At 34.3% G+C, this 144179-nt stretch overlaps 1 long non-coding RNA gene across 1 annotated transcript; it reads right to left on the bottom strand.

Annotated features, from left to right (window-relative positions):
• Positions 1–40587: 40587 nt before the first annotated feature.
• LOC309963209 lies at positions 40588–142602 on the bottom strand. The gene is made up of 4 exons (XR_014326282.1): positions 142145–142602; positions 140452–140549; positions 73900–73993; positions 40588–41025 (listed from the first exon to the last, which is right to left on the bottom strand). It is a non-coding gene; the product is annotated as an uncharacterized lncRNA (long non-coding RNA).
• Between the last annotated feature and the right edge of the window lie 1577 nt (positions 142603–144179).

Genomic DNA, 144179 nt, shown 5'->3' with positions numbered 1-144179 from the left:
ACAACAGTGAGAGGCCCGCGTATCGCAAAAAAACCCAAACAAACAAAAAAACAAAAACAAAAAACCAGAAACAAATGAATTTAAGAAATGCAAAATACTTAATAATGAAGAAGTATCACCAAAAAACTATTAAAGCTTTGGATTATATGCCCAAGTTAACATGGGTCTAAACCAAAGAACATGTTAAAATAATCATTTAACAAAATTTAAGTAATGTAAAAAAGATAACGTTGATCTAAAGCTAAAAGTCAAGATTATCATGACAAAAAAGTGGTATGCGTGCATGCGCACACACACTTGTGTGTGTGTTTGTGGCAAGGGTAAGAATGGGAGGAAGTAAAATGTTAAATCTCTCATTGTACATGAGGGGAACTATTACATAATTTTATTCATGACCTTGAAAGAGGAATAAAGCACTAGTAGAGTAAAAATATAATGTAAAACTTCCAAGTGGGAACTAGAATAAAGAAAGATCAAGAAAAACTCAGCAGATATAGCAAAATATAGGAAGAGAAAAAGAAAAGAGCAAACTAAAAAAAAAAAAATCCAAAAAGAGATGCAAAAATCCTCAACAAAATATCAGCAAACCAAATTCAATAATACATTAAAAGGGTAATATACCATGATCAAGTGGAATTTATCCTAGGAATGCAAGGATGGTTCAATATCCCCAAGTCAATCAATGTGATACACCACAATAACAAGCTGAAGAATAAAAATCATATGATCATCTCAATAGATGTAGAAAAAACTTCTGACAAAGTTCAATATCCGTTTATGATAAAAACTCTCAACTAAGTGGGTGTTGAGGGAAATCTACCTCAACATAGTAAAGGTCATATATGACAGCCCACAGCTAACTCCATACTCAATGGTCAAAAGCTGAAAGTATTTCCTACAAGAGCAGGAACAAGACAAGGATACTCACCCTAGACACGTTATTCAACATCCCAATAGTATTGGAAGTCCTAGTCACAGCAATCAGATAAGAAATAGAAATAATCCAAAATGGAAAGGAAGAAGTAAAACTGTCACTGTTTGCAGATGACATGATACTATACATAGAAAATCCTAAAGATATTACCAAAAATCTACTAGAGCTAATCAATGGATTTGGTAAAGTTGCAGAATACAAAATTAATATGCAGAAACCTGTTGCATTTCTATACACTAACAATGAACTACTGGAAAGAGAAATTAAGGAAAAAATTCCATTTACAATTGCATCAAAAAGAATAAAATACCTAGGAATAAATCTGACTAAAGAGGTAAAAGACCTGTACTTGGAAAACTGTAAGACACTGATGAAAGAAATTGAAGATGACAAAAACAGATGGGAAGATATACTGTGTTCATAGATTGGAAGAATTAATATTGTTAAAGTGTCCATAACTACCCAAGGCAATCTACAGATTCAATGCAATTTCTTTAAAAATACCAATGGCATTTTTCACAGAAGAAATAATTTTAAACTTTGTATGAAAACACAAAAGACCCCAAATAGCCAAAAGAATCTTGAGAAAGAAGAACAAAGCTGGATGTATCATGCTCCCTGATTTCAACTACACTACAAAGCTACAGACATCAAAACAGTATGGTACTGTCACAAAAACCGACACAGAGATAAATGGAACAGAATAGAGAGCCCAGAAATAAACCCACACACTTATGGTCAATGAATCTATGCCAGAGGGAGCAAGAATATACATTAGGGAAAAGATAGCCTCTCCAAAAAATTATAGGCAGGAAGCTCTTTGACATCAGTCTTAGTAATATTTTTTTGGATATGTCTTCTCAGGCAAGGGAAATAAAAGCAAAAATAAACAAGCAGGAATACATCAAACTAAAAAGCTTTTGCACAGTGAAGGAAACTATCTACAAAATGAAAAGGCCACCTAGTAAACAGAAGAATATATTTGCAAACAATATATCTGATGAAGAGTTAATATCCAAAATATACAAAAAACTCATACCAGTCAACATCAGAAAAACAAACCACCCAATTATAAAATGGGCAGAGGACCTGAATAGACATCTTTCCAAAGAAGACATACAGATGGCCAACAGGTACAGGAAAAGATGCTCACCATCACTAATCATTAGGGAAATGAAAATCAAAAGCACAATGAGACATCATCTCACACCTGTTATAATGGCTATTTTCAAAAAGACAGCAAATAAGAATCGTCAAGAATGTGGAGAAAAGGGAACTCTCATGTTCTGTTGGTGGGAATGTAAATTGGTGCAGCCACTATGAAAAATAGTATGGAGGTTCCTCAAAAAAAACTAAAAATGGAACTACCATATTGGTCCAGCAATTCCACTTTTGGTTATATATGCAAAGAAAACAAAAACACTAATCCAAAAAGTACATGCATCCCAATGTTCACTGCAGCATTATTTACAAAAGCCAAGATATGGGAACAACCTAAGTGTCCACTGACAGATGAATGGATAAAGAATATATAATAGACTACTATTTAGCCATAAAAGGAATGAAATCTTGCCATTTGCAACCACATGGATGGGCACACTTATATGTGAAATCTGAAAAACAAATGAGCAAACATAACAAAAAAGAAACAGTTATAGATACAGAGAATAATCACGTGGTTGCCAGAGGCGAGGTGGGGGTGGTGCAGAAGAAATAGGTGAGGGAGATTAAGCAAACGTCCAGTTGCAAAATAAATCAGTCATGGATATGAAGTGTACAGTGTGGGAAATGTAATCAACAACTATGAAATATCTTTGTATGGTGACGTATGGTAACTTACACTTATTGTGATCATTTTGTAATGTATAGGAGTATCAAATCACTATGTTGCATAACTGGAACTAACAGTGTTGTAGGTCAATGACACTTCAAAAATCAAATAAAAAAAACTCATAGAAAAAGAAATCAGATTTGTGTTTACTAGAGGCGGGGGTAGGGGTAGGGTGAATTGGATGAAGGCAGTCAAAAGGTACAACCTCCCTGTTAAGTACCAGGGCTGTAATGTACAACACGATAAACATATAATTAACACTGCTATATGTTATATATGAAAGTTGTTAAGAGAGTAAATCCTAAGAGTTCTCATCACAAAGAAAAATATTTTTTTCTTCTATTTCTTTAATTTTGTATCTATATGAGATGATAGATGTTCACTTAACTTAGTGTGATAATCATTTCATGATGTAGGTAAGTCAAACCATTATGCTATACAGCTTAAACTTATTCAGGGTTGTATGTCAATTATATCTAAATAAAACTGGAAGAAAAAAACAGTCCAACACTGATAAGTATATGTGATGACAGTGAACTGCTTATATTCGTAAGGGACACAGGCGAATTCAAGCACTGTCACTTCCCAGGGCACACATGAGAGATATAACAAAAGAAAAAAAGAGAAATGTTTTCTAAAAATAAGTGTAAAAAATAGAGAACATGGAAACAAACATATTTCTTCTCATAGTAACAGTGAGATCATTCAGTTCTTTGTCTAGAAAAATAAGACTTTTAGGCTAGTCTAAACAACAAAATTGATTTCTATGCTCCTTTCTATGCTATAAGAAAGCAATTTTATGCTATATAAGAAATTATATGCTGTAAGATTCACATGTTAAAAATTTCTAAGCAAAGGTTAAAATTAATGGAAAAGATAAAGATATATCAAGCAAATACAAACAAAAAAAGGAAGAGTGGCAACGTTAACAGCACATTTGGGGAAATCAAAGCAAATGCACATTTACCGACAAAATGAATTTAAAAAAACTGATCAGAAGTGTAGATCTACAATAAGGATATATATATATATTTTATGAAGTTTTATACTACAAATAACATAGCACTTAAAAAGGAAACAAAAGAAAGCTATTTGAAATTCAAGGAAAACATGAAAAGATGGAAATAATTGTTTTGGGATAACAGCTTCTCTAACAGTCATTTACAAATCAAGCATTTAGAAGTAAATTAAAGGATTAACCAACAGAATGGATGCACATAACTTTGTATATAATAGAAACACATTTTCTTCAAACATCCATGTAATGTTTATCGAAACTGATTATATTCTGTACTACCTAGAAAACTTCACTGAACTCCAAAAATAGGGAACCCTCTTGCACTGTTGGTGGGAATGTAAATTGATACAGCCACTGTGGAGAACAGTATGGAGGTTCCTTAAAAAACTAAAAATAGAACTACCATATGACCCAGCAATCCCACTACTGGGCATATACCCTGAGAAAACCATAATTCAAAAAGAGTCATGTACCAAAATGTTCATTGCAGCTCTATTTACAATAGCCCGGAGATGGAAACAACCTAAGTGTCCATCATCGGATGAATGGATAAAGAAGATGTGGCACATATATACAATGGAATATTACTCAGTCATAAAAAGAAACGAAATTGAGCTACTTGTAATGAGGTGGATAGACCTAGAGTCTGTCATACAGAGTGAAGTCAGAAAGAGAAAGACAAATACCGTATGCTAACACATATATATGGAATTTAAGAAAAAAAAATGTCATGAAGAACCTAGGGGTAAGACAGGAATAAAGACACAGACCTACTAGAGAATGGACTTGAGGATATGGGGAGGGGGAAGGGTAAGCTGTGACAAAGCGAGAGAGAGACATGGACGTATATACACTACCAAATGTAAGGTAGATAGCTAGTGGGAAGCAGCCGCATAGCACAGGGAGATCAGCTTGGTGCTTTGTGACCGCCTGGAGGGGTGAGATAGGGAGGGTGGGAGGGAGGGAGATGCAAGAGGGAAGAGATATGGGAACATATGTATATGTATAACTGATTCACTTTGTTATAAAGCAGAAACTAACACACCATTGTAAAGCAATTATACTCCAATAAAGATGTAAAAAAAAATAGAAAAAGAAATCTATAGGGCAGCCACTAATCACAGGGCAATAAAACTGGAAACTACTGACTAAAGATAAAGAGTATAAATAATACTATTAGAGACTAAAAATCATTCTCCAAAGAGGAAATAAAAACATAAATTGCATATTCTATGCTTTAAAAAGAACAGTAAAGGCAGTCAAAAGCTCTTAAGATGTGTTTCTGCTGTGAGATTATACGTTGAACACATATTTCCATTTCCTCTCTCTTGAGATCTCATTAATATACTAGTAATGAAATACTTTTTTAAAGGGAAAAGCATACAATAAGGAAAAAAAATGAAGGGCCATCTATCTGTAGAAAAGGGAGTTTAATAACTTTGGAAAGAATGAAAGTAGAAGAAGTGGTAAGTGATAAAGCAGAGCTTAGAAAGTAAAGTTGAGAAAAATCTTTAAAAAGTAGAATTACAAGCACAAGGAAGGATATAGTAAGTTAAGAGTTATAGAGGACTGATTCTAAAGGGTTAACATTCAACTAAGTCTCAGAATGAGAAAAAATAAAGACATAGAAATGAAAAAAATAATCATAGAAATAACAGAAGGTAGAATTCCACAGACAAAAAGGATATAAGACCTCAGATTTAAGGAGACCTGTATGCCAAGTACAATAGATTTTAAAAGTACCTATAATTAGACATATCTTTATGAAAATTTGGACCACCAGATAAAGAGCTCTTACAGGCTTCCAGAAGGAAGAAACAAGTCACAGATCAATCATCTGATCAGCAACACTGAAAGAAATGGAACAATATCTTAAATTTGTGAGAAGATGATTTTGAAATCAGATATCTAACAAACGCAGTTTTCGATCTTTCCTTTTTTTCTCTTTGTCTGTTCCACATAGCTCATAGGATATTAGTTCCCCGACTGGGGACTGAACCCAGGCTCCCAGCATTGGAAGTGAGATTACCAACCACTGGACCACAAACGCAGTTTTCAAATATGAAAAGTCGAATAAAAAGACTTTCAGGCATAGAAGAATTTCCTATTATCCTTTCTTGGATGATTATTTGAGCTTGAGCATCTAGCAATAGGGAGGGAATCAAGAAAGAGGAAAACTAAGGAGTGTAAGAAATGGCAGATCCCACTCAGGAGAGTTAATTAGACACTCAGATGTTTAAGTGTCAGACTAAAATATACTCTAGCAAATGGAAAAAAATGGAGAGACTGAAGGGAAGATGAGTATCAAGGAAGAATACAATAGAAACAAAAAAGCATACACACTTGGTAATGGTAATAAACCTCATAGAAACTATACTATTAAAATCAGTAGGAATAGGATGGGCTCTTCTGGACAATAGGTTATTTATACTGAAAAATTAGATCCCAGGCTTCCCTGGTGGCGCAGTGGTTGAGAGCCCGCCTGCTGATGCAGGGGACATGGGTTCGGGAAGATCCCACATGCCACAGAGCGGCTGGGCCCGTGAGCCATGGCCGCTGAGCCCTCGTGTCCGGAGCCTGTGCTCCGTAATGGGAGAGGCCACAACAGTGAGAGGCATGCGTACCACAAAAAAAAAAAAAAAAAAAATTAGATCCCTACCTTAAATCATATGTAAGGCAAATTCCAGGTGGATTTAAGCCCTACACATGAACTGCAGACTTAAACATAAGATTTTAAAATATTAATGAATACTATTGTTTATCAACATATATTTAAAAAGTACATAAAAACATCCATGCATTTGAATATATTAATTTCAGAATAGTGGTTACCTCTGTAAAGGGAGGACTGAAGAAGGGATGGAAAGTGGGCTTTAGCTTTGTCAGTAACATACTATTATTTTTTTTTTTAAGTGAGAGAGAAATCAGAATTAAATGTAATTTGATTTGATTGAGTTACTTAATTATCCTGTAGTTTTCAGTATATTTGAAATATTTCATAGCAAAAAAGGGGTGAGAAAAATTGCAACATTTTTAACCCATCTGATCTTTATTTTGGTGTAAGTTGTGAGGCTAGTGTATTAATTTCATTCCAAATTGCCACAACACTATTTACTGAATAATCCATAATTTTCCCATTTTAATTTGAAATGCCACCTGTATCATGTTGTAAATTTTTTACACTTGGGCCTATTTCTGTCTTTCTTTTTTATTTGTCTATTCTGCTATTCAGTAGAATTGCATTTTAGTTATTAAAACCTTTATGTTCATTTCAGCATTATTTTAAAAAGCCAAGATATTGAAACAACCTAAGTGTCCACTGACAAATGAATGGATAAAGAATATATAATGGACTATTATTCAGCCATAAAAAAGAATGAGATCTTGCCATTTGTGACAACATGATGGACCTCAAGGGCATAATGCTAAGTGAAATAAGTTAGACAAAGACAAATACCATATGGTCTCACTTATATATGGAATCTAAAAAACAAAAGAAAAAACAACAAACAAAAAACCCCCAAGCTTATAGATACAGAGAATGGATAGGTGTTTGCCAGAGGCAGGGGGTGTGGAGATGGGCAAAACTGGTAAAGGAGTCAAAAGGTAGAAACTTCCAGTTATAAAATAAATTGTCATGGGGATGCAATGTAAAGCATGGTGACTAAAGTTAATACTGTATTGCATATTTCAAAGTTGCTAAGAGAGTAAATCTTAAAAGTTCTCATCACAAGAAGAAAAAAATTCTGTAACTGTGTATGGTGACAGATGTTAACTAGACTTCTGTGGTGATCATTCTGTAATACATACAAATATCAAATCATTATGTTGTATACCTGAAACTAATATAATGTGTTATATCAATTACACCTCAATTAAAAAAGAATCTTTATAATCAAGTTGAAAATATACAGACAGCCTAGCCTGCATTACTCCTCCCTCTCTTCACAACTCTTCCTCCTCTCTCAAATCAGCATTAGCCTTGTACTTCCTTTACTGTTCCTCATAGCATTCAAAGTAAATGTTAGAAGAGCTGTGAAGCTTGGAACTATTTATGTCAGCTCCACGAATACAGGAATTTCCCTGTTTTGTTTTTTGCTGTATCCCTAATAGCGTCTACAGATTTTGATACAGGGTAGTCCCTGAATAAGCATCTGTTCAGTAAATTCATTCATTTTCCCTAAACAAACAAACAAACAAAAAAACCCAAAACATGAAAAACCCTGACAAACTAGATTCACATTATATTTACAGACTAATGTGGAGGAAAATTTGCACCTTTTTTGTATTTAGTCAAACCAACATATATCTATTTGTTAATATGTTTTTAAATGTCTCAACAAAGCTTTATAATTTTATAACTGTCTTCAGATAAACTGTTCAGGACATTCCTTTTATGTTTATTCTTGGTATAATTTTTGTTATTACTGATACCCTTTTTATCTTTTTTTTGTTTCAATATTAAGGTTATTTATTAATCACACATAATATATAACAAGCTCCAAAGACAGCTAAGTGACATCAGGATTCTTTTAAAAGACTGATTATTAGTAGATAAGAGAGTTACTGATTTTTGTGAGTTTATTTTTTATCCAGCAAACTTGCTGCTATGTTCTTTTAATTCAACACAGATAACAGTACCATCTGCAAGTAATGACATTGTGTTTTGCTAGCTAATCTGTATATCTCTCTTTCCTTTTTTTATTGGATAGAACTTCTAATATGTTGAGAAGTTGAAATAATAGGCAACCTTTTCTTTTATTCAGACTTTCAAATGGCATGCTTGCTGTTTTTGGTTTTACTTATTTAATTTCTGTAGATAACATTTATCAGGTTAAGGAATTTTCCTTCTATTCCTAATTTGCTAAGTTTTTCTTATAATTATTGTTGAATTTTATTGAATGCTTTTTACACATCTGTTGCGATGATCATATAATTTTCCGCTTTAATTTGTTCGATGTAATAGATTACACTGATAGATTTTTTTTAAAAAACTGAGCCATTCTTGAATTTCTTCCATAAAGCCTAATGGTCCAGAGATACTAACGCTCACATAAAACATTACTCACCTCAGTTTACCAATATTTTATTTAGGATTTTTGCATCATAGTATTCATGTGAGACTGGTTTATAACTTTTCCGATTTGTCTTTGCCTGATTCTGATATTAAAATCAAAGAGAAAAGCTTTCCCACTTTTCTTGAAACCCTTCTTTCCTCCTCCACCCTAGTCCAAGCCACCAACTGGATTATCCTCTAACCCTCCCTTTTATTCAAATATATTTAAGTATTTATTTTTTCTCTTTCCCAAACCATTTTTCTTACCCTCAGCCTACCACCTCACACATGCTCTAAAATGTAACCTCCACAAGAATAAGGAACTTGTCTCTTCCCAGAAATTAGGCCTGTGTCAAATCTATACAGCAGGGGCTCAAAAATATGTTAAATTGAAAAAAAAATCCTACTTTTCATCAATCAGATTAGCAAAGACAAAAAGCTTGAAATATCCATATTGGGACTTTGGGGAAAAATGAACACACATTTATATGCATACATTGAGATAATTTTTCTGAAAAGTAATTTGAAGATAACAACCGGAAGTCTTTAAAATGTGATACCTTTTGACCAAGTAAGTGTATTTCTAGAATTTTTTCTAAAGTAATCGAATCTAATGAAAAACATTTTTTATTAAAGCGTTGTTTATGATTAAAAAACTGTAAACAACCTAAGTGTTCAAAGATATTGATTTTTGAATAAATTATGATACATCTATACAATGGAACAGTATGTACTTCTAAAACTGTCATGTAAGATGTTCAGTAGAAATTGTGAAGTTGCTGGAGTTCTGGGAGAGAAATTAGAAGTAACCTATATAAACCAAGCTACCTTTTGGCCAGACTCATAATGCCATGTTCAGATAAAAACAAACAAAACAGCAGCCTATATCCAAAAAGCACTGAAAAGCGGGAAGAGATTTTAAATCTTTACTGAACTCTCATGAACAAGCACTAATGTAGGATTTCATTGCTAATGCATAGTAAAAGATCTTAAAATTCTCTTTTGTCCAGAGCAGCGCGGCTGCCCCAGAATCTCATCTCATACCCGCAAATATTCCTCAAACTATCTCTCCAAGCTCCACCCAATATGACATTTTCCTCCAATATATACCCTCCTCCAGTCTTCTGGATTGATTATTTTCTCCTTCTAGCTTCCTAGTGTAAATCAATCAAGCTTTCTCAGCTTCTTTCAATTCTCCTCCCTTCCAACATTATAAAACAGCCCAAGAATTGACCCCAAAGCTGAGCAGGCAAACAGGAAAAGATTTATTAACTTTTAAGTATTTACAATCTTTTATCCTCCCCAATGCCTTCCAAGATTTCTCCTTTTTCTTCTCCTCTCCCTCTATCTTCCCCCCCCCCCACCATTTCTCTCTCTCTCTCTCCCTCCCCATTCTCCCCTCTCTCTCTCTCTCACATACACACCCACAACAATTTTATAGATTTGGGCCATGATATATTTCGACCTAAAAACCTCAACTGTGTCTTTAAAAATGCTTGGCAATCCTACATTTCCCTGTTTGGTCCTTTTCTCTATTTACAGCCCAGGCCTTTCTCCTGAATTCCAGATTCAAAAATGCCTCTGCTTTTTGGATATCTTCATTTGGGTGTCTTAGAGCATTCCAAACATAAAATTTAAAGAGAATGGAAAAACTTAACAACTTTCTCTCCAAATCTTCTTCTCCCTCCTGTATTCTCCATCCCAACTATCAACTTCTCACTCAGTCAAACAAAAAGCCCTCGTGTGATCCCTGACTTTCCTATTTCCTTCATATTCCATGTTAATCACCAAGTCCTGATCTTTCCAACTGTTAAAATCTCTTGAATCTGTACACTACTGTACACATTAGCTGCCACTACCCAAGATCAGACCAGCAGCCATTCTTTCTTCTATTTCGCCTTCCTGTCTCCAAGTCTGTCTAATTTCAGTTCACTGTTTATACCATTGTCAAAACAACCTTTCTAAGATGCCAATCTCATTCTGTCACTTAACAGCCTGGGTTCTGGAGTCTGACTGCTGAGTTCTGAACCCTGGTTTAATGATCAAGTAGGAGAGAGAGTGTATGCTACAGTGGTTAAGCACACAGACACTACGGTTTGTCTGCTTTGGTTCAAATCCCAACATTTATGAATACGTGATCTTGGAACAATTACTTAGCCTTGTTGGGCTTAGTTTTCTTAATTGTAACATTGAAATAACAAAAGCATCTATGTTATAGAGTGGTTGTGAGGATTACAATAATTAATATAACACTCTTGCAGATTACAAGCCATATGAAGAATTGCTATTATTATTATATGGCCTTATAGAGATTAGATCGCCTTTTTGTAACTTCAGTCTCATCTATAAATAGAAATAATATGTACAACATAGTTTTTTTGATATTAGATGATATAAAGAGACTCATACTAGATGTCACATCCTCTGTTAAAGCATTTTCAGACCTCCCAATTCTCCAAGTCAGGAATAAATGTATATGCCCCCACTGTACCAGTATGTACTCCATATCATAGCACTTATCATATGTAGTTACAGTTGACTGCTTCTGTGTCTCCCTCATCATACTGGATGTTCTTGAATTGCAGGAGCTATATATCCCCCAGCAGTTTTCCTACTGTATATCATAGCAAAATTTTATTGTACAAATGAATGAATATATACATAGCGTCTTTCCCAATGTCTAGCAAATAGTAGGTGGTCAATATATGTTAATTCCCTTTATCAATTTTCTCAATCTACGGTGGGGATGGTAGTATGACAGTCTCCTACTAGAGTTCTCTCTGCTTTGAATCTTGACCTTTACCAAATAAAGTACCAGGCCATTTAGTGAGCCCTTTTACCTGAATCTAAACCAATTGTCATTGCTGAGTTTCAGTATCCCAACCTTAATAATCTCCTCATAATAAGAGATTAAGTCTCTATTTTCATTTCTGGGCCTTTTTCTGAAGGGCTAACACTGGAGAAAAATGCTTCTAAGAACAGTTCAGGATACATCCTTCAAACACCTAATGCCATGTGACATGGATAAACTTTATTTTTACAACAAACATCTTCAAGAGTGGAAGAGGTTTGTTCAGTTTAAAGATTTTGCCTTGGAGATGCCTTAACTCTCAGAGATTTCTCATAAAGGTACCTAGTGTCTTATACTTGGTGATAAAAGTAGAATATGAATCAATATCTTTCAGTGTTTCTTAATGCAGACATCTGATACATTGGATAAGAAAAATCTTTGTTAGTGGGGACTGTTCCACGCTCTGCAAGTAATTTAACACTATTGGACCCTCCCAGTAGTACTCAGCTCCCTCCAACCACTGTGAGAGTCAACAGTGCCTCCAGACCTATCCAAACTCTTTCTGGCATGGGTGAGGGGGAATGAAAATGATCACACTTAGTCGAGAATCATTTTCAGGAAGATCATTCACATAACCTCTAAAATATATTCATTTCTCTAATATACTTAATACATACTTTGTCCCTGATTTCCTATTGATGAAAGCAAGGCAGGAGTTGTGAAGGTTATGATTATGCATTTCCCCTCTCAAAATGATCTGTACTCTTGACATATACAAGTAAAACGTTAAGAGAAATCAACATTTGTATTAATTGTTGAATATGTATACATTTAAAAAATATTACCTTTGAAATGTTTTTACATTTACTCAGTTTTAAGCTAAACATACAGAACGTGGCACTCCCTATTAAAATTAGGAAATAATTCTTCTGAAAAATGACCACAACTCTTAAAAAACCATGACTAACAGGTACTTTAAATTGAATAGAAATTATGTAAAATGTATGCTTTAAATCAATTAATATAGACAATTACACCTCTATCTTATTAGCTATAGTAAGCTACTGAAAACTTTTTAAAATATTATGCATAGGTATTGAATATTTTCAAATGACTGTTGTCATTTTCATCAAAATGGTCATACAAACAAAAAATGGTATGAAAGTGAAACCCAATCATTTTTTATTTTGATGATAACAAGAATGCTGAGTCACAAGGAAGTCCTTAATGCATGTGAGGTCTCGCCCTTCTTTACTCACCATGACACTTAACTTCACTGCAACAAGAAAATACAAATCAGTAAGATAAATGATTCAAATACGTCAAGCAATAAGGGCTTCTGAAGTACAGTATTTCTTGAGTCAAAAGGAAATATAAACAAAGTCCTAATTTATAATGCAAACCTAGCCTTTTCTGTTTTGAAATAACTGCTCTGGCAGGGTTCTTACATTGTTTTGAAGAAGTCAGGCATTCCTACCTTTCTTCTTTACACCCATCTGCCCCCCACCTGTATCTTTTTTCTTTTTAAAGAATATTTATTGAGCATTTTTGTACCCATAGCACTATACAAGGCACTCTGAATTATGGCAGGGTGAAAAATGAAGAAAAGGGGAAATGCAAATTAAAACAACAACGAGATACCACTACACTATTAGAATGGCCAAAATCTGAACACTGACATCAAATGCTGGGGAGGATGTAGAGCAAAGGGAACTCTCATACATTGCTGCTGGGCATCGAAAATGGTACAGCCACTTTGGAAGACAGTTTGGTGGTTTCTTACAAAACTAAACATACTCTTATCACATGACCCAGCAAATCCTTGGTATTTACGCAAGGAATTGAAAACTTACATTCACAGAAAAATCTGGACATAGACGTTTATAGCACCTTTATTTGTAATTGTCAAAATTTGGGGGCAACCAAGATGTCCCTTAGTAGATGAACAGATAAAGTATGGTATATCCAGACAATAGAATATTAACCAGTGCTAAAAAAAAATTGAGCTATTAAGTCATGAAATGACACAGAGGAATCTTAGATGCGTATTAAGTAAAAGTAGCCAATCAGAAAGGCTACCTACTGTATGATTCTAACTACATGATATCTGGAAAAGGCAAAATTATGGAGACAGTAGAAAGATCAGTGGTTGCCAGGGGGGAGGTGGGTGTAGGGATGAATAAACAGAGAACATAGAATTTTTAGGGCAGTGAAAACAGTATGATATTCTAATGATGGATATATGTCATTATACTTTTGTCAAACCTACAGAATGTATAGCACCAAGAGTAAAGCCTAAGGACTCTTGAGTGATTATGCTGTGTCATTGTAGGTTCAGTCTTGGTAGAAAATGTACCATTCAGATTAGTGATATTGATCATCGAGGAGGTTACACATGTGCGGGGTCAAGGAGTATATGAGAAATCTCAATACCTTCCTCTTAATTTTGTTGTGAATGTAAAACTGCTCTAAAAAACAGTCTTTTAAAAACATGAAGAAAAAAAAGAGGACCTATTTTTTAAAAAGTCACAGTATTTTTCAAATAGTATTCGGTTATCCAGTATTTTTCTGGATAACAGAATAAAGTCTTAAAAAAGGACTAGATAAAACAGGCATGCTGCAAGTAATAAAGTCTAAAGTGGTTGAGTGGGATAGTAGAAAGAACACTAACCCTGAATTAGAAAACTTGGGATCAAATCCCAATTTCTGTGTGAAACTGGGAAAGGCATTTATGTTTACTTTTTCGAAGTCCCAGTTTTCTCTTCTGTAAATTAAGAATAATGAGATTTCTCTTAGAGTTGTTTTGAGAATCACTGAGTTAAATCTCTGAAAGCACTGGCTTAGTATAATGATTGGCACACATAACTAGCCACCCAGTAAATGCTTCTTTTCCATATAGTCTGGGAAAGAAAACCAAGGCAGGATCACTATCTGTGTTTTATTAATTTGCCTAAAGTTCATAATCTATAGAGGGAAAAACACTGATACAGGAGAGCAGGGAAAACACTGATATAGGAGAGCAGGAAAGCCCTAGCTATCTTGATTCAAACCTATTTCTGCCAATCCATTCTCCACTTTGTGTACTATTTTGTGGGACCCACTGAAGAAAAAGGCTATCTTATGGCTAGATATTAGTTGCAGTAACAGAATTCAGAACATAGTGTTTTCTTACATTAGGAAGGTGGCCTAGGAGAGCAGGTACATCCAGAAGAGTTAAAATTAGAAAGAAGCATGATAAGAAATTAGCTCAAAAGGCAGTTATATGGGGCAGGGCTTCTCAAATTGGCACTATGTAGATTTTGGGTGAGGTAATTCTTTGTTATGGGAGGCTGTCATAGCATCATCCCTGGCCTCATATTATACTGCACCCATAACAACCCAAAATGTCACCAGACATTGCCAAATGTTTCTTTAGGGGGAAAAACTACCCTTGGTTGAGAACCACTGATTTACTTTTTATTTATTTATTTTAACATCTTTATTGGACTATAATTGCTTTACAATGGTGTGTTAGTTTCTGCTTTATAACAAAGTGAGTCAGTTATACATATGCATATATCCCCATATCTCTTCCCTCTTGCGTCTCCCTCCCTCCCACCCTCCCTATCCCATCCTTCTAGTTGGTCACAAAGTACCGAGCTGATCTCCCTGTGCTGTGTGGCTGCTACCCACTAGCTATCGGTTTTACATTTGGTAGTGTATATATGTCCATGTCACTCTCTCATTTTGTCTCAGGTTACCCTTCCCCCGCCCCATGTCCTCAAGTCCATTCTCTAGTAGGTCTGTGTCTTTATTCCTGTCTTGCCCCTAGGTTCTTCATGACAATTTTTTTTTTTTTTTTTTTAGATTCCATATATATGTGTTAGCATAAGGTATTTGTTTTTCTCTTTCTGACTTACTTCACTATGTATGACAGACTCTAGGTCCATCCACCTCACTACAAATAACTCAATTTCGTTTCTTGTTATGGCTGAGTAATACTCCATTGTATATATGTGCCACATCTTCTGTATCCATTCATCTGTCGATGGACACTTAGGTTGCTTCCATGTCCTGACTATTGTAAACAGAGCTGCAATGAACATTGTGGTAATACCTTTTTGAATTATGGTTTTCTCAGGGTATATGCCCAGTAGTGGGACTGCTGGGTCGTATGGTAGTTCTACTTTTAGTTTTTTAAGGAACCTCATACTGTTCTCCATAGTGGCTGTATCAATTTACATCAAACTCTTAGAGGAAAACATAGGCAGAACACTCTATGACATAAATCACAGCAAGATCCTTTTTGACCCACCTCCTAGAGAAATGGAAATAAAAACAAAAATAAACAAATGGGACCTAATGAAACTTAAAAGCTTTTGCACAGCTAAGGAAACCATAAACAAGATGAAAAGACAACCCTCAGAATGGGAGAAAATATTTGCAAATGAAGCAGCTGACAAAGGATTAATCTCCAAAATTTACATGCAGCTCAATATCAAAAAAAAAACAACCCAAACCAAAAATGGGGAGAAGACCTAAACAGACATTTCTCCAAAGAAGATATACAGATTGCCAACAAACACACGAAAGAATGCTCAACATCATTAATCATTAGAGAAATGCAAATCAAAACTACAATGAGATATCACCTCACACTGGTCAGAATGGCCAGCATCAAAAAATCTACAAACAATAAATGCTGGAGAGGGTGTGGAGAAAAGGGAACCCTCTTGCACCGTTGGTGAGAAACACTGATTTAGATGGTAACAGTCGTAGAGACAAAAAGAGTGAGATAACTAATAATACTGTCCAAAAGATTCACAGTTGAAAAAAGGCACAATTTAAAAAGATTTATGAACACAAAAATGATACATGTTTATATGAATCATGTCTGGGGAAAACTGTCAGCAGTAACTCTCAAGTAGATAATGTAGTATCTACTTGATACTACAGAAGAAGAATGAATGTAATGTAATGACTGTGTCAAAGGTCAGAAGCTGAGAGAAGGGACCAATGAATTGGGTGGGGGTAGACAAAGATGTGGGAGTGAGTCAGCTCAGAGGTAACTTTTCCAGTGTAACAATTTAAATTTTCTCCTTAATTTTTTTGCCAAAACAGTAACTGAGGAACACACAATAGCAGATTTTGCCCCTTTAGATAAGTGGGCAGGTGGACAGACAAGTAAGAGGACCAGAAATAAAAGATCATCTGAAAGCAAAATCAGATTAAAATATAGTAACTCTTTGGCCCATTTATCTGTTTATTTTCCCATAATAATCAATGAGCCCAATATCATTTATTGAAAAGTCAGTCCTTATCATAACACTAGCTCTGTTATATAGTAAGTTTCCACCCACATAGATATTCCTGGGTTATTTTGTTTCACTGGCCAATCCAGTTACCTTTGCACCAGTATATTGCTGTATTAATTACTAAAGCTTTAAACCAAATCTTTATATGTGGTAGGTCAAGTCTCCCCACCTTATTATTATTCTTTCGTGAACTTAATCCCTTCTATTATTTCTTAATTAAACACATTTGTTTTATATTGTTTGATAATTTTAATATCTGAAATGTTTACTAATCTTATTCTCCTGAATACTGTTTCTGATACTAATTTATGACAACTTGTTTTGTAATTTTTGATTGCAAACTCATTTATTTATTTATTTGCGGTACATTGGCCTCTCACTGTTGTGGCCTCTCCCATTGCGAAGCACAGGCTCTGGATGCGCAGGCTCAGCGGCCATGGCTCACGGGCCTAGCCACTCCACGGCATGTGGGATCTTCCTGGACCGGGGCACGACCCGTGTCCCCTGCATCGGCAGATGGACTCTCAACCACTGTGCCACCAGGAAAGCCTGCAAACTCATTTTTAAAAAAAAATTTTACCTGTGGGGATTTTTTGAGTCCTTCATTGAAGGTAGAGTCCTTCAGAGGGGATTTATGTTTGCTTCTGCCAGGTACTTGGGGGGATTTTAAACTTAGGACCACTGTAAATTCTTGCATTAATTTTCTTTTTTATAACACCATGTAGTGTGAATTTCAGTAGCAAACCCACAAGACCAGCTTGTGGTTACGAGTGATCAGGGAGATACTCTTTTCACTATATTCAGTGCTAAGGTTTGAGCCAATCAGTTTTTCTTGCAGTGCTGTGGGAGGTGACAGTCTGATTTTATTATGCACTCTTACAATGAAGGTGCAGAGATTTGAAGTCTATGTTGAGGGGACCTGAAGTTTAAACTCTCCACCAAAGAAGAACCTGGAGTTTGACTGCTTCCTGTTCCTCTTTCAATAAGGAATGAGTGGGCTTTCCTGGTGGCGCAGTGGTTGAGAGTCCGCCTGCCGATGCAAGGGTCACAGGTTCGTGACCCGGTCCGGGAAGATCCCACATGCCGCGGAGTGACTGGGCCCATGAGCCATGGCTGCTGAGCCTGCGCGTCCGGAGTCTGTGCTCCACAATGGGGGAGGCCACAACGGTGAGAGGCCTGCATACTGCAAAAAAAAAAAAAAGAAAAGAAAAAAAAAAAAGGAATGAGCACGTGAAAACCCTAGCCCAGGGTTTACCAGGTTCAACAAATACTCTAAGGCATACCTCTCTGGATCACATTTTTACCTAGGTTTCTTGTTGTTTTTGTTTGTTTTAACCTCTTTGGCTAAACAAACCATCACCATCTTCCACACTGCCTTTCCAGTTCACAGTTGCATGCAAACACTATTTTTATATCTATCACATCATTTTTGGTTGTTTACCCTGAGACGTTCGGGTATGTAGTTCACCATACTAACAAGACATAAAGGCTACATTTTATTTTTTTCCTTCAGATTTATCTACCCTTTACTTATTTCTTTAAGATGTCTCTATTTTTTTATTTTTCTGCTTTCAACAAGTCAGATACTCATCTTGAAGAACCTCAAATGATATGGAAGTATAAAAGTTACAGTCCCCCACCCCACCTCCACATAACCCTATTGCAAAGACACGGTTAATACTTTGCTCTCATATGATATATATTTTTATTTTATATATTTTTTTAACAAAACAGTATACCTACTCATATTTCCCTATTGTTCTTTAACATGGTTTTAAAAAAAGAAACATTGTATCAGGTAGAATTTAACACATTAATTACAGCTCTTCTTCATGAACCTTTTCAAAAGAAAACACTGTCTTGCAAATCTTGAATTTATTTCTCTTTTGTTCAATTTAGAATCCTACTTTCTGAAAGACACTCTGAAAGTATATTTTAACATACTTTATTGACTATGCAATGTTTGCTTGGAGACCCACACTCACCAATTCACTTTATGCTATTTATTAGTAAATAATTTAAATAGACTCAACATGACATATTTTCAAGGCTTGACATTCTCATTTCTTTTTATAAAATTCCATCCCTGGATTAGGATTTTGTAAGTCATTAGGTATAGTGGGATTACAAAATATTTTCAATATGTTCAATATACTACATAAATTTTATTTCAAATGATACTAAGTAGATTTAAAGTAGCTGTTATATTCCTTAAAGGGACTCAATACTCTCACTGGCTTTGAGCTACCATCTTCTTTGGTTGCTCCGATATGCTGCAAAAGCATACCTCTTTTGAGAGATCAAATGAACAATTAATGACATCTACCATTTCAATATTTTGGAGGTCCACTAGCCAAGAGGGTATCAATACACACACATATATATATATTTTTTGCGGTACGTGGGCCTCTCACTGTTGTGGCCTCTCCCGTTGAGGAGCACAGGCTCCGGACACACAGGCTCAGCGGCCATGGCTCACGGACCCAGCCACTCCGCGGCATGTGGCATCTTCCCGGACCAGGGCATGAACCCGTGTCCCCTACATCGGCAGGTGAGCTGTCAACCACTGCATCACCAGGGAAGCCCCAATACACATATTTTTAAGCTGTGATGAAAACCCATGCTAATTTACTTAAAGTACTTACTGATTAAAATAAAATACTGCTCCTACCATAGAATCTATTTATTGTGAGAAAAAGAGCAAAGATCTCTGCTTAAATTTTGTCTATCAAAAGATGTTTTAAATGTGGATTTTGGCAAACTTCTGGAATCAAATGCATTGGCTCTTTGAGAATTAAAATGAATTTCTGGCAGGGATGGGTTGCAGAGTCTACAAGAAAACCTGCTGCAAGTTTAATAAAGAAACTAACTGGATAAAAGTTAACATTTATATCAATCATGGTTTCGAAGAATAGTGATAGAGATAGGAAAAGGAACAGGTGAAAAGAAAGTTTCTTTCTGATCGTAAAAAGCTTGTAACAGAGAATGAGAGAAAAACCCTAGGCAATAAAAATCGTTGTACAAGAAAGGAAATGTAATTATAATATATTACTTGGTTTTGCAGTGAACAATATTTATATAACATCAATAAGGTAAACATTAATTTTTAAAACTATATTGGTAAGATAGGGAGACACAGAGCTACTAGGTGGTATAAGTGAGCTAAGTCATCACCTATGATAAATTATCTATAATTTCTATCTATAAATAATGTCTAATATTGGTAAACCTAGACATAGCATTATTTACAATTAGGTGGCTAAATACTTGAGAAAATTTGAAGCAATTAAAAACTAAAAGCAGTTATCTTCAGGTGGATTCCTATGGAGGGGGCACTCAATACTATTTGATTTAACATGTGCCTATAACGAGTAAATTTTTTGAAAAAGAAGTAAAAAGAGTAAGGCCATAACAGGGAATTGAAGGCATATGCTTTCTCACTCCACTTCGGCGTTTTAGCATCCAATAGAGAGGCAATATGGTGCAACAAGTGTTGGATTCAGATCGGCACAAACATGCATTTTAATTCTGGCTGTGCAACTGAGTATTTCAAATACCTGCGGGAAAGCCAGTTAATGTTTTTGAAGACCATATTTTTTTATATATAATTAGGCAATAATTATTCCTATAATGCAGAGTTACTGTGAGGACTACCAACAATCTATATGAAGCATATGGCGCCTAGAAAATGCTTAATTAATAGTTGCTGCTATAATTATTCATTATTTCTTGCCAATAAAAACAATAGCTAGCTATATCAAAGTCTATGCATACTTTCTAAAGCCTCATTCTTATTTTGAAATCTGAATCACATAACTATCTGGCAAGCTTTATCATCTGCACTTTACAGCTGAGCAAAAAGGACAAGCCTATTTGCCCAAATCCTCCTACTGGTAAGAATTTAAACTTGAAACAAAATTACAAATGCTTAGTTTGCTCAGTCTGTCTCAAAAATAGTTCTGTCTTGTTCAAACAATAAACAGAAAAGCAGAGAAGGCGAGGATATATAGCCTTTTCTGAGGTTTAGTACACTGTTTTCATCATACATAATGATGAAATCATTAATCATAAATAAGTTCTTTCACCATAGTTAGCAATAAGGTGATTAGTGGTGGGGAAAATAGAAGAAAAGTTCTAAACAGAAAATAGCTATGAATCTAGGCACCAGTCCAAGGCCCAAAGTTTTCTAATATTCAAAAGACAGAGAGAGAAATTTAATTAGTTTTACTTAATGTAGCCTAGATAATAGAATTAATAGAACTCTAATAGTAGAGTTAGAGTCAACTGGGATCATGTACTTCCTGACCTAACTTTGTTATTCATTTGTACCTAAGCCCTCATAATTTCTTAAAGTATGCTCAAAAATTGATCTTTCCCTTAAAATGACAGAGGAGAACAATTAAATATAACTTTCAGGAATGTGGGCTATAATGTAACTTTTCAAGCCTGATGGTGTCTGGCCTTGTTATAATTCATGGAGTCAAAAAAAGAAACCCTCATTCATATGCCATCTATGCCTAGGACACTGCTCACCACCTGTGAACCACCTCTGAAGGGCTGGACTTGTAAATCCAGGTCTGTGAACAATGAACTAGAATTCCAACTAAATGTAAACTTCTTGAAAGCAGGGAGTTAGTCTTGTTCACTGCTCTATCAACAGTGCCTTCCTTATTAATGCCTGGTGAACACTAGATGCTCAGTTGACATTTGTGGAATGGATGAAAGAGTAAATAATCATTCCTAAGTGATTGAGTTTTCACTCTGCAAAGACAAAATTACTAAGTACAAAATCGTATAATAAACTTATTTTATTTATAACTCATGACATATTTTTCCTTAATTAAAAATCAAATAATATAGATAAAACGAAGTGCTATCAATCTGGAGTTAAAATTCTGCTACTTATACAATGCAATGTCAATGTTATGGTTTAACTACTTCTGTTTCATAATGAGGTACTTTCACCCATCCTTTATTTGTAAAAATAATGAGAACAGTAAGAGTAACTGTAACAATTTTTTCTAACTTAAACTATTATAGCCACTATAAATAGGCCTGACATACATTAGCTCATTCACTCTTTACAACAAATTTATGAGACAGATATTATCACCACATTTGACAGATGAAGAAAACAGAGTTTAAAATGGAGGTGTCCAAGGTCACAAAGATGGTAAAATCCATATAAAATTACTCTAATTCTAAAGTAAACAGTTTAATCACAGAGACAGTCGACATACACACACACACAGACTCACAATACATCGAGCCTGCTACCCAACTGCAAGCATGAGACAATGTTCATCTACTCTTTCAACATTTATTGAACACCTATTATGCTCCAGGCACTATGCTGGGCAATCTTAAGATCACTTGTAATTCTGAAATAAGTGGCATACAACAACATTACTCTCTGAGACCTCACTGTTGAAAACTATACTCCGAAGGTTTCCCCACTCTTTTCATATCCAGGTGTAACATGTGGGCTTTTGTTTGTCCTACTAGCTACATACTTCTTTGAGGCAGGGTGGCACCAGATTCATTTTCTTGTGTTCCCTAAAAATGCCTAGGCACAGTGTGATGTTATAAAAAGTTCTCAATAAACATAGTTTGAACTAAATTTCCTGGGCTGAGAAAAAATGTAAATGAAGATTTTATCTTCAAATCTTCCATGCAATTATCCTATACTTAAAAAATATATAAATGCCCCAAATGAGACAGTTTTATTTTTTAAATATTTTATCGGTGAGTTTTAATAAAATTGTTAAATTTTCATAGAAATAAATATAAAATCTATTCTTATAAATCTCATGTTCTATGTAAACAGGCTTTGCTTGCTTTTCATATATTATAATCTTAGGTAATGTTCTTTTTATAATATGGCCTTTCCCTACAATCTAATTTTGTGCATATGATTTCAAAAGGATAAAAAGATTCTATTTTAAAAGGAATAAATAATAATTTTTCTATTTTTTCTCAGAGCTATTATGATTATAGAAATATATGAACACTTGATTTCACAAGAATCATATATAAAAAAAGAACCCACAGCTTGACAGGAATTATTTTATTTCCTCTTCTGACACTGCATTTTGCTTTTTAGTCTAGATAAAAATAAAATCAATTTGAAAGGACAGATTTTAATCTCAGATGCTACTAAGGATTTTTTTTTTGGTAGAAAAAAATATGTGGCAATTCATGCTATGTATTAGAGATCAGAATCTAGCCCTAAGTTTACATGCCTGATGGGTTTCTATTTGAACGGGCATAAATGTGAATAGTAACTGTAATAATGCTTACCAGAGAGAGAGTTGATGCAACATCAACCAGTTTCCCCTTTTATCTATAGTATTAAATTGCTCCACTATAGCAAAATACTTTAACAAACCACAAACAAAATCCTATGCATTGCCTAGATATAACCCCAAACAATACATATGCACATCTATAACATGATTCCAGTATACAGAACAAATATTGATGTTAACTAGTCATAGAAAAGCTCATTCTGTAACCAATTTCTGAAGTTCCACGTTTGCCCAGGTACAAATTAATCATTTGTGAGTCACAAGTAAACCAGGAGGAGACAAGAGTTCATTACATAGTGGTATATACTATTTACTGACCATATATATGAGGACCACTTATTTTACTGGGCCTAAGTATTCTCATTGAATATTCTGGCTGGTTCTAAAATTGGAAAGTTAGCCTCTTTCTTCTCTGTCACGAAAAAAAAAATGCTACAGTAGTATCTTCTGGCCACTAGTCAGTTGGCTGGCTCTTAAATGCTCAAAGAAGAGAAAAGGACATTGCGCAGAACGTTGACCATGCAGCCCTACTGTTAGTAATCCTCATTTTGCTATTCTTCCTTCGAATCATAATCTGGCAGTTTCTCCTTTGTATATGGATAATACTGACACAGGAACCTCTGGGAAGCATAAACTTATCTTGCAGAATTGATTTAATTGATTTGTACTCCTATTATCTAGCAGTAAGATCTTAGGTAAGTCATCCCATATAGTAATATCTGACCTTCCAATCTTATAGAATTATGTTAAGAAGAGTAGCAGCATTTATGAGTGTCAATGAAGTTCTAGGCCCTGTGCCCATGTTTTACATATGTCTTCACATTTAATATTCAAAAGTAATCAACCTTTTAAGGTACACAGGCTCATTTCCATTTTACACATAAGGGCCATATAAACTCACTAAAGATCAGAAACTTGAAGTAACGACATAATAAATGTCAGAGCCAGGAATCAAATCTAGGTCTAAGTGACTAAACTGATCATGAAGTAAAATAATAAACATGAATGTGAAATAATGAAGTAGATAGATAAATATGAAAATAAAAATTCTTTGGAATTCCAATTAGGTAATTGAGGAGTAATTTGAATCAGACTTGTTATCTCACTGATAACAATTATAAACTGTGGAAAAATACTAAAACAAACAAATTTAAAAGAACTATCTGAAGACACAATGGAGAGTGACCAAAAGCAGGCAGAAACAGAAAGAGAGAATTTTATGCTTGAAAGAGGAGAACATCACTGGGCAAGATCTACATTTATATGGGTTTCCCTTGAGGTAAAAAGATGGGGGAGCAGCTAGAATTAATGCAGAAGGCCACACTTTTATTGATTGAGGTATCAGAGGCCAGAGTTCAAAGTTGAGAGAATGGTTGACAATTGAGTGTTCGGAGAGGTGGATTTCAGAAAAAAGGAAAACAGAGAAGGAGTTTAAAAATTTGCATGTAGGGCTTCCCTGGTGGCGCAGTGGTTGAGAGTCCGCCTGCCGATGCAGGGGACACGGGTTCATGCCCCGGTCTGGGAAGATCCCACATGCCGCGGAGCGGCTGGGCCCGTGAGCCATGGCCGCTGGGCCTGTGTGTCCGGAGCCTGTGCTCCGCAACGGGAGAGGCCACAACAGTAAGAGGCCCGCATACTGCAAAAAAAATAAAATAAAATTTGCATGTATACTCCCACCAGGGTTGATACCTGAACTGCACATTTTTGGGGAAGACTCTGAAGAACCCAGCAGAAAGTAACAGATGGAAGGCTGAAACAGAGATTTCTATTGCTGCTCACTGTGTGAGACAGAGTTTGGAGTTTGAATCCCACCAAATTAAAGCAGCTTGGTGAACAACTCAGGGTTTCCACAGAAATCCCTCAAGGGCAACATTTTAGGAGTAAACATTATATCCCTGTACTAAAAGAGTCACCCTAGGATTAAGGGCAAAGCCCAAAGAGACCTACTCTAACAAAACATAAAACCAAGCCTTTACTAGATAAAGACAGCAGCTAGTGAAAGTCAATACTCTTCAGAAGAAGATGACAGAATCCAGAATCTCTAATGTGTATATCTATCCAGTATACAATAAACATGAACAAACAGTAAAATGTGACCCAAAGTCCATAGAAAAAGCTTCCCATAGAAAAGACTCTGAGAAGACTCACACAAGTATTTTAAGGAAGCTATTATAAACATTATCAAGAACATAAAGGAAAATATCATCACAATGGATGCACAAATAGAGATCTTATCAGGGAAACAGAAACAATAAGAAAGAATTGAGCATACTTAAAAATGATTAAAATAATACATTTTGTTACGTATATTTTATCAGAATACATTTTTTTAAAAGAATCAAATTGAAATTGTAGCAATAAAAAGCTCAGCATCAAAATGAAAAATTCACTGTTCAGGCTTCATAGCATATTGGATATCACAGATAAACCAGCTGGAGAACTGGAAGCCAGATGAATAGAAATTTCTCAAGGACAGATAGAAAAATATTAGGAAAAAAATCCACAATCTCAGTGACCCATGTACCTATCCATTGAACAACATCAAGTAATCTAGTGTACATGTATTTGGAGCCCCTCAAGGAGAAGAGAGAGAAAATGGGGCAGGAAAAAATATATGAATAAGTAAAAAGATTTCAAAATTCCCCATGTTTGGTGAAAAAAATCAACCTACAGATCCAAAAAGCTCAGCAAAACTCAAGAAGGAAATATACAAAGAAACATACTCTAGGGACATCATGTCAGATTGCTGAAGATCAAAGATAAAGAGTAAATCTTAAAGTAGTAATAGGAAAAAAGAGACAGTAATTCTATTAAAAGCAATTATATTAATATTGTTCTGAATATACTAGCTAATTAGAAAGGAGAAAAAGAATAAAAGATAAATATTGGGAATGAAAAGGTACCACTCTCAACAATGGATAGATCAACCCATACAGAGACCAAATAAGGAAATAGTGGATTTGAACATCTACAGACCAAATGGACCTAAGAGACATGTACAGAACATTCCATCTAACAGCAGTGGAATATACATTCTTTTCAAGTACATATGGAAAATTTTCTAGAATAGATCATATATTAGGCCACAAAACAAATGTCAACAAATTCAAGAAGAGAGAAATTATATCAAGGATGTATTCCAACCATAATGGTATGAAATTAGAAATCATAACAGGAGGAAAGCTGGAAAATACACAAATACATTGAAATTAAAGCGTACACTCCTAAACAACCAATGGATCAATGAAGAACTCAGAAGGGGAATAAAAAACATTGAAACAAATGAAAATGGAAACACAACACACCAAAACTAGTGTGATACAGCAAAAGCAGTTCTAGCAGGAAGGTTTATAGATATAAATGCATACATAATAGAAAGATCTCTAATAAACAACCGAACATTATACCTCAAGGAACTTGAAAAAGAACAAACTAAGCCCAAAGTTAGCATTAGGAAGAAAATAAAGATCAGAGCAGAAACAAATGAAATAGAGAATAGGAAAAGAATAGAAAAGATTAACAAAACTTAAGAGTTGGTTCTTTAAAAAGATAAACAAAATGGACAAAACTTTAGGTACACTAAGTAAAAAAGAGAGAGGATTCTAATAAATAAAATTATAAATGAAGGGGGAGACATTACAACAGACACCACAGAAATATAAAGGATAATAAGAGACTACTATGAACAATAACATGCCAATACGCTGGACAACCTAAAAAAATGGTTACACTTCTAGAAATATGCAACCTACCACAACTGAATCATGAAGAAATAGAAAACATGAACAGACCAATAATGAATAAGGAGACAGAGTCAGCAATCAAAAACCTCCCAACAAACAAAAGGCTAGGTAGGTTTAGATGGTTTCACTGGTGAATTCTACCAAACATTTACAGAAGAATTAACACCAGTCCTTCACAAACTCTTCCAAAAAGCTCAAGAGGAGAGAACACTCCTAAACTCATTTTACAAGGCCAGCCTACCCTAATACCAAAGCCAGATAAGGATACCACAAGAAAAGAAAAATACAGGCCAATATCCCTAATGAAAATACATGCAGAAATTCTCAACAAAATATTAGCAAAGTGAATTCAACAGCACACTAAAAGGATCATACACCATGTTCAAGTGGGATTCATTCATGGGATGCAACGATGATTCAGTATATGCAAACCAATAAGTGTGATACATCACATTAATAGAATGAAGATCAAAATCAAATGATCTCAACAGATGCCCAAAAAGGCATTTGACAAAATCCAACATCCTTTCATGATTAAAAACTCTCAACAAAAACCTCAACATAATAAAGGCCATATATGACAAGCCTACAGCTAACATCATACCTATGGTGAAAGTTTGAAACCTTTCCTCTAAGATCAGGAACAAAACAAGGATGCCCACTCTCACCACTTTTATTCAACACAGTACTGGAATTCCTAACCAGAGCAATCAGGCAAGAAAAAGGAATAAAAGCCATCCACATGGAAAAGAAGGGGTAAAACTTTCCCTGTTTGCACAGGATATGATCTTACATATAGGAAAACCTTGACTCCACCAAAAAACTGTTAAAACTAATAAGTGAATTCAGTAAAGTTGCAGGAGAAAAATCAATATGCAAAAATCAGTTGCATTTCTATATGCTAACAATGAATAATCTGAAAAAGAAATAAAGAAAACAATCCCATTCACAATAGTATCAAATAAAATACTTAGGAATAAATTTAACCAAGGGGCTGAAAGATCTGTACATTGAAAACCAGAAGACACTGATGAAAGAAACTGAAGAAGACACAAATAAGTGGGAAGATATCTCATGTTAATGGATTGAAAGAATTAATATTAAATAAAATGTCCATACTACCAAAAGCCATCTTTAGATTCAATGCAATTCCTATCAAAATTTCAATGGCATTTTTTACAGAGAAAAAAAATGCAAAAATTTGTATAGAATATAAAAGGTCCCAAACAGCCAAAGCAATCTTGACAAAGAAGAACAAAGATGGAGGCATCATGCTTCCTGATTTCAAACTATATTAAAAAACTATAGTAATCAATATAGTACGGTATTGGCATAAAACAGACACAGAGACCAATGGAACAGAATCGAGATCCCAGAAATAAACCCACACATACGGTCAGCAAGGGACCAAGCTGACAAGGGAAGCAAGAAAATTCAGTAGGGAAAAGACAGTGTCTTCAACAGTGTTGAGAACACTGAATATCCACATGCTAAAGAATGAAAATGGACCTCTATCTTACACCACTCACAATAATTAACCTTAACTTGATTAAACACTTAAATGTAAAACCTGAAACCATAAAACTCTTAGAAGAAAACATAGTGAAAAAACTCCTTGACATTGGTATTGGCCACGATTTTTTGATTAAGGGGTTAATATCCAAAACATATAAGAAACTCATACTACTCAATAGCAAAAAAATAAACCTGATTTTTAAAAACTGGGTAAAAGAACTGAACAGACATTTTTTCCAAAGAAGATATACAAATGGCTAACAGTTCCATGAAAAGGTGCTCAACATCATTAATCATTGGGGAAATACAGATAAAAACCACAGTGAGATACCACTCTACACCTGGTAGAAGGGCTATTATCAAAAAGACCAAGAGATAACAAGTGCTGGCAAAGATGTGAAGAAGAGGGAACTGTTGTGGATTGTTGGTGGAAATGTAGATTGGTATAGCTACTATAGAAAACAGTATAGAGGTTCCTCACTTCTGGGTACATAGCTGGAGAAAATGAAATCAGTATCTCAAAGAGGTATCTACATCTCCATGTTCATTGAAGCATCATTTACAATAGCCAAGACATGTAAACAACCTGTGTCTGCCAGTGAATGAATGGATAAAGAAAATATGATGATGTATATATTGATAAAAATAAATGGAATAGTACTCATCTGTAAAGAAGAAGGAAATTCTGCCATTTTTGACATCAGACATCATGGATTAACCCTGAGGGCATTATAGAATGATTTCACTTATACATGGAATCTTAAAAAACAAACGAACAACTGAACTCAGAAACAGAGAGTAGATTGGTGGTTGCTAGAGGTGTGGGGAGGATGAGGTTGGGGAAATGGGTACAAACTTCTGGTTATAAGATGAATAAGTTCTGGGGATCTAATGTACAGCATGGTGACTATAGTTAACAATACTGTATTGTATACCTGAAAGTTACTAAGAGAAAAGATCTTAAAAGCTCTCACCATACACACACACAGTAGCTATTTGAGGAGATGGATGTGTTAACTATCATTGTGGTAATTATTTGCAGTATATACACATATCAAATCATTACATTGTACACCTTTAACTTACACAATGTTTTCTGTCAATTATATCTCAATAAACCCAAGAAAATAAAAAGAGGAGGCAATTATATCCTAGTTTTCGTGATGACATGCACGTATACTTGAAAACCCCAAGAAAATCAATGGAAAAACTAAGACAAAAAAGAATTTAGAAAGGTAACTAGTTATATAATTAGTATATGGAAATCTAGGACTCTCCTTACAAGCCAAGTTAAAAAAATAAAAACTAGAAATAAATCCACTTAATATGGAAAACACTAGAAAAATAAATAACTCAAAATAAATCCAGATACCTGCAAGACATATAATTTGTTTTCAGAATAGATATATCAATATTCTAAGACTGCTGATTCTCCTAAATGAATATATTATTTTACTAAGATTCTTATTAAAATACCAATAGAATTTTTTTATTTTGAGAACTTGAAAGATGACACTAAAGTTCATATGGCTAAAACATGTCATTATCTAGGAATATTTTGAAAAAAAGGAGGAGTAAAGAAAGGACCAGTCCTTCCAGATGTTAAAAACATTGTAAAAGTGCAGTAATTAAAGAGTTTAGTTCTAGAGAAGAAGTAGACAAATGGAAAAATGTATAATGAGAATCCTGAAATACACTACAATATATATAAGATTTTAATATATGATAAAGGTGACATTTTAAGAAAAGGTTATTTCAGTAAAAGCCACTGGGACATGAACAAAATTCTAGGTCACTTAAACACAAAAAAATTTATAAAATAATTGGGGGTGGTGGTAGATGAATAGGCAGAACATAGGTTTTTAAGGCAGTGAAATATTACATATGATACTATGATGGTGAATACATGCCATTATACATTTGTCCAAATCTATAGAATATACAATACCAATAGTGAACCCTAATGTAAAGTATAGACTCCAGGTAACAATGATGTGTCAATGTAGGTGTATCAATTGTAACAAATGTACTGCTGTGTTGGGCATATTAATAATGGGAGGTTATGCATATTTGGGGGCAGGGGGTCTATGGGAAATCTATGCACTTTCCTCATAGTTTTGTTGTGAAACTAAAACTGCTGTAAAACAAAGTATCTTAACAAAAATTAAGCCATATGGGTAGGGAAGAAAAAACGGTGTTATATATCTTATAATCTTGGACATAAATTCCAGAAGCCATAGTAGAAAATAATGATAATTTGACTAAACTAAAATTAAAAATTTTAGTGTGAGAAAAAGAGACTACCATAAATCAAGTTGAAGGACAAAATTAAACAACGAATTAATGTTCAAATTAAACATTTGAAATGCATGTAAAAGGCATATTTTATTTGTATACGAAGAGCTCTTAGAAATCAATAATACAGAGACAAATAGCAGAAAGGCCACTAGCAAACAACAATAGATATGCTGTGTTTATGTACCAAAAAAGGCATATAAAAGTATATGCAGTGCATAAATGTGTATGCATATGTGTGCGGCACATGTATGTGCATACATGTACTTGTATATGGATAGAATTCTGAAATGATACATTAAAAAAGTTAATAGAAGGTACTTGTGGGAAGTAGAAACAGGATGGCTTCAAATTTTACTTTTTATTTTACACTTTTCCATATTATTTGTTTCTTATTTTAAAAACCATGAGTATGTATTGTTTTTATAATTCAAAAGCAAAACCTGATAGAAACACATTACTTCTGTAGAACCCCACCAGTAATATGCTGACTGTTTGAACCAATATATTCATTTCTGTAGTCCGTCTCCTCACTCACTGACAACATTACATGCTGTATTCTATTATGGCATTAGAAACATTTCAAAAAAAGGGAGTGACTTAGTAAAATCCGGTAAAATAGAAAGCAGTACAACTCTAGACTAAGGGAAGTTTACTAAATAAAGGTAGCACAATTTTACTTACGAACTTTTTTTATCCTTGTATTATTTTTGAAATATACAGCAGAAAAAAGAAAATGATTATTGCCGTTTTCATTTTGGTTCTTTAAAGTCAGAACTAGAGAGTTTTGTCTAGAACTCCCTTCTCTTCATTCCCTCTGGGATTCTAAAATCAATCAAGTCTCGCCTTTCAAGGCCCATCACACTCAGACTTCTCTCTTCTGGATGCGTCTTCTCTAACCTCAGCAGTTTTTTTTTTCCAGGAAACTGGTCTCTCTGCCCAAGATTCTAGCTATTAACAAGCAATAGCTGCATGAAAAGCAACTTGATCAGTTGCATGAAAAGCAACTTGACCAGTTGCATGCTCAATAGACAAGCATGCAGACAAGGAACAATGACAGTAATTAATGTAATGATCTGAGTCTGACCCATTAGTAGAGTAATTTGAGATACAGTATATTGCATATTGTAGAGAGTTTTAAGAAGTTTCTCCTCAAAGATGCTGGATCAAGGTGACACTTTTTCTCCAATAAATTGGACAACATAGAAGAAATTGAAAAATTTCTAGAAACATACAATCTGCCAAGACTGAATGAAGAACAGACAATTTGAACAGACTGATCACTAGTAGTGAAACTGAATTTTTAATTAAAAAAACTCCCAGCAAACAAAAGTCCGGGACTGGATGGCTTCAAATGGAATTCTACCAAACATATAAAGAAGAGTTAATAACTATCCTTCTCAAACTACTCCAAAAGATTGAAGAAGATGGACTACTCCCAAATTCATTCTACAAGGCCACCATTACCCTGATACCAAAACCAGACAAAGACACTACAAAAAAAAGAATATTACAGGCCAATATCTTTGATGAATATAGATGTAAAAATCTCCACCAAAATATTAGCAAACTGAATCCAACAATACATAAAAAGGATCACACAGCATGATCAAGTGGGATTTATTCTAGGGATATAAGGATTACTCAGTATTCACAAATCAGTCAATGTGATACACCACATTAATAAAAGGTTAAAAATCATGTGATCATCTCAATGGACACAGAAAAAGCATTTGACAAAATTCAACATCCATTCATGATAAAAACTCACATCAAAGTGCGTACAGAGGGAACATATCTCAACATAATAAAGGCCATTTATGACACACCCACAGCTAACATCATGCTCAATGATGAAAACCAGAAAGCCTTTCCTCTAAATTCAGGGACAAGAAAAGGATACCCACTCTCGCCACTTTTATTTAACATAGTACTGGAAGTCCTAGCCACAGGAGGCAGATGAGAAAAAAAAAAAAAAAAAAGGCATCCAAATTGGAAGGGAAGAAGTAAAACCATCACTATTTGCAGATGTCACGACACTATCTATATATAAAAACCCCTAAAGTCTCCACTAAAAAACTACTAGAACTAGTAAATGAATTCAGCGAAGTTTCAGGATACAAGATTAACAAACAGAAATCTGTTGCTTTCTATACACTAATAATGGACCATCAGAAAGAGAAAGTAAAAAAATATTCCTGTTTAAAATTTCATCAAAAAGAACACCTTGGAATAAACTTAACCAAGGAAGTGAAAGACCTATACTCTGGAAACTATGAAACACTGATGAAGGAAACTGAAGATGATACAAAGCAATGGAAAGATATCCCGTACTCTTGGATTGTAGGAATTAATATTGTTAAAATGTCCATAACTACCCAAAGCAATGTACAGATTTAATTCAATCCCTATCAAAATACCCATGACATTTTTCACAGAACCAGATCAAATAATCCTAAAATTCATATGGAAACATAAAAGACTCCAAATTGCCAAAGCAATCTTGAGAAAGGAGAACAAAGCTGGAGTTATCATCCTCTCAGGCTTCAGACTATACTTAAGCTACAGTAATCAACACAGCAGGATAATGACACAAAAACAGACATAGATCAATGGAACAGAATTGAGACTCCAGAAATAAACTCACAAACCTATGGTCAATTAATCTATGACAAAAGAGGCAAGAATACGCAATGGAGAAAAGACAGTCTCTTCAATAAGTGGTGCTGGGAAAAACGGACAGTTACATGTAAAAGAATGAGATTAGAACAATTCTTTATACCATATACAAAAAGAAACTCAAGTTGGATTAAAGACCTAAATGTAAGAGCTGAAGCCATAAAACTCCTAGAAGAACATAGGCAGGATACACTGACATAAATCGTAACAATATTTTTTTGGATCTGTTTCCTAAGGCAAAAGAAATAAAAGCAAAAATAAACAAATGGGACCTTATTAAATTTAAAAGCTTTTGTACAACAAAGGAAACCACTGATGAAATGAAAAGATAACCTACAGAATGGGAGAAAATACTTGCAAATCATATGACTGACAAGTGGTTAATATCTAAAATATATCAACAGCTCATAGAACTCAGTATCAAAAAAGCCACCCAATCAAAAAATGGGATGAAGACCAGAATAGACATTTGTCTAAAGAAGACATTCAGATGGTTAACAGGCACATGAAAAGATGTTTAATATGGCTAATTATTAGAGAAATGCAAATCTAAACAAAGAGATATCACCTCACAACTGTCAGAATGGCTACCATCAAAAATCTACAAATAACAACTATTGCCAAGCATGTGGAGAAAATGGAACCCTTGTACACTGTTGGTGGCAATATAAATTGCTGCAGCCACTATGGAAAACAGTATGCAGGTTCCCTAAAAAACTAAAAATACAACTACCGTATGATCCAGCAATTCTACTCCTGGGTATATATCTGGAAAAAACTCCACTAATTCGAAAAGATACATGCACCTCAATGTTCATAGCAGCTCTATTTACAACAGCCAAGATATGGAAGCAACCCAAATGTCCCTCAACAGACAAATGAATAAAGAAGACGTGGTCATCTATACAATGGAATATATTACTCAGCCATAAAAAAGAATAAAATTCTGCCATTTGCAGCAACGTGGATGGACCTAGAGAATAGTATGCTTAGTGAAATAAGTCAGACAGAGAAAGACAAATACTGTATGATTACCATATGTGCAATCTAACAATTAAAACAAATGAGTGTATATAGCAAAATAGAAACAGACTCACAGATATAGAAAATAAACTAGTGGTTACCAGTGGGGAGAGGGAAGGGGGAGGGAAGATAGGGGTATGAGATTAAGAGATACAAACCACTATGCATAAAATAGATAAGGAACAAGGATATAGTATATGGCACAGGGAATTACAGTCATTATCATGTAGTAACTTTCAATGGAGTATAAATGTAAAATACTGAATCACTGTGCTATACATCTGAAACTAATATAATATTATAAATCAACAATACTTCAATTTTTTTAAAAATGACACTTTTTCAAAAAAAAAAAGACACTTTTTCTAATAATCACAATGTAATTTCTTTCTGAACATTTAATTACATTGGAACTCCTATTTCATACATTTCAGTTAGCTCCTAAATGGTAACAGAACTAACACATATACAAATGAAACACAATTATGTCATTTAATTGCCTCCATTATACTATATTGTAGTGATTATCAAATCTAGTATATTCTATTTTTCTTCATATCCATAAATTGTATCTTCCAGTATGGTGTCTGGCAAATAAAAGTGTCCTAAATATATAGAAGAATAAGTAAGTGCAAAGAAAGGACTGTTATTTACAAATATAGTATGTTAGAGTTGGAACGGACCTTAGAGGTTTCTAATCTATAAGAATTCCCTAAGCCACCCTTAGCCTATCCCTGATCACCACCATAACTACCACTGTCATACTCCAAATGGTTATTCAATCTCACTGGGAACACTCCATTGATGTTAAATCCTCCACCTAAGAAATCAGTCCATTCCAGTTTCAGATGTACCCTGGGCCTCTGAATATAGACATTTGAGGGCAAAGTACAATTTCCTTACATTTCCATCAGGTATTTTTTACCAGAGGTACAGGGTATTTACTTCACTGTTACTGATCCTCTTCATACTATAAAACTTCAAAGTTTTCCTAATTAGATCAGCACATCTCTAAGTAAATATTTTATTCCCAATTTTGTGAGGTACATTCTCATCCAAAAGTCTACTATTTTGTTTGGCTGCATCAGGTCTTAGTTGCGGCACGTGGGGTCTTTTCCTTGCGGCACGCGGGCTCTTTGTTGTGGCATGCAGACTTCTCTTTAGTGGTGGTGGGCGGGTTTTCTCTCTCTAGTTGTGGCGTGTGGCCTGCAGGCACCAAGGAGCGTGGGCTCTGTAGTTTGCAGCATGCGGGCTCTCTGGTTGAAGCGTGTGAACTCAGTAGTTGCAGTGCACGGCTTGGCTGCCCCGTGACACGTGGGATCTTAGTTCCCCGACCAGGGATTGAACCGGTGTCCCCTGCATTGCAAGGTGGATTCTTTACCACTGGACAACCAGGGAAGTCCCCAAAAGTCTACTATTCTTATTGATTGCTTGATTGCTTGAATTATAGTTGATTTACAGTGTTTCAGATGTACAGCAAAGTGATTCAGTTATACACACACACACACATATACACATATATATTCTTTTTCAGATTCTTTTCCATTATAGGTTATTATAAGGTATTGAATATAGTTTCCTGTGCTATATGATAGGTCCTTGTTGTTTATCTATTTTATATATAGTAGTGTGTATATGTTAATCCTAAATCCCTAATTTATCCCTCCCCTTTCTTTCCCCTTTGGTTTGTTTTCTATGTCTGTGAGTCTATTTTTGTTTTGTAAATAAATCCCTTTGTATAATTTTTTTAGATTTCACATATAAGTGATATCATATGATACTTGCCTTCCTCTGTCTGTTAAGTCTACTACTCTTGTATCATATCCACTTTTAGAGAATCTGATTCTGTGGACTAAATAAAGCTCAAAGTCATGCAGCTAGTAATTGGCAGAATCAAGATTAACCTGTAGCGACAGGACCAAAACATCTGTGTTTTTAAAAAGCTTTCCAGGTTATGCTGAAGCACAGTCAGGGTGGAGAACCACCACTCTACTAATTTGATCCATAGTTTAGAAAATCTCACTCCGTAAATACACAGTCAACTATTCATTTAACCATGCATTTTGTTTTTTTCCCCAAAGTCTAAACATTCTTTTGGAAAAATAGATAAAAATATAAACCAAAGCCTGGAATCCTTTAGGCTTAAGTTCTGGGAAATAAAGAACATAACTCCACTTTTCAGCACTGTAAATTCTCTAGTTCCTACTTCTGTTTATCATTTATACCAAACTCAAGGAAAATATTTAACATGAATGGTGTATAACTGAGTTGGCTTCAGAATTAACTTATCTTGCAATAGCAATCCTTCTGGATGCTGTCTACAGCAGAGGGCCTAATTACAATTTTCTTCATTAACTTCAAAAACATTTATTGAGTGTCTATTGCATGCAAAAAATAATTTGAAGCAGGTTTTACCCACAAGAAAAGTATGTTTTGGAAACTTCACGTGCTTCATGCAAGAATGGAAAAACACAAGGACCCTACAATAGGATTTTATAATGCTTTACCTCCCTTCCTTTCGGAAGCTCAAAGAGAAGAAAATAAACATAAAATCTTTATATTGAAGTGCTGAAATAAGAGTGTACACCCTGTATAAGTTTTATTACATGAAAAATCTGTGACAATTGTCTAAATATATGGGAAATGAATGCAAAAAAAGATAAGATAAAAATGTACTGATGATCTATATACCACATACCAAGTATAAGTTAGAAAGACTTGACTAGAATAAAGCGTAGAATTAATGTTAAAAATATATAGTGGCTATGTTCATTTTGAAAGGTCATCAATTTTTCTTAACTTTATTTAAAGCGAATTTCTTACTCATGGAAATAAAAAGTAACCTTGGTTTGAATCAAGTAAAGGAAAGGAAAAACTGACTCAGTTCATTTACAAAGTACAACTACCAGTTCAATTATAAATGCAAACGCTATACCATCTTTACAGTCTTCAGGGTGTTTCATTTGTTGATATGTATAATATGGACTCAAGCCTTTGATAATAAAACAATAATGCTATTATTTGAACTTTGACCTCAAGTAAACAAATAAAATGATAGCTATTGTTATATAATTTTAAGAAATAGAGCTATAGAGGAGATGGGAAAAAGTATCAAGAAACAATGTTGAAGAAAAGATACTGCCAAATCATTATAAGCAAAAGGTGTCTTTTCACAAGTGTAAAAACTTCTTTCTTAGGAGAAAAAACTCTTTGTTTTTAAAATCAATTTTTCTTCCCTAACTTTATTTTCAGTTAAAAAAAATATATAGATATATATAAAAGACAGTGTTATTGTTGAATTGTGTTCCCCCAAAAGACATTGTTCAAATCTTAACCCTCAACACCTATGAATGTGACCTTATTTGGAAACAGGACCTTAGCAGTTGTAATCAAGTTAAGATAAAGTCATGATGAATCCAACATGACTGTGTCCTTATAATAAGAGAACAGACACAGACACACAGGGAGAAAACCATGTGATGAGGGAGGCAGAGATTGGAGTGATGAGTCTATAAACCAACACATGCCAAGGAATGTCGCCAATACGTTAAGAAAACGGCATAGAGCAGATTCTCCCCAATGCCTTCAAAATAACATGGCCCTATGGACAATTTGATTTCAGAATTCTAGTCTCAAGAACTTTGGAGAATAAATTTTTGTTAATTTAAACCATCCAGTTTGTGGTAATCTGTTACAGAAACCTAGGAAACTTTAACAGAGAACCAAACTGCCTGTTTACTTTTATTTTTCTAGTGAAATGTCAAATCAGTTTCTCAGACTAAATAAATATCTGATCAATGTGTACATAAAAGATATTTAATCCAAATAAGAAAATTCTTCAAATCATTCTGCCTTGCACATGGAATATTTCTCCAAATAATAGTGGTTGATATGAAGTTAAATTTTATAATAGGCAGTGAGTCCATGAACACCCAAGTAAAATTTCTTGCAAAATTTGGAATATACATAGTTTTCATGAGACTAAAATGTTAACAACCATTTTTTAAGAATTATGTTTTTTAATGGTTATTTCTGGATAAACTATTTTTACATGTTTAAAAATCAACTTTCAACTGCTGATTGGGAAACTTCAATGGGCATAAAATTTACTAGCAGTACAACAAACATGATAAAAGAAATTTGGCATGAGTATAATGGACAAATTCATTATTGCTTTTGCAAGAGTTCAGCTTGCTACTATGAGGAAACCTGTTTTTGCTCATTTTGCAAAAAGTAGAATAATTGCATCACCTATTTATTGAATTATGTACTACACAAGTGCTAGGTAGCTAAGCTTTTTACTTGTATTATGCATCCCATTTAATCTTTACAATTATATTATTATTATCAAATTTAAAGATGTACAAACTGGGGGTCAGAGAGAATCAATTTGTTCAAGGTCACACAGCTGGTGGGTGTGGCACAGTTGTGGTTAATCAGACAGTCTTAATCTGTTCTATGAATTTGTGTTCTTGAATAGTAAGCTTGTAAGTCATACCCGCTATGCTCTAATTGCTTTTCTAACTACTGAAAATTTTTTAAATCATAATTTTCAAATAAATGTTAAAATATGGGAAATAAATGAAATGGCACTTTTGATTAGAATTATAAATATCTGTGGCTTATTAATGACATGGTCATAAATAGAATGCAATTCAAAGAGAACAAAGGGCTGGTTCTTAATACAATGTGGAAGAAATATAAATTACAGTTATCTGACACAAGATACGTTGCTGTGGTTAAAGAATAACTGAAGATCAAAATAAGATATGACATGTGGATGAGTTAAAAAAGGAAATATTAGAGAAAGAAGAAATTTGACTACAGGTTGCTTACAGAGAAGCACTGTTTATAGGAACTAGTTCCATTAATTTAGCAATGGTCAATTTTAACTATTTTCTTAAATAGTTAGGTGAATTATGTATATCGAACTAAGAGAAGATTTAAATCATGATTAGAGTGTAATTCTGAGAAAAGAAGTTTTAGAAACAGTCACTTAATAAAAGGGTTAAGAAAGATCTCCCTACTCCTGAGAGCTGTTATACTAGATTGGTTTACTGAAGGAAGCAATGAAATCTATTTTTCTGAAGATCCTTAAAAAGAGAAGGCATACATTATCAGCAGTTCAGAAAGGTTTAGGTGTCTCTCTGCCAGAAAGCCGCCAGTGGATAATCACTTATGGTTCTATAAAGCCTAGTGACTGCATAATAATGCTATTCTTATAACTACGAGGAAAGGGCAACACAGCTGCTTTTTCTTTTCTTTTGTGATCAGGATTTGCTGTCCAAAAAGTTGCAGAATAATTTGAATGTAATTAGATGAAATTTTCCCCAACAGAAAAGCAAGAACTAATTTTGACTCTAGTTACTGAAAGAAAACTCAGAAGCTACACTGGGTTTTTTAAACATTTATGGTCTCATTTACCTAGAAAGCATCCCTTTACATACAGCTTAAAAAGCAGACTCATTTGCTGGATGACTTTAGCCCTATGAGTTGAATTAACACTAAATTAAAAATTCTGAACATACCTACAGTTTCTTTGTTTGTATAAAATGCTTGGAGAAATTCAACTTTAGTGCATTCTACTCAAATTTTTGAGTTTACTTTTACTCAATTTTATATTCATCTACTTAAGTCTTTATTTTTCATGAAAGTAGAGAAAGCAGATTCCATACATTTATTATTTTTTTCTTTATAATCCAGTCAATTTCTTTCCAAGCAAACCCCCTTTAAAGGGTAATGTAATTAATTTCAATTTTGAAGATGGCACTGTGGTCCATAATCCTTGGCCAGCTATTTTTCCAGGAGCAATAAGAGCTGCTGTGAAAGTAACGAAATGTTCAATGGGATCGTGTGGTGTATGATTCTCATAAAATATAAAGCTATTAGGGATGTAAAGGGATCACACCCCAAGATTTTGGAGCACTTCAGAATAGTTGTTTAAAATAAGTGAGGGAAAAAAAATGTAGAAATTAAACAAAAAAAATTCATACATGGTACAGATAATTTTAAAATAAGTAGAAAATAATTCTAACTTCCCAAACTATTTAGTATTTGTAGTTATATGATATGTGTGTCCAAGATAGATGCAAAGAGCCCTATTTTCAAACATGGTTACTTAATTTTTATTATTTAGATTTTTTGTATTTAGGGATATAATGTAGTCCTATACTATATAGTACTCCAGGTAAGGGCAAAAGCAGCTTACTATAATTTTTGACATGCAGCAGTACTCAGGAAAAAAAGAAAAAGAAAAAGAAATAGCTATGCTTATATAAATTGCTATACTAAAGACTACTTTTTATTTTTTCATTAAAACATAAGATAATTCTACTTGTTTCTACATACTTAATAATAGAAAACTCATAGCACAAATATTTCATTGCTTGCCTCCAAAAAATTGTTGACATCCTCTGTGGCCATCTGTCAAGGTGATCATTCCTTTGTGTTTGATGGAATTAGAGGAGTATCACAGTTCTACAGATTGATGAAGAAAAATATTCTGTGCTCTTGGCTTCTGGTATATATTTCCTTGGTCCTGTTAAAAAGGAAATAAGGGTGAATTCTGAACAGACAGTTATTCTATATTTCTTTAGATTCATATTTAAAGACATTTTGAGATTCTTAACGAGGTCTCGTTAAGAATCATAGAATTTTAGTCTTACACACAGGACTTGCTAAATTTATGACTCCAGGTAAGAAAGAGCTATATAAATCAGATGATTCAATCCCCATATCTTACAGGATAGGAAACTGAAATCCAGACAGGTTAAACAACTCAACCATTGTTACAATCAACTGGTAGCAGAGCCAGTATGACAAACCAGTTCTTATCATTTCAAATCCAGGGCTCTTTCCTCTAGTTATCTCCCAGCAGGTAGAAGAGAAGACTCTCTGGAAGAGGAAGGGAGACTGGGAATAGCATTATCATGACCAAGCTAGTTTCTCAGCCCTAATGCTTAGAGAAAAATCTAGAAAGAAAGAACAAACATGATAGTTAAGTAATATTTAGATTATTAATTCAAAGCACAGCACTTGCTCAATGAACACCTACGATACTATTTTATTAAAGTACGATTAAGAGTATTTTATTAAAAATGACCAATCACTTAAATTTCTGAATTTCAAACAATTATGATCATTTATTTTTTCTAATCTTTGGTACTGCAACAATCTGTCATCCATATAGCAAAAAAAGGATATTTTTATTATCCACAGAGCAATATTTTTAATAAGAAAATTGGATTTTAGACACTCTTGATCAAAACACTTCAAAGATATCCCAGAACATCTATGATAAAATCCAAAGGCCTTATCTTGCCTTAGATGATTGGGCCCTGGCTACCTCTGAGAGCCTATCCTATCATTTTTCCCCTTGCTGTGTAATCTACAGCCTAGTGGTCTTCTTGTTCTTCCTTAAATATACTAAGCACACTTTTGGGTAAGGTCTTTGACCTTGGTTCCTCCTCAGACTGGAATATTTCTCCATCTAGGTGCATGTCTGTTCCCAATGACTGAAACATTCTTTTCCCTGAGAGCTCCACTGCATGTTTCAAGAATCTGCTCAAATGCCACCACCCAGAGAGGTTTTCTCTTACTACTAGCTAAACGACTTTCCCACCCTCCAGCATTCATCCCTCTCCCTACTGACCCTCATTTTTCTATACCCATACGTACTTCATTTCCAGTCACAGTATTTATAATTTCTAGATATTAAACAACCCAATATAATCCCCAGGGGGCCAGATGTGTTTTGGGATTAAGTATTATTTGAGTTTTTAAAGGTAATATGGTAAATGGACTATAATTATGCAGCCTCTCCCCCTAGTCTGAGAGGTCTGGGACAGCACTCTGAAATAAAATGTTAATATCTCTACAGCAAAACATATATCCATTCTCAGTGGTATTTGTAAAAAGACAATAAATAGCTCATATCAGTTTTACCACTCAACAAGATTAGGTCAGGTTTTACCATTATATGAATTGCAAAAACTTTCAGTTTTAGAGCTTTTGGATTTTGGAATTGCAGATAAAGGATTGTGGAATATACTATACATTAGTTTGTTTATTGCCTGTCTCCTCTATGTAATGTATGCTCACAAGACCAGCTTTTTTTTTCTTTTTCTGCTGTATGCCCAAGTACCTATCAGATAAGTACTCAATAAATATTAGTTAAGTAGGTAAGTGAAGGTTTCTGTAAGGATTAGTTTTTTTTTTTAACATTATAAGTAAACCCTATCCTATAATAATATTCTTCTCAGTTGAAGGAAGTTGAAAAAATTATTTTAAAAGCTTCTTAAAATTATTTATTCTTATATGGGTTGCTGAAAGAAAAAAATATGATAAACAGCACTTAGATAATATTACTCTACCATAAAAAGGAACAAAATTGGGTCATTTGTAGAGACGTGGATGATCCTAGAGACTGTCATACAGAGTGAAGGCAGTCAGAAAGAGAAAAACAAGTATCGTATATTAACGCATATATGTGGAACCTAGAAAAATGGTACAGATGAACCGGTTTGCAGGGCAGAAATAGAAACAAAGAAGTAGAGAACAAATGTATGGACAGCAAGGGGGTAAAGTGGCGGGGGGTGGGATGAATTGGGAGATTGGGGTTGACGTGTATACACTAATATGTATAAAATAGATAATAAGAACCTGCTGTATAGAAAAATAAAATTCAAAAAAAACCCAAAACAAAACTACAGGAAACAACACCTGGGCTGTGTAATATAGTGGGAAGAGTTTTCAACTGGAATTCTAGAGATCTAGGTGATTCCTTGCATTCCCATTTTCTATTTAATTACTTATCTATTTATCATTTATCTATCCACCTTCCATCCATCTATCTCTTTGATTTAGATACCTTACCATTCTTGGCCCAACATATTATCTCTAAAATGAGAAGGCAGAACTCAATCTTTAGTAGTTCTATGACTTTACTGAATTAAGTAATTGAGGCAATAACCACTCTGACTATCCCAGAAGCTGGCTGGCCAGTCTGAAAGACATATAATCTTGTTCATCTAATCTACAGTTTAAAAATTAGAGATAAGTTTTTAATTAAATTTAAGCATGCATGTTTTGAAGTGACACATTTGTAAAATATCTACCTTATATCACAGGTAAACAATACTGAACTTCTGTGTGAGTTTCTGCATAAGAGTATGCCTAATAATAACAAATATTTATTGGGCATTTACTATGTGCCAAGTGCTATTCTAAGCTCCGTATGTATAGTATTAAACTTACAACAATTCTATTAGCTAGATACTAATATTAAATCTCTGTGGTATATTAATTATTCCTCCCTTTCCCCACCACACATTCATGGGAGGTGCATGTGTACCTCTCTGCTCTTTGAGTTTGGGCTTGGCCACGTGACTTGCTTTGACCAAAGAGGATAACAGCAGGCAACACACAAGCAGAGCCTTGAAATACGTAGCTTTAGTAAGTGGGCTTCCTCCTTGCACTCTTGCTTTTTATTCTGAGAAAGAAATGTTTCAGGTAGCTATAGGTCCAAGGAAGATGAGACATGTGGCACAGACTTAGGCCCATCCTCCACTTGGAACCACATCCAGTTGAGCTCAACCTGGATCAGACCTCCTCCTGCTTACCCCCAGACTTCTGAGCAAGAACTAAATGCATTTGTGACATGCCAGTGAGATTTTTGTGGTGGTCTGTACTGCAGCAAAAGCTCACTGATAAACTTCCTTCTTATAGACAGCAAAAATGAGGGTCAGAGATTGAGTAATTTTTCCAAACTTTCACAGCTAATAAAGCGGTGGAGGTGGATATGAAGCCATGCAAGTCTAGCTCAAGGGCCTACACTCTAAGCCCCTATGCTATATTGCCACTACATTATACTGGCATACTGTATTATAAGATATTAAGCCATTTATTAATACGGCAGTGGGTGATCTGGCACATATTGAAATTCGTAATTGTAAATGTAGTCTAATTGTCAGTGGACAAAGATGTCCTGTAGCTTTGAGTGTAAAGTTTCATCTTGAGACATTAATAAATATAAAATAAATGTACTATTTTCTGGAGTCAAACTAATAAGACTACACATCTCTTGAAGTAGCTTCCCAGCTCACCCTGACACCGAATAGTGGCCCTCAGTGCTCATAGCTCTACCGCATAATTCTACCCTCTGACTTTGGCTGACCAATTCAGGACTGCATCTGTGATCTAAGCTGAATCATCCAGGTTTCTCTTTTAGTAGCTTGACATTTCGACATGTGAGTGGGAGTCCCCATGAATGGCTCTACTCTAGAGAAAGGTGAAATCCCCAGAGCTATCCTTGTTCATTTTCTTCCTACCTGTGAATTTCATGATACTCTAGTATCTTCCCAGGCAAATGCCCTTTTAAAATAGGCTTGCCAAACTCTGTTTCTTCCTACGGCAACCAAAAGAAAATCCATTGTTTTCTTTTAAAAAATCCATTGTTCTTTTTGTTATAATTTAAAAGTGCAGAGGAAGGATTTCTTAAAAAGACCTAATGAAGCTTGCATTTGCTTTTTGATCCTGTCAAAGTAATTTTGCAGTTTAGAGTTATGGATTATGTGTCTCCTGATACTAGTTAAAAATTCTTCCATATTTTAAAAACCAGGGTTCATGGACCCTAAAGGATCTGTGGATAGAACTATATTTTAGTAAAGTTGCAAAAAGTAGATTTCCTTTGTAATCCTATGTATTTTAGGTATTTAAATACATTTTGTTTGTAAGGAGCTTTCTATATGCCTTTTGATAATGAAAGACAAGTAAACATATGGGATTATTTTTGTCATTGATTCACTCAGAAACTATTTATGAGACTCAAATATATTCCAGACATTGTTTTAGGTACTGAAGATACAACAGGGATGAGACAAAGTCTCTGCCCTCATAAAGGAATAAGAAAGAATATGAGGAATATAATTTAAAAATTTCATAGTACTGTTAGTAATGAACTTGGTACATCTATACAGTAAGGAGATGAGGGTAGCTTGAAAGTGTGAGAGTATGTGGTGGTAAAATGCCTGTGGAAAGTTTATGAGCAATCCTTAATCTATACCTAATCTTCAAGAGGAATATATCAGCATATATAGGGAACCCTGCAAGAAATCCTATGTAAGAGTAAATAATAAAGCATTCAATACTACCACCACCACAATGGCAATGATTTTTATGCTTTTTAGTTTACCAGTGATTTCATATCTACTACTACAATATAACCTCAATACTTCTTCCAGATGAGCAGGAGAGAAAATGAAGCCTCAGAAGTTTGAGAAATTTGACCACTTTGAGTAGTGGTAAAACCAACTACACCCTGGTTTCTAAGTTTCCCAGCTTTTCTTTTCATTATACCACACTACATCATCTTAACAAAAGACGATTAGTTTCACAGCAGGCAGCATTGAAATTTCCTTTTATTTACTTCTGTGAGCTACTTGTGAAGTGGGAGAAAGAAGCAACATTATTGGGGTCACACAGAAGCTGCTGGTAACAAATTGAACATCTTTTGTCTTCAGGCATAAGCTCAAATCACTTTGGGATGTCATGATAGAATTGGTAGTGGAGGAGTTTAAGAATGTATTACAGCAGACTTTTCCCAACCAGAAGATTTAACCATCTAGAGTAGGGGTTGGCCAACTTCAGCCAGCGAACAAACCCAGTTTGCCACCTGTTTTTTGTATGCCCCCCCGCGTCCCCCCAAGCCAAGAATGGTATTTACATTTTAAGTGGTTCAGAAAGCACCACAAGAAAAAAAAATCATGACACCTGAAAATTATATGAAATTCAAATTTAAGTGTCCATAAATAAAGCTGAAACACAGCCATGCTCATTCGTTCATGTATCACCTGTGACTTCTTTCATGCCTCAACAGTATTTGAGGACCTGCTGGTCAGTCAAGCCTAAAATATTTACTATCTATCTGGCCTTTCACAGAAAAAGTTAGCTGATCGCTGATCTAGAAGGTCACAGAGTTTTCCAAGGAGTTCATGTTAAAGGTGGTAAAAACATCTGTTTAAAATTTTAATTTAAGAAATTAATAACTGCATAGTTATTTAATGGAATGATTTGAGAGCACCCGAGGCATATGAGTCAATGACTATCCTAGGGGCCTGAGAAGCACGCTTGCATCTCAGCCACTCAGGCAGCTGATCACTCGGATGACCTCCTTGACACCATGGTGTTTGTGATTATTACAGAGGTTTAAATTGTTTAACTACCAGTCCTACATTTTCAAATTTACTGTCACACAGATTGCTGGTTAAAGACAGCAAACACAAAGAAACTTTTGGTGACATATAATTAATGAGGAGAATAAAAGTTCTATGAAGCCTGTAAATCTGCCTTAAGATGACTGTCATCAAATCTGTAAGTTGCATTTATCTAATCAAAAGGAACCCCTAAAAGACTCAAATATTCTAAAAGTCAGCATTAAAAAGAATATGGTGATGATCATTTTCAAAATTTTCTTGAGTAAAATTTTCTCTTATTTAGAAATTAAAATCAGCTGATTTTGCAAGCAGATTTACAGGCTTCATAGGAGTTTTATGCAATAAACAGTTTTCTAAATATTTATGTTTTTGAAACTTGTTGTATTTAGAAATGTTACTTCTCTGAATGTTCACTATAGAGGTCCATTTCCCCTTGATTTGTAATGTTCCTTCATAAAGCTTTGGGTTGTGATCTGATTTTTAACAATATAGGTTCCCAACATTTTTGTAACTGAAAAACAATGACATTCTTCTTGAAAGTTTTAACACTTACCTATTAAAAAATGTTGAGAAACACTGTACCAAAGAATAGGGAAAATAAGTGATAATACTTATTGACTCTACATATTCATTCATTATTCTTCCAGGAAACAAATGAGTAGAAACTCTTTGCCAGCCTTGTAGAAAAAAGCCAAGAGATAAATGACCGTTTTTGTTTTCAAGGAGCTTACAGGCCGGTAGCTAGAAAAGTGACAAGTATACCAATTGTTAAAATTCAGTTTGTTAACTTCTTTAATAGATGTAAAGTAAGGTGCTCACAGATGTAAAGAAGCTGCTACTTTATAATCTAGACAAAAATGAACTCAGTTCCTGGTGGTGAAAACAGAAGAGAGACTCTCTTTTCAAAAAGGATGCACTTTAGTTACAGATATAAGGAAGGCAGGGTCTAGTGAATGTTTATCTAGAAAAAAGGATAAATTAAATATTCTCAACAGATGACCAAATTCTCCTTTTCTCTTAATTTCCAGAGAGTTTACACAATACCTTCATTCAAAACTTTTGGGAGTCAGATGTGTTTTGTAATTAACAACTTTTTAGTTTTGAAAGGTAAGTTTAAATCCATTATAACTGTTAAAAAACATACCAAAACTAAAAAAAAAACAACAAAAAGCCACAAGTTTTTAATGCCTAAAACATACATCAAAGACTGCTCTGTACCAAAAGATAATTTTAGGCTTCTTGTCGCTGATAATAACTTATTCAAAAAGAATAAACTATCATGAGTTGATGAACAGATACATAAAATGTAGTACCATCCATACAATGGAATATTATTTGACCATAAAAAGGAATGAAATTCTGACACATGCTACAACATGGATGAAACTTGAAAATATTATGCTAAGTGAAAGGATCAAGACACAAAGAGCAGAATAATGTATGATTCTATGTATATAAAATGTACAGAATAGGCAAATACATAGAGGCAAAAAGAAGATTAATGACTGCCAGGGGCTTGGAGTAGAGGGGAATGAAGAGTGACTGCTAAGGGGTACAGGGTTTCTTTTTGGGGTGATGAAAATGTTCTGGAATAAGTGGTAATTGATGTACAACATTCTGAATACACCAAAAAGCACTGAACTGTACAATTTAAAATTATGAAATTTATAACAAATTGTATTTTAATAAAGCTGTCATCAAAATTTTTTCTATGAAGACGAATGAACTTACTTTATCAGAGAATGTTCAATCTCTAAAGGATTAAAAATAAACTGCTAAGATGAACTATCCTAGGGAACTATTTCTGTTTGTGACTGAATAACCACATTGATCTTGTAAGATAGCTAAAAGAAAGTAGTAATAAAGTTCTTCAGACACTTCACGTTTAAAAATCTAAGCACATACACAAAAATCTAAAACATGGGAACACATATAATCAGTATGGATAAGTAAAGAATAAGAAAAGAATCAAACGATAGACTAAACCTGGTTTAGATTATAGTTTGTCCTTACTTCAAACACATAACAAAAATTAAAAATTCCAATCAGATGCTGAAAATAGTCCTAAAGCGTTAATCTGGTATTTTTTCCCCCTCTAAATTCAAAGTCCAAATTCTTTTTATTCCAAATTAAGTTAGGAAATATTTATAAACCAATCTACAACCACTACAATAGGATCACTGTGAACAATGGTATTTGGGAACTGGAATAAATTTAAAATTGAAGATTCAATCAGAAGAATGAAAGAATGAAGAAATTAGAATCTGTCTGAATTCGAACCTGAAGTTTTAACATGCAAAAGGTGAATTATAGAGCAAAAAACAAACAAGAAAAGAGACAGCAGAGTCCACAAAAATCTATGTTCATTTACTTGAGTCCCATACTGATGTTCCAGTTAGGCTTGAGCTGAAGATATTACTATCTAGAACACTTAAATTGGCTTGATGATTCAGGTGTTAAGATCAACTGAATGATTGCTTCCATTGGTAGATCACAACTAGTCAGCAAATGGGTAAAGAGACACATTTACTCCAGTGGTTTGGGAAAGTCTACAGTGAAATTACAACTGCATAATCTTCATATATATATATGAAAATTTATACATATACTGAAAATTTATGAGTCAAAAAGCTTTATATATGTAGCAAGAAACACTTTCTTTAATATTCATCAAAAATAAATTGTAACAGGATAAAATTCTTACCAAATTACCAATATTTATTTAGTCATATATTTTTTATACTTTGTGTCTTATTCCTATTGGGCAACGTAAGTAAAATAAATAAATTTCAATTTATAAATATAACATAACAATATGATTACTAGATTCTAGGAAATGACCATGAGATAAAGTCAAGCAGCTCCCAATATTTACTTTAATATGTGGTAAATCACAACAACACTATTAGAAATTCTTTTATTTGTTTTGGTTTTTTAAGATCATAAGTTTACTACTGGAAAGCTTAATAATATAAAGTATAAAATATAATTGGATCTAGGTAATTTAGCAAAATATGAGCTTCCCAATCATTTTATAGAAGCTGCTATCTCTTGAACAGTTTGTATAAAATCATTTGGTATGTTTGAAGTATGAGAAAAAAAGAATTCAGAATTCTTTCATAAGTAGTACACTCAACATTGGAGATAGAAAGGGATGATGGGTAGGTACATATATGTGACAATAACATAGCAACAGCAACTGATTCGTATGAAAATCAGTCTATAGGTCCTGTTTAGGATGAAGAAATTGGCTAATGCTTGCAGCTAGAAGTAAGTAGTTTTATGGCTTTACTTTTCTTTTTGGAATGAAAATATTAAAATAACATGTAAAGAGGGAATTCCCTGGTGGTGCAGTGGTTAAGACTTTGCCTTCTAGTGAAGGAGGTGAGTGTTTGATACCTGGTCGGGGAGCTAAGATGGCACATGCCTCGTGGCCAAAAAACCAAAACATAAAACAGAAGCAATACAGTAACAAATTCAATAAAGACTTTAAAAATGGTGTACAGCAAAAAAATCTTTACAAAAAAAAACCATGTAAAGATACTGTGATCAGGAGACCTTCAAGATGGAGGAGGAGTGAGACTTGGAGATCACCTTCCTCCCCACAAATACATCAGAAATACATCTACCTGTGCAACAACTCCTACAGAACACCTACTGAACGCTGGTAGACCTCAGACTTCCCAAAAGGCAAGAAACTCCCCACGTACCTGGCTAGGGCAAAAGAAAAAAGAAAAAACAGAGACAAAAGAATAGGGCAGGACCTGCCTCTCTGGGAGGGAGCTGTGAAGGAGGAAAAGTTTCCACACACTAGGAAGCCCCTTTATGGGCAGAGATGGGGGGTGGCAAGGGGGAATCTTCAGAGCCAAGGAGGAGAGCACAGCAATAGGGGTGCAGAGGGCAAAGTGGAGAGATTCTAGCACAGGGGATAGGTGCCGACCAGCACTCATCAGCCCGAGAGGCTTGTCTGCTCACCTGCCAGGGCAGGTGGGGGCTGGGAGCTGAGGCTCCAGCTTCCGAAATCAGATGCCAGGGAGAGGACTGGGGTTGGCTGTGTGAATGCAGCCTGAAGGGGGCAAGTGCACCACAGCTAGCCGGGAGGGAGTCTGGAAAGGCCTAAGAGGCAAGAGACTATTGTTTTGGGGTGCGCAAGGAGATTCAGAGCACGAAACGAGCTCCAGAGATGGGTGTGAGCCGTGGCTATCAACGTGGACACAAGAGACGGGCATGAAACACTAAGGCTGCTGCTGCAGCCATCAAGAAGCCTGTGTGCAAGCACAGGTCACTATCCATATCTCCTCTCCTGGGAGCCTGTGCAGCCTGCCACTGCGAGGGTCCCGTGATCTAGGGACAACTTCCCCAGGAGAACACACGGTGCGCCTCAGGCTGGTGGAACATCACGCCAGCCTCTGCCACCGCAGGCTTGTCCCGCATTCCGTACCCCTCCCTCCCCCTGGGCTGAGTGAGCCAGAGCCCCAGAATCAGCTGCTCCTTTAAGTCCCTCCTATATGAGCAAAGAACAGACACACTCAGGCAACCTACATGCAGAGGTGGGGCCAAATCCAAAGCTGAACACCAGGAGCTGTGCGAACAAAGAAAAGAAAGGGAAATCTCTCCCAGCAGCTTCAGGAGCAGTGGATTAAATCTCCACCATCAACTTGATGTACGCTGCATCTGTGGAATACCTGAATAGACAACGAAATCCCAAATTGAGGAGGTGGACTTTGGGAGCAACTGTAGACTTGGGGTTTGCTTTCTGCATCTAATTTGTTTCTGGTTTTATGTTTATCTTAGTTTAGTACTTAGAGTTTATTATCATTGGTGGATTTGTTTATTGATTTGGTTGCTCTCTTCCTTTTAATATAAAGATATAAATACATTTTCCCTTTTTCTCTTTTTATGAGTGTGTATGTATATGCTTCTTTGTGTGATTTTGTCTATATAGCTTTGCTTTTACCATTTGTCCTGTCATTTTTTTCTTTATTTTTCTGTATAGTTTTTAGTGCTGCTTATCATTGGCGGATTTGTTTTTTGGTTTCGCTGCTCTCTGTTTTCTTTCTTTTTTTTAAAAATTACTTTTCAAATTTTTTTTATTATTAATAATTTTTAAATTTTAAATTTTAATAACTTTATTTTATTTTTACTTTCTTTCTTTTCCTCTGAGCCATGTGGCTGACAGGGTCTTGGGGCTCCGGCTGGGTGTCCAGCCTGTGCCTCTGAGGTGGGAGAGCCAACTTGAGGACACTGGTCCACCAGAGATATCCTGGCTCCACGTAATATGAAACAGCGAAATCTCTCCCAGAGATCTGCATCTCAATGGTAAGACTGAGTTCCACTTAATGACCAGAAAGCTAGGCTACAGTGTTGGACACCCTATGCCATACAACTAGCAAGACAGGAATACAACCCGACCCGTTAGCAGAGAGGCTGCCTAAAAACATAATACGGTCACAGACACCCCAAAACACACCTCCGGGCGTAGTCCTGCCCACCAGAAAGACAAGATCCAGCCTCAGCCACCAGAACAAAAGGTACCAGTCCCCTCCACGAGAAAGCCTACACAAGCCACTGAACCAACTTTAGCCATTAGGGGAAGACACCAAAAATGACAGAAACTATGAACCTGCAGCAGGCGAAAAGGAGATCCCAAACACAGTAAGTTAAGCAAAATGAGAAGGCAGAGAAACACACAGCATATGAAGGAGCAAGGTAAAAACCAACCAGACCAAACAAATGAAGAGAAATTAGGCAGTCTACCTGAAAAAAAATTCAGAGTAATGATGGTAAAGACGATCCAAAATCTTGGAAAGAGAACGGATAAAATACAAGAAACGTTTAACAAGCACCTAGAAGAACTAAAGAGCAAACAAACAATGATGAACAACACAATAAATGAAATTAAAAATTCTCTAGAAGGAATCAATAGCAGAATAACTGAGGCAGAAGGAAGGATAAGTGACCTGGAAGATAAAATAATGGAAATAACTACCGCAGAGCAGAATAAAGAAAAAAGAATGAAAAGAACGGAGGACAGTCTCAGAGACCTCTGGGACAACATTAAATGCATCAACATTCGAATTATAGGGGTTCCAGAAGAAGAAGAGAAAAAGAAATGGACTGAGAAAATATTTGAAGAGATTATAGTTGAAAACTTCCCTAGTATGGGAAAGGAAATAGTCAGTCAAGTCCAGGAAGCACAGAGAGTCCCATACAGGATAAATTCAAGGAGAAACACGCCAAGACACATATTAATCAAACTATCAAAAAATAAATATGAAGAAAAAATATTAAAAGCAGCAAGGGAAAAACAACAAATAACATACAAGGGAATCCCCATAAGGTTAACAGCTGATCTTTCAGCAGAAACTCTGCAAGCCAGAAGGGAGTGGCAGGACATATTTAAAGTGATGAAAGGGAAAAACCTACAACCAAGATTACTCTAGCTGGCAAGGATCTCATTTGATTTGACAGAGAAATTAAAACCTTTATAGACAAGGAAAAGCTAAGAGAATTCAGCACCACCAAACCAGCTTTACAACAAATGCCAAAGGAACTTCTCTAGGCAGGGAACACAAGAGAAAGAAAAGACCTACAAAAACAAACCCAAAACAAGTAGGAAAATGGTAATAGGAACATACATAATGATAACTACCTTAAATGTAAATGGATTAAAGCTCCAACCAAAAGACATAGACTGGCTGAATGGATAAATAAACAAGACCCATATATATGCTGTCTACAAGAGACCACTTCAGACCGAGGGACACATACAGACTAAAAGTGAGGGGATGGAAAAAGATATTCCATGCAAATGGAAATAAAAAGAAAGCTGGAGTAGCAATTTTCATATGACAAAATAGACTTTAAAATAAAGAGTATTATAAGAGACAAAGAAGGACACTACATAATGATCAAGGGAGCAATCCAAGAAGATATAACAACTGTAAATATTTATGCATCTAACACAGGGGCACCTCAATATATAAGGAAAATGCTAACAGCCATAAGGGGGAAGTCGACAGTAACACAATCATAGTAGGGGAATTTAACACCCCACTTTCACCAATGGACAGATCATCCAAAATGAAAATAAATAAGGAAACACAGCTTTAAATGACACATTAAACAAGATGAACTTAACTGATATCTACAGGACATTCCATCCAGAAACAACAGAATACACTTTCTTCTCAAGTGCTCATGGAACATTCTCCAGGATACATCATACCTTGGGTCACAAATCAAGCCTTGGTAAATTTAAGAAAACTGAAATCATATCAAGTATCATTTCCGACCACAACGCTATGAGCCTAGATATCAATTACAGGAAAAAAATCTGTAAAAAATATAAACACATGGAGGCTAAATAATAGACTACTAAATAACCAAGAGATCACTGAAGAAATCAAAGAGGAAATCAAAAACTACCTGGAAACAAATGACAATGAAAACACAAAGACCCAAAACCTATGGGATGCAGCAAAAGCAGTTCTAAGAGGGAAGTTTATAGCAATACAATCCTACCTCAAGAAACATGAAGCATCTCAAATAAACAATCTAACCTTACACCTAAAGCAATTAGCGAAAGAAGAACAAAAAAACCTCAAAGATAGCAGAAGGAAAGAAATCATAAAGATCAGATCAGAAATAAATGAAAAAGAAATGAAGAAAACAATAGCAAAGATCAATAGAACTAAAAGCTGGTTCTTTGAGAAGATAAACAAAATTGATAAACCATTAGCCAGACTCATCAAGAAAAAAAGGGAGAAGACCCAAATCAATAAAACTATAAATGAAAAAGGAGAAGTAACAAGTGACACTGTAGAAATACAAAGGATCATGAGAGACTACTACCAGCAACTATATGCCAATAAAATGGACAACCTGGAAGAAATAGACAAATTCTTGGAAAAGCACAACCTTCCAAGACTTGAACCAGGAAGAAATAGAAAATATAAACAGACCAATCACAAGCACTGAAATTGAAACTGTGATTAAAAATCTTCCAATAAACAAAAGCCCAGGACCAGAGGCCTTCACAGGCGAATTCTATCTAACATTTAGAGAAGAGCTAACACCTATCCTTCTCAGACTCTTCCAAAATATAGCAGAGGGAGGAACACTCCCAAACTCATTCTACAAGGCCACCATCACCCTGATACCAAAACCAGAGAAAGATGTCACAAAGAAAGAAAACTACAGGCCAATATCACTGCTGAACATAGATACAAAAATCCTCAACAAAATACTGGCAAACGGAATCCAACAGCACATTAAAAGGATCATACACTATAATCAAGTGGGGTTTATCCTAGGAATGCAAGGATTCTTCAATATATGTGAATCAATCAATGTGATACACCATATTAAGAAATTGGAGGATAAAAACCATATGATTATCTCAATAGATGCAGAAAAGCTTTCGACAAAATTCAACACCCATTTAAGATAAAAACCCTCCAGAAAGTAGGCATAAAGGGAACTTACCTCAACATAAGAAAGGTCATATAGGAGAAACCCACGGCCAACATCGCTCTCAATGGTGAAAACTGAAACTATTTCCTCTAAGATCAGGAACAAGATAAGGTTGTCCACTGTTACCACTATTATTCAACATAGTTTTGGAAGTTTTAGCCACAGCAGTCAGAGAAGAAAAAGAAATAAAAGGAATCCAAATCAGAAAAGAAGAAGTAAAACTGTCACTCTTTGCAGATGACATGATACTATACAAAGAGAATCCTAAAGATGCTACCAGAAAACTACTAGAGCTAATCAATGAATCTGGTAAAGTAGCAGGATCCAAAATTAATGCACAAAAATATTTTGCATTCCTATACACTAAAGACGAAAAATCTGAAAGAGAAATTAAGGAAACACTCCCATTTACCATTGCAATGACAACAAAAACATACCTAGGAATAAACCTACCTAAGGAGACAAAAGACCTGTATGTAGAAAACTGTAAGACAGTGATGAAAGAAATTAAAGACGATACAAAGAGATGGAGAGATATACCATGTTCTTGAATTGGAAGAATCAACATTGTGAAAATGACTATACTACCCAAAGCAATGTACAGATTCAATGCAATCTCTATGAAATTACCAATGGCATTTTTCACAAAACTAGAACAAAAAATTTCACAATGTATATGGAAACACAAAAGTCCCTGAATAGCCAAAGCATTCTTGAGAAAGGAAAATGGAGCTGGAGGAATCAGGCTCCTGGACTTCAGAGTATATTACAAAGCCACAGTAATCAAGGCAGTATGGTACTGGCACAAAAGCAGAAGTATAGATCAATGGAACAGGATAGAAAGCCCAGGGATAAACCCATGCACATATGGTCACCCTATATTTGATGAAGGAGGCAAGAATACACATTGGAGAAAGACAGCCTCTTCAATAAGTGGTGCTGGGACAACTGGACAGCTATATGCAAAGAAATCAAACTGGACTACTTTCTCACACCATATACAAAAATAAGCTCAAAATGGATTAAATACTTAAATATAAGAGTTTAAACCATAAAGATTCTCGAAGAAAACAAAGACAGTATGTTCTTTGACATCAGTCTTAGCAATATTTTTTTGGACATGTCTCCTCAGGCAAGGGAAACAAACCAAAAATAAACAAATGGGACTATATCAAACCAAAAAGCTTTTGCACCACAATGGAAATTATCAACAAAATGAAAAAGCTTCATATTGAATGGGAGAAAAACATTTGCAAGCAATATATATGATATGGGGTTAATATCTAAAATATACAAAGAAATCATACAACTCAATAGCCAAAAAAAAAAAAAGCCTATTAAAAAATGTGCAGGGAATCTGAATAGAAATTTTTCCAAAGAAGACATACAGATGGCCAACAGGCACATAAAAAGATGCTCACCATCACTAATCATGAGTAAACCACATGAGATATCACCTCACACCTGTCAAAATGGCTATTATCAGAAGGACAACAAATAACAAGTGTTAGAATGTGGAGGAAAGGGAACACTTAAGCACTGTTGGTGAGAATGTAAATTGCTGTAGTCACTGTGGAGTACAGTATAGAATTATCTCAAAAAATTAGAACTACCATATGATCCAGCAATTCCACTTCTGGGTATTTTTCCAAAGAAAACAAAAACACTAATTCAAAAAGATATATGCACATTATATAATGTTCACAGAAGCATTATTCACAATAGCAAAGATATGGAAGTAGCCTAAGTGCCCTCTGACAGATGAATGGCTAAGGAAGACGTGGTATATATATACACACATGCACAGTGGAATATTACTCATCCATAAAGAAGGATGAAATCTTTCCATTTGCCACAACATGCATGGACCCATAGGATATCATGCTAAGTGAAATGAATTAGACAGAGAAAGACGAATACTATATGATTTCACTGATATGTGGAATCTAAAAAACAAAATAAGTGAACAAACATAACAAACCAAAACAGAGTCACAGATACAGAGAACAAACAGGTGGTTGCCAGAGGGGAGGAGGGGAGGAGGATAAGTGAAATAGGTGAGGGAAATTAAGAGGTACAAACTTCCAGTTACAAAATAAATGAAACATGGGAATGAAATAGACAGTATGGGAAATACAGTCAGTAATAATGTATTTGTATGGTGACATAGTAACTAGATTTACTGTGATCATTTTGTAATGAAAAGAAATATGGAATCACTATGTTGTCACCAGGTACTAATCTAGTGATATAGGTCAATTATACTTCAAAAAACAAACAACCAAATACACTCAAAGAAAAAGAGAACAGATTTCTGGCTAACAGAGGAAAGGGAAGGGACAGAGGAAACTGGATGAAGGTGGTCAAATGTACAAACTTCCAGTTATAAAGTAAATAAATACTAGGGATGTAATATACAACATGATTAATATGATTAAACTGCTGTATGTTATATATGAAAGTGGTTAGGAAAGTGAATCCTAAGAGTTCTTTCTCATCACAAGTAAAATACATTCTTTTATTTTATACCTATATGAGACGATGGAGGTTCATTAAACTTATTGTGGTAATCATTTCATGATGTACTTAAGTCAAATCATTATGCTGTACACTTTAAACTTATACAGTGCTATATGTTAATTATATCTCAACAGACCTGGAAGAAAAAATCCTTCTGTATTCTTGGAGAAATCAAATGAAGAAGTTACAATATATTAATACCAATATTAATGAAAAAGAGAAGTAATAATAAGGGTTAAAAATCACATTTGGATTTGGAAACTTTTTACATTAAATACAAAAAGAAATCCTATGCAGAAACATTACTGGAGACATTTAATTAAAATTTAATTTGCTTTAAATAAATTCTTTTACTATAACTTATAGAAGAGAGGCACTTGGTGACACTTTGTATTAACTTTATACTTCATGAAAGCATTTGCTTTGTTATGAAAAGTTTTGGTTTAAAGTTTCTAAGAAAAATAAGTAATTAAACAGAAAAGTTGGGGAATGAAGAGTCCATATAAGTGACAGACAAAAGAATCTATAAAAATAACTAATAGCCAAGTGATGCTTATAGGCAACTTAAAAAAAATTGACTGCTAAAAATGTAAAACAAGAAGTAGGTATATAGCAAGATCACAAAATTGCTTCTAGTCACACATTTCACTTAGAAGAAATGAAATCTTATAATTTAAGCCTATTAGAGTAGTTATCTGGGTGAAGCAAAAACACAGTACAATGTCATTATTTCATGTCTTCACAACTGTATGACATGCAAGCTATGTAAAATCCATTAATTAACTAATGTGGAATACAGCAAGGAAAGTTCTACTAATTACACATTGTTGAATATTTTCAAGTCCCATACATAGAGATTAAAGTATAACTGCATAATATAAAGTAAAAATAAACAGATTTGTACAACTAGCAAGAAGCCCCAAATTATACACTATATGTATTTTCGTATAATATAACCCTTCCTTCTGGTTTGCTCTTCATTGCCTTTCTTGTTCTCTAACCCCTCACATTTTAAAACTTAGCCCCAAGACCCAGAATTATACAGTCCATCCTACCCACTCTAGCTCATAGTATGCTCCCCTTTCTCTGGACTCTTGGTTGAGAGTACTACCCACTTAAAAGTCATGAGATAGAGCAAAAAGCCAACTGATTTTTTTCCCATAGCACAGAGATAATCCATAGTATGTTTATTTCTAAGGTCATTAAAAAAATTTATTAAAGTAATTCATAATGCTGGTAAAATTCAAAGAGCACTGCAGGTTGTAAAGTGAAAAATAAAAGCCACGTCTCTCTCTCCACAGATGAACACCATTATAATTTCCTTCATATCTCATTCTATAGATTTTATACACCTGTCTTAGAAACTCTTGGGGACAAATGTATTTAGGAATCTGGAGTTTTTCAGATTTAGAAAGATAATTTGATGCATTTATTGAATTTTACCACTAACACCAGTCAATGGTGTCTAGCCAGCAGCACACAATCAAAGACATTCATGTTATCTGTAGTGACTATTCACCCTTTGATATAAACATAGAACATAAATAATTTCACATATTAACAAGTAGCTTTTATTTTTTTCCTCAGAGGATATTTTATTCCTCCAGCTTTGTTGAGATATAACTGGTATATTTCTGTACAACGTGATAATTTGATACACATAGTGCAAAATGATTACCTCAGTAAGGTTAGTTAATCCATCTATCACCTCACTTAATTACAGTTTTGTGTGTGTGTGTGTGTGTTTGTGGTGAGAACATTTAAGATCTACTCTCTTTACAACTTTCAAGTATATAGTATAAGTATTGTTAACTATAGGCACCATGCTAAATATTAGATCCCAAGAACTTACTCCTCTTATAACTGGGAGTTTGTACACTTTGACCAAAATCTCCCCATTTCCCCTACTTCCCAGCCCTTGGCAATCACCCTTCTAATCTCTGTTTCTATGAGTTTGATTTTTTTTTTTAAAGACTTCACATATATTTGAGATCATGCAGTATTTGTCTTTCTGTGTGTGACATATTTCACTAAGCATAATGCCCTCAAGGTACATTCATGTTGTCACAAATGGGAGGATTTCCTTCTCTTTTTATGGCTGAATAATATTCATATATACATACATATAGATATACAGTCATATGTAAATATATATGATATGTATATATCACATTTTCACATATATATCCCATTTTCATTATGCATTCATCATCAATGGACACTTAGGTTGTTTCCATGTTGTGGCTATAGTGAATAATGTTGCAATAAGCATGGGGGTGCAGGTATCACTTTGAGATAATGATTTCATTTCCTTCCAATATATTCCCAGAAGTGGGATATATATATGCAGATGTGGGGCCATGTGGCAGATCTACTTTTAATTTTTTCCATAATGTTTTCCATAATGGATGTTCCAATTTACATTCACCCTTAGGGTTCCCTTTTCTCCACACCATTGCCAACACATGTTGTTTATTTATTTTTTGATAACAGCCATTCTTACAGGTGTGAGGTGATATCTCATTGTGGTTTTGATTTGCATTTCCCTGATGATTAGTGAGGCTGAACTCCTTTCCCGGTACCTGTTGGCCACCTGTATGTCTTTTTTTGAAAAATTTCTACTCAGGTCCTATGCCCATTTTTAAACCAGATTGTCCACTTTTTGGCTATTGAGTTGTATGAGTTCTTCATATATTTTGGCTATTAACCTCTTATCTGGTGTGTGGTCATAAATAGCTTTTAAATTCTCAATGAACTCAGGTGGGTTCTTAATGTTCCCTGGTCAGTCAGGTTTTACCGCCAAAATGAACTGAGGGAAAAAGAACCTTTTGTATTTCAGAGCCTTTTACCTTTTAGAATTGCAATTATAGACCTGTATTAACTCTACCCATGGAAACACAATATATTACCATATACCTAAATGATAAATTGTGTCCTTTTATTCATTCACATACTTCACTATAAATGAAACGCAATCTTGTTCTTAGTCATGGTATTCAATGACTGAAATCTAACACTACATATTTGACTCTCACTAAATACAGGTAGTAACTTAGTACCCACTAGTAAAGGGTCTCATTGTTGAGTTATTTCTGGATTTGTGTATATTTCCTAGAAGCAGCTTATACAGAGAATTCAGAAAAGAGAACTCAGTTGGGTCAAGTGAAAATGCTCTATCACATGGCATGTGGTGTATTCATTCAATGTCTAACTATTGTCTCCAACACTGCAACATCATGCCTTGCATTGCTTCTGGATGTATCCCATCCACATTCCCTCTTTGCTATTGATTGTGGGTTATAATTACTTATATCTTTTATATATGTTTGGTTCAGCCTTTGATATTTGCCTCCTTTCATTTCCAACTTCTTTTTTTCCCCCTCTGTATGTTCCCTTACAAGCTGTTTTCACTAGATGTTCAATCTGGCTAATAATCGTTCCAACTCTTTTGATATTTTGTAAGCATTTGTTTCATAGTCTCATAAAGTTTTTACACACTAAAACTTTTAAGCATTGTGAGTTAACAAATGATCAGAAACACATAAAATCCGTATAAACAATTTTATATACTATATTAAGCTCAAAATAAGTATGACGTTCATTTTTAAAACTGCATAATATAAGCTTAATTGTAAAAAGATTAAATAAGTAAGCACTCTGAAATGCATTGCTGCCTTAAATGGTCACTACCTGCCTGTCACTTCAATTTTTAAAAATTTAATTATTTATTTTTGCTATACAGTAGGTCCTTGTTGGTTATCCCTCTTAAGCACAGCAGTGTGTACTTCTCAATCCCAAACTCCCAGTCCATCCCCACCCCCCTCAATTTTTTAATTGAGATCTATCTTATATTTGCCACCTGCTAATATAGTAAGAATAAGAAGCATGGTTTATTAAGGATCATTTGATGCTTGTACATTTATGTCTAGAATGAGCATGTAAAAAACGTTCAGCTAAACCTTGGGGAAACATATCTACGTTTTGTATAAATATAAATAAGCATACATGTATTCCTTTTAAAATTATTAAGATGAGAACATTCTATGTATAATGTCCTATAACTCAGTTTAAAAATAAATTTAACAAGGGTATCCTTCCATTATACCACAGAGATCTGCTTGTTTAGACTGGATGAGACCTAAGTCATGCAGCTGAATGCAGCTGGAGAAAAACCAATAAATATACTGACTGGTCTCACTTTTAAATTCATGAAGAACTCAAGTGGGCTCTTAACACTCTCAGCCAATCATAGTATAATTTCTTAGTCCATTCAATCTCTCATTTTCCTAGATAATGTCTTCACACCTCCTGTTCCTTGAGTCCTCTCTCTCGCACTCCACATCTAGTCTATCAGGAATCCAGTTGATTTAATTTCAAATTACATCCAAGCTCCAATGACTTCTCACCACTTCCACTGCTATTCCTCTGGTCTAAGGCACCATTATTTCCAAATTATGTCCCAGGTTTTACACTTGCTCCCCATCAGCCTATTTGTAATAATTATCATTGGTAAAACCAGAGTAAGCTTTTCAGAAATTTGTCAGATCATGTTACTTCTCTGCTAAGACAAAGTCCAATGGATATCATTATCTTTTTGGCCCCATATCCTACCACTATCCCTCTTGCTCTGCTAAAGACACACTGGCCTCTAACCCTTTTATTTAAAACATCTGACATGTCCCTCTCCCAAGGAGTCTACACTGGTTGTTCTCGCTACCTGGGAACATTCTTTCCTCAGATATCCACATGACTAAACCCCTTGCTTCTTTTAAGTCTTTGCTTAAATTTGCTCTTTCTTGATAAGACTTACCCTGCTAATCATATTTAACATTGCAACACCTTCTCCCAATTCCACTGACACTGCCAATACAACTTACTCTGTTTTATGTTTTTTTCCATAGCACATATTATCTTCTGAGGTACAACACTATGTATGTATTATGATTATTTTTAAATGTCCCTCTCCCACCACTTGAAGGTAAGCTCCATGAGGGTTTGGATCTTTGTTTTGTTCACTGATCCCAAGCGCCTAAAACACTGACTGTCACAAAGTAGGCCCTCAATAAATATTTGAGAAAAAAAATGAACAAAAGTTTATTCATTTAATTTAAGATATATATTTATTTTAATAATTTTTAAAAGCTTAAAATATTTTATAGTAAAATTTACCTCCCACTCCTGTTCTCCATCTATCTAATTCCTATTCTCTCTCCATGAGATAATATCATCACTGTTATTAATTCCTAGTGTATCCTTGCAGTGATTTTTCTGCCTAAGTAAGCATATAAAAATGAACATTCTCTTCCCCATTATCTTTGAACCACAAAGGTAGCATCCTATACATACTGTTCTGTATGTGTTATATTTTAATTTTAATTGTAACTTGAAAAACTAGACCATGAAGATTTTTCTTTATTAGAAATAGCAAGTTCCTGGTTTGCTTTTAACAGATGCATAGTATTTCATCTGGATAGCCCATAGTTAAATTTGTCCCACATAGATGCACATTAGGTCTCTCCAACATTTGCTATTAAATATTGCTAAGAATAACTTTGTACCTATCTCATAAAGTAATATATCAGTGGATAAACTCCTAGAAGTAATTAACTAGGTCATTGGAAAACATGCTTTTCTAATTTTGACAGATACTGCCAATTACCCTCCATATGATTTGTGTCAATATACAGTCCACCAGGAACATAAAAGAATGCCTCCATTCTCACCAAAATTATTATATCCAATTTTGAGAATTTCAGAAATTCCAATAGGTGACAGGTAGTAATTCACGGTGGCTTTTCTTTTATTAAGAGTGAAGTTGAAATTTTCATATGCTTATGAGGCATTTGTATTTCTTTTTCTGTAAACAGCCTGTTCATATACTTTGCCATTTTTCTGACTGCAACGTCAGTCTTTTAACTTATTTTGTATTTTTTAGGTATATTTTAAAAAATTTAGCCACTTTGGTGTTGGGAAAGCTGGACAGCCACATGTAAATCAATGAAGTTAGAACACTCCCTCACACCATACACAAAAATAAACTCAAAATGGCTTAAAGACTTAAAAGATATGACCCCATAAAACTCCTAGAACAGAACATAGGCAAAACAGTCTCTGACATAAATTGTAGCAATGTTTTCTTAGGTCAATCTCCCTAGGAAAAAGAAATAAAAGCAAAAAGAAACAAATGGGGCCTAATGAAACTTACAAGCTTTTGCACAGAAAAGGAAACCATAAACAACAAAAAGACAACCTAGGGAGTGGAAGAAAATATCTCAAATGATGTGACCCACAAGGGCTTAATTTTCAAAACATACAAACAGCTCATACAACTCAATATTAAAAAAACAAACAACCTAATCAAAAAATGGGCAGAAGACCTAAAGAGACATTTCTCCAAAGAAGACATACAGATGGCTAACAGGTACATGAGACAATGCTCAAAATCACTAATTATTAGAGTAATGCAAATCAAAACTACAATGAGGTATCAGCTCACACTGTTCAGAATGGCCATCATCAAAAAGCCTGCAAATGATAAATGTGCGAGAGGGTATGGAGAAAAAGGAAACTTCCTACACTGTTGGTGGGAATATAAATTGGTGCAGCCACTATGGAGAACAGTATGTAGGTTCCTTAAGAAACTAAAAATAGAGTTACCATATGATCCAGCAATCCCACTCCTGGGCATATATCTAGAAAAGACGAAAACTCTAATTCAAAAAGACACATGCAACCCAATGTTCACAGCAGCACTATTTACAATAGCCAAGATATGGAAGCAACCCAAGTGTCAATCAGCACAGGATGGATAAAGAAGATGTGGTTCATATATACAAAGGAATATTACTCAGCCATAAAAAGAACAAAATAATGCCATTTGCAGTGACATGGATGGACCTAGAGATTATCAAATTTAAGTGAAGTCAGAAAAAGACAAATATCATGATATCACTTATTTGTGGAACCTAAAAAAATGATACAAATGAACTTATTTACAAAACAGAAACAGACTCACAGACATAGAAAACAACCTAATGGATACCAAAGGTGAAAGGAGGGAGGATAAGTTAGGCATTTGGGATTAAAAGACACACACCTACTATACATAAAACAGATAAATGACAAGGACCTAATGTATAGCACTGGGAGCTATATTCAGTATCTTGTAATCACCTATAATGGAAAAGAATCTGAAAAAGAATATATATATAACTGAATCACTTTGCTATATACCTGAAACACAATATTGTAAATCAAACTATACTACAATAAATTTTTTTTTTTTTTAATTTAGTCACTTCGGGCTTCCCTGGTGGCGCAGTGGTGGGGAGTCCGCCTGCCGATGCAGGGGATGTGGGTTCGTGCCCTGGTCTGGGAGGATCCCACGTGCCGCGGAGCGGCTGGGCCCGTGAGCCATGGCCGCTGGGCCTGCGCGTCCGGAGCCTGTGCTCCGCGGCGGGAGAGGCCACAGCGGTGACAGGCCTGCGTACCCCGCGCAAAAAAAAAAAAATAAATTTAGTCACTTCAGTAAGAATTGCAAACTTTTTTTTCTATGTACAAGTTTGTCTTTTGAGTTTTGCTTCTATGTGTGTGTGTTTGTGTTGCAAAATGAGGTCAGATTTATTAGTCATGTCATTTTGCAGCTTATAGATCTTGTTTTGAAGATGTTTTTCTAAAGTCAAAATAAGAAAAAATGAAACCACTCCTGTGTTTACTGAGACCCTCTGTAGCTTCATATTTTACATTTAAATATTTGGTACATTTATAATATATCGTGGTGTATGGTGTGAGGTATGGATTCAACTTTTCTTTCCAGATGGCTAACCAGTTGTCCCAACATGTATTAAACAATTGCCCACTGATATGAGATGCCATCTTTATTATTTTCAATATTCCTGCATTTATTAAGTCTATTGCTAAGTTTATAATCCTGTTCATTCTGTCATTTCATACACCAATATAGCCGTTTCCAACTAGGTTTCTGTGAGAGAATTAAATTCTACAAAAATATGTGAATAAAATTTTCTTAACTATCCCAAGGGTAGTACTTTCCTGATTTTCCCAAGAATGGTACATAGTATCATTCTAGATGCATAGGAAGTTAATTCACTACATACATTGGCTAAATAATGACTACCCAAAGTTATCACATCCTAATCCCTATAAACTGTAAATGTCACCTTATAAGGAAGAAGGGTCTTTCCAGATGTGATTAAATCAAGGATTCTGAAATGAGGACATTGTCCTGGATTATTCAGGTGAGTCCTAAATGCAGTCACAAGGGCCCTTATAAGAGAAAATCAGACACACACAGAAATGGAGGAGGCAATGTGGCCATGGAGCCCAAGACTGAAGTGGGGATGTGGCCATAATCCAAGGAATGCCGGCAGCCACCACAAGCTTGAAGAGGTGAGGAAACAATTCTCCCTGGAGCCTTAGAAGGAGAATAGCCCTTGATTTTGATTTTGGCCCAGGGACACTACTTTCAGACTTCTGGCATCTGGAACTGTGAGAGAATAAAAAAATCTGTTGTATTAAACCACCAAGTTTGTGGTAATTGTTATAGAAGCCATAGGAAACTAATAATATTCTTAGGTTTATGGCATATACTCAAACAATATACATAAGCACAATGTGGCACTAGGGCTTAATTTAAAATTATTTTGTTACACATGAAAATTACCCATACGTATACATTAATCTTGTGTCACAATAGCTTATTGAATGCTATTATTTGTAGTAGTCACTCAGTTGATTAAGTAAAATCCACTGGATGGTAGTTCCAAGTATATAATAATATGATCTGCACATGGAGCTTTTAACTTCATCTTTCTAAATTTCTTTTATAGTTCTAGTATTTTTCTCTTGGCTTTTTGCCCTCATCACAACATCAAATGATAGTCATGACAGTGGGCATCTTTGAAATGTTCCTGACTTGTGCAAATGCTTTCAGTGTTTCCTCATTTTTCCCTCACCCTCACGCCTGGCTGATCTGTTTTGTACTGAGAGAATTAATAAACTTTCCAAGTCTGGTGTGTTTTTGACTATTTTCCCTTGTACCTACATTGTTTTTGCTTTATAAGTGTTGGCACCATGTTATTTGGTTTGCAGATATTCGTAACTGCTACATCTTCATTGTGTATTGTATTTTTTGCATTAAAAAATGATTTTGTTCATCTCATTTGATGTTTATGTGGAACGATTGGTCTGGCCTGACATTAAGTATTTGCTTGCCTTTATCTGTCTTAATTTTAATTTTTATCCTCCTTTAGTTTTCAATATTTTAAAAGCAATTTCTTGTATTTCTTGCATATATCAGAAAATAGCATTTTGCTCTGTGATTTAGTTGGAAATCGACTTTCTAAAAAACCAACACAAGCTAAAAGCCCATTTACATTAATTTTTCTCTCGGCTGATTCCCTTCAGTACAATCTTAAATGATAATTGTGACAGTGGGCATCTGATAAATGGAATTGCTTTTCATTCTTTTTATTTTAACTTACTTTAGGGATTTTTTTTTAAAAGAAATATTTTATCATTAGTTATCTTGTTTCTCTCCATGTGTAGCTTCTCTGTACATATCTTTGTTCCAGTAGTTATGTTTTTATAACTTTATGCAACTTTGTATTTATAAATTAACTTAGGTAATTTATACAACTTTGTCTTTTATTTCTCTATTCAAAATCTATTAGTTCACTTCTATAAGCAATTAAGATACTAGCATATTTCCTGTTACTCTGTCCTGCTCTTTCTTTCCTTCACATTTCAGTTAATACTTTTTAGTATTTTCCTCTGTACTGTTAAACTCTGCTAATACTTTTATTATTTGCAGCTTTAATGGACATTCTTTGAGTTTCAAGTATTAAAGAAGTGGAAATCAACAAACTTATAACTACAAAACCCAGGATGAAAAGGGGAGAAAATAGGTCAAGGTAGTGAGTAATTTCTATTTTTAGAGAATAGAATATAGTGTTTATATTTTGTTCTCATCTTTATTTTACAGTTAAATCCTTTCAATGCTCACTGCTTATCTTTCTGTGGTAATTTAAGGTATTTCCATCTGAATGGCAGTAGTTCATCTTCTAGGAATTTTTTTCAAAACAATATGCTTTGAGTTCAAAACTGTCTGTAGTCTTTATACCTAAAGACACTTTGAATTTAAAATACAAAATACTTTGTTTTTTATATGGTCATGTAGATGTTACTCCACTGTCAACTGGCCCTAAATGTTATTGTGGATAAATCAGAGACAAGGGCAAATATTTTTCCCCATTTCCCTCTAATCAGTGACTTAATCATTCTTTCTTCATGTTTAAAGTCTGGAAGTTCATGAAGATATGTCTCAGTACTGACAGTTCTTAGTTAATTTTCCCTGGCCCATGGTGTGCCTTTTCCATATGTACCTTCTATTTTATAAAAGATATTAAATTTTATCCTTAAATATTTGTTCTTTTTTTTTCTTTAGTGTCTATCTCAATTTATCTATCAATACTTATAGACATAACACACAAAATTTTTTCTATAATTATTCTATTCTTTCTTTGGCTTCTTTTGTTCATTCTTCTCATTTTAACCTTTTATATTCCTTAAAAGTACTTTCCATAATGTCTAGTCTCTTCTCTGTTCTTTCCAACTTCAACTTTGAAGTAAGTATTTCTTAAGTTTGTTTTGGCCAGCTCATAATTCACCTTCTGTCACTTTATAACATGTTTCCCAGAGTTCTTGCTTTCTGGATCAGTTCTGCTCCTAGAGTTGATTGCTTTATTCATTTTCTCTCTTCTCTGTCTCTGTGTCTTTCTATCCATCACTCCGTGTCTCTCTCTTTCCTTTTCTTTCTTTATGGAGAAACACATTTAAATATATTTTCAGTAATATTAGGATTCAGTTGTAATCTCCAAACTCTGAAATAGGCAAAAGCAGCTGAGACCTGGTAGTAGCCACATGAGTGTAAGTGAAGAGAAGCAGTTTTGGAGAAATGTAGTGGTAAAGGACACCACGGTGTGGATCTCAGAAAGTGATGGCAAAAAATATGCCCTGAAGGTACATAACACACCCTAAGTTGTTACAGGCCTTGTTTATAATCACAGGTATGGGAACACAGGTGAGTTGTGTTATCAGCAGAATCCAGTAGACTCCGTTAGATTTAGAGAAGTAAAGAAGGTAGGGGTTACACACAGAATACATAAACAAGCCATATTTACAGGAAATATTTTGTGTCTGTGGCAGCAGAGAAGACTGCTCCTTGGAAAGCAAATTGGGAACAATACTCTGGACCCTCTCCACCAACACACACACACACACACACACACACACGCATACATGCCAGGTAAAACCATTACATTCGGTCATGAGTAATAAAAAAAAGGACTAGCATGGCACTGATAACAAGGATACTCTAAGCGAATGAAAAGAATAGCAAAACATAATGACAGGCAGCAACTGATCACTAGAAAAATGTTACTACAATGCAAGGGAGAGGTTGGAAAATGGAACATTTTCATGTTTGTTAGCCATCTGTATTTCTTCTTTGATAAATTACATGTTCAAGTCTTATAAAAATGGGTTGTCTTTTCCATATTGAATTGTTGACACTCTTTGTATATTAAGAAAATCAGCATCTTCCTTGTTGTAGCTACTAACTATTAATTCTTAGGTTTTGAAGTGCTTTTTAAAGTTAATTTATAGATCTAATTATTTAAAATTTTTATAGTAAAAATTACACATCTATTATTTTATGGCTTTTAAAGAGTTGCTTTTAAAACAAAATACTAATGTCATAGTTATCATCCAATGTTTTCCAAAGATGTTTTAAATTTCAGAAATCACATCAATCCTATGTTCAAAACCCACCAATGGCTTCTTGTAGAGTTAAAATAAAACCTAAACTTTAAATTCCTTAATAAGACCTCTAAGTCTCATACATAATTTGCCCCAGCAAGAATCTTTTTAGGGGAGATATATATATATCTCTTTATATATATATATAAATAAAACTTTATATATAAAGTGTTTTTTAAGTAAGAAAGAATTAAAAAGAAATAAAGATATAGTATGAAAGTGTGTAAGAAAAACTGAAATAAGATGGTAGAAACACATTCAAATGCATCAAAAATTATAACTATTATAAGTTTATTTATCATTTCTTTTTGTTAGTGGGCCTATGAACTTCCTGCTTGTGCTCTCTACTCTTTTTTCTTTTTGTACATGGAAATACCTTTAATTATTCTTCTGATAATAAATGGTTACAATAAAGTGTCAAACTCTGGAGATAAAGTAAAAATCTTCCAAAGTTAAGCTACAATTTGGTATATACTGTACAGGACATTAGACTGGATGGTTGCCTATTTTTTTCCGAACACTTAACCTTCCCTGAACATAATAACCTTACTTGTTCTTTTGTCAAAATATTTACCTTTTACACAACCTTAACACACGTAACCAGCAGTATGGCAAAGGTTTTAAGAGATGTAAAGAAGTCAATTCAGAGCATTGTTAACCAAAGTTTCTGGTTATAGAATAGTAGAAAACTATTGGAGTTCAGGATTAATTTAGGTATGTGTCAGTGGCAGTTTAAGTCAAGCAAGATTGGGCAGATCACAGCCCACTGGTCAGGGTTAGGACATTAGCTCAAACCAGAGTGACTATTACATGGCTCAGATGTGGACACTGAGATTGTCTAGGTATTTCCTGACTGAAAGGCAAGTGGGTCTGGGCTATTATACCTGCAGGTGGGAGGACAATCAGGTGTTAGCAGTACCCATGAGAGGGGGACTGGAAGAAGCTGAGGGGAAAACTTGAATAGATCAAAAGGGATTAAAGACATAAATAGCATTCAAAGAAATCTCACAACCAGATACTTTTACATATGAGTTTTAACATACATTAAAGAAACAGTAAATTTGTATTATATAAAGTTATTCTAGAAAACAGAAAAAGAGTAAAAGCTGCTCATCTCATTTTATAAGGCCAGTGTAATCTTAATTGCAAAACCAGACAAGGAAAATGAAGAAAAAAGTATAGCACATTCCACTTAAGAATGTAGATTCTAAAATCCTAAATAAAATATTTGCTAACCAAATACAGTAATGTATTAAAATAATGCACCATGGTCAAGTAGGGTGTAAACTAGTAATGCAGGCATGGTTTAACATTAGAAATTCTATCCATATAATTCACAACATTAATATACCAGGATAAATATCACATGATTATTTTAACAGATGTATAAAGAACATTTTATGGGTTTAAAAGTTATTTATGGTAAGAATGCATAACAAGCTAGAAATAAGAACCTTTCTTAATTTGGTAAAGGTTTTATATTAAAAACCTTCAGCAAGCATTATGCTTAAGTGAGAAATTAGATATATTCTCTTTAAGATTAGGCATAAGATGAGAATGCCTACTGTCAGTACTACCATTTAACATAGTTCCAGAGGAACTGACCAAAGGTATTGGAAAGAAGAAAGAAGTAGAAGTATGTAACGATAAGGAAATTAGAAATAAAACCGTCATTATGTATAGTTGATAATATGATCATCTCCCTATAAAAATGAAAGAGAGTACAGTAATGTTATTAAGAATGAGAATTCAGTGTTAGAACCAAGGTCAAGTTTCAAAAACTCAGTAGCATTTCTGTACACCAGCAGTAGACTTCAAGAAAATATTTTTAATTGAATATTTAAAACATGAATATCTACTTAAAGGACATCATGCATAAAATTAAAAAGTTGAAAAAATGGAAGATTGTTTTTAATATCTAAAACTGATAGGAAATGAAGATCTAAAATATATAATAAACTCTTAAAGAACATTAACCAACAGATAGGAACCCAAATGAAAAATAAAGAATATGAACAAGGAATTTCAGAAGAGGGACGCCAAAAGGCCAACAAGAATATGAAAGACATACTCAAACTCATTAGTGATAAGAATTCAAATTAAAACAGTGAGCTACAGAATTACACATATTAGATTGAGAGTATTAGAAAGCTAGATAATGTCAAGGGTTGGCAGGAAGGAGGGGGTCACCGCTGGTGAAAGTGTGGTCCAAGTATTTATTTGACAGAGCATCTGGCAGGACTCAGACAAATTAAGTATAAACCCAGCAATTCTGTTCCTGGGTATATATCCCAAAGAAATCCTTGCAAAGTTCTATGCTAGGAGAAATATGAGGATGTTCATTGTGGCATTGTTTGTTGCAACATAAAACTGGAAGCAATCTGGGTGGAAATCACTGGAAATGTGGATACTTAAAACATGATAGCTACAAACCTTGGAATACTATGCAGCAGTTAGAAGCAATGTAAACACAACAACATAAATAAATGATAAAAATGTAGAGATAAGTAAAATGAAACAGTAATAAAGAGAATGAGTTACACAGCACAATACCATTTATGCATATTAAAATTTAATGTGCATAAGTAGGGGAGAAGGCATAAGATATAGTTAAGACAAGCTCAACCGTGAGATAACTGTTGAAGCTGAGAGACGGGCACATGAAAGTTCATGATATTATACTCCCTTTTCTTTTTTATTTATTTAAAAATTTCCACTTAAAATATTAAAAAAATACATATATATAAACCAATACTCATGTTCTGAAAATACATATAAACAAAAGAGAACAGTGCAACAGATATTAGACTATCACATTAGAATGATTTCCTATGAGTCCAGGTCAGCAGCATGAGAGTGGAAATGAGAATAAAAGAAAATATATAAATAAATAAAGTGCTTTTCATGGACCAGTGATGACAGTGTGTCATGTGAACTAAGGAATGTGATTAACTCTATTTTCTATGCAAAAGGTACAGTGAAAAGGAAACCTTGGGCTTCCCTGGTGGCGCAGTGGTTGAGAGTCTGCCTGCCGATGCAGGGGACACGGGTTCGTGCCCCGGTCTGGGAAGAGGCACAACAGTGAGAGGCCCGCATACCACAAAAAAAAAAAAAAAAAAAAAAAAAGGAAACCTTTTTTTTTTTTTTTTTAAATCAGAAGGATCTTTGTTAGACTGTGGAGATAAAGGAACTATAAAGATAACTGTCTAATTATTATAATTCAGAAAACAATTTAATAGCTCTTCTAAGCAACCAACTCACCATATAAAACTATAGAAACAAATTAAAAATAAGTAATATTTATATTTTCAAGAGAAGTCATTTTTGACAATAATATTCATCACAGAAAACTAGCAAAAATCACTAAGCTGCTAACCAGAAATTAAGGGGAACAAATAGACTCTAAGTATCTACACTCAAAAAGAAGAAAAATGGAGAGCAAAGGAAAAGAAAATTCCTGCACCAGAGGCTGTATACTGTTTTATTTGATTCACACAGTAGCAGAAGTGGAGTTTGTCACAGGAAAAATTTTATGCTGATATTGCAAAATTAGGACTTTTCAAAGTATTTCTGGTTTCTTCTGAAAAAAAATAACAAAATTTGATTTTACTGGTCTAACATTCCCACTTAGAAAGGATTCTAGAGCTAAACAAAAGTGTCCCATTAACAGGTCACATATTCTCCAAGGTTCCAGTGTACCTACCTGACACATAAAATTATTTAAAGTACCTTTTTTGCATTTTGTATTCTTTGTATCTCACTCAAAATTTTACCAAGTGTATTCAGAAATTTACTTAGTAACATAAGCATGTAAACAGTCATGGGAGACATGCACAGAATATAAGTGAAAGGATATGGTAAGTCAAAACAAATCTTTGGGGGCTCAAGAAATAGTGAAAAAGAGGTTTGGTATTCAGAGGTAATACTATTAGTATTTGAAACTATGACAGTGTTTTTTGGAGTGGTTAAAAAACACGCTTTTAATATGGTTAAGGACATAAATAAATTTAAAAAATACAGTGGATACTAGTTTCTGTAAAATTATTTTTTCAAGTTAAACTCTACTGAGTTATGCACACAGTTTTGATGGAAGTTTACTTAATCTCTTCTCCAGTCTTCTTAATTGGTTTGCACTCTTCCATAACACATCAATTTTATCAACTTCCCATTATAAATGAAATCTGATACTTCCTGTCAAGATGGTATTAGGGCATAAAAATTTGTTTCCGAAAATAAATGAATGTGGTTGTGAGGTTGCTTAGACAGGGCCAGTGACAAAAAGTAAGCAAGTTTAGCAAATTAAATTATAATTTGGCAGCCCTAACCATTTAAATTAGCTTATTTATGAGGCTATATTTATTACTTACCTTGAGTGTCTATTTTTTAAAGATCTTGTCTGTAAACCATATACCCTTCAATATCTACTTCCCATACGCAGAAACTGTTATCTTCAATAAGCATCTAAAAGAGAAACATAAGAAAATATCATGACTTTGAGGTTATAAATATTTTTCCACTTATTTTAACTATTAAAGGAGATCTTGAAATTATTTTTTATGATTTCTTTAATAACTGTGTGCAAAGGGAGGTATGTATCATAGGACATATTTTATGTAATTAAACAGTAATAATAATTCTTCCCTTTAGAAGATCAGAAAGTTTTGTGAAACATATATTTCGATCCCTGGCATAGAGTTTAATAGTTTCTATAAGTACTAATTTTATCTCGCTAACCTAGTTTCTATCAACATTTTTAAGAAATATAACGTTAAACACATTGATTCTGATGTCCTACATGAATGTAGCCCTACCCTAGAAAATACTTCCCTTGTTCAGAATGAATAATTACCAAAAATATATTCTCAATTACATTTGAGTTGCCTATAAAAGTCAAAATCATAGAAATCAATTAGTTAAATATTCTGTCCTCATGAAAAGGTATTATTTACCCCTTATCACTTCAACTGCCCAATCAGTGCTTTACATCAACCTAGTAAAGCTTAGCAGGGGTCTTTTAAAAGAAATTGCCTCTAACAGAGAATTGGGATTATTCAGAGAAAATGCTCTTTGTTGAAATAATTTGATTCTGATTTCCTTTGATTTTTTTAAATAAGCCTGAGACAAGCAGTTAGGGAAACAGGATTTGGATGCTACAGTGCCATACCTTTAGCATGTGGTTTTCAGTACGATGGATTCCAAAGCCAATCAATAACTTTTTGATTAGGAACATCATTGTTCCTTTCTGTCATTAGTGTAGATCCCTGTTTCAGTTGCAGCTACACATTAAAAACACCTGGGGCACTTCTAAATGTATGGAGACTCAGTCTCTTCCCTAAATATTCTGATTTAATTGGTATCACATGGGGGCCAGAAACTAGCTATTTTTCAAAAGCATTTAGGAAGGATATCTGTTCTGCAGGTTAAGAAACAATCTCACTGCAACTATTTGACTTAGTTTCTACAGATAACTAATAAGACATTAACTTAAAAAAATACTTACTACAGATGTCTATGAAAACTAGTAAGATACTTGCTAATCTCACTACTCAATATTTAAAATGACTTCAAAGCTTCCATGACACACATAAACCTACCTCAACAATCTATATGGATTGATTACATTAGATTACATGGATCCAAGCAGGCATAATGGTGGTTGTAGTGAATCCCAAACTATAATGCACTTAAGGACCAAAGGTACTACTTTAAAATAAAATATAGATTCCCAGGTGCCATGCCCAGAGATTCTGATTCAGAAGAACTAGGCTAATAGGAGTCTCTATTTTTAGAGGTATCTCTGGTGATCATAATACAAAAGGTCTACAGTCCCTGTAAAACAGTGCTCTAAGGGAGTTCTCTGACAGTCCAGTGGTTAGGACTCCGTGCTCTCACTGCCGAGGGCACAGATTTGACCCTGGTTAGGGAACTAAGATCCTGCAAGCTGCGTATCGCGGCCAAAAACAAAACAAAAAAAAACAGTGCTCCAAGTATTTATAAATAGTGACTATTACTAGAACTTCATTATAAGCATTTATAAAAAAACTTCTTGAGTTTATTCTGCGGTTACATTTCTGATCTTTAAAGATAATTCTAAAACCCACTGGTAAAAAGTAACTTTAAACAAGAGTAAATAGGATTTCAGCAATAAATCAATGTAGTTAAGCTAAAATAATGTTTATGGATCATATATTTTGTAAGCTTTGCTATCCTCCTAAATAAACTGTGTACGTAATTGATAAAATACTTGTGGCCCAAAAAAGAGAAAATGAGGTTATATTCTATAATGAAAATTTAATCTAAAATCTCATATATAACTAGAAACATGCCCTTAATGTCTCAAAATTAAAATTTTTTGCCCTTAACTTAGTGGGGGGAAAAAGCTACTCTAATATCATTTGCTCTGTTTAAATACAAAGCCAAGAAAACATCTTGATTCATTTTCCTCAAGAACATACACACACACACAAACATAACTTACTAAAAATAACATGAAATAGGCTGTTAACATTTTAGTTTTGAAAATTTTATAAACAGGTCCAGAAGTACTTCACAATAAAAATAATATATTCAACATCACTTACTCTTTAGATTTTTTTCTGAAAAAGAAAAGTCTAATAAACAGAGGTAAGTATCGGAGTCTCTGTTATACACAATAAAGATGGTAATCAACAAGTACTAAACCTTGAAAGAAAACTATAGATATTTTCTCTTATCTGCCTAAGATGGAAGAGCTCCTAATAAAGTATTCTTCCTACATGCATGTGCCGCTAAAGACTTTAGGTTTTTCTACTAAGTTAACATCAATCTTAAGTTCGTGACCAAAGTCGATTTTTTCTCCCAGGCTTAGTGCTGCTTAACAGCTGGGCAACAGTCATGGACTTCCCAAATGTCTTCACAAAAAGGGAGCTATTCCACCTCTCAAACCAGTAGCAGAGGCTGTAAGTCTGCCTCTGTGATTCACAGCTATGAAATGAAGTCCCAGTGTCTTTTAATAGAAGACTCTTGATCTTCTATTATCTGACCTCAGCTGCCTTTTGCTGTTTATCTCTCATCTCTTGGTCAACCAAAAATTAGCTCAGATACTGCTTGCTCCTTAACGGAAATTTCCATCAACCTGACACTAAAGCTATCTTTCTCTTCTGACTTCCTTCACTCATTATTGCAAATTACTTAGCTAATTAATCAGGTACTCAATTGTGGTCCCTTATTTCTACTTTTGTTATTATTTAAGATTTAGCATGTTTTTCTAGTAATTAAGTACAGTGTTTTACAGTGATTAAGTGAGGCACCTAGCTTTTCTCTTTAGTATACTTTATGACTATGAATGCTTTAAAAATTGTAATCTCCCTATGCTGCATGAACTTTCCCATCTGTTCTGAAGACTATGGCACCTAACTCTCTTAATGTCTAATAAGCCAGGTAATTTTGTCTGAGGGTAATAGCGTAATAATCACTGGTATTAATAGCAACTAAATTAACAAGAATGAACAATTTTCAGTAAATTAGAATCTATTTAAATATACTTAACACAGAAGTCATAGGGAACATGGTTCAGTGTTTCCTTAGGAAAACCACCTGTTTTAAGAAGAACCAATAACTCTAAATCACACAATACTTTACATCACCAAAGAATTCACAACCTATATATATTACTCTTCAATGATTAAAAATACAGACTTCTAGATAATGGACATTAGGTATCTCCAACATTTGTCATATAAGTTGCTAAAACTTCCTCCTTGCTTTTATACAGTAGTAAGAACTAACATTTATTGATTTCTAAATTCTATGTAGCATTAATTAATTTAATCCTCACAACAATACTAAGAAATGTTTTTATCATCTACATTTTACAGATAAGTAAGTTGAGGAAGAGAGAGAGTAACTTGCCCAATGTTTCACAGATAATAACTGGCAGAGCTGGGTTTTCAACTCATGCAGTCTACAATTAACTATAGCATTTCATGAAACCCTCATCCATTAGCTCTGGTAGCCTTATCTAATACATCCTCATATCATTTCCGCCTTACGCCTTCCACCCTTTTGCAGTTTATCAGGTTTCCCACAGAAAGGAAAATGTCATGGTGGTCTACTTCCAACACTTCTTCCTCACAATAAGATGATTTCTAAGTTCTCATTTAGCTCTACATGCTTCCTATTACTTCTGTACCATTTACATAATAAAGCCTCTGTGATATAAAGGGTGTATCCTAAAAACCTCAGTCTTGCTTCTGAATGTAATGTACTATAAGCCTAATCACATTAAAATCAATGAAGTATGGTTCAATACTGGGATATAAAACTTATGGTTTTAACGTAATTTTTTCTACAAAAAAATTTGCCTTCTTAAAATATCACTGCACTCCCAAGTTTAAAACATGGCAGTTTTTATAGGAAGAAAACATGCTTTCTACTTCCCTGAGCTATGGAATTATATTTAACTAAACTTTTACAGGTTATTGCTTTCATACCATTAGCAGTATGCAATTTCATAGCCCTCAAGATCCCATTTATTCTGATCTGACAGTGACGTAAAAAATTTTTTTAATTCACAAGTTTCATATATGGCTGAACAGAAACAGATTATAGAAAGAAATTATAGAATAAAAAAACCTCACAAAGTCTTAACAGAAAACAAACATTCAAAGAATTAAAAATATTTTTAGCCTATGTTTGCTTTCTTAAAGTTTCCAAATTTCTTCAGTACAAGAGCTCTAATCATGCAATCCATGGAAGATTTGTTTTCTCAACTGTTTTTATCATAGAGAATAATCTTAGCCTGAGCATATTCAAGCCATTCTTAGTGCCAGTTAGGACCATTATTAGATTTATTCCAGATCATTCTTTTAGTGGATCTGGAATAACTTTTATATATGTTTTTTTGTAGCTATTCTATTTTTTTGTGGTAAACAGCCTAAGAGGCCCTTATTGAGTATGCCCAAGTCACTTTCAAAAGCAACCAACCATAGGTTATTCTAAATCCTGTCCACCAAAGTAAGCCTTGTCTTTAACCCTCTTGCAACTTGTCCATATGATCTGGCTTCAGTAGGAAACTATAAAGTCCAAAGCAACTGAAGTTCTCTCTATGAAAGTTGATAATAACCAGGGTATTCAAAGTATTCACAGTAAATGATATATTTTCATTAAATAAAGAAAAAATAGCCATCCTTTTTTTTTTCCCTACTAGCATTCTCCAAAAACATCCATCTGGTCTAGGCAGGGTATCTCTTCAGCTAAAATAAATAATCAATTTGGTTGTGACAGACCTCCTTAATTACATCTGTTATTTGGAGAATACTAGTGAGTGATTTTTTGGCTACACTAATATGCAAACACCTTGAGAACTGACCTTTCTGGAGAGAAAAAACTAAGTACAACATTTTGCCAAATACAGTACCAAGAACACACATATGAATATTCTGGCAATACTAAATTCAACTTTAATCTTATTATCCTATTGGGCTTGTTGATAGACAATTAATGAGCTAATAGAGCTGGAGCCAGTAAATGGGTTGGCAGCTCATTTATTACTATAATTCTATATAGTCTCTCTCAACCTCAAAAATAAGGTTCTCATTCCTCAACTACTATGGAATGAGAACTCAAGGTTGACAAAAATGAGTATGTTGTAGAGAAAAAAAATGGATTGGGAGAACGAAATCAAGTGAATATGAAGGTCTGTGTTAATAGGTTTACATTCAATAAAACAAAATTTTTTTAAAGGAATCATTTCATTTATCCTTCCATGTGTTAGAAATTTTCAGGGACTTCCTCAGAGGCAGTGCTATAGAAACAGTATAAAGCTATTTATAGGATAAATAGCTAGGATGATGTCGATGCTGTCTTCTTATCTTCTCAGGTTCTGCCTCTTGCCTCCTGAGTCCTGTCCCATAGTCTCTCAACACATTTCTAGCAGTTTATCCCCCCTTTATCTTTTTGTGTGTGAGTGTGTGTGTGGCTTCCTTAAAAAGTCACTACCACTGACATAACCTCAGTTTTCTTTTCTAAAACATCATATTCCTCTTTCTCTGATTATCATCATCAACAGGAGTTGCCTACATTTCCAGAATACCAGAAATGAAGTACTTTTCAATGCTGGAAAATTCTGTAGAGGAGGAAAAGGAAGGGAAGAAATGTAAGAGTGACAACAACTACTGATTTCACTGTTCAGGATTTTGCTAAAAGGGTAGATGAGATTACTGGACAAGAGACAGGGATATCAAAGAAGGAATTTCAACATCAGAGGGTATGCTTAAATTCCTTCTGAAACATGGTAACCTTTAAGGCCCCTTTCAACTCCATGATTCTTTGAATTTATGATTAGGAATCACAACAAATTTTATGAGCAAACAAGAGAAGAATGTTTTGAAAAAAGCATTCACAAGACAAACACCAAAGTTGTACTGCCTCCTTTTGGAGGAAGACAACAGAAATTCATGAACATTTAACAGAGTATCACTAATTTTTTAAATTCTAAAGCAATATGGCAAAATACAGGTACTAGTCGTACCAGTCAGCAATTTACTACCTAACATATTTAACTAACCCCAAGGTTAAAACCTTGGGGTTTAAATATTATAAATTGATCATGAGCCAACATGAAGAATAAAACCAAAACCTGGGGAATGATGCTGAACTTCATGCCACCAAAGGAAAGAACTGGAATTTTGCCTAACAAAAAAGATGTTCTGGGGCTTCCCTGGTGGCGCAGTGGTTGAGAGTCCGCCTGCCGATGCAGGGGACACGGGTTTGTGCCCCGGTCCGGGAGGATCCCACATGCCGCGGAGCGGCTGTGCCCGTGAGCCATGGCTGCTGGGCCTGCACGTCTGGAGCCTGTGCTCCGCGACGAGAGAGGCCACAACGGTGAGAGGCCTGCGTACCGCAAAACAAAACAAAACAAAAAAGATGTTCTGCTGCTGCTGAAACAGACAATGGGTCCATGACCTCGTGTGCACGCGCACGCACGAGAGAGAGAGAGAGAGAGAGAGAGAGAGAGAGAGAGAGAGAGAGAGAGAGAGAGAGAGAGAGAGAGAGAGAGAGAGAGACCATTGTTTTTGTGCACAAAAATTAGGAGGCCTTAAAGAAGTTTCACATATTTTCCAGTATATTAATGGTGCTACAACAACATTTTGGGGTATTTGACATAAAAGACACTGACATCTCAAAGAACACTATTATGAAGAAAGATTTCATGAATCTATCATAAATCCAGTCCACTGCCTAAAAAGAAATCCAGATCCAGAATATGAACCATGTTTTATTTACATGGTGGTAACAAAGATAATAGGTCTAAAATAATAGGTCCACTGTATTTAACTGAACAAATTACTGCAGTGTTATAGGAGCTTTAGCAGAAAATATTGAATCAAAACTCAGAAAAAGTCTCTTTGGAAGATGTTCTCTATATAAAAACAAAATCATGTAAGTTAAAAAATTAATAAGATATGCTAGACTCATTAATTAGTACTTGTTAGTTAAGACTAATTTGAGAGAAAACTAATTAGAGGGAAGATATATTTACATTAACTTATAGAAAAATTTTAAATAAATACAATTTAAAGTATGTGCATACAGACTAAAAATTGCTCTCTTGTAGATATTTTTTAAATAAGCAGCTTCACAATACAGCTATAGATTATTAAAACTGGCATAAAAAGTGCTCCTAGGCAAACACCAAATTTATGCTATAAGACTTTTTAAACGTCCTTTAATATGTAAATACCCTCCTTCCAATATTTATAACATTGATAATGTAAAGAAAGCATAATCTTTTTATATAACATATACTTTATATATAACACATAGTTTATATAACACATGTAAAGCCAAAGTGACTTTTCAAATTATAAACAAAACAGCCCTCCAAAATGATGAATCATCACTCCTCATTAATGGAAATAAATATTCAAGGTAATATCCTAATAAAAGAGACTTTAGCCAATATAACCGAAAAAAAGCAACAAGTGGTTGTATATTGGGAGAACATTAAAAAGTTATAAAAGAAAGAAATGGAGGGAAAAAAAACAAAATGAAAATTACCTACATAACCAAATCAAATTCTACCACAATTTCCAACAGAAACAAAAAGATAGCAGGGAGAGGTGATAGAGCTCTGTGCAAGGAGGTGAAGTCCCCATATGTCAACCCATTGAAACAATAAAATGACAAGCAGAGAAAATGCAAATAAATGCACAGAAGAATAGGAATATCATCCTTAGTGATGTCTGAAAAACACGTTAATGTGACTAAAGTATCAAGGCCACCAGTGCTTGGAGGAACCACTAGGCTCTGACCTTCTGTAGATTTTTGGTGCTGGCACTCATAACAGCAAAAGAAACCATATTATGTAAGAAATTCTGTGAGCTGCAGTAATGACTGATTTTATGACATCTGGAAACAGCTATCTTTTACCAAAAGAACAATATTTCAAAAACAATATTTCAAATCCTACCAAGAACAGCTCAATATTATGCCAACTTGTCAAATAATGAAGAGTTTTGTTGGAGAAAATAACACACTGCCAAAGGAATAAATTCCTTATAAACAGAAAAAGATGTCTGGATTATACAAATTACCTCTAGGATTAAACAAAGATGGGGTCATTATTGACTCGGTGAAAGATAATTGAGAAATAAAAAAATGAAATCCAAATACGAGCACAAATGCAACCAAAAAGAGCTTCTGAGTCACTCTTGTTTATTAGAGATTTTTCAGGTTTAGAGGATTGTCCTGTCAAGATTTTGTGGGATGTATGAAAAATTAATGGAATATCATTTTAGATCTTTCAAAGGTGACAAGTCAAATGCTATACATATAAAATGTGAAGTCTTTCCAGAAATTTGTTCCATCTTCTCTGTGTTTATAAGGAGCTGAATGACTATGCAGAAAAATACTTGAACGTTTAAACCACAGATTATAGGCCATTTTTCTCTGAGTGATTTAAGTCTTAATACCACCTCTCACATATAGCTTTAAATGCTACTTAAAATTAGTCGAATATTAAATGTTCCAAACATGGCCAGCATTTATAATGCTGTGATCTTCTGATGATTCCTTAGCACTGAGAATACAGCTGTAGGTACCATGGTAGATACAGAAATAATAAAATGCACCCTATATAAATATACAGTAAGTAGATCTTTAACTAGGTACAGTAAACTGCAAATTAATATGTGGAAGGAAAACTTAGTATGATGGGTTCATGTTCGGTAAAAATTAAATATAAAACGTTTAAAATATTTACTGATTGGCTGGTTGCAACAGAGAGCAAATGAAGCAAAAAATAAAATGAAATATTCAGTTCTTTTATATAAAAATAATAGGAAGAAATGATCTCAAAGCAGTTAAAAAAATACAAGAGCAAATGAAGCAAAAAATAAAATGAAATATTCAGTTCTTTCATATAAAAATAATAGAAATGATCTCAAAGCAGTTAAAAAAATACGAAATATTGTGATACAAACCAAGAAAAAATGTATTCATTCACTGAAATCTGCATTTCAAATAATTTTTCTATCACACAAAAAGGTGAAAGAATAAATACTCTCAGTCATTTTCTGTTGCTCCCAGATTATGAAATTAAGAGATTAGGTTTTTAGCAAATTTGAACATACACTATATAGATTATTAGGTAAAAATCATCATTGTTTTATTTTTCTTGGATGTGGATAAAGAAGACGTAACAAGAAGGTTATAAATGAGAGCAAATTCACATTTGGAAAAGCAAACCGACAAAGTCTTTACAATAACTTAATACAATTTTTGGTCAGAGAACCATAAATCGCAAGTTTCTTCCAAACTATTGCAAGTTCATAATTTAAAAAAAATTGTTGACTGTAAATAAAGGCAATGTATGTTAACTGGAGATCGATCAATCATCAATCAATATAACTGAAAAGGACCATACAATAAAAGTTTAGCAGAAATCTCAAGGAAGGAATTCTCAGTTATACCTGATCCTATAAATGTGTCTTAAAAAACATTAAAAATTAATACAGTATTCAAATCTTTACATATCTATCCAAATATTAGATATATCAAGATTATGTATTTTGATATATCTAATGTTTGGTCAGAATGAACAGTGTGGCTATACCAGTTGTTAAATACTAAATAGTAAAAGACTTCCATACTTGTTGGAAAATAGCCACTGCTCCAACCTCTCCATATGTCCCCTTCTCTCTCTTGTGGGGGGAGGGACCTCTCCCCCCACCAGAGTTCTCCATGTTCTAATCCCTAAGGAGCTAACACTTGGCAGAGCATAAGGCCTACAAGACCCTGGCATCCACCATGGTTGGTGCTTGGACCATACCAGCCCTTACATAATTCGAACCTCTCCTCTGTTAATAAGACAGGGCACAAGCTTTAAGCTTGGAGTCAGAGAGACTACATTACAGCAGCTCTGCTATTTGAGTAAATCACTGGATCTTTTGAAATTTCAACTTCTTTTGAAATAAAGTTATTACTAGCTACCTAGTAGGGCTGATTGTGGATTATGTGAAATGACATAATGGGCTTATTATTAGCACACGGTAGGCATACCATTTACTTTCTCCTCACCTTACTAGGAACATAGTAAATATTACATGGAAAAATAAGCAAAAACTGCAATCCTTTATCACAAATGGGTCATGTTTTAAATATTCATTTTTGAAATGAGTAGAATTAGAATGAATGTTCCCCATAGTAATCATTATATAAAAGTAGTTATGGGCTTCCCTGGTGGCGCAGTGGTTGAGAGTCTGCCTGCCGATGCAGGGGACGTGGGTTTGTGCCCCGGTCTGGGAAGATCCCACATGCCGCGGAGCGGCTGGGCCCGTGAGCCATGGCCGCTGAGCCTGCACGTCCGGAGCCTGTGCTCCGCAACGGGAGAGGCCACAACAGTGAGAGGCCTGTGTACCGCCAAAAAAAAAGCAGCTATGTATCTCAACAATTTTATAAATTCCAATTTTATCCATAATGCACTGTTCTCATACATGAAAAATTTATTGGGTATTCATATATGATAAGCACTATTCTAAGAATTTTACATTTAAGTTATTTAATCCTCAAAACTCTTACAGAGTAGTATGTTCTTATCATGCCCACTTAACAAATGAGGAAATCAAGGCAAGGTGAAGTAACATGTGCTTGGTCACATTAGCTCGTTGAGTGGCAGAGCCAGGATTTGACCAAGGGCCTATGTTCCTCCTAATCACTATACTGTATTGTCTTTGGAGTTATATAAATCATAAAACCTATAAATACTTATAAAAAGTAAAACACTGAGAAGAAATACATAGTAGTTTCTCAATTTGTGATATAAACAAAGCAGGTCAAACTGAGCAAAAGAAGAAAAAAGAGTGCTACACTGAATTTATCTTGCATGCTGGTGGCTGGAGGAAAAGCAGGCTAAGACAAATTAGATTTATGGAGACACCAAGTTTGTCTATTGTCAAAGGCTTTAAATGCTGCTATCATTGGTTCTTCATCACAGTTAAACTTCCTGAGTTATCTTTCCTTTTCTTATTTACATATCTATCATAGGTTTTACAAAATGACACTTAAAGGGTGGAAAATCCAGCAGGAAATCTATAGCCCCTAAAACGGGCTCGATTTCTCCCTCCTCTTTCAGAGTAAGTGTCCTTTTAAAGACAGTCTGCAAACAGTTTGCAACTGGTTTTGGCCTGGGCTCCCCAAACTGGATTATCAACAGTGACCAGGCTCTTGCCTGGCACCTTTCCCTCAGATCAAGAGAATGGGCATATTTGATCCAAGGGGGTTAAACTCAGCCACTGCCTGACTCTATCTTCTTCAAACTAGACCTAGGCCTTCCTTTTACCCTTGAGACTCCTCTGAATGCTCTGTGACCATTTCTGGCTTTGAAAGGTTACTTTTTAAATTCACTTCTTGGTGTGCTAAATAATTTATCTCTAACACTCTTAGTATTTTTAGATTGCTCTTAATATTTTCCTCTGAGCAATGAATTACATTTTACTTCTAGAATCAAGGTGGCCATTAAGTATTTTATTCATTTATTTGGTATATTAAATGCTCTGAATGCTAGTTTCTAGTCTCTCAGGATCTTATTACTTTATTATTTTGTTTTCAATTCTTAGCATTTTTAGGTATCCCTAAACATTTATATTTGAGCATTTTAAGAGTATTAAGGTTTGTTTTAATTTAGACTGTAGGTTTCAATATATTTTTTGTTAGAACTATATTTAATTTTTTGGTTAAAATGCATTTTTTCTTACTTCCAGTGTTGAGACTTTACTATTTATATTGATTCTAGTATTTTAAAGTTATGTTTAGAATTTTAATAAAAGGGTGACCATATAAGACCCTTTTACTTACATAACTTTGCTAATTTTTACCAGTATTTGGTAGCTAGTAATTTTAACAGTTTTGTATCATACAAAATACTATCATACTAAATATTTTCAGTCCCAAACAATTAATAGATAACCTTTACAACTGCCCATTTACTCTAAACAATTTATCATAACAGTATAAAATAAATTATACCAGCAAAATGGGAAGGATTCTCATCTTTGGGTTTATTAGTTATCTTAGTGGGGTTTCCAAGGAAGCAGACCCTGAGACTAGGACTGAGTGGACATAATTTATTTGGGAGGTTCAGCGAAACTGGTAGGGGAGGGGGCAAGGTGATAAGAGAAGGGCAGGCAGCTAATACAGGGTACATTATTAAGCTAGGTATCACAGAAGCCAATAGAAACAATCTAATGGGGGAACCTGGCAAATGGTATAAGATACATGTCTCAGAACTGGCTAAGCCAAGGACAAGAAGCTGAAACCTATCACTCATTGCTTAAAGTTTTCCCCCAGTAGCTTCCAGCAGCTCAAAGGTAATCCTATGGCTTAGATGCAGGTGCTGGCCTTTGGAAGGCTGATGTGTACAAAACAGTGAAGGGCTACAAGAGCATATGGACAGAGTACCACATTACCTATTAAAGCTGTTAGGTAGCCCCCAATCACCACAGTGATCATTCCAACAAAGTAAATTTAGCCCAAGATGTTGGTGAAATTTTGGCAAACCAGTTCTAACTGGAAGCTGAAATTAGATATTGGTGACAATATCTAAGTATTGGGCTGTCCAAAAAGTTCGTTCGGGTTTTTCAATAAGATGTTACAAAGACCCTAACAAACTTTTTGGCCAGCCCAATATTACTACTAAAAAGGTAGTTTGTAACTTCTCAGTTCAAAATGCTAACCCAATAGGAGCCTGGTACAAAGACACTAGGAAACATATAAGTTCAAGGAATAATACCAGCCTATGATTTAACTCTTTCAAGAAATAATCCTTACAGATTCCTATAATGTCTCAAACTACAGCAAGGACCAACACCCATCAGAACAAAGAATGTGAAGCATCAAACCAAATAATCAGTCTGGCCGGTCCCTAATAAATGGCTACATTCCTATTGCAACTTGAAGGCCCATGGTATTAAAAAAAAAAATCAAAGTATGGATAAAGTCATTTGGAGGATCCACAAACACTTTCCCCGAAAAGACAACACTGCCCTGACCTAAGTAAAATTTCTGTTACTCAGATTTGAATTCTTCCTCAGCTTTAAAGTCTTTCTTTGCTCCTCTTAGTATTCATCCGAGTTGCATCTTAGAGCCTCCTCCTTTTGGAGTATTCGATAGCATTTATGTTTCTTGGGGTCAGTTGATAGTTGCTGACCTGGAGCACTTAGGTCCAGGTCCTGGTGTTACCATAATGCCAGAGCTCCTGTGGTCAATGTGATGTCAAATCTGATGGATTCCTATTTCTGGATCTTCACTCTGCTCAATGTCTCACTTTGGATTAGTGCTTACAGCCAACTGGAAAGCTAAACCAAACTAGATGGCTGTCTTGAGCTCTGTGGGCCATATAGGGGCATCTTTGGTCACATACTACCCACTGATGTAGGTTTATTAAAAGAGCGGTGATCTTTCAAAAGCTAAACATACCAGTGAGAAAAATAACTGTATATCAACTATATATCTGTACCAAGCAAGATCAATACTGTAGCTATGAAACTGATTTGTAGTTGTGATTTTTTGCAGAGAACAGAGGAAAAAAAGGTGGAAAGCAAGTGCTGTGTGAAAGTAAAGAAATGACGTTTCCCCTTAAACTGTGCCATGTTACTTATCATTCTATTTGGGACAATTATGCATGCATTTACTTCCTCTGAATTATATTTTTACGACATAGTTGCCAAGCATTGGTCTATCTCTACTGCAGAAAGTAGCGCCCCAGACTTTGTCAGGGCACCTCTGCTGTCACTCTGTGGGTTCTGTGGTTGTCAGACTTACTTTTAAAGTGTGAATGCACGGGGTGGGTATTTTTGAGGGGGTGGGGTTGGGGGAGAGGTAGTAGGAAATGAAAAGGGTAAGAGATTCACCTTGGAAACATTTTCCTTCTCAAAATGAAGAAGTCTGGTAAAGAAATATAGCACATAAAGCACTAAAAACTTGGGAAAAAAGAATAAAATTGTACTTTTGTATATTTTTAAAAGAGCAGTTTGCAATATAAAATTATATACTATTAATAACTCGAGTAAAACAATCATTTTATGCACAATATGCCTAATTTCTTATCATCTCAATTTTAATAACAAAAATAACAGAAATTTATAGCTGGGCAGCAACATGGACGGGCCTAGAGATTATCATACTAAATGAAGTCAGAAAGAGACAAATACTATATGATATCATATGTAGAATCTAAAATATGACACAAATGAACTTATCTATCTAACAGAAACAGACTCACAGACATAGAGAACAGAATTGTGGCTGCCAAGGGGGAGGGAAGGGTGGAAGAGGAATGTACTGGGAGTTTGAGATTACCAGATGCAAACTATATATATAGAATGGATAAACAACAAGGTCCTACTGTATAGCACAGGGAACTATATTCAATATCCTGTGATAAACCACAATGAAAAAGCGTATGTAAAAGAATACATATGTATGTATAACTGAGTCACTTTGCCATACACCAGAAACTAACACAACATTGTAAGTCAACTATACCTGAATAAAATACATTTTAAAAAGAAGAAATTTACAGCTAGAAGAAACCTTAGTAATCTCCCAGACCTTGCTTCATTTTCAAGAAAAGAAAACAGAGCTTAAAAGGTTGACTTGCTGAAGCGATAAAAGGGCTAGGATCCAGGTCTCCTCATTTCCTCTCAAATGTCCATTTCACAAAAAACTTTAAAATACTATTAACATAGTTTTTACGCAATTTGCAGAGCTTTTCATCTGTGCTCCACACACAATACCTTCTTCATATATGTACTTGTAGGAAGTATTATAAGCATTGAACCACCTCCGAACTTGAGCATATTTCAAATCTGTATGTCTTTTAATTATTTTCTCACTAACAGTGTGAAAGGATGATTGTGTACGGCTATATATATTATATATATATATTATATTATACACCTTATATTATACACCTATATATTATACATCTTGACTGTTAATTCCATTAACATGAAATACATCTGAATTACTGTAATTCTTTTAAAATTTACAGCAAGTCACCAGTCTCAAAAGATAAAGAGCTATTTTCTGAAAGTCACACCTTCTAAAATTAAGCAAAGTGTGGAAAAGGGGGATGTGGACATGTAAATTAAAAAAAATTATCCCAGCACTTTAACCCAAAGTTTTTCTGCCCTGCCCACATTTTTTATTGTTTTTCTCTCCGCTCCAAAACTACATATAAACAAGAAAAGTGCTTCTAACAGCTCTTCATTGATCCATAAAAGGTTTTAAATCAACAACATAGTACTACTTCATTAACAAGTCATCTGGGTACAGAGTTTTGTTTTTTTTTTTGTGGTATGCGGGCCTCTCACTGCTGTGGCCTCTCCCGTTGCGGAGCACAGGCTCTGGACGCGCAGGCTCAGCGGCCATGGCTCACGGGCCCAGCCGCTCCGCGGGACGTTGGGATCCTCCCAGACCGGGGCACGAACCTGCGTCCCCTGCATTGGCAGGCGGACTCCCAATCACTGCACCACCAGGGAAGCCCTGGGTACAGAGTTTTTTGGCTTGGACATGAAACAGGTTGAAAGAAGTTCCTGACTGAAGAAAATGCTGGCTCAGAATGAAGGCTAACATGAAGATAACTAGTCTAGATGCACCTGAGGGAAAGACCCATTTACAATAAGAAATATAGTGAGTATAAATTATATTCTCACAAGTGCACAGTTGTTTAATTATATTAAGAGTAAAATAGCTTTGGGGAGAAACCAAAACAAATCAATCCTATTTACAGCACAACTTCTCTAAGATGTGTTTTAGGTTCCTGCTTTGGAGGCTTGGAGAATGTCTTCCTCTTGCTGTCTACTGGCATACAGACAACATGGGAGGATCAAAGAATAAGCCTTCTTCTCTAAAGGGAGCTCTCTAGGTACAGCACAAACGTGGCATTAATTAGATCTTCACAAACCAGATGCTCAGAATCCAGAATGCCTAGACTCGTTCCTTGTGACTGGGACAACCTATAACAATTCAGTCACAGGAATTATAGGTTTTAAATGAACAGAAATCAAAATATTTTTTCCCAACCTGTGAAAATCTGATCTGGATTCAAGTAATATTTAACTAACTTTCTAGTTTATGCTATATACTTTCCCTAATATAATGTGATTTCATCATCATTAAAACCTTAGGGTATAGGTGTTCTCATCTTCACTTAGCAGATGAGAAAACCAAGAGACTAAGAGAGGACAAAGCTCTGGCCCTGGATTGAAAAACTGTGGTGGTAGAACCCAAGCCCAAGTCTAGTGCTGACTCCATCTTTCCACATTGTTTTGTTAGTTGTTAGTATCAAAATTCAGATTTATTACATTTTAAAATTATTTGTCTGTTTTATTACAAAGTGATTGAGATAGCTTATAAAGTACCAGTACCATATATTAAAATGGAAATAAGTGAGAAAATTGAGATAAAGAAAAATTATGAGTGGGAAAAGTTGAGATTAAGAAAGAGTTGTAGGAAATGAATGTTTTTATATATCATTATGATGACAGTACAGGAACATATTAATATATAAGACCTACTTTAGCAATATAGCGCTTTTTTCAAAATATCATTAATTCAGCAATGTTGTCAGGTATAATCACTCTGGAATTCTCTTTTCTATGGGTCCCTCTATTTTCAGTGATGTAGTTGTCAACAATGATACAAAAATCAGAAAAGGCCTCCCTTTTCCCAGGTGGCCAGGATGATGTGATCTCTGTGGGAACTCCGCCCTAGGAACCTAGTTCCATCTACTACGTGGTTTTCAAAGGTAGAAATGTATTTCCAATTTCAAAACAGTAAATTACCAAAAAAAAAAAAATCCTATAACTTGAGGCTTGGGGGTTTCAGTTATTCCCTATTTGATGGAATAATGCAGAAAGTCTACAGAACTAGTACAGTGACCAAGAACATCTACATAGATATTTCTAGTTCCTAATATATTCATTTCCAGAGAGATTTTAATTCAAATATGATCAAACTCATTTCAATAAATTACATTAGTATAATACCCAGTTTTGATCACATTATATATTATGAAAACTGGAAGGTATATTACATATTATATATGGAAAATAGAAGGAAGATATCAAAGCCTAACTTCTCCTAAGTGTTATTAGCACTTTCCAGAAAAACACCTATGCAATCCATTTCAAACCCATCTTTTCAATTAAATATTTATTAATTAGTATTCAAACTACAATTTCCTCCTGGGAAGAAACAGAGTGTATCCATTTAACACAGCACGAAAATAGCATACAGTATAACAAGGTTTACAAGCCTGGCTTTTATCCTATAAATGTTTTTGGATCTTGTGACATAAATAATCCCTCATTAGAGTAAAGAAAGCTGACACACTCCTCAACTGGGCTAAGGGGTAAAGAGTTGAGTTTATCTGTCAGTATTTAAATTCATGTGCCTCTGAAATGACTGATATAAGTGGAAAAAGTGCAAAGGGCAAGAAGTTTAACTCCACCCCATCTCAGTCCCATTCTCATGATATACTCCTGCTCAGCACCAACTTCAGTTTTCTGAGTAGGTGCAGTCCTTTGTGGTTTACTGAGAATCTGACATTCCAGGTCCTCTACTTCCAAGTCTGCCACTATAATATCTTGTGAGGGGACAAAACTACACACGACCTACATTTTAAATTCTCCTCTCTGCTCACCTACTTACCTATTCTCTTTCCTTTCTTCCCTCTCTTTCTTGCTTCAAAGATAGAAATTAGATATGGTATGACTTACTTCTCCAAACAGACTATGGGAATAAATAGGCATCACTAGGTTTGACACTAAAATTTAAATATTATGACTAAAATAGATCTTGGAAGAAATAACAAATGCTCACCTACCAAAAGCATTTCCTGGATTGTTAATAAGACCTGGCTCTTGAAGCTATATATAATTTATTAATTCCAGTGTAGATATCTCAACATATACATAATTTTAGACTTCCATGTTGTTAGCATTATATATACATCATAGTTCTTCTAGTAAACTAACATTAAAGAACATAACTGGGTCTTCTCTCTTAATTCAATACAGTAAAATTTGGAAACCCTACTGTGTGAGATCGGTTTCAGGTGCTCTTGAGCGTTTTAAGGAGTACAAAGAGTTGGAGATATCAATGTGCACAAATCACCATAAAAGCAGATACAAATAAAATACCATGGAAACTAAGAGGTGGGAGGGAGTAATAACTCCTTGGTAACTCTTGAAGAATTAAGATATAAAGTAAATCAAATTCTGGTGGACTGAGATTCAAAATCTAATACTAAGGAACTCAGATGCAAGTCTATCCCTAATTATAACTTTCAACACGAATCTCATAAATCCTCTGCTTATCCATCTCAAAGATATCTCCCACAATAGATCCAATGTCTTGGAAAGATCCCACTCAACAGCTTCTTGTTATATTTCACATGACCTCTGAAAATGCCATCAACTCTAGGAAGCTCTCTCACCTGGTCTCAAACGCTGTGATTGTTCTCTATAACATGTAATGACTACCCTACCCACACTACTTACTATTTATGATATCAGTGTACACTTACATAACTACCTTAAACTTTGGTACCTTTACTGTCAGGTACTGTGCTGAATTGCTTTACTTGTATTTATTCTGTTGATCCTCACAACAACCCTGCATGCTACTTAACAAAACCGACTCTATTTCATGCATCAAGAAACTAAGGTTTACAAAAATTAAGTCACATGCGGAAAACTAACAAAATTAATAAATTATAGTCAGGAAGTCTAGCTCCAGAGGCCACACTACCAATCAATAAGCAATACTACCTTGCTTAACATTGTTGTAAATGTTATATTAAAAAACTCTTGCCTATGAGAGCCTGAGATACCATGACAATTCCATTTGCTTTGTGTATACATGAGATAATTGCACACCCAAATCATCTGTGGAACATCTTAACACAGATATCCATAACCCACCCTAGAAGATATTGATTCATTTTGTCCACAGTTGGATTGGGCCTCTGTATGCTTAGAAAACCCCACAGGTATTTCTGATGTGTAGGCAGGGTTGACAGCTAATGTACATTACACACTTTTACAACACAGACACATTTTAAATAGCATGAGCGCCAATTTGGATTTCTCAGCGGCTGCCACGAACACTGTATTAAGAAGGATACTAGGGCCAGTGCAAGCTCAGACTGCCTGGATTCAAATCTTGGCTTTGGCATTAATTACCTGTGTGACCTTGTGTTCAGCTTCCTTATATGAAAACATGAATAATACTGGTGTTTACTAGGGTTGCTGAGATGAATAAAAACTTTACTAAGTAAGGAATTTAGAACAGTGCCTGGCACGTGGAAAATTTCAGTAAATATTAGCAACTGTCATGGGAGTGGCATCCTAAGTACTAAGTATTTGCCAATTCAGACCTGAGAAATGACACTCTTGGGGGCTGAAACTTAATGAGTTTAATGTTATACCTATGAGAAAAGACATTTAATATGTACACTTCTAACTGAGAAACATACTTAGAACACAACTTATTTGCAAATTGAGGACTATTTGTATTTGAAGCTTTGTGGTAGTGATGTCCAGCATGGCACAGAAAAATAAAACCTATGTTATGTAGTAGAAAAAACATAGATTTAGAAGTAGGGTACTAGTGTTTGAGCCTCAATTGACTACTCAATTTACTCAATTTAGTACTCAACTGTACTCAATTTACACTTGCTCTGTATAAACCAGAGCAGAACATTCAACTTTTTGTTCTCCTCTCTGTAAAGTGGGTATATAAAGTTTTAACTCTGCAATGTTTCTGTGAAGATTACATGAGATGATGAATGTGAATGTATTTAGTATACAGTTGGACACATGGTAAATATTCAATAAATTTGATGTTCCCCCCATGTGAGCCCCCCAATCCTATTTAACCTATTTAAAGCTAAAAGACAATATAAACTGCCAAGTCTAACCTCCCAATTTAGTATGTTAATAACATTTTCTCTATTCTGGCTCTTTGTACCATGATGGTTAAGGTTCTGGATATAGTGAACAGACCACTGACAAAATTGGAGCCCCCATGGCTGATGATCTTAACAGAGTCAACTGCAAGAGACTCGAATGGAAAGCCTGCCATTTAAACCCAGGGACAAGGGCTTCATGTGCTTAAAGGAGCTCAAGGAATACTCACAATTTTCTTCCCATCTTTTTCTATGTATGCTTGTTTTACAAAACTGTCCAAAGGTATAATTTTGTATTCAATGTTCTTCATATGACATATTCTCTTGAGCATTTCCCCATTTCGTTAAAAATTCTTTACAAATATTATCTGCACTGGCTGCATAGTTGACTAGCATAAAGATGTATCATATATAATTGCTCCCTTTCTGTTAGGCTTTGATTTTGTTTATAAATTTTCTTTTCTTAATAAATTTATTTATTTATTTGTTTTTATATTTGGCTGTGTTGGGACTTCGTTGCCGTGCGTGGGCTGTCTCTAGTTGCAGCGAGAGGGGGCTACTCTTCGTTGTGGTGCACGGGCTTCTCATCGTCACGGCTTCTCTTGTTGCAGAACACAGGCTCTAGGCACGTGGGCTTCAGAAGCTGTGGCTTGCAGGCTCTAGAGCGCAGGCTCAGTAGTTGTGGCGCATGGGCTTAGTTGCTCTGCGGCATGTGGGATCTTCCCGGACCAGGGCTCAAACCCGTGTCCCCTGCATTGGCAGGCGGATTCTTAACCACTGCGTCACCAGGGAAGCCCTGATTTTGTTTATACATTTTTGCTATTATAAATAATGCTGAACGGAATATCCTTATTCATTAACATTTCTATATTATTTCCTTAGGATGAATATTCTAAAGCATAATTTATTGAGGTAAAATTCGCATAACATAAAATTAACTATTTTAAAGTGAACAATTCAGTGGCATTTTGTACATTCACAATGTTGTGCAACCACCACCATTACTTCTGAAACATTTCCATCAGGATGAATATTTTGAGGTATTAATAAGAATGAACATTAAAAAAAAATTCAATATATACTGTTAAACTGCCTTCAAAAAGTAGGCCAATTTATACTTTCATCAGTAGTATCTGAGAGAACCCACTTCATAGCACACTTATTTCCAAGTATATTAAAAAGTAAAAAACCTTGACAGTGAGAAAGGTTTTACAAAATATCTTTCTTCATTTTCAGTGATGAACAGTAAGGTTTTGATTTTTAAAATATTTACTTGTCATCTATGTTTCTTCTTTTTCAGAACTGTCCATAGTAATGAGACAATTCTGAGATTCTATGAGGCATCTCCAGTAGTTTTTACAATGGATGCTTTAAAGGTTCCTATGTAAGGGATACATGGGCTCAGATGAGGTTAAACTTGAAATTATTCAAGGTCTCTGGAAGTGCCAGGAAGGCTAGTTTTGTGTTTTGGGATACTTACATACCTACATTGGTGAAATCATTCCATTGTCTATGATAAAACACTAGGTTTTTAAAAAATAGTAAGCAGAGATGAAAAATATAAAGGATTATTATAAGAAAACAAAAATGACAAATATTTTCATTCAAATATTAATTTACAAAATGATTTAAATATTTAACAGTGAGCCTATCATTCTGTGGCTAAAAGTAAAGGAATTCTAAAATTACTAAAAATGATTAAGAGTGCACAAGTATGATAGGGAAATTTCTGCAAGTTTTGAAAGTCAAAACTAAAGATAATGCTAAATTAAGAATGTAACGCCTTTAGATTCTTTAAAAAGATGCAACTCAGATTCATACATGAGATTGATTTCGGTGGAATAGTCTCTGAGAATTATAGCTCTAAGAATTTATTATATTAAATTCACTAAACATTTGTTAAATGTGGCTAAGTGCCATGCACTATACTGGGGCTAAGGATACACAGATGAAAACAAAAACAAAAAACCCATAGACATTCAACGAATTCACACTAGTGGAGAAGTTTAACATATAAACAAACTGTTACAGATTGAGATAATTGCAATGAAAAGATCACAAAGAAGTGGGTGGTAGCAAAGAAGAGGAAATGATTAGCTTTGAGTTTTCAGGGAAAGATTCTTAGAGAAGAAGACATTTGAGATTAATTTTGAAAGCAAGAATGAATTCATGAAGTTGGCAAGGGCCAAAGAATATTCCAAGTATTTGCTAAGGCCTGGAGACTTAAAATTTCTGTGTTCTGGAGGGTAATTACAAGCAGTTCCACACTACTAGTACATAAACGTAAGAGTGGGGTCTTAGGGAGCTGACACTGAAGAGGCAAAAGGCAGATTAATGAACCCTGTGTGCTGAAAAGGGAACCCGCACACACTGTTGCTGGTAATGTAAATTGGTGCAACCACTATGGGAAACAGTATGGAGATTTCACAAAAAATTAAGAATTGAACTACCACGTGATCCAGCTATCCCACTTCTGGGTATTTATCCAAAGAATCCAAAAACTATAATTTGAAGAGATATATGCATCCCTATGTTCTTCACAGTATTATTTACAACTGCCAAAATATGGAAACAACCTAAGTGCCCATCAACAAATTGATAAAGAAGATGTGGAAAAAAATACATATTTGTTTTTATTTATATTTATATATATACACACATACAAGTATATGGACTACTACTCAGCCATAAAAATGGATGAAATCTGCCATTTGTGACAACATGGATGGACCTTGAGGGTATTCTGCTAAGTGAAATAAGTCAGATGGAGAAAGACAAATACCATATTATTTTACTCATATGGGGAATCTGAAACACAAACAAAATAAATGAACAATCAAACAAAAACAAACATGTAGATACAAAGAACACAGTAATGGTTACCCGAGGGTAAGGAGTGCGTGGTGGGTGTGTGTGAAATGGGTAAAGGGGATCAACCAGATGGTGATGAATGGAAATTAAATTTTTGGTGGTGAGCACTCTGTAGGGTATACAGAAGTGGAAATATGTTGTACATATGAAACTTATGTTATAAACCAGTGTTACCTCAAATAAAAAAAAATTTAAAAAAACAGAATGTGTGCTATATTACAGAACTTGAATTTAACATAAAGCCAATAGGAAGTCATTGGTGGGTTTTAATTCTGGGAGATAAATTACTATATTCAAGTCATAAAATGATCATTTTGGTAACAAATGGATTAACTGAACATTTTAAAAGGACCTGAAGATACTAGACATGATCTGGCTCTTTGTACCTCTCCAGTTTGAGTCTGAGCTACTCTCCTCTGTCCACTAGTTGGTCACATTATGCTACATTCAGTTCTATTTTCTGGGCATTCACACAAATGGTCCCTTAGCTTGGAAAGGTCTAACTCCCACTCTGAGGGTCTAACTCTCACTTATCTTTTAGATCTCAACTGGAAGATAATCTCTCCTGGAAAGCTTGCACTAACCCTCATAAATCAGAGTTGCCCACCCACCACTAAGTACTAAGACCGCTAGAACTTCCAATCTCAAAGCACTTATTACACAGTCATGTTACTAACTGCCTGTATGATTTTCTCTCCAATTACAGTGAATTTTGTTAAGGACAATGGTCATGTCTAGCTTGATGACCATGATATCCACAATACCTAGTGCAGGGCCTGGAACACAGAAGTTGTTCAAAACAATCTCTTGAATGAGTGATGAACATAAAGTGTGAGGCTAGCAGCAGGTCAGTTAGCTGATCAATAATAAAGGCTTGAACTAAGGCAAAAGCAGTGAGAATGAAGAGGATAGACAGGAGTGTAATATGGGAGTTGTAATCCGTAAAACTTGGTGAGTTACTAGATGTAAGAGGAGGAAATGAAAGGAGAATGATAGATTAAGTAGTGAAGGCTAGTTCCCTATTTTTAAGAAAAGTATAGACAGGACCAACACAATCATGTTTCCTATAACTCTTTGACCTCTCTCCTACTGCTCTCTCCCTCACAGACCAGGCACAATGGCTACCTTGTTGTTTCCTCAAAATGCCAGGCACACCCTTGCCTCACAGTGCGCAGCTGCTATTTCCCCATCCTGAAATAATCTTCCTCCAGATATCCACATGGCTTGCTCCCTCACCTCCTCAGATCTTTGCTCAAATGGCACCTTTTTAGTGATTGACTTCCCCCCAAATCCTACTTAGAACTGCAACCTTTATGCTCATCTTGGCTTTCCTTAGTTCTCTTCCCTGCTTTATTTTTCTCCACAGAATTTATCAATATCAGACACATAACATATTTTATTTTCTTTGCCTCCCACTAGAAATAGGATCCCTGAGGGGTAAGGATTTGTAATTTGTTTACTTCACTACTGTATCCCCAGGGCTTAGAACAGAGTAGGCACTCAATGAATACTGAACTAATTCATTGAATGAATGAACAGTGTTGTCCATATGGGCAGAGAGAAGAAAGAAAAAGTATGCAGGAGATGATTATAAGTTCATTCTTAGATATACTTCATTAGGAGACATCTGTGGGATATCCCAACTGGTGCTCAGGGAAAAGCTTTCAGCTGGTGCCGTGAAGCATTTCATACCCAGAGACAATATGTAGAGGAAAAAGGAAATTATAAAGACCTATGGAAATTGGGAAACACCAGTATTTAAGGAGTGGGTAAAGGAAGAAGAGCAAGCAAAGAAATCTGAAGAAGAATACCCACAGGAGTAGGAAGAACCCTAGAAAAGGGGAAAAGAAACAATTTCAAGAAGTTCAATAGCATCAAATATAACAGAAACTAAAATAAAGGAAGAGGACGATCCATAGGATTTCATAACTAGGTCAGTGTTGAGGCAATGCAGTCTTAGAAGAGCACAAAATAATCACGAGAATAATTACCACTTACTGAGCACCTACTTATATGCTATGCAAGATGCTTCATGCTAAAATATACCACATCTCGAATCCTCCCAACCACACTGCCAGGTAGCTATTCTATTACCTAAATTTTATAGAAGAAACTTAGGCTCAGAAAGGGTAAGTGGCTCATAGCTGTATAGGTGAATAACAAGTGAAGGAGCTAAGGTTTGAGTCATAATGAAAACACACTTAAAAATATTTTGTTCATTTGACATTCAATATAAATTCCACATAAATTAATTTTCTGTGTAATTAATTTTCCAGGTACAAAAAGCTTGCCACTTTAAGCACCAATACTCACATATTTAAAGATCTTTAAAAGTTTAAAGCTTACACTCGATAACTCAAGAATACCATTATGACTATTACTTGCTGTGTTTATGCCTTTGGGAACTCTTCAGTTGTCTGGAGTTTTTGCTTTTATGATGAAAGGCACTACAATGATTTTTTTAATTTGAGTATCTGTATCTTCAATTCATAATTTTTCTGCCTATGGGACAGAACCATGCTAACTGCTATACATATGTCATTTTATGTAGTCCTCACCACGTGTTTATAATTTAAGTTCTATTATAAGAAAAAAGAGGCATAGAGGGGTTAAATAACTTATCCAATGTCACATAGCCAGTCCTAGCAAACATTCTAAGTGTCTGAGCCTCCAACTCCAAAGCTCAAATTCTTAATTCTGACTCAGCTGTTTTCCAAGGAGGTCCTTAGTCACTTTGCAGATAGTTCAGATTTCCAGATAAGTAATTGCAGATAGAAGAAGTATTGCCCTAAATAAACTCTGAGTTATTAAACTTCCAGAAAATGTAATGTTAACTGGAAAAAAAAAAAGTTAAACTTTTAGAATTTTGGACAAATTCTAACAATTTGAGAAAAAAAATGGAAGCAGGTAGCATATTAAGCATAACTTTACCCACCCGTTAAATGTTTACCAACACAGCAAATCTTCAATATTTGTGAGTGCTCTGTCCTAATCGTTTAATAACTGCATTAATTTCCTATTTGCTGCCAAAATAAATTACCACAAACTTATGGCTTAACACAAAACAATTTATTACCTTGTTGTTCTGTAGGTTAGTAATCTTGCATGGGTCTCACTGGGCTAATATCAAGGTGTTGGCAGAGCTGCATTCCTTTCTGGAGGCATTTAAGGAGAATCAGTTTCCTTGCCTTTCCCAGCTTCTAGAGGCCTCACACACTCCTTGGCTTGTTTTTCCCTCCTCCATTCTCAAAGCCCACAAGGGCAGGTTGAGTCCTTCCTTTTCACATGAAATCACTCTCACCTCCTCTCCTGCTTTCCTCTTTCACTTTTGAAGACTCTTATGATTACACTGGGATCACCTGCATAATCCAGGATACTCTCCCTTTTTTAAGGTTTAGCTGATTAGCAACTTCAACTTCACCTGCAACCTTAACTCCCCTTTGCCATTTAAGGTAACACATTCACAGGTTCTGAAGATTAGAACATGGACATCTTTGGGGAGCGTCATTTTTGGTACTGTGTCTACCACAGTAACCAAGAAAATCCTCAACCATAGCATGATATGATCCTACTATTGGAGAACAGGGTGGAGACATGTGTTTTCCATTTCTTTTTATTTCTCTTACCGATAGAAAAAGAAGGAAAGAGATACTAGCCTGACTGGGAAATACTAAATTGGATTATACTATATGGCAGGAAAATTTAGACTGAATTTTAAAAATCTATCTTTCACATCTTAAAAATAATCTTCAGATATCCTCAGTCTACGCAATAATATTTAGCAGCATATTGCTATGGTCCTGAAAGGTACTTACCTTCTGTAAAAGTAAGAGTATCTTTTTGTTAGTCATCATTCCTTCATCCTTTGCCCTTGGAATTGATAAAGACTTTCACCCTGCCTGGGACTTCCCTTTGCCCTCTAAATATACATATATTTAGAGCTCAAGCTATTTGAATGAAAAATATTAGTAATTCATCTTAAGTGTTAAGCAAGGACAACACTTTTCAGAGGTTTTACTGTATTTTAGAAGTGTTAGTTATCCCAACTAATTTTTCCAGCAGTAGAAACACATGTGGGCAATACATTTTAAGCCATGAGTGGGGAAAGATTTGGAATCATCTGCTTAACATAGCTCACCTTCCTTTCTTTCCCTGTTTCCTCCAATTTCCCAGATGGTAACTTAAAACTACCCCCACTTCCACTGCAAGAAGCTGAACAAGGAGGAACTGTTAACCATAAATAAACAATAATTCACAAATTGCCAAATAAAGGAGGGATGTCTCTGATATTAAGTGAAACTATAAACTAACCTTTATTACAAAAGTAACAAAAATAAACTGTGTAGGAATAAACTTAAAACTTAGGTAGAATCAATACAAAGAAAACTTTGAAACTCTACTGGGAAAACAGGACAAAAATGAAATAACATACCTTGTTGTTAGAATGATGTTAACACTGGAAGGGTAACAACTATCCCAAAATTAATGTATAAATATATTTACTTCAGTGTTTCTCAAAGTATGGTGCCTCAGACCAGCAGCATCAATGTCACCCTTGGATTTTTTAGAAATGCAAATTCCCAAGCCCCAGCCCAGACTTAGTGTATCAGGAACTCTAACAAACTATGTTTGTTAAAACATACTATGTTTGTTAAAACATACTATGTTTTAACAAGCTTTCTACATGATCCTGATCGATACATGCAAAAATGTGAGATCACTGTTTTTTAATGTAATTATCAACAAAAGTAACAACAGGATTTGTTTCTTCAAGAAGGAAACAGAATTAGACAAGCTGATTCTAAAGGTCTCATGGAAAAAATAAACATTAAAATTTGGCACTAGAGAAGGGACAAATTGGCAAAGACATCAATGGCAAAGAATGAAGAGTCCAGAAATATTCTTTATACATAGAAGAATTTAGTATTCAAAAGGAGTGGCATTTTAAATCAAGGGGAATGGTGCAGAGACAACTCCTTAGCACTCACAAACAATGAACCAGCCAAATAAATGAATAAATGGAACAATAAGTTCTTGGAAGAAATTGTTTGAATTTTCATAAACTTAGAAAAAGCAAAGACCTTTCTAAAAAGACATAAAAACCACAGGAAAAAGACTGAAAAATTTGACTATTTTTAAAAAATTAAGAAAAAAAATACTGTAAACATGCCAAATGATAAATAATCAACTAGAGATAGGAATATTTGTAATACATAAAACAGACCTAAAGTCTAACCACCCTAACTCACAAAGATCTATTACAAATCAAAAACTCGCTTAAAAAAAAAATGAATGAGGGATATGAAAAGAGGTACTCTTAAGGGTGGTGTGTGGTGGTGGAGGAAGATTTACAAATATGTAAAAAGGTATTAGTAAAAAGATATTAGAGAAGAAAATTAAAATGATATATTTTTCCATCTTTGAAATTAGCAAACTGTATTTTGTAATACAATGTGGCAAGGGTGAGGAGAAACAGCATTCTCTTTTACCAGGGATAGAAGTATAAACTGATGAAACATCACTGAAGCAGCAATTTATCAACATCCATCAAAATTTAAAAACAAATACATCTTACATTACATAGGTAGGGATTTATCCTATAGTGATATCAGCACACACGGTCAAGATGTAAATGCAACAATGTTCACTCCATCATTATTTGAAATAACAAAACAGGAGACCAACCCAAATATCTGATACTAGAAAATTCATAAATAATGTACTAACCATCATGGGATACCAAACAACTACAACAAAAGCAAAACCAGACTGAGATAGCTTCATCAATACAGATCAATATGGACCAATATCTAAGGTAAATTATCAAGTGCAAAGAAAATGGTATAGACTATAGTATACAGTATATTTCTATATGTATAAAAGGAAACATAGATCTTATCTCTATACACATATATGCTTCTCTAGGCATATATTTATGAAGAACACAATTGCTAATACTAGTTAATATTCCAGATGGGACTGGGGAAAAAAGGTGTTTAGGGTAGAAATCTTATTTACAGTACTCTTTTGTTCTATTTGTACTATCTGAATTGTTTTTAAAAAACAGAGATCAATATTTGGAATGGTAGAATAAAGACCTCCAAAAATAGCTTCTGCATAAAAGCAATGATAATACTGGAAAAAACTGTCAAAATCACCTTTTTCAAAACTCTGGAAATTAACTGAAGGCTTAATGACAATCCAAGGACTGTTTATTCAAGATAAATGGCTGAATCTTGGTAAGAGCAAATCTTACGATATTTTAATTTTTGTTAATCCCATTCCCCTCTCAGGTTCTGGAGTAGCCTTGAAAACCAAGCACCACATAATTCTGGTAGCTATATAAACTTGCAGCTTATCAGCCACTTAAGGGATTAGTACAGATTTAGAGTTCCCCAAAATGTCCATCCCCAGAGAACTGTCACTATTTGACTAATCTTGCAGGTCATTACATGGTTCCATTTTGCACTTCATTTCATTTGACTCAGACCTACCTCTGTAAAAACAGTCCTCCCCCCAGGGCATTTGTTGAGGACAATCAGCAGCAATTGTTTAACACTAAAGCTATTGGAGGTGGCTTTGATAGTTGGGACTAACAAGAGGCTGATCAAAAAAATTAAAGGAAAAACTGGAGAATGGGATGTCCACACAGGGCTATGAAAAGGTCCAACATACCCTGGAGGGTCATGAACAGGCATAGGGCTTTGTGCATGACCATGAAAGATTTGAGAAGGTTCTAAGCTCTTACCTCTGGCTGACTTTGAGGCTCTGTGTAAGGAGAAAGTGAAGGCTAAGTCTAAGGCAGAGTTGTAAACTGCCTGATGGAGCACTGAGAACATACCCCAACACATACACAGAGCTTTCTCAGGAAAGGATAAGAGATTTATTAGTTCAACCTCCCATCAATCATTAGATAGCTACTAAGGTAACAGAACAGAGACTTTAGTGATCAAAAATAACAAATAATACAGACTTTACAGAAAAATCACTGAAAAAACAAGTAGCAACAACAACAGAGACAGCAACAATAACAAACCTTAGGGAGGATGGCATCTGATTTCTAAAGTTGATTATTATTCAAAATGTCAGGTTTTAACAAAAAAATATGAGATATGCAAACAAGGAAGTATGGCTCATAAATAGGAAAAATAGCAATCAATAGAAACTGTCTCTGACGAAGCCCCAAAGTTAGACTTATTAGACAAGATTTTAAATCATCTATAATAAATAAGTTCAAAGAACTAAAAAAAAAAAAATGTCCAAGAATTAAATGAAAATATGCAAATGATGTTTCACCAACTACTGAATCACAATAAAGAGAGAAAATTAAAAAAAAATAATAAAACAAATTCTGGCATTGAAAAGTAAAATAACTAAAGTTTGAATAGTATATATAAACTGGCAGAAAAAAGTATCAGTTAACTTGAAGACAGGTCAATTGCAATTAGCCAATATAAGAAGCAAAAAGCAAAAAGAATTTAAAAAAATTAACTGAGCCAGACACCAGTGGGACAGCATCCAGCATCCCAGGGAATGCAAAACAGAAGTCCCAGAAGGAGAGGAGAGAGAGAAAGGAGCAGAAAGAATATCTGAAGAAATAATGACTGAAAACTCCCCAAATATACAGAAAAAAGCAACATTAATCTTAATATCCCAGAAGCTCAACAGAAGTACAATAAACTCAAAGAGATCCACACTCAAACACATCATAGTCAAAATGTCAAAAAACAAAGACAAGAGATAATCTTTAAAACAGCAATAGAAAATAGACTCATCATGTACAGGGGACCCTCAGTAAGATTAAAGGCTGACTTCTCATCAGAAGCCATGGAGGCCAAATGGCACTTGGATGACATATTCAAAGTGCTCAAAGAAAACAACTGTCAAAAAAGAATCTTACATCCAGCAAAACTATTCTTTAAAAATGAAGGAGAAATCAAGATATTTCCAGAAAAACAAAAACTGAGGGAATATGTTGCTAGCAGCTCTGCCCAGGAAATAAAAAAGAGAATCCTTCAGCCTAATACTAGACAATAACTGTAATCTACATTACAAAGAGCACCAGTAAAGGTAACGACATAGATAAGTATAAGAGACAGTATAAATATATATTTTTATTGTAATTCTTTTCTTCTATAAGATTTAAAAAACAGCTGCATAATTTTAAAACTTTGTTGATGGACTGATAGTGTATAAGAAATGTAATTTATATGACAATAGTAGTACAAAGTAAAGAAGGGAATGAAACTATAGTGGAGCAAAGTTTTTGCAATGAAATTAAGTTGGTGTTAATCTAAACTAGATTGTTTTAGGTTAAGATGTTAATTATAGTCACCAGGGCAACCATTAAGAAAATAGCTGAAAAATACAGTAAAAGAAGCAACAAGACAATTAAGATGGTATACTAAAAAAAAAATCTATCAAACTCAAAAGGTGGTACTAACGAAGAAAGAGGGGGAAAAAAACCATAAAAAACACAGACAGCAAGTAGCAAAATGGCAGATGTAATTCTTACCTTATCAGTTATTACATTATATATAAATGGGACAAACACCCCAATCAAAAGTCAGAAATTGGCAGAATGGATTAAAAAACATGATCCAGTTATATACTGTCTACAAGAGAAACATTTTAGATTCAAAGACAAAAATAGGTTGAAACTTCAAGGATGAAAAAAATATGTCATACAAACAGTAACCAAAAGAGAGCTGGAATGGATACACTAATATGAGACAAAAGAGACTTTAAGCCAAAATTTTTACTAGAGATAAAGAAGGACGTTTTATAATAATGAGTCAGTTTATCAGAAAGACATAGCTATTATAAACATATATGTACTTAACAAAAAAGTCCCAAAATACTTGAAGCAAAAACTCACATAACTGAAGGGAAAAAATAGACAATTGAACAGTAATAGTTGGAGACTCCACTATTCTATTTTCAACAATGGACAGACTAGGCAGAAAATTAGTAAGGAAATAAAAGACTTAAAAGAGTACTAAAAATCAACGGGACCTAACAGAGATCTATAGAACACTCCAACCAACAACAGACTATTATTCTTAAACGCACATGGAAATTCACAAATATGTGGAAATTAAATGACACATTCCTAAATAATCAATGAGTCAAATAAGATATCACAAGGGAAATCAGAAAATATTTTAAATGAATAAAAATGTAAACAGAATACACCAAAACCAGTATGACTCAACTAGTGTTCAGAAGGAAATTTATAGCTGTAAATACCTTTTTTTTTTTTTTAAAAAAGAAGATCTCAAGTCAGATCAGGAATAGAAGAGGGCTAAACAACACAAAATTAACTCTTACTTCCACAAAAAGTAGGATATTGTATTTTTAAAATTGATTTTATTTTTATCAAGGTAACATACGTATGTAGTTTATAAAGTAAAATAATATTAAAAGACTTCTAGTGAAAAACAGCATTCTTCTGCCACATACCTTTCTATTCTATGTCCCCAGAGGCAATCATGCTCAACTCTTCTGGCTTTTTCCTTTGGGATTAACCTATATATTTCTAAATGATATTCTTATTCTTCTATTTCTTCACTTGTCAATTTTAAACACTACTGGTTGATTTCCAATCATATATGAAGACTTAACTCTTCTGTACACTTATCCCACATTTCTACACATCTCTGATGTCAAAATAATGTTATAATTTTGGGTTAATCGAATAGCCAATGTTTACATATCATGACTTATAAACACTATAGGGCAAGAAGTGAATTAGGTCCATGCCTATTTTTTTCTTCTGGAGTTAATAATTTCCTCATTTTTTTCACTAACCTAGTTTTCTAGGTGCTTAATACAATTATTATGTACTCTTCCAAAATCACTGCAACATGCATATCAATATTTTTTCTATATGCTCAAACATATCATTTTCCTTTGTTTCCTGGTGAGTCCCTTCTTGAAGGTTCTCTTTTAAGAGTACAATGTTAACTGGTTGTCTTTTTGGTTTGCTGAATAGCAGCCATGCTGACACTTTTCTTTATCCCTCTCCTGAGTGGGATCCCTTATTTTCAGTTGTCTACATCTTTTTCCATCATAATTTACTTAATCATCTAGCAAAACACATTTTGCAGTAATTTCCTAGGAATCAGTCCATGGAAAGTATTTTTGGGGGGTTGGAGGGAGTACTCTTTCTATTCTACCATCACACTTGATTTGTCTGGGGATAAAATTCTAAGTAATAAAATTGTTTCCATTACAATTTTGAAAAAATTGTTCCATAGTGTATTTGTGGAGAAGTCCAATGCCATTATACTCCTTTGGATGTGAACTATCCCCATTCCTTGCCCTTGGGAAGCTCTTACCATTTTTTCTTTATCCTTGGTATGCTGAAATTTTGTGAAAATTTTCTGTGGTATGCATATTTTTCATTTATTGTGCTGGATATTCAGTGGGCTTTTTCAGTGTGAAGACTCATATCCTTCAGTTCTGAGAAATTTAATAATATATCTTATTTCATTGACAATTTCTTTTCCCCTCTACTTTTTTCTGTTCTTCTTTTATGAAGTCCTATTTGCAATATCATGGGGCTCCTGGTTAAGCCTTGAATCTCATGTATTTTCTGCCTTTTGGTTTCTTATTCTTTGCTTCTTGTTCTATTTTCTAGGAGCTCACCATACTTTCTTTTCCAGCCTATTAAAGTTTATAATTAAATTTTATTTATGTTATAGTATTTTTAACTTCAGAGTTCTGCCTTTTCTAATTTAAAAAATTTAAATAGCACCTTGTTTAATGAATTTTGTATTTTCTTATTTAATGGACTCCATATTTTCTCTTAACTCTTTGAGGATATAGTTTGTTTTTCTCTAACTTGTGTATGTTTCTTTTCTTTTTGCTTTTGTATTTTAATTATCTGGCTACCTTCATTGTCAGTTCCCTCTGTTGCTTTAGATTTATCATGTTTTTCATGTTGGAGGCTTTCCTTAAATTACTGGAAAACTGCTGGAATGAACTGCTGGACATTCACTCATATTAAGAATGAAACACCAAAAGAAAGTGTCTGGGTAGGACTTGTCAACTGTGGGCTTCACTGAGAGTTAATCACCTTAATCAGATAAGATATTCTATTTGTAGGAGGATCTCCAAATGTTAGGATCTGAAGATCTCTTACTCTTTAGAGTAAGCGATACTCAAGAGGCATCGAGAGTAAAGTGCTATTTCCTTACTCTGTTTTGCTGTACAGGTTGAAACTACTTTGAGCAGGCTATACAAAACCTATAGCAATTTCAAGGATATTTCATAAATACATTCACCTAATCTGACATTACAAAAATTATTTTATAATTAATTCTGATGATAATTTTAAGTGATTTGTCAATTTAAAATGCTTTAGGCAAAATGAAGTTCAGGGCTTCCCTGGTGGCGCAGTGGTTGGGAGTCCGCCTGCTGATGCAGGGGACACGGGTTCGTGCCCCAGTCTGGGAGGATCCCACATGCCGTGGAGCGGCTGGGCCGGTGAGCCAAGGCCGCTGGGCCTGAATGTCCGGAGCCTGTGCTCCGCAACGGGAGAGGCCACAGCAGTGAGAGGCCTGCGTACCGCAAAGAAAAAACAAAACAAAACAAAAATAAAGTTCAAACTAGTTAAGACATTTCCACAGACTTTCACAATATGTTAGACATGTTTTATACATCCTTATACTGAGGAAAAGACTGCCAACAAACAATTCTAGGCCCAACTAAGTATATCATACATTGTGCAGGTTAGAAGAAAGAACTGTGGATATACAACCATGAGAGATAATACCACTTATCTAAACCATCTAATGAAAATACTCAAAAAAGTACTTGAACCAAACAACATATGAATCAGAATAGAAACCCCAAAACAGAAGATGATGAATAATAGAAAACAGTGCAATAGCCTTGCAATATATATGTTAAAACTAAATGGAAAATGATTGACTGGGAATTTGTAATGTAACTATGAAGTAAGGATTCTTAAAACAGAGGAGACATATGGCAAGGGAAAAGTCTAATAAATCTGGAACTAAAAGTACTGAACTATGTCAGCAAAACTGAGTTGGAAGGGGGTAAAGGAAAGTAAAAGGTCACCCTAAATGTCATTGGGAAGGGGAATGGAATGGGGAATTAAAACATTCTAAAGCTTTCATCTAGGAGAGGGGAATAGAGTGGATTGGTGGAGAGTTTATTTGGTTTCTGGTTTTCATATAACTGTGGAGAAATATATGTCAGATAATGAGTATTAAAATAAAAAAGCACATTATTTCCAGATTAACAAGGCACAAAAGGAAATAATAACAAACGGAAAAATGAAATTAATAGTAATTTGAACAAATCAGTAAAAAGAAAGGAAAGGGAAAAGAGCAAACAACAACAACAAAAATGAACATAAAGTAATATGGAAGAAGTCCAATGACGTATATCAGTTGTCACTCTGCACAGTGATATGAGGATTCCTCTTAAATAGAGGGAGTTTCAGACAGGGTTAAAAAGTAAAACTCAGCAATATGATTATTTTGTAAAAAAACACATTTAAACACGTTTATTTAACACATTTAAAAGAAATTACTATATATCTTTCTTGTTTCAGTGCTAAGAATTAAAAAATATAAATGTAAATATATATATGTCTGTCTGTCTCTATCCAACCATTAAGATAAACAAGAGCTAGGCATGATAAGTAGAAGTAAAGTCAAATTTTGTTCAAAGGGTGGATGATACACAGTTATTTAGCAGAAAAATATTTTCTTCACATTCCAGATAACTCCAGAGGAATATTTTCTTTGTGACATGCATGGCAATTTGGATATCTATCCTCATTACCCTTGCTTTGCAAATAAATTTTCGTAATGTAATGTGAATTTCGAGACAATTATTTTTCTTTTCAAAATAAGTTACAAATAGTATGCTTAACTTGCCTTTCTTCTGAAAATAGGATAGTTTTACTTATACATTCTATTTTCTATGTTTGACAACTAAAATGACAAGAAAAACAAAGAAGAAAATGAAGTAAAGGCAGAAATGTCACAGTAGGAAAGTTATCCAAATGAAAGTTAAAAGTTGGAGATAAACAAGGGCAAATTCATACCTCAATATTCTACTGAGAATAACTTACTTGAAATGGCATGATTTGTAAATATGAGGTTTTTAAGGTAAACTACAAAACCGAATCTCTTGAAATATGAAAAAAGAAAATACAATCTACCCTAAATGACATTTGATTACCGTAAGAAAAACTTATACAAAGATTGTCCTAAAAATATGATATGTATGCTTCTTTAAAAGACGAAGAAACAAATTAAACTATTATTGGACCTCATGAATAGCAGAGATAAACTTTTTATATTTCCTTTATAAGTGATTGCATAATCCCTTCATATTATGTATTCTGAGACACTAACTGTGAATTTTTTTTTAAAGTAACATTCTGGTATGGTGCTATCAATATCCCCACTTTCTAATAAAAATTTTATTGTTAATAAATGGACCATCCAATTATTTTTATGTAGCAACAACAGTATATGGATACATAAGATGACAGATTACTAAATCATCCTTCAGATAAGTGTTCTCTGTTTCATGCATTTTATGTAAATGAACAAATATTCTTACGGAAATGTACGCATGTGCCTGTAAAAGAAAGAAGAACATAGTAGCTAGAGCCTACAAAACCAGGTTCTGGTTAAAAACATCACATTAGGTTTTAATATTCCTGTGATTTACAAAATATCTTGAAATATGATGTATGGCTAACAGTTGATTTAAGAAATTTACCAGTCTACCATCACTGAACTAACCTAGATGAAGAAACTGATTACAACTGAAATCTCACTTTCACTCCTGCATAACTTTCTCAAAGATTTGTTTGGGAACTGTCTCATGCTTAGTCACCCTCTAAATATGATTTTTATGAGCAAAAGCAGTTAGCTATTTTTGTGTTATGCAAGATGGGAAAAGATGTATTCCTTTTCGAGCAACATAATTTGATTTTTATGCTTATTCAATATTAAAAAAGTTCATTTTTATATTTTAGAATTACCATATGGATATACTTCACTAAAGATCCATTCCTATTGAAAACCTAGAGAACTTTTGTTTACACTAAGAGGTAAAAGCAACAGAGGGTAAATTATGCATTGTCTATGTGTATTTTATTTTCATTCTAGTATTTGAACAGTTGACTTTGAACAGTAGACTAAGTAGATTTAGTCTACAGAAAAATAAAAACACGAAGGAGCAGATCTAAAAAACTACCACAATACATATAAAATTCTCTTTTTCCAATCTTCTAAAAATAGATTTGATTATTTATTGAGAACTTTCAATGTGCGAGGCATTGTGCTCAGTGAATTATCTCACTTAATCCCCATAATACACTAGATCTATGCAGCAAGCAAATTATTCCCATTTTGCTAGTGAGGAAACAAAGTTGGAGAGGTCACATGGGCAGAATCATAGCTCAAGTCTGACTTCAAAGCTCTTTCCTCTAAAATCATATAAAAGTCATTTATCAAAAACATTTAACTCTAAGATGACAATGTGAAAAGTAGTCATTAGTGAATAGTACCCCAAAAGGAACATATACATACACACACACACACACACACACACGCACACACACATCCCATAGGTGAAGAGGTCATCATGCTGAAAAGATACAATAACATCTCAGTCATCTGGAACCATCAAAGACTTAGAAACTTTAAGGAGATTTTTGCAGATAATTAAAACACAGCACTCTATTCATCATTTAAAATATTTAAGGGCATTTTTCTAAATACACATAATACATTTTCCTATATTCTTAATAGAATAAACTTTTTAGAATAATATAACTTTTCTTGATAATGCAAATTTATTCTTATTAAAATTGGAATCTCTTCTGGTTAAAAAAATTCAGTGACTATGCTGTAATTAATTATAGCGGTGACCTTAGCTGTCAATGAGAGTAGTGCTATTTGCCCTTATTGTAATAGGACCCAGGTGACCATACTTTTTGACTTCTTAAATCTTTTCTAACATTTTCCTATTTCTTATTAGTTGGCTACTGCAAGCATGCCTACCTCTGCCTGATATGCCCCTCATTCCATTAAAAAAAAAAACAAAACCCCTAAACAACTGCAGGTTGGGAAATAGAAAAACAAGCAGATCTTTTAATCCTTCCAACATCCTTCCTCTCTTCTATCTATTTACTCAACAGATATTGTGTGGCTATTTTAGGAGCCAGGCACTGTGCTAGATGCTGGTCAGAATTAGATTTTATGTTCTAACAACTATGAACATGACTGATAAACAATTTCTCCTGGGAATACTTTATTAAATCACCCAGCCGATGTTGATGCTGGTGGTCCAGGATCCACATTTTGTTAAATACAATATTACAGGGAACTGAGGTAAAAAAAATATCAATATTATACTTAAAAAAAGAAAGGTAAAGTTTGATACAAATTGGAAAAAGAAAAGAGAATGGCTGTGGCAGTTCAGGTATGAACTGGGTATGGGTTTGGGTGCAGTATCTCTCAGCATGGTTCATTTAGTACCTGTAAAATAATCATCCACAGTGCTTATTAATAAAATGTGGATTCCTCAGCCTTATCCCAGATCTACTGAATTAGAAAATGTGGGGCCGAAGCATGAAAACCTCCATTTCTAAGAAACTCACGTCTAATATAAACAGCTACAACTGGAAGCTATGTTAGAAACAAAATACCCTTATAACTAAGACAAAATTGATTTTCTGGGACTTCCCTGGTGGCGCAGTGGTTAAGAGTCTGCCTGCCAATGCAGGGGACATGGGTTCGATCCCTGGTCCGGGAAGATCCCATATGCTGTGGAGCAGCTAAGCCCATGTGCCAGAACTACTGAGCCTGTGCTCTAGAGCCTGCGAGCCACAACTACTGAGCCTGCGTGCCACAACTACTGAAGCCCGCATGCCCTAGAGCCCGTGCACACAACTACTGAGCCACGTGCCACAACTATTGAAGCCCACGCACTCTAGGGCCTGCGTGCTGCAACTACTGAATCCCACGTGCCTAGAGGCTGTGCTCTGCAACAAGAGAAGCCACCACAATGAGAAGCCCATGCACCTCAACAAAGAGTAGCCCTTGCTCGCCACAACTAGAGAAAGCCTGCATGCAGCAACAAAGACCCAATGCAGCCAAAAAAAAAAAATAATAATAATAATAAAAGTAGATTTTCTATCTTACATACATATGAAGGCTATTCTTTCATTCCTTCCTTAAAGATTTACTCGTTATATGTCAAACAGGGTATCTAGATGTTCATAGTATAAAGATGACCAACAGATAGTCCCTAAACTATAAAAGCTTAGAGTCTAATGTTCTTAAAGACAGCAAAATCAATAGTCTTTTCACTTAATAAGCTCTAATTAATTTCTATTTTTGAACATGGACAAGTGATTACTGTAATTAGTTGATAGTATAACTTGACCCATAAATCCTCTTTAAAAATAGGAACAAAATAAGTCCTTTGAATGGCCTCTATACCACATTTTATGACTAAGAATTTCTCATTCATCTCTTACTATGAGGAAATAAGATGTTATGGATGAATGCAGTTTTCAGGTAGGTGAAGCTTCACTTAATAACTGCCCAAACTATTTTGACTCTAATCACTTTTGGCAAGCTTTCTAAAATTTATTACATATTTTCTGGTCTCCTCAACCTTGCCCAGGAGAATCACTAACGATCATCAAAGTGAGTAAATCCTTGCTGCTACTCACTCTGGAGTATGCTATATGAGAAAAAGCTGGATAGCAAATCAAGGTCTGCAATTTGGCAGGTCCATCCTTTGGACGTTTGTTTGGACACTTGTATTTAACACCACTGTTTTCTCCTTGTACAGTGTGTTAATACACATCCCTGTCTCTCCTGACCAGGAGTCATAAGAACTTCTTTGGTATGATAATTTAACTGGTCTATGAGGTAGGTTCCTCAGTTCCCAGAGTAAATTTTGTTTATATCACACAGCTTATATTTTAAGTTAGACAATCTCAAACAAACGTTTCAAATTTGATGAATTTTGATGAAAATTTTCTACACGCTTATTTCTAGATGTTTGTATGGTAACAAACAGAAATACCGGTTATAGGAAGCAATATATTGAAAATAAATTTGCATGGTTTCATTGACCTAGTTTATCACTAAAAGATGATATTCTAGAGGCATTTGCTATACTGTGTCAACTTCCAGAACTACAGTGTTTCTAACATACTACTATGTAGGAAGAGTTGAGAGCTGTCAGAAAAACCAGAAGATGAACTTTATTTAACCAGTTTACCTAAAACTTATATTAACATTTTCTTAAAATAGTATACTAACATTTTTTTTTCCAAAATAGTTAGAATGGTTATAGTTCTCTCTTTTAGAAAATAATGCATGGGCTTTGAAACTATTATTTCCCTAAATGTTCAGAGACTTTGCTTGTAGATCCATGGAGCAAAGACTGTGCTCCATCCATAACAATTATTTCAAAGCCTACAGAAGCCACCAAAATCTCTGTGATGTCACAAAATTTCTTTAATTTGAAAACTATTTGAATCACATACATTTAAACAACAGGAAATTAAAACTTTTTGAAAGTGTCAGGGAGGTAGGTTGTCCAAATTTCAGAAGGCTATTAAATTATGTTTAAGTATTCTATAGATGGAAGTTAGTACATAAAGTAAAAAGAATTTAAGTCCTGTATTATTTAATAATAAATTAAACATTAATACCAAATTCTACATTTGTCTTGTCAATTATTTAGTAAAGTATACTTAATGTCTGAATTATCAATTTTTATAGCGTATAGCCACAAAAAAGCTACGGAGATACAGAACTAATGAGTTCTTCCCCCAAATTTCAATATTTTCATCAATTGTCAAGTTCTTAAAACTTATTACCAACAAAATATTCCTTTTTCTTAATGATCCGTGATACTTTCAATTCAGTGACAACTTTCTTTGTACAATGTGTCAGCCGTATTTCCACTGAGCCTATCTTTTAAGACGTAACACTATGATCTGAGTCACTATTTTAGTTAGGAAGTTCCTTAAGTTTCCCTCAGCCATAGCTTGTGTTTTCTTGTTCAGGACTGCTGACAGTTCTTTGCTGCTTTTAATTCTCCTGAACTGTAATATCTTCAAAATTGGGATTGGATAGATAAAGGCATTTTGGAGATCATTATAAAATGACAAAAAGTAGTCTGAAATTGATAGCCTAACAAAATAGAGTTAAAGCTTCAACTCTTACGAGATCAAAACTTTGCATCAAATTTTACAATAGTGCTGACAGGAGCATTCAATTAGATGCCAGACTTTTTTTTTTTCCTTAAAGAACAGGAATTGTGCTGGTATACTAAATAAGGATAAGTGTAAACACTCCATACACATGAAACCTATTAACTTTAAGGTTTTTCTAAGAGAGAGGTGGAAGTGAAGCTTCAGATATTTGCTGTTGGTAAAACAGTTTTCAGATATTTAAAGACTGACTCACTAGCAATACACGCATATACATGAATGTGTGTATCTGAGTGTGTCCGTATATGAAAATTTATACACTACTTTTTTGTGCTGATTGTCGTTTTCAGTCCAAACATGGCTATGTGGTATGACGGAAAAAGGACAGGCCCATGAAGGAAGAAACTTGGGACTTAGTTTCTCCTCCAATCCTAATTAACATGTGACTTTGGACAGACAAGTGTTTGTAATTGGCCTTCAGGATACCAGGACCTTTACTACCCAAAATACAGGTCTATTGTAAGGGTCAATAATATACGTACTGTATTATATGCATGTAAAGAAATACATGTAGACGTGGTTTTTAAAGTACAGTTTCTCAACTAAAGTGTCACAGTAATTAATTATTAATAATTAAGTACTGAAACTTGCAAAAAATTTTAAATTTATTTTTACTTTAAGGAATATTTAATACTATTGTTCAACTGTAAATTATATTCTCTCTTTCAGTTAAGTGCATTCTGATATGCTTTTTTGAGTAAGGAATGTGCTGTACATGTGACTACTATCCATCATGTAGTTATGTTGGATAAGAGATTGTCAACTTGTATTTCAGTATAAACAGTTAGGGAAAAAAAATGGTATTATCATTGTTCCTATTATTAACATAGCCCAGGTTAGAGCCCTCCTCTTAAAGCTGTAATTCATACATCAGTCTGAGAAACGTAAGCACAAAGGATTGCTTTGTTTTTTCCCTTTGGTGTATGTGTAAAGTATGGGAAGGAAGCATTTAGGAGTAAGCACTCAGTATATATAGTGAAATATAACAAGAACACATATGGAAGGTAATATTTAGCCATCTAAAGACTAAAGTTATAGTTCTTTATCCAAAGCCTTTAGTAATTTTTCCTTTGTAAAGGTACCTACTTCTTGACCCGTAATTCTCAATGCCTTGGCTGGTAGATAACAGATCTCTTGAACACATTTTTATTTTAGTTACTGCTTCCTCTTAAGATGGCTAAAACCAGAAAAAAAGCATGTACTTGTAATACTAACATATTTTTCATTTCCTTCTAAGCTAGTCATACAGCTTTGTAAATTTCTCTTTTTACTTTCCTTTTCAGCATAACAAAAACTTTTCATAGCCAATATTTTTAAAACATTTGGAAACACTTTAAAAACAATCACAGCATTATTCATTCCTTCAATATTTACTGACCTATCAAGTGGCAACTACTCCTTATGCTAGCTACACAGTCCCAGATCTTAAGGAAGCCGAATACAAGAGACAGAAAAATAAATAAGGCATCTGCAGTACAATTATGATAAATGTTGAAAGGAGTTAAGCATAGGGGGCTATCGAGCAATGCTGGAGACACCCTTGAGGTTGAAGATAGTTTTCTGAGATGACAGCAAGGCTAAGTCCTGAATTCTTCATGGGCAAACAAAAATTTGGGTAGGGTATTTCAAGTGGAGGGAATATCATAAGAATTTATATACTATATTACATAATTGTCATAATCACATTTACTTTTTTAGAAAGGCCTAGATTAGAATATGGAAAATGAATCAGAAAAAGGCAAAAACCTCCACAGCCTAGAGTAATGAAAATAAAAACAAAAGTAAACAAATGGGACCTAATTAAATGTAAAAGCTTTTGCACAACAAAGGAAACCATAAACAAAATGAAAAAACAACCCTCAGAGTGGGAGAAAGTATTTGCAAATGAAGCAACTGACAAAGGATTAATCTCCAAAATATACAAACAGCTCATGCAGCTCAATATCAAATAAAACAAAAAAAACCCAATCAAAAAATGGGAGAAATACATAAATAGATATTTCTCCAAAGACATACAGATGGCCAAAATCACATGAAAAGATACTCAACATGGCTAATTCTTAGAGAAATAAAAACCAAAACTACAATGAGGTATCCCTCACATCAGTCAGAATGGCCATCATCAAAAAATCTACAAACAATAAATGCTGGAGAGGGTGTGGAAAAAAGGGATCCCTCTTACACTGTTGGTGGGAATGTAAATTGGTACAGTCACTATGGAGAACAGTATGGAGATTCCTTAAAAAACTAAAAACAGAAGTACCATATGACCCAGCAATCCCACTACTGGGCATATACCCTGAGAAAACTATAATTCAAAAAGAGTCATGTACTACAATGTTCACTGCAGCTCTATTTACAATAGCCAGGACATGGAAGCAACTTAAGTGTCCACTGACAGATGAATGGATAAAGAAGATGTGGCACATATATGCAATGGGATATTACTCAGCCATAAAAAGAAACGAAATTGAGTTATTTGTAGTGAGGTGGATGGACACAGAGATTGTCATACAGAATGAATTAAGTCAGGAAGAGAAAGACAAACATTGTATAATATTGTTTATGTGTGGAATCTAGAAAAATGGTACAGATGAACTTATTTGCAAAGCAGAAATAGAGTCACAGATGTACAAAACAAACTTATGGTTACCAAGGGGGGAAGTGGGGGGTGGGATGAATTGGGAGATTGGGATTGACATATATACACTACTATATATAAAATACATAACTGATGAGAACCTACTGTATAGCACAGGGAACTCTACTCAGTGCTCTGTGGTGACCTAGATGGGAAGGAAATCTTAAAAAGAGTGGATACATGTATTCATATAACTGATTCATTTCTCTGTACAGCAGAAACTAACACAACATTGTAAAGCAGCTATACTCCAATACCAATTAATAAAAATAAATAAAAAGAAAAAAGATAAAAGGCGAAAACTAGGAAGTTAACCACTATTCCATTTTAATAATGTATATAAATTAGCAATATAGCTTATAGGCATTTATATAAAATGAAATAAACACAACATTTAAAGTAGAAAAAGAATGCTAATTAAGTCATCTTTGGTAATAATAAAGAGCTAAAAGCAAAATGAAAACCCAAAATCATAATGAACAATAACAAAAACCCCTAATTTGTAAATAAGAGACTGGTTAGAAAATTATGAAAGACTCATACCATGGAATAATATGCAGCCAGAGAAAGACTTAATCACTGTATTTTTGAGTCTAAGATGCTAGAAATGGTAAAATATAACCTGGATTCAGAGACCTTAAAGTAAGAAAAAATTACCTCTTAGAATTAATGAAATATGAAATTATGTATATATATGAATTTTTGTATGTCAAAAACATCTCAAAGTTAAAAAGCATTTCTAAATAAATATCTTCCTAGTTCCACTTGTATATTAAACATGTTTATACTTATATGTATTTTATTGTATATCATTTAATGTATTTTTTACATACATATATATTTCTTTTACTTAGATAACTACATTTTCTTGATTTGATATATTATAAATATACATGTACTTTTATTTTTTATTCACTTACATTTTATGTTAATTCTATTCCTAGACTTTCAGATGGTATTCATTTAATATCAGTCTTTCTGGAAAAAAAGTCATTAAATTTAACATATATATCTACTGTAAGATATATCCTAATTTCAGAAATGTTAAAATGTGAAAAAATTTGCATTTCAGACGGTAGGAATACAGTAATGCTTGCATATGCAAGAAAAATGATTAGAAAGATGCAGGAGAAATTAAAAATTTAATACTCTAGGGAAGAACACGGTAGGGAGAGGGGCACTAATTTTTCACTTTCTACCTTTTAAAACTCAATAATTAAAAAAAATAACATATTACTCTTAAAATTAACATTTCTTAGAAAAATCACTATGAACATTTGTTTTAACTTCCATAGTTTAAGTGATCTATCCTTTGTCTTGTTGGATACTTCACTTCTTTGAGTTCCAGCTTTAGTGTTCTATCCAATATCCTTCACTGGTTCCCCTTCTATGGCCCAATTTTGTTATTGTTCCCCCACGTTTCAGTTCTCATCAGTCTTCTTCCTGTACAGATACCTCCTTTGGAGACTTTACCTATTTAATGGTGTCAGCTCATATCTATTAGGTTCCTTAGGTCTCACTTCTCACATGTGAATAATAGATAAATAAAGTTGGAAATAGTTTATTACCAGTTGTCTGAGGGACTTTTCTAAGTGGATATCACACAGTCAACACTCAATGAACATATTCAAAACACAATCCACCTTATTCATTCTCAATCCTACTTTGATAATTGCTCCATATCTTGGTTAATGAATCAAACTTTCATTCTAGAAACCTCAGAAACACCTGTGATTCCTATCCTTTTTACAAGGTTACAAGGGCCCCAACATAGGCAGTCACCAGTCAGTAATTAATAAACAATGTTGAATTTATACCAACATTGTTTCTAACATTCTCTCCCTTTCAAAGTCCCATAACTTGCATACATCTCTCATTTGGATTATACTGGGTTAGCTAAAAAGTTCATTGTGGTTTTTCTGTAAGCTGTCACAGAATAACCCGAATGAACTCTTTGGCCAGCCCATAATAGCTTTCTGAGTTCCCTGTTTCTAATCTCCCCATGATAATTCACATTAAAGTCATTTTCCTAAAATGTAGAAAGTCTATTCAGTTAATAGTGCTAATCTGAAAAGCTTCCCACACTATAAAGCTCAAATTCCTTAGTTTCTAATATTTCCACAAATTTTTAATAAGTACTTTTTATGTGCTTATATATGTGATAAACAGGAGAAAGACTTAAAAAAAAATTAGGATTGGAGGTAAAAGCTAAGGAGAAGAACAGCACTTGATGAGACCACAAAGTTGCATATTCTTAGCAATCACTACTCTCTACCCAACTCACCATTGCCCACCTCCATCTGTCTACCCTTAGTTTACCCTACCTTTGGCCAAGTCATTTGGCTCACATATGGCCTCTAATATTCACCTATCCTTCTTTAAGGGACAGCCTTAAAGGCGATAAAAATGGCCAAGAATGAACTCTGTATAACACTTTAGAGTTTACAAAAGCTGCTTTCATATCCACTGCATTAACATAATTACCCACCATTTATTTGACATTTTGAGGCTAACATAGCATAGTTTACTATTACAGACAAAAGAGTCAACCTAATAAATAGGAAAAGGTATATGCTATTTTCATCAAGCCATCCAAAGGAAAAGTTAAGAAAATAAAATATATCATTTATGCAATTTTTAGGAAATGAAATGTTTGACATAATTTTCTAAGGAACGGATATTTACCTCCTTAGATGTCAAACTTTAAAAAAATTTAACCACTTTTGAAGAAAAGCATTCGAAAATATATCATACACATTCCTACCTTGCTAAGTAGAAAGATATAGAATGATTTTAACTCTATTTGATGATTTCAGTCCATCTATTATGATACACTGTCATAATATTACTGTCTCTCATTTTTTTAGATTCCTCTTTATTTATTTATTTATTGATTGCGGTACACGGGCCTTTCACTGTTGTGGCCTCTCCCGTTGCGGAGCACAGGCTCCGGATGCGCAGGCTCAGTGGCCATGGCTCACGGGCCTAGTCGCTCCATGGCATGTGGGATCCCCCGGACCGGGTCACGAACCCGTGTCCCCTGCATCGGCTGGCGGACTCTCAACCACTGCGCCACCAGGGAAGCCTAGATTCCTCTTTAAATAAAGGTTGTATCTCTTCCATCCAAATACTTTTACACATCTCTACATTCAGGTATTACTTCTAATCTTTTTTGTACTGGACAGCTAGAAAATGATGTTAAGATTTAATAATGTTGGGCTTCCCTGGTGGCACAGTGGTTGAGAGTACACCTGTCAATGCAAGGGACACGGGTTCGTGCCCTGGTCCGGGAAGATCCCACATGCCGCGGAGTGGCTGGGCCCGTGAGCCATGGCTGCTGAGCCTGTGTGTCCGGAGCCTGTGCTCCGCAACAGGAGAGGCCACAACGGTGAGAGGCCCGCATACAGCACACACACAAAAATAATAATAATAATAATAATGTTATTGAGGGTCTAAAGAGAAAGTAAAGTGCTTTAATACAAGTACTTCATGAGAACTCTTTTCAGTGCTCTGAGTTTTTATATTACTTTATCTCTGTATTAGGAGTTGTGCTCAAATGGTTGCTTGTGCTAAAATTTATTTCATATCAAAAGTGGGGAGGTCCGTTAATTTTGGAATTTCTCTAGATAGCTAAAAGAATAATTTAAGTTGGTATTCAAATTTTAAAAGATGAGAGTAAATCATATGTTGATTGTTCATAAGGTAAGGAAATTCACATGTTGAAACAGATGCTTTCATAGTTGACTCTAAAGAAATGCAAAGAATTTCATTTGGAAACTTCTTAGATCTGTATGTCTAACTCATAATAACAGGAAATAAGAAAACATTATACCTGTCTCCTTTCTTTCAATTTCCATCAAAGGACTTCTCAGAAAAGAAAATGATTTATTTTTACTCTGATATAAAAAGCTTAGAAACTTAGTTCTTTAAATTTTAGGATGTCCCTTATATGACAAACCCACAGCCAACATCCTTCTCAATGGTGAAAAACAGAAACCATTTGCTCTAAGATCAGGAAAAAGACAAGGTTGCCCACTCTCACCACTATTATTCAACATAGTTTTGGAAGCCTTAGTCACAGCAGACAGAGATGGAAAAGAAATAAAAGGAATCCAAATCGGCAAAGAAGAAGTAAAACTGTCACTGTCTGCAGATGACATGATCCTATACATAGAGAATCCTAAAAATGCTACCAGAAAACTACTAGAGCTAATCAATGAATTTGGTAAAGTAGCAGGATACAAAAGTAATGCACAGAAATCTCTTGCATTCCTATACACTAATGATGAAAAATCTGAAAGAGAAATTAAGGAAACACTCCCATTTACCATTGCAACAAAAAGAATAAAATATCTAGGAATAAACCTACCTAACGAGACAAAAGACCTGTATGCAGAAAACTGTAAGACACTGATGAAAGAAATTAAAGATGATACAGATGGAGAGATATACCTTGTTCTTGCATTGGAAGAATCAACATTGTGAAAATGACTATACTACCCAAAGCAATCTACAGATTCAATGCAATCCCTATCAAACTACCAGTGGCATTTTTCACAGAACTAGAACCAAAAATTTCACAATTTGTATGGAAACACAAAAGACCCCCAATAGCCAAAGCAACCCTGAGAAAGAAAAATGGAGCTGTACGAATCAGGCTCCCTGACTTCAGACTGTACTACAAAGCTACAGTAATCAGACAGTATGGTACTGGCACAAAAGCAGAAATATAGATCAGTGGAACAGGATAGAAAGACCAGAGATAAACCCACACACATATGGTCACCTTATCTTTGATAAAGGAGGCAAGAATATACAATGGAGAAAAGACAGCCTCTTCAATAAGTGGTGCTGGGAAAACTGGACAGCTACATGTAAAAGAATGAAATTAGAACACTACCTAACACCATACACAAAGATAAACTCAAAATGGATTAAAGACCTAAATGTAAGGGCAGACACTATAACACTCTTGAGGAAAACATAGGCAGAACACTCCATAACAGCAAGATCCTTTTTGACCCACCTCCTAGAGAAATGGAAATAAAAACAAAAATAAACAAATGGGACCTAATGAAACTTAAAAGCTTTTGCACAGCAAAGGAAACCATAAACACGACCAAAAGACAACCCTCAGAATGGGAGAAAATATTTGCAAATGAAGCAACTGACAAATGATTAATCTCCAAAATATACAAGCAGCTCATACAGCTGAATATCAAAAAAACAAAGAACCCAATCCAAAAATGGGCAGAAGACCTAAGTCGACATTTCTCCAAAGAAGATATACGGATTACCAACAAACACATGAAAGGATGCTCAACATCACTAATCATTAGAGAAATGCAAATAAAACTACAATGAGGTATCACCTCACAGCGGTCAGAATGGCCATCATTAAAAAGCTAGAAACAATAAATGCTGGAGAGGGTGTGGAGAAAAGGGAAACCTCTTGCACTCGTGGTGGGAATGTAAATTGATACAGCCACTATGGAGAACAGTATGGAGGTTCCTCAAAAAACTAAAAATAGAACTACCATATGACCCAGCAATCCCACTACTGGGTATATACCCTGAGAAAACCATAATTCAAAAAGAGTCATATACCACAATGTTCACTGCAGCTCTGTTTACAATAGCCAGGACATGGAAGCAACCTAAGTGTCCACTGACAGATGAATGGCACATATATACAATGGAATATTACTCAGTCATAAAAAGAAACGAAATTGAGTTATTTGTAGTGAGGTGGATGGACCTAGAGACTGTCTTACAGAGTGAAGTAAGTCAGAAAGAGATTAACAAATACCGTATGCTAACATATATATATATGCAATAAAAAAAAATCGTTCTGAAGAACTTAGGGGCAGGACAGGAATAAAGATGCAGACATAGAGAATGGACTTGAGGACACGGTGAGGGGGAAGGGTAAGCTGGGATGAAGTGAGAGAGTGGCATGGACAGATATAGACTACCAAATGTAAAATAGGTAGTGGGAAGCAGCCACACAGCACAGGGAGATCAGCCTGATGCTTTGTGTCCACCTAGAGAGGTGGGATAGGGAGGGTGGGAGGGAGATGCAAGAGGGAGGAGATATGGGGATGTACGTATATGTATAGCTGATTCACTCTGTGATAGAGCAGAAACTAACAAACCATTGTAAAGCAAATATACTCCAATAAAGATGTTAAAAAAAAATTTAGGATGTCCTTAATGAATCTAGTCCGTCATGGCAAGATGTCTTGCTTTTCACAGCTGTTCATTCATGTTCTCTAAGGAAGTAGCTTAGGTAAATAACTAAATATCAAAACCAGGAAGATGCCTCTCAAGTTTTTTTAGACATAGTACATGGCTTTGTAAAAGAAACATGACTGAAGAACCAAGGTCATCTGACAGAAAAGGTAAGACATAAAAATAAACCAAACTAACTTAAAAACTTTCCAAATATTGAACAAGGGTTTCTGAGTCTTACATTGCCTAATTTTATAGGTGCTAGATATGAAGTCTTAGACAAGCTTGCTTGAATATTCTTCTACTATTAGAGATATGTATTATTGTAAACAACAACGAGATTGAAATAAAAGCTCTGAAAGAAATGTTATTTTCTTAAAGAAATCTCTTCTAAACAAGCTATACATGTGAAAAAATATATTGGGATTAATTCAGGCATTAACTATGCATACCTTTAATAAGAACTGAGATATATTATTGCTTACAATGGGGACATCAGCTATTCGAAATGCTTTACTTGTAAATAGTCTAGTCTTTAAAAAGCTCTATAAGGTAGGTAATGAAATCAGTGAAACCCAGTTTTACAGATGAGGAAACTCAGGTGCACAGAAGTTAAAGTTGCTCAAGTTCACACAACTGGAAAGAAGAAACACTGTTTAATAAAAAGTAGAGGAACTGATAATATAACTGAAGGATATTTTAGTTACTGCAGTCTTTATATGATGTAAATTCTAAAATACAAAATGTTAAATCCAATGTAAAAATGGAGTACTGAGTATTTTTAATTCAACAATTTAAACACTGCCCCAAACAAACCAGAAACAGAAGGGAACTGCCTCAACTTGATACAGGGCATCATGAAAAACCCACAGCTATCATCATACTTAATGATGAGAGACTGCATGCTTTCTCTTCAAATCAGGAACAAGTCTTTTGCCCCTTGTATACAATATGATACTAGAGTTTCTAGGTAGGGCAATTAGGCAAGAAAAAGGAGAAAAAAAGAAAAAAAGAAAGGAGAGCCAGATTTCAAAGGAAAAAGTAAACTGATCTTTATTTACAGAGGACATGATTTTTTTAATATGTAGAAAATCCTAAGGAATCCACCATAGAAACTACTAGAATAAGTGAGTTCAGTAAGACACCAGGATAAAAGACCAATATACAAAAGTCAGCTGTACATCAATACACTAGCAATGAACAATCTGAAAGTGAAATTAAGAAAACAATTCTATTTACAAGAGCCTGAAAAGAAAATACTTAGAAATAAACTTCTAAAAAGTATAAGACTTAAGCTTTAAATTTTTAAAACTACAAAATATTAAGATATTAAAGAAAACCTAAATAAGTTGAAGAATACAGCATACTTCTGAATCAGAAGACTTACCATTATTAAGACAGTAACAGTAATATTCCTGAAATTGTCTACAGAATAAATGCAATCACTATCAAATAATCTATCAAATTCTGCAGAACTGACAAGCTGATTAGGATTTCAAATGGAAATGCAAGAATAACCAAAATAATCTTGAAAAAGAATAACAAAGTAGAGAACCGACACTTCACAAAATGAAAACAATGTGATAATGGCACAAGAATACAGGTGTAGATTAATGGAACAGATCCAAGAGTCAAGAAATAAATCCTTACATTTACGGTCAACTGGTTTTTGACAAGGATTCTAAGACCATTCAATGGTGAAATAATAGTCTTTTCAACAAACAATGCTGGGTGTAATCAAATATCCATATGAAAAAGAAAAAAGTGGACCACTTCCTTATATCATACACAAACATTAACTCTAAATGGGTCACATAGTTTGCTGTAAGAGATATATTATAAAACTTTAAAAGAAAAGATAGGAATAAGTGTTTGCGACCTTGGGACAGGCAAAGCCTTCTTTAGATACGACACCAAAAACACAAGCAATAAAAGAAAAATAAAGTTAGACTTCACCAATATTAGGAACTTTTGTGTTATAAAGAATACCATCAAGAAAGTGAAAAGACAACCCACAGAATGGGAGAAAATATCTGTAAATCATGTACTTAATAGGGGACAACCCAAATGTCCATCAATTGACAGATGGATAAACAAAATGTTATAACCATATACTGAAATACTATTCATCAATGAAAAGGAATTAGGATACATACTGTAACATAGGCAAGCATTATGTTACACGAGAGAAGCAAGTCACAAAAGATGACATATTATATGATTCCATTTGTATGAAGTGTCCAGCATAAGCAAATCCATAGGAAAAAAACGAGTAAATTAGTGATTTCTTAGAGCTGGAGGGTGGGGAGAATAGGGAGTGACCACTAATGGGTACATGGGGTTTTTTGGGGGTAATTAAAATACTCTGAAAATTGATTGTGTTGATTATTGCACTATTCTATGAATGTATTAAAAAATCACTGAATCATACACTTATAGTGGGTGAATTATCAATATTTGGTATAAGTTACAGCTCAATAAAACTGTTAAAATAACTTAAATATCATATTTTTACCTTGTATAAATTACTTGTGAGTGAAACCTACCTTAGGTGACCTGGGGAGATGCCCCCTTTGTGAAAGAGAAAAGGTTAAAATCCTCTTTGTCATGTGCTGCCTATTTTGACCAACACCAAGCTAGAACAGTTCTACTATTAAACTATTATCAGATATAATGGTTTAATATTAATGACTGTAAAGCTAAAATGATTAACTTTTAATAGTTTTTCTTGAAAATACAATTGATTTATAACAATAATTTAATACAGCAAATTAATTCATTCCTGTAATTGGGGGCACATTTTTGAAACTAACTTATTTGGTAGAATGAGACTATGTCACCCATTGTTTTAGTCAGTCCCTGGGGACATTACATAGGTTCACTCATCTTTTGTGAATATTTACTGAGTACTGATTATGGAGGCACTGTGATAAGTGCTGGGTATTCAGTGGTGACCATTCTTTGAGGGGTATGGTGGAATAATGGTAATGCCTACTTTAGTAATAAGCAGGACAAGATGTTTTGTAGTGTTTTATGCTTTATGGTAAAGACTTCCCAGGTCTCAAACAGTTTTTTCCTGTGTCCTGGAGCAGAACCCAAATTCTCTTTTAACTAAAGATGCAGCATGCTATAAGCATGAATTTTTAATTCAATCTGTATGACTATTTTTTTTCCTAGCTATGAGACCTTGAACAAGTTATTTAGATTCTCTGTGCCTTAATTTCTACATCAACAAAATGGGGATAATGGTTGCCCTTCACAGAAACTCCATTTTTTAATTGAAAAAGTAGAGAATAAATAGCCATAAGAAATCTATTTAAGAACTGTTATTGAAATTCTGTAGACGCTATAGCCATGTACCTTTTCATCATAATCTCCAAAGATGTTTTCACGTTGTAGAAATGCCTTTTTTCCCCCAGCTTCTCTTGTGGGTAATTACTTAAAAAAACAGTAAGAGAAATGATGTTTATGGAAAATTATTTGTAAGCTATATATATTTTTTCAACTCTTTTAGGTAGTATTCTTAAACTTTCACTACCAGAAGGCTAAAAACTCAAACTATGTTATCTTATCTATATTATACAAAAGGTATAAAATAACAAGGAATGACTTATTTGACCACTGTAATTTATGGAAAAGGACTGAACCTCTATTCTACAAGTTGATCATATTCAGTAATAAAAATTCCTATTTCCCAGCCAGGGAAACCCTGCAGCCAGACCTATCGATGTGCTGAAGAAGCCCAAGAGAGACAACAATACTATTAACGGAGATCTATCTACACAAATAGAAATTACTGGACATAAGAGAAAAATCAGCAGCTCAAAAGAGAAGAGCAATGTGAACAAGCTGTGCAAATGGCACCCAATGAAGAGAAACAATGCAAGAAACAAGAGAGGTGACTGAAATCTTCTAATTTTGTTTTCAGTTACATTTGAGGGGTATTGTGGAAATAAAACAAGAATAAACTCCCACAGAAAAGGAGCAATCAATAATAAAACAAAACCAAAAAAGGTTGTACTATTCTACATACTCCCCCTGGTCCATGAAATTCAGATTTTCTCTACATATTCAGGTGTTATTTTTAAACTCAACCTGAGAAGCAATCGATTAAATCCACTGTTATTTTTATTTTTAATTCTTAGATGTTTAGTTTTCAGATGTTTGCTGTTGGCAGAAAGCAATGGTAAGATTCAGAGGTCTGGCAAGGCATTTCAAAGTCAAGTAGGACTCAGGAATTCTTTGTTAAGGGAAGTTCTGTGCACTAAAGGAGTGTGGCAGACATCCCTGGCTCCTGACCACTGAATACCACCAGTAGTCCTTTCTCAATCATGGTGATAACCTAAAAAGGACCCTAGCATTTCCAATATATCCCTTGGGGGAATATACAAGGGAGCTGAGAAGGAGCAGTACTAGCCACACACACATACAAAAGAGGTAAATACTTAATTGTAGAAAATAAAAAGATCTCTAGGATAGAATACAGGATGATAATTTCATAATCTTGCAGTAGAGATTTCCTTTCTTAGCATGACACAAAGACCAGAAATCATAAAAGAAAAGATTGACACACTTGACTAAACCAAAATGTAGATATGATAAATTGGGGAAACATATTTATAACTTACAAAAGGGACAAGTAAATATACTTAATATAAAAAATTCTCCCAGAAACTTAATAAAAAAGAAACTATCCGAGAGAAAAACAAACAAAAGAAATGACTAGAAAATTCACTAAAGAAGAAAATTTATATAACAATAGGGATATTTTAGCACTTATTATGTACCAGATGCAATAGGTACATAGCATCTGCCTTACATGAATTCCGTTATTAAGGAGAGGCTATAGAATTCTCAACAATTCTACAAAGTGTCTTCTAATTTCAGATCAGTATTATAGTAAGGTCAATTAGCTTGCCAAAGTTACACAGCATGTCAATGATGGAGGCTGGGTTTCAAGCTCTAATACCAGAACTCAGAGTTTTATCACTGTTTTCTACCAGTAACAATGTCACTGCTACAGGTGTATTTAATGGAATAATAAGTACACAGATGTCTGTACAAGACAATAAGTGCACTCACTATTTATAACTGAGAAAAAAGTAAATAATCTAAATAATTATCAACAAGGAATTTATTTACTAACATATAGCATATCCACCATACAATGTAATATGCAGGAATTAAAAACAGTAAGGTAATTCTATGTAGCAATATGGGAATATTTTAGTAATATGTTGGTAGATTTTTAAAAATCAACTTGCAAAACAGAATTAGAGTATGATCTCATGTTATTTTTATTATTTACAATAATTAGTAAAAACATCCCCCTTTTGGAAAAAAAAGAAGGGAAAACTACATTTAACAAATCATTTCCTATATAAGCTCATAGGTTTTATATATTGGTAAAATGTCTTATGCTGTTACATAGGTACTACCTTCAATTTATACTGGAAATTTCTGATATGTTATTCCTAATGACAGCAGGTAATAACTAACTTATTCTCACCTCTAAACAATTAACCAACAATTTTATAGCTTGCTAAGAGATTATCTAGAGTACTCATAGTATTTAAGTCAGCCACCTTCCTTATTGGTTTTCTCTAAAAATTCCATTAAGCTATTTCAGGATAGAGTACTTTAAAAAAAAGTAGTTGAGCAACATGTATCAAAAATTTTAAAATTTCAATCCTCTTTGATCTAGCAATAGCTAGATTTTTCATTCAAAAGAAATTGTGACCACAGATTTATTTCATCAGTATCATCAGAGCGCTAGTATAATAAAAAATTTAAATCAATCACAGGAAGCTGTTTAAATAAGTCATGGAACAACTACACAATATTATACAGCCATATAAAATAATAGTGCAGAAAAAATTAAATAACCTGGAAAGAGGTCCACAGTATATTGTTAATGACAAAATTCAAGTAACAAAGTGGCATATACAACATGAACTCATTTCAAAACTAGAAATCCCTAAAGAGAAAGATCTGGGAGGGTAAGCACCAAAGTGATTATCTCTGGATGGTGTAATTACATGTGATTTTAATTTTCCTCTTCTATATTTTCTAAAAGAAAAAATATTACATTTGTAATAACAAAATTAGTAGTTGAAAAAATTGAAAAGAATCAAAATTGTGTGCTGTGTTATATTTACCATATGGTATATAGTCATCTTCAGATTATTCATAGAGAGGGGAAAAATGGGGTACAAAAGCAAAGTCATGATCATTTATTAACCCAGTTGACCATCTTGTCCTACTTTTCCTAGCAGCCTCTTCCATGCTAAAAATTGGCTGTCACAACAGAATAAGGTGTACTTAGGCTACTCACATTCCACTGCAACATGGAAAGTAGTGAATGGGTCCTCCACGCATGTCATTTTAAGTTCCTCTATCCTCTAACAAAACTGGGGATGTCAACAACATTTTAATTAGAGATTGGAAGCTGTTAACAGTAAATGCCAAAAATATCAATAGTACAAGTTTGAGAGTAGTTACTATAAATCAGAAAGTTTTCCACAAGGTAATATTCCCAGCAGATGAAATACAATGTACCTATTTTTTAAGAGTTAAACTTTATGTGCAAAGGGGAAGCATCAATCATTGAAAGAATTATTATGAGAATTAAGAAGATGCTCTAAAGTCATAACACCTATTTCTCAACCAACCCCAACCTCACCTGAGGTATTACAGATGGAGAGAATGTGATAAAACCAGCAAGATTTTTAGCTATGGTTTGAAAATGCACAGCTGCAGATGCCATACAATAGAGGGTCCAACTCATTGTATGCTAGAGTAGAAGTAATATTGGTGATTGTTTTCTACATATCTGGTCTAATAAAACTTTTAGATTACCAAACAGATACCTGAATTTTAGAGCTAGTCAGAGGCAGAACTGGGCCTCCAAGGATTTCTGAGTCTAACTGAAAGAATTTTTAAAATTCCAAGTTCAGCACTATAATAATAGACAAAATGAGATAGACAAGCCATAAACAGAATTATCATGGGGATTAGATTTAAATACAAATCAGTATAATTGGGTGGCAAAGTAGATAATCACTCAATGATAAGCATTTAAAAATTGTAAAATTTTAAGAGAAGAAATAGCACTTTAGACTCTTTTTATTAAGTATTAGAGACCACGAACTACAAAGAGGCTCATGTGATAATTCCTCATGCTTTTCTTTATTTTGAAATGTGTAAAAAATTCATAAAGACATTCATTTTGCACCCAGTAGAAAGTATTTGGTGCAAAGGTTTGCTAGGCCAGTTTAGAAAAACAATTCAAGAGAAGCTAATAAATGGTATAGTTTTTTAAAGAAAGAAAGAGCATTTTAGTTCAGGATATTTATGACAGAGCAGAACCTCCAATAAAAAATATACATGCTGAGGAGATTCCTTGGAGAACAGGATTTCAGTAGAGACATTAAAGGTTCTCACAAATGAGTATGTGTACACACACACACACACACACACACACACACACACACACACATAATTTCTTATATAGGCTGAAAAAAAATGAATCAAAACAAATTGTTAGAGAAACAAATTGTTCTCTTTTACTACTAAAGAGATATAGTTGTAGATATAGAATAGTTAAATTTAAATTCTGTGACACTATACATCAAAGTTACAAAAATATATTTCACTTTTCCAAGATCTCTGAAAACTTGCAAACTTAAGGAAAGTTCCAATAATAGTACCTCCAGAGAACACCTAATAACTTCCACCTAGTTTAACATATTTTTAACCACTTGCCACATTTGCCCTCCCCCCTTTATGGGTATGTGCTTGTGTGTCTGCATATCTGTATCTATACATACACTTTTTTTTTTTGCTGAACTATTTGAGAGTTACTTGTACACACTGCAGCACTTGATTGATGTATACTCTTCAGTATGTATCACCCAAGAATAATGATACTCTCTACACAATTGTGATAATATAATTATCACATTCAGGACACTTTACATTGATAATATGATATAATTTATAATCCATATTTCTATTTTACCATTTGTCTCCCAAGCCATTTTTGCCTTTTGTTGGTTTTACTGTTTTGTTTTGTTTTTTCAAATTATGATCCAATCAATCTTCATTCTCCTTTCATCTAGAGCAATTCTCCAATCTTGTCTAGTTTTTCACATCACTGACATTTTGGAAGTCTAGATCACTTGTTTCTCAGACTATTTCTCGATTTGAATATGTCTGGTTAATTCCTCATGAATAGATTTAGGTTAAACATTATTGGCAGGACTATAACAAAGGTGCATCTTTTCCTTCTGAGGTGCAACATATTAGGAGGCACATGATGCCACACTGTCCTTTATTGGTGTTTTGAAGTTTAATTGTATGGTTAAGATGGTAGCTGCCAGATTTCTCCATTTTACAGGTAATATTCTAATTAATAAGTGACCTGTGAGGTGATACTTGGAGACCATGCGAATATCCTGTTTCCAGGCAGTCTTTTTACCCAATAATTTTAGCATCAACTGGTGACTGTGGCCTTAATTATTACAATCGTTGTAAAGAAAAGTGATTTTCCATTTCTTTTATCCTTTCTACATTTGTTAGATGGCATTCTGTAAAAAGGCACTTTCCCTTCATCCATTCTTCTAATTTCTTTTATGTATCAGTGTGGACTTACAGATTATTGTTTTTAATTCAGTGTGTTACAATCCATTTCTATCATTAGTTTTTTGATTTGGGACATAATTGTCTCAAATATGTTCAGAGGGAGCCCCCTTAAAGCTAGCTCCTATGCTCTTTGGACATGTCTGTTCAGTTTTTAAGCCTGTTCCAAAATACATTTAAAAATAATGACATTTCAAAACAAAAGTCAATATTATATCAAATAGAACTCTACTAGAAGTACTCCCTCCAAACTCAGGAATAAAAATAAGGATATTAATTATTACCAATATTATTCAAAGTGGTTTTGAATATATTTTACATATGTAAAACAACAGAAAAAGAAACATAAGGAATTAATATAACATAGGAAGAGGTAAGATATTTTGATGAAATGTACACTATGAAATCTAAAAGAATCAGTGCAGAAATTATAGCATTAATGAGTAGTAATTTTTCCAGATGTAAGTTAAACATGCTAAAATAATATCAAGTTACAACTAGGTAGAAAATAGAAAGGAAGAAGAGACTTCATTCCAAATAACGAGGAAAAACTGCATTATTTAGAATGTAATTTAATAAGAGCTGCATTTAATCTCTATGAAGACAACCATTAAACTTAATTAGTATATTTAAACTATGACTTAAATAAATGGAGACATGTTCTTGAATGGGTGGCCATAATATTATAAAATGAGTTTTTTAGTTAAACATAGTGGATTAAACATATGTTCCTTTCTACTCCTTCCTGAAACACCATTTAAAAGATAGTAAATGTATATATACATTTTAAATTATAATACTATAAGAAAAAAAAAGAAAGGAGACAAAACAGATAGAAGGTATCAATATACTTTTTGAAACTGGAAACTGAATTGATTAAAAATAACCCAAAGGGTGAGAAAGGTAAGGGAGAAAGAGAAGGAGGTAGGCAGGAAGCAGGGGAGGAAGGGAGGGGAAGAGAGAGAGACAGAGAAGGCAGTTTTATCGCAGAACTTCAGAAAAGCTAAGGAATTGTATTTCTGGATAGAAGGGTATAATAAGGTAGGGCTTCAAATGGATAGATTTGTTCACAATTTTTTAAAAGAGGATGCCAAACTGATCTTCCCCACTCTGGAGCCAGGTGACTACTTAAATAGTTGACTGAAGTTTTATTCTGTAAAAGTTTGAACCAAGAGGCTTTAGATTATGAGTCACCAAAAAGAGATGAGAGTGGAATAATTTGTCTTATTTAACAACTGGGATTAAGTAAAGGTTTATTACACCACTCCCTTTCCTCCCTTTCCACTGATTGCCTCCCAGAATGCTGGCATACAGGGTTTTCCTCCAGAGACAAGATACTGGAAAATTCCTCTCTGAGTAATCTGAACTGCCTAAGAGTAAATACCTGCAGATACTGACATTTGGTGACCTCCCAACAAAGAGATCAGTTCATCGTGCATTCAAAGCTCAGTGAAGCTCTCCAATCAACAAGCTCTGCTCATAGTACACAGAGATAGGAATTCAAACCACATAAACAGAAAAACTGAACGTGGAGAAACATACATTCAGGGAACAGAAGAAACTTCAAAAAATGTATTTAAAAACCTCACAGAAATAAGAAACTATATTGTATCCAGGAAGCAAGAATCAGAAGCTATAAAAAAAGAAACTCTCAGAGAACAAGATCGATCAATGAAAAAAAAAAAGGCAGAGTTTTAAAATGGATTCAAATATAAAGCTAAAAACTCTTCCCTAAGGTAGAAACAAAATGATAGAGAAATGAACAATAGGAAACAAAAGATATGACAGTAAGAGTCTAAGAGGTCCGGTATCCAAATAAAAGGAGTTCCAAGGATACAACAACAACAACAACAACAACAACAACAACAACATGGTCAATAACAGCAAATTAGAAGACAGGAAACCATCAAAGAAATAAAACATGAAAAATCTGCAAATGGAATCCCCAGGTCAAAGGATGAAAACTGAGCAAACAGCAAGGTGAATCATTAAGAGAGTAGAAAAAAAAAAAAAGAGAGTAGAAAGCACTGAGGAAAAAGAGAAGGTTCTAAAAGATTCCAGAGACTGGGCAGGGAGAACTCCTGTGCCTAAGATGAGACTCTGAAAGGTTACTGTTCTTTTAACAACAATACTAGAAACTAAAAGATAATGGTCTCAAAAACTCTGAAATAGATATGGGATTCAGGAAACTGGATTAGAACTATTTTTCATCCCTGCTAATATTTCCTGTTAACGATTACGGAGCACAATTTTACAAACTTTAATGGAAAAAGCTTAGATAAATTAGACATACAATCAGACAAACCTGGATTGAACTCTAGCTCAACTTCTCACTAGATTTGTAATCAATGGGTTATTTAGCTTCATTTTCATAAGAGAATAATAATGCCTAACTCATAGAATTGTTCTAAGAATTATACATAACTTTTATGGAACACCAAAAAGGTATTTGATAATGTGTTACCATTATTTTCAGAACTATCATTTGTATTATTTAATTAAAGTGCTAGCCGTAATAGATAAATGCTAAAAAAAAAGTAAATATTTAAACAATTGTAGAAAATATGTTAAATTTTAGTAATTAAATAAACAGAATATCAATATGATATGGTCATCAAATTGATCACTGCAAGCTATGTAGAAACATGGAAAAATAATTAGAAATTGTCAAAGAAAATGTCAGATTATAAAATATATGTACAGAATAATTTTAACTACATAAAAATATATGCCTAAGCATTAAAATTGAAAAGTCAATATACAGAAATATACATAGTTTTATTAGAGTACTGGCATCTTGAATTATGATTCTTATTTAAGAATTTACTTAACGGCATGTTGTCTATTTTTAATAGTGTTCAGATCACTGTAGAAACTACGAATAAGTAAAAAGAAAATGTGTTAATAATCACCCCAAACCTCATGCCCAAGAGCTATTAATTTTGACTTTTGCAATGGATTATGATTATATATATACACACCATTGTTTTTTAAAAATTAGATTGTATATTTTACCTTGCAACCGTCTCTGTTTCCCCTCAACAAATTACCACAAACTTCTTTTGATGGCATTCAAAGAAATCTTTTAAAATTGCATTTAGCATTTCATTATTTGGATGTTTCACACTCAACTCAACCCATTCTCTTATTGTGAGGTAAATGTTTGTTTCCAATATTTTAATTTTCTGTAAAGTGATGTAATGTCCACTCCTATGGCTAAATCTCTATACATACCTTTAATTGTTTTTATAAATTCGTAGAAGCGAAATTTATGTGTCATAAATATAAATCTTTTAACTTGGATATACACTGCCAAACTGCTGTGCACAGGAGTTGTAGCAATTAACATCTTTGCCAATAAGAGATAAGAAAGTTTCTGGATTTTTGAATGCTTGTTAATTTGGGGTTTCAAATTCTGTTTCCTTCCTTCTTCCTTTCTTTTCTTCTTTACTTTTCTAATTTGACAAGAAAAACGGCACTGTATAGTTACTTCTATCAGTATTTCTTGGATCACTAATGATTTTAAATATTTGAAACATTCATGTCTGTGTATGTCCGCTGTCCAAATTTCTTGAAGCACCATGCTCAGAGTCAGTTTGGGACTTTAGTCTTGGCTTTGCCATTTACAAGCTGTATAACGGACTTCTATATCCTGTAAAATGAGTATCACCTGAAAACAACTAAAATAAAATAAGAAATATAAAAAATACTTAAATGATCCCATGAGGTAAGAAAAAAAGTAAGGAATTCTGGGGACAAGACTAAGTGAAGACTGGTATTCAGAGTAGTAAGGTAAGCACTTGAGTTGTCTTTTGTCTTAAGAATATTTGCTGAATCAGCTGAAGTTGAGTATTAATTTTTGAGGCCTCAAAAGGTAGGATGTCTAACAGCAGACCCCCCCCCCCGCCCCAAGAGTGCTGGGGCCACAAAGCACTACTCACTTAGTGTAAGAGTTAGTTAGACACAATAATGATGATCATGATAATAATAGGAAACACTTATAGAACTTACTGCGTTCTAAGTGCTTCAAAGATATTAACTCATTTTATCCTCAGAAAACCCATAAAAAGGGCACCATTATAATCTTTATCTTAGAGATCAAGACACTGAAGAACAGAAAGGTTAAGTAATTTGTTCAAGGTTAGCAGTAGAGCCAAAATGCAAATTCACACAGTCTGGGTCTAGGCACAATACTCTTAAGCATTATGCCATAACCCCCCCACCCTCTTGCTTCCTTCCCTAAGAGGAAATGTAAGGGAAATTGCCTATACAGAACTTTGACACTGGATGGATGGGAAAAATAAGTCCTCTCTGATAATTTGTAACCACGCGCTAACCCTCACTGCAGTCTGCAGTCTGAAGTCTCACTACTCTTTTGCTCCACAAAATCTCAAGCCAAGATTTTAAAGTGGTCCTATATTAATAGTATCATACTAATACTGTCAGGCATCTGATAGAAAAGAATGTACACCTTGAAACACAGGTATCAAAATACTTTCACATGTAAAGTTCAAAGAAAAATGAGTAGCTCAAGATCTTAAAAATCATTTAAATATATTAAAAAACAAGGCATCATATGTAAAACAAATAAACAACAACGTATGGCAGAATCCCTCCTAAGAAGTTGCCAGGTATTAGAATTACTGCACATACAATCAATATGTTTACTATGTTTCAAGAAGTAAAAAGTTTAATAATGTAAGAAAAGATGAATTTTGAAAAAAGGAGAAAAGACAATTTTTAAAAATGCAAAGTATGATAAAGCAAAAGAAGTCAATCAATAGGTTAAACAGTAACTTCAATATAGTTGAAATGAGAATTAGAGAACTGTAATCGAGAAATGAATATATTATGTCAGATGTAATCCTGAGACATAAAGAGGCATGGAAAATATTGCGAACAGATCTCATGTACATCTGAATTAAAGCTCTAGCAAAGACAGAAAGAGGTAGAGGATATATTGGAAGAGTGAAACTGTTAATACAAGAAAAAGAAAAGACATCAAAAGCAAACAGAAAAAAAAGATAAATTACATTCAAAGGACTGACAGACCAATAATTAAACTTTTGAAAGAAAAAGAATCCACAAGACAGTGAAATAATAACTTTAATGGGCTAAAAGAAATTAACCTAGTAACCTAGAATTTTATACCCAATAAAATTCTTCTAACAATGAGAGTGAAATAAGGTCATTTAGAGATAAAGACTGAGAGTGTTTATCACTCTCATGTCCTCATTGAATTTATTTTCAATCAAAAGTTCTGAAATGCCTAAAGAATAATGAGGTGAAAAGAAGTGGTAAATATAAACAATATTAACATTATAAAATATGATATTTATTTCTTACAGAATTAAAAACATAAGCAAAAATATATAAATTTGGAAAAGGTAAGCAGAGTTAAAATATTCTCTTCTAAGGTCTTTTTGTTTGGGTAGAGAGTAAAGGTATGTATATAATTTAAACAGTATACATGATAACATTTCTAGGGTAAGCAAGTATAACCTCCAAACCAGTAGGAAAAAAAAATGAATGAGAAAAAAATAGTGAAGAATGCACAAAGAAGTCAATAAAAGAAAGAAAGAGAAACAAAGAAATGATGGGAAAATAAATATACCTAATTAAATGGCAGAAATAAACCCAAATACATCAGTAATTACAATAAACGTAAACTGGCTGTATAGTCTAGTTAAAAGATAAAAATTGTCAGATTGAATTTAAAAAAATTTAGCTATATTGTTCTCTTTTCAAAAGATACATCCATAACATAAATAAAAGTACAAAATGGAAAAAGATATTAATACAAATATTAAAATTATATTAATATAAGGAAAAAAGCATTACTAGAAATAAAGAGGATCATTGTTAAATGATAAAAAGTTTACTTCTTCAGGAAAATATAACAATAACAAAGTTGTACACAGCTAACGATCTCAAAATATATAAAGCAAAACTTGACAAGGAAAACTAAACTAACGATGTAAAATGGGAGATTTACAGTTTAGCTTAGTAACTGAAAGGTCAAGAAGACAACGTCATAAGAACATAAAAGATTTGAACAATTACCCTTATCTAATGGACATATGTATAAAATGATACCCAGAGTTGTAAAATACACGTTATTTTCAAGTACATTTCCAAAATAGAACATTTCAAAAGCTGATCACAAACTAGGCCACAAAAATAAGGCTCAGCAAGTTAAATAATTGATATTATACAAACCACATTCTTTAACAACAATGAGATTAAGATAGAATTTAATAACAAAAAGATAACTAGAAATAATTCAATTGTTTTGAAAATAAGCAGCATACTTCTAAATAACTCGAAATGGAAATTGGAACTAAATATTCAGAACTAAGTGACAACCTAATATGAAAACCTGTGGTATATGTGAAAATCAATAACTGAAGAGAATTTTATAACCTTAAATGCCTACTATGGAAAAGGATGAAAATTAGTGACCTGAGAATCCAATAAAACACGCTTTATAAAAGAAACACAATAAACTTTAAAAAAAAAGAGAAAAAAACAGGAGTTGAAAAAAGCAAAGGACAAGAAATAATTAAAATAAAAACCCAGAAATTGATGAAATAGAAAATAAAGATAAAATAGAGGTGACGGGAAAGCTAAAAATTGACTCTCTGAAAAGCGTAAAACTTCAAACCTCTGGATAGATTCAGCAAAAAGTTGTAAGGAAGAAAGGAAGAAAAAAAGGGAGGGAGGGAGGAAGCGAGGAAGAGAAGGAGGAAGGGCAGGCATGCAGAAATAGCTAGTGTCAGAAACTACATAACTACAGATGCTGCAGACATTAAAATAATAAGAGCATATTAAAACAGCTTCATGCCAATGCATTTGAAGACAGATGAAATGAACAAACTAGAAAAATATAGCTTACTGCCACTGATTCAAGATTAAATAGAAAATTCTGAACAAAACTACTAAAGAAATTGAATCAACAGTAAAAATCTCCTCACAAATAAAATTCCAGATTCAGCTGTACAATCTAAGGTGTTATTTAACCTCTATGATTCTTCGTTTACTTATTTATGATATCCCATATTATCTCGTAAGTATTATGCTATCTCACAAGCAATTTAATTTGAAGATTATATAAAAAAGTACATAAGGCAATCTGTGAACTCTAAGGTGTTACAAAAACTATAAATATTATTCACCCAATTTTAGATTAAAATCAGAAAGCCCATAACTTTAAAAAGACACATTCCAAAGAATCTTCCACAAAGTAAAATTTTCTCCAAAAGGCAAATCTTATTTTGCTACTGCATCCACTAAATACCTAATGATACATTCTTTGGGAGGAAAACTGGCCACAAAATAATACAACTGCAAATTAAAAATTCTGAAAAAATTTAGAGTAACCTTTACAAATAGTCAATATTGTGTGTTAAAAACTTCATGACAAAGTTACAAAATGTAGTTTAAGTAGTAACTATTTTTTGTTTAGTGCAATAGGTTAAAGATCCAAAGAAACAAAAAATAATATTGCAGAATGGGATGAAGAAGCATAACAAGACAATGTTTCATGGGTAATGAGTTAATGCTTTTTCCTAGTGAAACATAACCTTCTATGAATGTGTGCTTCATAAAATACCTATAAATCTATTCATATTCATCTTTTCATGTATGCTTTCATTCAACGAAGATGTTAGTGCCTACCAGGTATGAGGCACAAGTTTAGATGTTGAGGATACAAAGATGAAAAACAGTGAAGCTCACAACAATTTTACAGTCCAGTGAAGGAGAGAGAGATATATAAAGAGAAGTACCTGAGTATGCACAGGATACTACAGATGTTCACAGAGGAGGTACACCTAATGCAAAATGAAAAGATCGGAGAATGTCCGCAGAAGGGATGACTTCTAAGCTGTGTATGAGAGAAGAAATTAGAGTTAGCTAGGGGGAGACGGCTGGCCATTCCAGGAGGAGGGAACTCAGGCCACTGCTGTCACAGCTCCTCATGCCCCCTCTTACAACCTCATCATGCATTAATATGTTACATTACACTGGTCAAGCATGGCACCTGTCACAAAAATTATTTCATAAAGAACAGGATTTTAAATTTACTATTGGATAATGCTAAAAATGACCTTTAATAATGTGAGTTATATAATGTGTTTAAATTATTCTCCTAACTCTGGCAAGATACCTTAAATTTATTTTGAAATCAAACTTTAGACATCCATGTTTGACTAAAATACAGTGAAATTAAAAAAAAAAAATCATGCCCATGTTGTTTCAGTTTTCCATATAGTGACATAGCTAGAAATTATAAGAAGCCAAGGGATGTATGACGGGATGGGGAAGTCGGGGGAAGTCGGGGGAAAGTCGGGCGTATCTCTGGTCCAGAACAAAGAAAGGGCACTTCACTGAATTCTGAGGCTACCTTTCCAAACTATTCCATGTACTAACTTGCCACCTTAGTATGCAGCATGTATCAGAACGTCAACAGGTTGTGTGTTTTCCTGAAAAGGTTCCCTGAACTAAGGCCACTATCCTGGGCTCTTCTTCTAGGACTGACTGGCTTTGGGGATTGTTTCTTATACCACTACTCCTATCTTAACTTTTCTATAACTCCAGTAACATTTACCCATGAACCACTAAATTAAATATTAAAGTATTTTCAAGGCCATAATGTTTTCAATTACATTAATTTTGATCTCTGTAAGAAATGCACTCTACCATTAGGGATAGCTGTTACTCTGAAGAGGAAAAAAGTCACTGATGGAAAGCAAAATAATAGAAAGATCAAGTAGTAAGTAGCAACACAGTTGGGGCTGTGTTTGGCTTTGGTACAGTAAAGAAAAAGTTGATAATGTACATTTTATTTTCTTCATGCTGCTTACATGGATACATGAGGAATTTATTCTAAGGCAACAGTCTGATTTCTCACAGAATGCTGTATTTTCTTACAGGAACTTATATTCTGATTAAATTTTTCCCATCTATCTTCTCTTGGTGAGTAGGAATGTTCTAGTCTTATACAACATAATAAATCATGCTTTTCATAGTTTCTTTTGTCTGACTTTAAAATTTCTTTGATTTGCCAATGAACAGACTGTGAGCTCCTAGTAGGGCCAATGTTCTGTTCTTATAAGTCTTCTGCTTTGTAAATGCCTACTACAAACAATCCAGGTTTATATATTCAGCTAGCTGAATAAAACAAGCGATTCTGATCACTCACATAAATGTTACATCAAAATCAAAATACTCAGCTGAGAAATATTACAGAAAAACTACAGGTACTGATACTAAATTGAAAGAACTCAGCATTTGGAGTTAGACGGATCTGGCTAGAATCTTATTGTCACTACTATGTCATAGCTGTGTAACAGACAAGCTACTTCATTTCTTCTAGCCTTTTGCTTTCTTCTCTTGAAATAAACAGAATAACATACACTCTTCAGAGGATTAAATGAGGTAACAAATGTACAGCAACTAGCAAAAAATAGTGGACATTACCATTTTCAACTCTGCTTTTTATCAAAGTAGATGGGGAGGTCTTTCTTAGGTCAGTGACTTTGAGATTTGGCTGAAGTAGATGAAAGCAATATCCTGTTTAACTTCATGCCCAGATCAACCTTGTTCCTACAATATTTTTGAGGCAGAAGAAAGGAGGATGGGATGGATTAGAACAGCAAACTTGAAAACAAGACTAGATACATGACTTTTAAACATTTTCCTTCTAATTTAATTCAGGCCCACCTGGATCACTTTAAATTGGAGGATTCTGTGAATGGTTAAGATAGGCTAAGTGAAACAACAAAGAGCTTGATTTGCACTTATAGGTATGTATTATGTATGTATATAGAGAGTGTTCAACGTATTTGTGTATGTATATACACGCATGTGTGAGTACACATACATACCTTACACAAACACACATAAGACAAATCTACGCATGGGAAAATCATGACCAAACAAAGAAAAACAAAGAGAAATGTAATGAGTTGTAGTTTAAAATTTAACATCTATTTTTACTGAAAGAACACAATTTTTAAAAAGTTTAGTATTCAGTTTATATTATAGCTGAGGCTAGTAGTCAGTATAGTGAAATAAAATGAGGTTAAAAAAACAAACCCAACACTCTCCTAACCTAGCTAGCAAGCATAAAGATGGTAAAGTAGTACTGAAGTTCCTTTACTTAAATTTATTTTAGGTTCTGAAAGGATGTGCATTTAATTTCATTTATTTATATGTTTAAGGTGACAGCATACAAGCATTAGTTATATTGTAGTTTTATCTCTGTTTTAATTTTAAAACTTTGTTGATTTTTCTTTGAACCATGTCTAGCCTTCTTTTCTGCTTTTGCACTTACTGGACAGGATGGAGCTACTAACATTTATAAAATACCTCAAAAGTAATGTCAAAGACATCGTGGATGAATAACCGACAGGTGAACTATAAAGGGAAATTAATGACTGTTACTGGTGCAGTGGAACATAGATTTGATCTTATTTGTGAACATTCTTAAGTGAGGAATATGCAAGATTGTACCTTCCAAAGATGCTAATCAATAAATCAATCCTTTCCCACATTCTCTTCTTACAATGTGACTGACACTCCTCCCACTGAGAGGTAGGTGGTATTTTCCCTTCCCTTCAACATGAGCCCATGACTGTTCTAACAAGTAGAATATGGTAAAGATGATTAGGTCACCTGAGGTTAGATCATAAAAAGTATATAAAACTTCCACCTAATTTTCTTCTTCTTGAGACACTTGCTTTTGGGTCCTGGTCCCCATGCTATGAGGAAACTCAAACTAGCCCATGAGGAGACCATACAAAGTAGTCCTTTTAGAGAAGAATTAATTCCCCAAGCCAACATCCAAAATTAATTGCTAAAAAGTTGAATGAACAATGATGCAGATGACTTTAGCTCTCACAGACTTCCAATCCTCAAGCTGGACCCCAAACATCATGGAATTGAGACAAACCATCCCCACTATGCCCTGTCTGAAATCCTGACCCAGAATCTGTGAGTATAATAAATGTATGTTCCATTCCATTAGTTTTGGGTAATTTGTTATGCACCATTAGATAACTGGAATAAGGTACTTCCATACATGCAAGTTTGAGACTCTGGCATTTGAGGCCTATGTATAGAGGTTTGTACTTGTATGAAAATCTGAGTATATCTCTAATGATGGAGATGGGGAAGACAGGGGGGGTTAACATCTGATCTAATTTTCCCAGTCAATATATGGCTTTTGCTTTCTCTTGCATTAGGGACATTCTATTCTATTCTCTCAGCCTGAACATTCATCCTCCCCTGTGACCCAACACTCACTCTGATCTTCATCTCCTCAAAGGTCTTAGGTCTTACATGAAATGTCACATTCTCCCAGAAGACTCATCTGACTGCTAAAGAATGGATTTAGGTGCCCCTTCTATTAGATTATAGTGAATTTATCACACTATGTTCCAGTTACTTATCCCTCCATCCTACTAGCCTGTAAGCTCCTTGAGGGTATGAACTTTCTTATTTACTACTGCAT

This window comes from Leucopleurus acutus, assembly GCF_964270905.1.
Source record: "Leucopleurus acutus genome assembly, chromosome: 6".
Taxonomy (NCBI): Eukaryota; Metazoa; Chordata; class Mammalia; order Artiodactyla; family Delphinidae; genus Leucopleurus; species Leucopleurus acutus.
This window is presented reverse-complemented; position numbering and strand designations above follow the sequence as displayed.